Consider the following 121623-nt stretch of genomic DNA (forward strand, 5'->3'; position numbering starts at 1 on the left):
TTTACTACTGGAATGTAGGCTTTCCTCTTCCAACGTTGGCTGCCATGTTGTTCTCCAAATTTGCTGGCATTGCTTGGTTAGAACTGATTCTTCTGACTGATTCGCCGTATTTTAGTGGATGCTTCATCAGTTCTTATAGCCTACTGATTTGGTAAATATCAGAATGCTAATCTGACTTCATCTTATACGGAATACAGAACATCAGAGTTGGAAGGGACCTTGGAGACCCTATAACATTCTTGACAAAAGGCTGTCTAATCTCTTCTTAAAAATCTCCAGGGACGGAGCTCTCACAGCTTCCGAAGGAAAAGCCTTTCCACTGATTAATTTTTCTTGCTGTCAGGAAATTTCTCCTTAATTCTAGGTCAGATCTCTCTTTAATAAGCTTCTACCCAGTACTTCTTGTCTTGCTCTCAACTGCTTTGCAGAATAGGGCGAACCCCCTCTTGTCTGTGGCAGCCCCTCAAATATTGGAAGACTATCGTGTCACTTCTAGTCCTTCTCTTCATTCAACATACCCAGTTCTTGCAACCGTTCATCGTATTGTTTAGTCTCTAGACCACTAATCATGTTTGTTGCTCTTTTCTGCACTCTTTCTAGAGTTTCAACATCTTTTTTTTTTTTTTTTGTATTGTGGTGACAGAAACTGGATGTAGTATTTCAAATGTGGCCTGACCAGCGCACTAAAAAGCAGTACTATCACTTCTCGTAATTTTGATGCACACCAGATTTCTGTTTGGGATGGAGAAAGGCCTGCAGCCCAGAGTGGGCCCTGTCAGGTTTCTTATCCCATAGAGACTGTCTGATTATCTGATGACTTGATTATCTTGGCACCCCTCTCCCCTTTTGTTCAAGCAGTTCTTCCACAGAATCCCAGAAATCCCAAACGTCCAACCAGCTGTGCCTCTTCTGCTTCCAGCTGAGACGTACTTCTGATCCTCCCGGCGTTGGATGAAGCACCAGGAAGCCAAGAGGCCCACCAGGAAGAGCTGAACATGGTCCCGGTTCCCCCTTTCTGGCTCCATTTCCCCTCCCTGTTTCCGGGAAGACCAGGAAAAGGCCTAAACACCAGCACTGCCCTTCCCCAACCAGGTGCCCTCCAATGCATTGGATCAGATTTGGGCAGCGGAAGTCTTAGAACAGTGATGGCGAACCTTTTAGAGACCGAGTGCCCCAAAACTGCCTCCCGCCTCTCCTGCCTGCAGGGCCACCCACTACTTCCATGGCCCACCACAGCAGATTGCCCAGGCGGCCCAGCAGCGTCATGGCGGCCACACCCTGTCCATGCCCCGCCGCATCATCTGTACACGATGGGGCGTGAGGGCGGACTCTTGTCCCTATTGCCCGGCTGCCATGTCCTTGGTTGCGTTGCTCTGCGCAGGCTGCGCCTGGGGCAACTCTCCTCTGGGGGGGCTGCTGGTGAGGAGGGGGCCATGGGGGGTGGCGGGGCTGGGGCGACGGCATGCGTGTCCACAGAGGGCTCCGAGTGCCGCCTCTGGCCCCCGTGCCATAGGTTCGCCACCACTGTCTTAGAACAAGAGATTTAAAGAAATTCTGGCAGGCATTCAGAAATGGAGTGGGGTCTCCATTCCATATGGCTAGCGTGATTAGTTTTCACTGTTTGGGATTGAGCTCCACTTCTTTTCAAAATTTTACAGGGTGACTGAGAATGTCCCCCCCCTTCAATTTTTTTAACAGTTAGGAAACCCCTTAAAAGCCCAGGAATGACTGAGAAAGAGACCTTTCCTATTCTTTAAGTGCGCTGGACTTCTTAAAGGGATCCTATCTGGGCTGAAGCTAGTAAATTTTCCAGCAAATTTTTCAGAAATTCCAAGAAATGTTTGACAGATTGTGTGTGGTGGGGGAAGCAGGCAAGCAAATGAAATAACTGCTGCCTAATAACCCGGGGATTTCAAACTGTGGGCCAGAATCACCCTGAATATTGTGAGCAATTTAGAAGAGAGTCCCACTTAACAAAAGAAGAAAAAACTTGGCCGGTTTTCATAGGCAGAGGGGGAGCCTTATCTGCACTTACCCCGTCCCTTAGTTTGAGAAGCCTTGCAAAAGAGACCCAGATTTGTGAAGAAAAAACAATGACTCTCTGTGACGACCTTCGCCATGCTATTAAACTGGAGGCCTCTTGGAGCTTATTTGATGTCTTATTTGGGCATTTAAAGAAAACAAGAGAATTTACTGATTCTTGGAGGATGCATATTAAACACACACACACACACACACACACACACACTTGATTTACATCACTGAATCAGCACAGAACTCTCAAACCGGATTCCCATGAAAATTCATCCCAAATGCATGGGAAATTTCTCCAAAACTCTCTTCTCCTTCGAAAAGAACGTGAAAAGCTCTTTTCTCTTATGAAAACGGAGCAGGGGACCTTCTCTGCCTGATGGCTACAGTTTCGCAGCTGTAGTAGGAAGCCAAGGTGGGCTGAGGTGCTCTGAAATCAGCTGGACATAGAGGATCACCTTCCATAAGAACCAGGCTCAGCCATCATTCTGAGACTTGTAGTCCCTCTCTGAGGGAAATTCATCCCATGCTTCTGACACCAGACTCCAGCCAGACTGGAGGGGGGGGGGACTTCTGTCTGAGGAGATGTTTTCAGGCCCAGTTACAGTGCAGGATGCAATTTACCTTGAAAGTGAGAATGGCCTAGGGCAGGGGTGGGAACCTTGGCTCTTTTATGACTGGTGGACTACAACTCTCAGAATTCCTGAGCCAGCCATGCTGAGGGGAAAGGGAGAGGCTTCCAAGCTGAGCCATGCAAACTAATGTAAAAAAACGGGAAAAGGAACAAAAAAAAAAAAAAAAAAAACCCAAAGAAAAAACTAAAGATGCAAGAAAGGGAAAAAGAAAAATAGAAAAGAAAGAAAAAAGTAATTAGTGGCTTCTGATCTCCTTTACAGGAATTTTAAGCACAATTATAAATGTATCTCTGCCTCTATGATAATTCCCTTCTTTCTATAACCTATCCTGTCCTATCCAGTCATCACAATCGTGTTCATTTTTTCTCATCCTTCCAAGAGTTTAGATTTTGAAACTCTTATTGCTGCCCTGAAGGCTGTCAGGCTGCCCATCAGACAAGGGTGAGAACAAAGGAAACCAGGTGTTAACCATAGCATTGGGTGGCAAGGCAGGCAGGCTGCATTTGGCAATGGCTGTGTCTCCCACCCACCCACTCCCAAGACCGGTTGGGCAATGGGAAAGGCTGCCTCCCTTTGGCTGCCCTTCCATGAAAAGGCCTGCAACGTTGGACAACCATCAAGAATGCCGTGTTAAAGAATAAAGGGACAACCAAACAAAAATCCCTTTTTGAAAATGGGATTTGGGTGGTTTTCAGCCTACCGATGAACAAAACGCAGGAAGTCCTCGACTTACGACAGTTCATTTAGTGATCGTTTGAAGTTACAATGGCACTGAAAAAAGTGACATAGGACTGTTTTTCTCAGTTATGACCTTTGCAGCCTCCCCAGGGTCACCTAATCAAAATTCGGACACTTGGCAACTGGGGTTCATAGCGTTACTAATTTAACAGCTGCAGTGATTCACTTAACAAATGTGGCAAGAAGAGTCGTAAAACGGGGCAAAACTCACTTAACAAACATCTCGCTTAGCAACCTAAATTTTGGGCTCAATTTTAGTCGTAAGTCGAGGACCAACGGAAGCAGCCAACAACTACAAAGTAAAGACCCTGAAGGTTTGGAGCATCGCGAGGCCTTTCTTCATGTGTCCAAGCTCGTCTGCAAGAAAGAAAAGAAAGGAAGCTGTTCTCTGGGGGGCCCTGAGCAAAGAATCAATTCCACAACTTCGGCCCACGAAAGTCAAGGAGTCGTGGGAGTGAGATGGGGCAGCAGACAAATTTAACAAATAAATAAAACATGCACACAAAGGAGGCTCCATTAGGAGACTGTTGAATCGCAGACAGCTTCCTGCTGCATCCAAGTAGGAATTCACCCACCCCAGTAAAATTAATTAATTTAATTTAAAAATTAATCCTAAAAAAATGTGGAGCTGTTTTCTGCACACTTCATAATCAGGTAGTGCTCGGTTTACAAGCCTTCCTTTAGTGACCGTTCAAAGTTACAAAGGCGCTGAAATAAGTGAGTTGTGGCTGTTTTTCATACGTACTACTTTTGCAGTATCCTGAGGGTCAGGTGATCAAAATTCGAGCTCTTGGCAACGGGCAGGTTGCGAGAGGCTGCCTCCTGGGCTTCCTACAAAATTCTATGCAAGTTACAATTTATCTGATGGGGCCCTGGAACCAGGATTTATTTCAAATCAGTCTCACTCCTTACTCCTTACTGCAGGTAAGGCGCATCTCTTGATAACCAGGCAAAGTTTACTGCAACTCCACCACTCCAGGCACAAGTTCACTGCTGCCATCTATTGGTGAGGATCAGCCACTGCTCCATTCCTATCCTCTTTTTGTATCTCTTACTATACCGAAAGAGCCCTGTGGACCAGTTTGCTGAAAGGAGCACTAATGGGCCTTCATAAATCATAAATATATGCAATAAAAGACAGCTAATATGCAGGGAGGGAACGGAAGGGGAGGGGAAGGAGGGAGGGGGGGACTTTAAATCTTTCCCCAAATTTGCCAATAACTTCAAAGGCTGCAGAACACAAAACCTTTATAAAAAATTATTAAGTGAATATACAAAAATACACTTCCTCAGCTTCATGGCTTGAAGGAAATTGTGACAGTCTCCATGCTTCAGAGAGGGTCAGCAAACCTAAGTCCAGGCACCGAAGGATCAGAGCAGGAGGGCTCAGCCCAGGCTCCTGTTGGTACCAGGAAGGATTTATATGGTGTATGGCTTCCCCCCACCGGTTCCACCAGGATCAAGTGCATTTCAGCCTCCAAAACACAGACAGCTCAGTCTTGAAACCGTTAATCCAAAGCCAAATATTGGCCCTGCCGTTTCAGAATCCAAGACCTTCTCTTTTTAAAAGAATCTGCTCCCACATTTGTCAAACGAGTCCATTCCCATGAAGCAATTACAGCTCAACATCTTTGGGAAAAAAGGGTAATTTTACAGTGGCAAATGAGGAGGAAAGTCAACACCTGCCACAAGACAGGTAAGGCTCCCCAATGCCCCCGGTGTCCATGCTGCAGTGGGAGACTCCCTTTTTCCCCAAAGGACATGCCAATTCATTCAAGCAACCTACACTGCAAAGACAGAAGACTTTTCTGTGTCTTGGTAAATATTATTTGTTCGATCTCTTCATATAAGTATCAAGATCTCAGAGGTTTGTCCAAAGAAGCAACAGTAATGTAACTGAGCAGAAGGTCTTCCCAGTGCATATTTTGGGGGGAAGACTCCATCCCTCTGTTGTGAACCTTTCAGCACACCAAGCTGTTCTTCAGCTTCCGTTGTCTCTCCTCTTGCGCTCTGCTAGCACAGAACCTTCCCCAAAAGTTAGGGAACCGCCAGCCACCGCACCTCACTTCTGTCAAGAGTGCCCTGGCCATCCATGTCGGAAGCCACCTGGGACCTTCCTTGCTGGTCAGCTGGAGATCACCTGGCCTGGGAGGGATCCGAGTCAGCCCCTGAAGGTGGACTGTCAGAAAGTGCTCTCCAGCAAGCAGTGGCAGCCACAGCCCGTGGGACAGACTTCCTGGGTGCGGAACCATTCCATCATGTGGCTGGTGTGCCCTCCGTGGCCACAGGTCAGACAGAAGTTGGAAGAGCCCCGCACGGCCACATGGCAGATGGCACACTGGAAGGCAAAGCCTTTGCAGATGGCGCACTGAATGCCGCGCACTTCGCTTCGGCAGTAGCTGCAGAAGACGCCAAACTCTGCCAGGGGAGCAACAGAAGAGAGAGGTGATTGGAGGGGGTGCCGCAATTAAGCCCAAGTAAAACAATGGGATAAGGCCAGTGATGGGAGTCCCTTCCAGCTCTCTTCTATTCTATTCTTAAACTGGGCGGCCCGTAGTCCTTAGAGACTAAAATGCCAGAGAGTGACAGTGCAAGAGGATTTGAGGCATTAATTCTGTAAAATAGCTCTGACGGGCTAATCGACTGTTTCCTCAGTGCTGCTGCGCAGAATCTAGCCACTTGCTGGAGTTTGTCCTCCAGCCCCTGCTTCTCTTTCTGCCCCTTTGCTCTGGGCCGAGTCAGGCCAATATGGTTTATTTAATAAAACCTGGTTAATTAAAAGCCCCAGAGGAGCCCTACGCAGGATCCCACTGCTCTTTGTTTCTGCTGAACAAAGGCCAGACTTCAAAATATATCCCACTGCACGAGCCTGGCAAGTACAGATGCCTCTGGGCTGGGTAATCTGAATTCTGGCTTTCCGAATGGAGCACCCAGAGGACCTTAGCGGAGACCCGGAGGCTTCAACTCACCAATTCCCTTATGGGGATCGGGGGGGCAGGAAACAAACTTGAGGACTTCGGCACGTTTCTCTCGCAGGCCCCAGCGATACAGGATTTCTCCGTAGCACTTTTTAAAGTCGTCAAACTGCTGCGTGTTGGCCGGATCCAGGAGCCTGGTGAAAGAGATCCACAAACGGGCCTTCAGGTCCCTGACGGGGTTTCTGTGGCTACTCTTGCCGGCCAGGTCTCTGTTTGCCCGGTTTCTGTCCTTCTGCACGAGTGAAGGAGCCTTAGCAGTTTTCTTTTCTGTGAGCAGGCTGATGCAGGTAGTCCTCGACTTATAACAGTTCATTTAGTGACTGTTCAAAGTTAAATGGTACTGAAAAAAAAAACCTATGGCCATTTTTCAGAGTTACAAACTTTATATAGTTACGCTTTTGCAGCATCCCCCAGATCAAAATTCACATGCCTGGCAACTGACTCACATTTATGACGGCTGGCTCAGGAATTCTGGGAGTTGAAGTCCATAGGTCATAAGCTTGCCCTAGTTGCCCACCCCAGCGTGGAGAGTCCTCAAATCATGATGTTTGGAACTATAACTCTTTACAACATCCCAAAGGGTGGGGGCCTTGGCCCTTTGACTCCACCCAGTCAGGAAGTAGATGGTGACTGGCCCCGCCCACCTTTTGTTCCTGTCATGCTGGTCTCTCTCTCGGTCCCGGGGATCAGCATACACCAAGTTCCCAAGGCGAAAGTCGTCAGGCGAAGATTCGGCCCAGCCTAGCGTGTGTTCCGCCTCTTTGCTGGCTACAAAAGCCAAAAGCTGATTAGCTGGTCTTAGTAAGGGGGGTACCAGCCAGAAGATCCTCCTCCCAGCCCCGCAGCAAACACATCGGGGCCAAAAGTCATGATCCTGCCCTTTTAGCACTTAGCCCAAATAAAGGGCTCAGCCTTAAAATAGGACGTGTTTTTTATGAAAACAGAAAAATAGAATCCCAGGGCTGGAAAAGACCGTGGAGGTCTTCAAGGCCAAGCCGCTGCTCAAACAGGAGACCCTATACCATCCCAGGTGGAGTTGTTTCTAAGAAAATGTTTCTAAGCAATTCTGGAGTGCATTTTAGGCAGACAGCGGGTGATCCTGACCTTTTCCTAACTCAGCAGATTGTTTTTTAAAAAGTATTACTTGATGGCAGCAAGCATTTCTTCTGAAGAGTCTTTCTTGCTTCCAGGAATGGTTACCTACTAAGTGGCATGAAGTACATCTTTGTACTTTAAATGTGGACAGATGTCCCTAATCAATTAATTGCTAGTGGCACTAATGAATCCTTTAGCTAATTTAATCTGGAACGCCTTTAAGAGAATGCCATCTCTCCTTTTCAACAATGCCAAACCTAGTTAGAAAACAGAGGTACTCAAAGCACCTCTCGTGAAAGCCTACACAAGGGTTGTGAATCTTTGTGATGCCAAAAATCAGAAAGCTGAAGCCCTCCAGGATACTTCCAAGGTGGCAGATGTGTGTGCCTACCTATGTTCCAGCTGCTGGTGCTCAGCCCGGGGTCTGACATGCTGGAACAAGAGCCAGAGGAGGTAAAGCTGGGCTGTTGAGGGCAAAACAAGAGGGAATCACGTCAGAATGTCTCCCCAAAGGCCCCAAATGCTCTGGGCCGGAGGGAAAAGAGCAAGAATGCAAATCAGTCCGTACATATCGACTGTGGCTGGAGGGGTGCTGAGGAGCCAGGCCTGTGAGGTTTGGGGGTCCCTGAGGTCTGGATTGAGTCTCAAAGACGCTGCACAGCATAGCCAAGGTCTGCACGTCATGGCGCTGGCAATAGTGGGCCAAGCTGCAGAGGGAAAGAAGAAAGAAAGCAGGCCTCAGCTAAGTTAAAGGTTAAAATCTGGGACAGAGAGGTTGACCTTTCTGATCTGCTGATGACAAAAGTAAACACAACTGCTAACCGTAAGAGTGGGCAAGAATGTTGCGTGCACTCACACAGCAGCTTTCTATATTACCATATTTCAGCTCATATTCGGGGCAGGAAGGAAGATGGATCTAACTTGATTGCTCCTAAGAACAGGAAGGCTTGATATCTAAAACTCTCCTTATCTACCCATTGTCCTTCCATCCGTCCATCCATCCACCCACCCACCCACCTTTCTCATTTATTTGCCACCCATCTTGCTGTGGGGCTACGCTGGGCAACTTCCATAAAACAGAAAACAATAAACATGTAAACATAACACTGCTAATGGCTTCTATTACCACATTTCTCAGTGAATCTAAGTGTGGCCTCTTGGTTTAAGGGTACAATATTGTGGGGAAGAAAGGAAATAGTCTTCTCCTGTTATAACTAGTTACCATTAGAACTAAAATAATTGGAATTCTTGTCCATTATTATCCCACTTGGAAATTTCTCACCATTTTTAAAAGCTTGGAACACTAAGAGTTCCAAGAAGCTAAATTTCTATGCCGAGTAGCAGTTTTGCTCTACAGTTTGGTCCACAAAATGGACCAAAGCTGAAGTGTTTTCTAAGTACGGCAAGGTACGCCTGAGGTGCAACAGGACGGGTTAAAGAGCCTGGGAGGACACAGGTCAAAGCATGAAGAAAAAGGCCCAGTTTTACTGCTTGCCCATCAGTCAGGCTCTAGAGGAGAGTTTAGATGAAGCCGTGTTTCATGCAGAGGGGCTGGGATACGTATTTTTAGGGCTTCTTTGAGAGACTAAAACAAAGTTCACTTCAGCACAGCCAATCTTCTCTCATGACAGGCCTGCCTCTTCATCTAGGACAGGGGTAGGCAACCATGGCTCTTTTATGACTGGTGGGCTTCAACTCCCAGAATTCCTGAGCCAGCCTGGCTCAGCTTGGAAACCTCTCCCTTTCCCCTCAGCATGGCTGGCTCAGGAGTTCTGGGAGTTGAAGTCCACGAGTCATCAAAGAGCCAAGGTGGCCTACCCGTGATCTAGGACATACATATACAGGTAGTCCTTGATTTATGGCCACAATTGAGCTCAACATTTCTGTTATTAAGCAAGTGAGTTTTGCCCCATTTTATGAACTTTCTTCCCACCATTGTTAAGTGAACGGCTGCAGTTGTTGAGCAGGGGACTGGACTAGAAGACCTCCAAGGTCCCTTCCAGTTCTATTCTATTCTTCTTATAACAAGGTGGTTAAGGTGATCTGGCTTCTGTTGGCTTTGCTTGTCAGAGGATCACAAAAGGTGATCAGGAGACACCAGGACACCATCCTAAATATGAGTCAATTGCCAAGCATCTGAAGCCTGATCACCTGACTATGGGGATGTTTCGCTGAACATTAAGTGTGACAAATGGTCACCCATCACTTTTTTCAGTGCCGTTGCAATTTCGAACGGTCAGTAAATGAACTGTTGCAAGTCAAGGACTACCTGTATTAACATATTCCACAGCCTGAAAAAGTTGGGAAACCCCCGCTGTAAAGAATCGCAATAGTGTTTCGTATTAATAAAAGGCTACAGCTTGGCATTTCCAAGTAGGTTAATATAAATAGTCCTCGACTTACAGCCACAACTGAGCCCAAAATTTACGTTGCCAAGCAAGATAGTGGTTAAGTGAATTTTGCCCCATTTTACGACCTTTCTTGCCACAGTTATCAAGTGAATCACTGCAGTTGTTAATTTAGTGACATGGTTATTAAATAAATCTGGTTTCTCCATTGAATTGCTTGTCAGAAGGTCGCAAAAGGGGATCACATGATCCCGGGACACTGCAACGGTCATAAATATGAGAGTTGCCCAGTGTCCGAATTTTGATCATGTGACCACAGGGATGCTGCAACGGTTGTAAATGTGAACAACGGTCATCGGTCACTTTTTTCAGTGCCACTGTATCTTCAAACGGTCACTAAAGGGACTGTTGTAAGTCGAGGACTACCTGTACAGTTACACAACCTCGGAGTGCCAGAGCAAAATGGACTTTCCCCTTTTTCCTTTCCCTGGGTTAGTGCTGACCCAGCTTCCCAGGAAGTGACTCCAGAACCCAACACCACGCAGATCCCCACAAGAGGAGAGCAGGGCAGCAGCTGGGCCGCACTGCAAGGTTCCCGCCTCTCGGCCTCCTTACAGAGACTCCAGGAGCTGGCGGCCGAAAGGGTGCTGGGCCCAGGGGGTCTCCAAGTCTGGGTCAGCGTTGGGATCCAGGCAGAGATCAGTCGCCACCGTGGCCAGGGACCAAACCTGGAAGAGAAGGCCGGATCAGAGAGATGCTGTTAGAGGTAAAACCTCAGGTGGCTCACGGCATAGAACGATTCACCAGCCAGACCACAATCCATCTAATTAATTAGAATTTCCCTCAAAGTAAAACCAGCATAAAAATGACCACGATGCTGTGCAAGCTCTCGATTGCTTTCCAGAGACAAATAGGGCACCTCGATCACTCTCTTTTGGGAGATAATCCTGCACCATCCAGAGGGCTCCATCTCAAATAACGTTCAGGAAGCTCCTGGAGACCAGGATGTTCTCCCAAGCCTCCCAGCCTTGGTTGTTTGTGGGTTGGGTTACACAAACCATTCATTCTCACAACTGTTCAAAGTTACAACCAGTCCTCACACTTGCAACGTGGCAGCATTGCCAGCCACGCAATCAAAGCTAGGGTGATTGGCAATCAACAGGTATTTGCCACTGTACCCTCCTGAGGTCCTGTGATCACCACTTGTGACCTTCCCAGCTGGCTTCCAATATGCAGTCAATGGGGGGAGCTGGATTCACTTAATGACTGCATGATTCCCTTAACAACTGCAGCGTTTTACTTAAAAACCACAGCAAAAAAGAAAGGAAGTAAATGTTCTATCCATCTGTATCCTCAAACCCCTGAATCAGACGAGACCCTTGCAAAAGGAAGCTGGGGTGGGCGGGCAGGGGACACTCAGAAGAGCAAAAACAAACAAAAAAAAAAAACACAGGGGCTGAAGGCTCTCTGTGGGAGGCAGGAGGGAGACGGGGTTTTTCTTTTAAACCATGGTCTCCTGTTTCGGGGACACCCCTCCCCCCATTTCAAGATGGTCTCCAGACAGTCCTGTAGAGCTGTGGCCCCCAACCTTTCTGGCTTTGTGGACTGGCGGGGGAGAGGAAATGGTTTTGTGTGAGTGGCAGGTGCGTGCACTTGCAGCTCCGTTTTTGTGAGCGGTGGGGACTTGCACACATGCTTGAAATTCCATTTGTGGAGCTTCACACACGGGCAAGTCCCCGCCACTCCTGAAAATGGAGCTTCGTGCGCTCGCCTGCCTCTTGTGTGACCCAGTTCCGAATGGGCTGCAGCCTGGTACTGGGCCACGGCTTGGGGACTCTGGCTGTAGAGTGATGGAGAAGGAGCAGCACCTGCAAGAGGTCTCGGCGTCCCACAGTCAAGGCTGAGGCTGCGTTCTTCTGGCAGGTCTCCTGAATGTCCACCACATTTAGTCTGAAAGAGAAGAGGGGTGGCTGAAGGATGCACAGTTGTTTTCCTCTGCAAAACCCCCAGCTGCCAGGTGGAAAAGCTTAATTTCCCAGCACCTAGTCTACCGAAAAAGAAAACCAGGTTAGAGGAGTGCTTGCATTAAGCAAGGTGCTGACATGTGCAAACAACTAGATCCACATCTGTAGAGTTCAAGCTAATGACCTGATTATATTCTGCCTATTATATGGCATCTCCCCCGTTTGGCAGCCTTCTCTTGGGAACAATTGCATGAGGTTCCAAGCAACAGGGAGGGAAGATCTGTTCTGGACCTCTTCCAGCTGGGCAAGGTCTCAAGGCTATTTCTCAGCTTGAGACTTCTTCCCTCCCTGCCTGCCTGGGTGTCTCCCTCCAGCTCTTGTCCATTCCACATTGCATAATAGAGCACGTTAGTTGGATTTACACAACTAAATATTTAGGGCTTAACAAGGCTGTGTGAAACCTGTCAATACGGTTTGTAAATAGCCTTTTCGGACTTGCTGTTTTGAGCGAGTCCAGCCAATTCTGGTTTAATGCAAGGTACCTCACGGCTTACATCATGTGTACACCCTACCAGTAACACCAGGAACCGCCGGGCAAGCCATTTCTTGAAAATTTGTAACAAACTGAAAAGGGGAGAGGATTTCAGTTAAGGATGAGCAAGATGTGCCAATCCAAAAAGGGAGCGTTCTGGGGAACTCTGTAGTGCTCTGTTCTTCCCTGGGCCTTCCCTTTCTGGGGGCTGTGGGGAGCTGTAAGAAGTCAATCTTCTGCTTTGTCCTCAGATAGATAAATTCTTTGCACCCCTAAATTTCAGAAGACGGGTCCTCTGTGATCACCCTCCTCTTCCCACTAGGGTGAGGTGGCTGTGCCGGCCTCCCTCCAAAGGTGGCAACAGCCCTAGCACTTAGGCTTATATGCCGCTTTACAGCTCTCTCTAACCGGTCAGTCTATCGCCCCGAACAATCTGGGTCCTCATTTTATCGACCTCGGAAGGATGGAAGGCTGAGTCAGCCTTGAGCCAGTCAGGATCGAACTACTGGCAGAGGACAGTAAGTCAGCCTGCAATGCTGCATTCTCACCCCTGGGCCATCGTGGTGCTAGGCAAATTGCACAGGTACTCACGTATACATCTCCCCTAATGATTTATGGACGGGGAGCAGGCAGGAGATGTCCTGAATGATGACTTTGCCAGCTGCTTTGATAGGCCGGCTGCTGACCTCGGTCCCCTCACGTTTGCTCTTCCATCTCCTGGACTTCTGCAAGAGGAGAGACCTCTGTCAGGGATGGGGAGGGTGGAGAGCAGCCCAAATGGAATATCTTCAAGGGCAGAAGAGCTTTGAGAGTGGGGGAATCTCTCCAGACTCTGCCCCAGTTAACCAAACAACAGCAGCTGCTATACTAAGGCAAAATATTAAAAAAAGCAAAATATTAAAAAAAAAAACTAAGGAAGTCGCCCTTTGGGACCTGCTAACAGAGTAGTGACTCCAGCAGGCGTCGCTAAACCAGCCAGAGTGTTGGGAGACACGTGTCATCAGCTGTGGGCTTACTCTCTCCTTGTAGTAGAAGGAACTGATGGAGACCTGCTCCTTTTCACTACGCGTGGGACTCCCGCCGTACAACCGCAGGTTGCCAGGGCTCTCTGTGCGGATCTTCATGGGCGTGATGAGGCCGCTGTGGTAGGCCGAGAGGGCAGACAAGGATCTGAAACAGAGGGGAAGACGTTGGGTCGTTCTCCAGCCAGATGCCCCTTCTTTGCAGCAAAGAGCTGGAGCATCCTGACCATGCAGAAACCTCAGGTTTCTTAAAGCTTATGCCTTTTACTGAAATTGCTTAATCCGAAAAGATGCATCCGGACTCCTTCACTGAAGTCAGTTCTGCCTTCTTGCAGCTGGCAAGGTCTGGGGAGGCCACTGTTTGCCAAGGCTTGGCACTTACCGCGGGGTTGGTTCGGTAGGCGAGACCGTGCGGTGCATCGTCATTGGCCTGGTGAAGTAGACCAGGTACCCTGAAACAATCGAGAGAAACCTACCCTGAGAAGCTGCCCTCGGATGGAAAGAGAGGCCCAACAGCCATTGTTGGGCCTCCCTGTGCAAATTTTGGGATGTTCAGAATCTATGATTCATTTATTATTTTAAAGGAACCAGGTTTGCTCATCAACCGTACAGGTAGTTCTCGATTTAGAACAGTAACTGTGCTGGGCAATTCCAGTCGTAAGTCACGACCACTGTAAAGTAGGTTGGGTCTAAGCTGATGATGTTTTTTGTTAAACCAATGCAACACACCCATAGTTTGCTATGTGCTGGTTTTCACCGGAACTGGAAGGAAATATCAGTTTCCAGCAAAGCCATCATAAATCAAAGTCATCTTATTGTAGGACACTGCAAATTTCTGCAAATTTAGGCCAATGGCTGAATGTCCCGATTGTGATCATGTGACCATGAGGGAAGGAATGCTGGAAGTTGAAACCAGGTCATAATTCCTTTCTTTTGGGGGGGGGGTTTTCCACTGTAACTTCAAACAACTGCTACATTCAACCGTAAGTTGAGGACTGCCTTTAGAAGAAGGTGTAACCCCCTGGTCGTACAGTATCTCCAAGCACAAGCAGAGTTGGAGCAGGTCGGTGTGAGCTGGGAATTCCAGAGTTGTTACCAGGAGCCGTGGTGGTGCAATGGTTAGAATGCAGTGTGGCAGACTAATTCTGCCGGCTATCAGCAGTTCGATCCTGACCAGCTCAAAATTGACTTAGTCTTCTGAAGTGGGTAAAATGAAGACCCAGATTGTTGGGAGCAAGATGCTGACTTGGTAAACCGTTCAGAGAGGGCTATAAAGCACCATGAAGTGGTATATAAGCCTAAGCTCAGGAATGCCTGTATTTTGTGGAAGAAGTTTCTGGATTCCTGAACTTGTAGCATTAGAGCGATTGCTGGCTGTACAGAAGCTGTAGCAAACTAGCAACGGACAGTCCCTCTTTCTGACGGCCCAGAGGAAACAGGCCACCATCCTCCGCTTTCCCATCCTCCTAGGGTTCAGGTTCAACTCACCTGCCCCACAGAACCTCGCTCCAGAGGTTCGTGGAAATGGAATATTGGAATCCTGGTAGGAGCCATAGGCGTTGGAGACCCTCGGAAAGGTTGGCAAAGGCGGCGTTACGGAATTTGGGAGCGCATAGGGGTCGCTGGAGGAGGTGTCCTCCTGGTTCTGAAAAGACATGGAATGAAGACCCTTGGGGGACTTTTCGCCCACTTCACAGCAACCGCTTCTCACAAAGACCTCCCTGGACATCAAACCAGGAATGGGCAGCATGTGGGTTGTGTACGCCTCCCTAATCCCATCTCTGCACCTCCACAATCCAGAACACAACACCTGACAGCCAGTTTGACCTAGGCATCAGGAGACTGTGAGTTCTAGTCCCTCCTTAGGCGTGAAAGCTGGCTGGCTGACTCATATGACAGGACCTGGTTTTATATTTTATGTGGTGGTTGTTAAGCGAGTGGGGCAATCATGAAAGCCAACCCGTTTTAGCCAGTGGGCGGTTTTTGTCAGAAACCAGAAATGCCAGAAATGAGCAAAAAAGTAAAAAGTTATGATCACATGCCCGTGGGATGCTACAATCAGCCATAAAGGGGAGCTACAATCACAAGACTGCAGTGTGTGTATGCACAAGCGCGCATGTAGTTATGACATTGGCTCCTAAGTAACTTTTGGAGGGTGGGGAATTCTGGGAGTTGGAGTCCACAGATGTTGAGGTCTTAAAGTTGCCAAGATTGCATGCCCCTGCTTGAAGCAGCCAGTCATAAATTGAGGACTACCCTACCTGGAAAGCCTGTCCAGAACCTCCTCTGACCTTTTAAGAACCACAAGGACTCCTTCCATTTTTCCAGGGCCAGAGTTAAATTTCCCTACCAGGGATGGCAATGGGATTGATACAGGCAGACCACATTTGGGGGCAAAATGGACACACATTTCCTACCACAACAGCCTCCAGGCAGGAGACCAGCTGGCGTAGGCATGGCTCCAGGCAGCACTGATTGCGTTTCACTTTCTGCATGGAAGTGTCCTTCAAGATCTGAAAGAGATGCAGATGTGGGTTGAGTTGTTTTCTGAGCCTACACGCCACAATTCAAAGCTGTAGAACTGTCAGGGGTGGGCAATTAATTTCCCCAAAGGGCCACATGAGGAGGCCACACGCTGCAGGCCCCATCGGTCAAGGAATTTCGGTGGGTGGGTTCAGGAGAAGGACCTTCTCTGCTGTGGCTCCTTCCCTTTGGAACACCTGGCCCCGAGATGAGACTGGCTCCCATCCTTCTATCCTTGCACAGAAGCCTGCAAACCTGGCTCTGCTGGATGGCCTGGGGCCCTAACAGGGGAGAACCACAGTGGGGAATGTTGTTGAATAAAGGGGCAATCCCACCTCCCCCCCCACACACACATCCTGTTCCCTCCCTCCCCAAATTTTAACTATATTTTATTTTGATTGGGATTTCTATTTTTATCCTTTTAAAGATATTTGTTAGGATTTTAATGTTTTAATGGTGGAAGTCATCCAGAGTCGTTTACTACAAAATGAATGGCATACAAACTAGATAGACAGACAGACAGACAGACAGATAGATGATAGATAGGGAGGGAGAGGGAGATGGAGGCAGATGAGAAACTGGGACTGTTGTGGAGTTGTTCAGAGTCATTCACTACAAGATAGATAGATAGATAGATAGATAGATAGATAGATAGATAGATAGATAGATAGATAGGCAAAAGGCCAAACCAACAGGTGTGTGAAGATGCACGCGTGCGTGCACACACACCCCCACAAAAATAGCAATCATCTTCAAAACGAAAGAAATCCATGCGGGCTGGACACGGACAACCAAAGAGCCAGATGTGGCCTGGGGGAGGGACATAAAATGCAGGAGGCAGACAAAACAGATGCTTGCTGATAATGAGACCTTTGCCCCTGGCATATGCCTCCCCCTCTCCAGCTCCTGCTAACAACCTTCTCTCGGGAAAGCCGTTTAGGCACAGACCTACCTTCAACAACTTGGCCTTCATGGTGGAAGGGATCGTGGTCTGGTTGACAAACTGGAAAGAGGGGGCAGCGTTGTTAGGATACTGGGCAGGGAACATCACCAACATCTTCACCCTGTGGTTGCTGCAGTGCACTGAGACGGTGCAGCTCCGATTGACGGCATCCATCTGCCAGAGCCAAGCAGGAAAGAAAGGTTAGGACAGCCTAACTTGGGCTCCACACTGCCAAAGGTGCCCCTGGCAATGCAAACCGGTCCCATACGAAGTTAAGGAGGCCAGATGTTATCCTGAAGGATGAAGTCAGATACGTGTGGATGCCTTTGAGAAAGAAAAATATATTTGGGCGCGATGCCTTGAGCCGTTTGGGGGGACCGTTTTTAGCAGCCATAAAGGAAGCACAGTGACCACCAAAAACAGTTCAAAAGGGCAAGATGTGGCTGAGATCAAAACTCCAAGTTGGTGGCAAGGAGGTCATAAAATGAGGCAAGATTCACGTTACAAATGTCTTACTTAACTACAGAAATTTTGGGCTCAATTGTGGTCGTAAGTGGAGGACCACCTGTATTCTGGACAGGCCCTGGATTAGCGGAACTGCAACCCAAACTGTTTGGGTCGATCCAGGTTTTGGTCAAGGAAAATCCAGGGAAGTCTTAGGGGGCACCTATGGCAAGTCTGGGTCTCCTGCTGCCCTGTGCCCACCCAAAGGGTGCTGCCAAGCCTTGCTTTGCCCTACTGCTTTCTACTACAGAACCCCCCTGCAGAAGACATCTACAGCCCAAGGACTCAGAAGTGTCCTCCAGACGCATGCCCAGTGCAAGCACCTACGTCTCAATAAAAGAGAGCATTTATTGCTCAGGGTTGAACTGTGGATTCCTTGGTGTTCTCACAGCTTGGTGGTTTTTTGGAAGACTTTTCATTACCCAACGTGGCAGCATCTTCAGTGCTAGAAGGGAGTGGGCTTTGCCCTCTCTTTATCCTGGAGATTAACACCAAGGTTAACATTAGACCAGCAATCAAGAAGTAAACCATAAACCCCAGTGAAGGAACTACCAACTCAGACAATCCAACAGTAAACAACAGTCTGATCAAGGAACCACCCAAAACACTCCCACGGACTCTGACAGGACAAGTCAGTTGTATATAAACAGAAAGCAAACCCCACTCTCTTCAAGCACTGAACTTGTTCCCTAGCTGGGTAATGAAACGTCTGCAAGGAAAAACACCAAGCTCAGAGAGTACCATGGACAGCACCTATCCCTCAGCCTACGAACGGACAGCCACAATGAAAGAAAAACGGGAAAGACAAGGGAAAAGGCGAGCGATCTTCAGGAATTAATAGGCAATTCCGAAATCTTGTGTTCTATCCAGTAACCAGATAAAAGTTGTCTTCTCACCTCCATATTTACGTTGCGGATTTGCACGTTGATCAGCGAGAACTCCTGTTGTAAGGTCTGAGGCAGCCCCAGCTGGTCTAGCTTCTTTCCCACCAGGAAGCTTTTCTGGGAATCTTCTTTGAAAACTGTCAGAGAGAGAGACAGAAGAGTTTTTAGTCTTAGGCAGTGATGGTGCGAACAAGGTCCCTCTTTTTTAAAACGTGAAATCCATGTAGAATCCAAAGATTTCACACCCCCTCCCTAAAGTGAATTGATCATCCCCCCCACCCAAGAGACTCACTTTCCTCCTGCCCGTGGGTGAAGTTCTGCGGGGGCTCCGTGTCTTGGGCCGGCAGGGCCTTGTCCGCCTCTGGCAGAAGGGAAATCCCATCCATCAGCTCCTCCACCCCCTCCAGGAGTTCACTGGAGCATAACTGGAACAAGAGGCAGCAAAGGTAGCGGAATGCAGCCGAGCCAAGCCGAAGGTTAGCCAACACAATGTACGGGAACAAGGGAGGGGCAAACAGCATGAGCCAGCTCAGGTTCCAGGAAGGAAGGACAGATCCTGTGGCTTAGGGCCCTATACTGGTAGTCCTCAACTTACAACAGTTGGTTTAATGACCGTTCAAAGTTACAACATCACTGAAAAGCGTGAGCATTTTTCACGCTTAGAAGCTTGCAGCATCCCCATATGGTCATAGGATCAAAATTCAGACGCTTGGCAGCCGATTCATATTTATGACGGTTGCGGTCATGTAATCCCTTTTTGCAACCTTCCGAATGCTTAGGACCTGCTTACCCGCTGTAGCTGACAATCCACTCGCCACATCCGAAGGGTCTGATCTCGAGACCAGGTGACCAGCTGATAGTCCTTTGAGCCTTTAAAGGAAGAGAGGAGATGCCTGTCATACGGGACTTAGGTCACGTGATCCCCTTTTGTGACCTTTGGACAAGCAAAGTCATTGGGGAAGCCAGATTCACTTAATAACCAGATTACTATCTTAGCAACTGTAATGATCCACTTAAGGACTGTGGTAAGAAAGTTCATACATTTCTCACTTAGCAATATCAATTTTGGGCTCAGCTGTAGTCGTAGGTCAAGGACTTCCTCTAAAGGTTTAAATAAGAGATTGTACCGCAGACAAGGCCAAAGTTTGTGGGTAAACTGACGCATTAAGATCAATAGTTTATTTAGCATCTGAGCACACAAGAGATTCTTACAAGACCAGCCTGCCTTGCGCCCGTAAAAAGAAAAACCGACAGCTTTTCTCATCATTTCTGGGTGTGCCACACATGCCGAGCCAATGGGCTCCACCAGGCTAAGAACTTGAGCAGCTGTTGCTTACAGATTCTCAGCTCAACATTTCAGACAGAGAAAATCTCTGCCTTTATCGGTGGGTGACATAAGACTATGCAAAAAAGTGCCTGCTTATAATCCTGGCATGCAAAAACATTAGACATTATCTATCAGCTTTTGAATAATGTGTTGTGGGATTTCAGACATGCTATGCTGGAAGATTGGAACTGTTACGCTCTGCAGATAGTCCTTGACTTACGATCACAATTGAGCCCAGAATTTATGTTGCTAAGCGAGACGGTTAAGTGAGTTTTACTCCATTTGCTCCATGAATCACCACCCTAACCTTCCCACCCAGTCCCCGGTCACACACCTTCCTTCTGTTTCCTCCACTGGAATTCTAGCACAACGTCATCATGTCCCACAAAGGTGTGAACTGGTGTGTTGAGGTCGCAGACATCCCACAGGAGGAGGCTGTTCTCTCTTCGAAGTTGGGGCACCATCACCGTCACCAGCCCATTGCTGAAAGGCTAGAAACGGGGAAGAACGAAGGTTAGCGGCTCACCAGCGTTTCGCTTTTCAAGGAGGTCTACAGTTGCACAGGGCTGCTGGGCAGAAGAGAGCGTGTGGGTGAATACAGGTGTCCCAGGATAATGTTGCAGGATCCAATCTGGGCCGGCCCACCAGGACCCCCACCTCTCCCCTTCCAGTGAGGTCACCACGTAACTGCCACCTCCCTCCAGCAGCTCCTGGCCCCAAAACACCTAGTTGCTCTCTTTGGAGAGAGGGGCCATCATGCGCCCCGTGGGCGAGCGAGACCCACAGCCGGCCTTTCTGCTCACCTGGGCTCCACGGAGGCTCCCCTTACCGTATATCTGGCTTTCCAGACCGGAACCTGACAGGCCAAAATGTTGAGGTATTTCCGGGGCTGTCGGTAGTCCCAGAACTTCGACAAAAGAGAGAAAAGGCCACGGAGGTGAAAGATGCTTAACCGGCGGAACAGAAATAGGCCAGGATGTCCCTGCAAACCCCAGAGGCCAGCCCAGCCCACCCAGTCCCACCGACTTACCCTGACGGAATTGTCTTGACTGGAGGTGGCCAAAATGTTTTCATTGTCTGGGTGCCAATCCAGGCCGTGGATTTTAGAGAGGTGGGCTGCCAGATACTCCACAGCAGTGCTTGGTTTCTGAAAGCAGAGGGAAAGGTTTTGTGGGACAGTTTCCAGAAGAGGCCACAGCAATCCCACTGAGATGTCCCAGGCTGTCTTCTGGAAGCATCTTAGCTTCTCTTCTGCAGCAAATTCCAGGGCGCAGAACCACAGGACAATGTTCTGTCCTCTGCCGTGGGTTAATGGAGAGCAAGTATATGGGAAAAGTATATGGGAGAGTTAAGAACTTAACTTCTATTACTAAGCAAAAAATTAACCCAGACTGTTCATTAAGCACTAATGAATTGTAATAATAGAAAATTAATAAAATACTTTAAAAATAAAAAGACTTACAAAGTATATAAAGGCCTTTCAAGAGAGGATCTCAGTCGCAAGAGACACATGAATGCTAATTAGCACCACCACCTGGATTCACACAACACCACAACTCCCACTTCAACAGATGGGAGAAGCTGAAATGCAAGTGGAATTGCAAGGCAACTTGGAGGCGCCAAGCAGGAAGTACCAGTCTTGCATTCCTTACAGGTATAATGTTGAGATCATGGCCCAGGGTTCAAGCTTTCCAAACAGCAAGATCCAGGAAGTCATGTGGAAAAATTGGGTTATTTCTGTGCTGCAAGAATCAAATGAATTTTTACAATAATGGTAGGATGACCAAATTCTCCTACTAAGGGACAAGTTGTTTCCTGCACAGGGTATGTTAAGGGACAGAATCTCCCAGAGCGTGTCTGCACCATATTCTTTCCACTAAATCTTAATATGGTTTGATTGATTTGGGGAGACTGTATTGTGTGAACCCAGTCACTGTGGTCTGTCTAATAACCCACAAGCTATCATTTATCACTGTTATTTACCGTAAACCGTGGATCTAATATAATGCTTGTGAAGTAGGCTTCAGAGAGCAAAAGGCTTGCAATGTCCACTGTCCCCCTCCCCCATGCACACACACACAAACACAATCCTTAGACAGAAGCAAGGGAAAGAAACAAGGACTCACCCTTTTGTCCCAAATGCGCACATTCCCATCATGGCTGGTTGCCAAGCAGTTGGCATTTTTCTTATTCCATTTTACCTGGGAGGCTCCAGCTGCAGAAGGAGCAGAAGACTAGGAGTCAAGGAACACCTTCCGGAAAGAAACAAGGTCACTATGACAGAGCTAAACCACTCCGGCTCATTTAAATCACAGTAGGGTTTTGGGCTCTGCTAGCACCAGAGGGACTATGGTTAGTGTAGACGTAAGACGTTTCCAAGACAGGAATGGACCCCAGAGTTATAACGTGAAGCGCTGCAGGGGAATCAACTCAGGCGGCTTTTGTAAGCTGTCACAGGATGGTGCCAACTGCAAGCAACCTTCTCACTGTTTTGCCCTCCTGTGTGCCATGACGGACGTTTGGCCTCCAGGAGTATGGAAACGACTTTATGTTCTAGCTAGAATTACTTGTCTACCACATTCCAGAGGACTTATAAACCAGGTGCTGCCATGGGCTACCAGCTAATTTACACAAGAAACAAGGTATTCCCAGTACTTCTCCAAAGCACCAGAGGGCAGGACAAATAGGTGGAAGTAATAGGTGGAAGCTTGTTATAAAGAGATCTAACGTAGAAGGAGAAATTTCCAGACAGTGAGAACACTTGATGGAATAGTTTGCCTCCTGGACTGTTCCATCACTGGAGGTTTCCCAAAATAGCCTGGACAACCATTTGACTGGGATGGTATAAGGTCTCCTGCCTTGTGCTGTGGGCTGGACTAAAGACCTCCAAGTTCCCTTCTAGCCCTATGATTCCATGCTCTATGTACCACTCATGGGTGGCGTATCCAGCACCCTTATGTATTCAGACACCACCTGCAAACACGGGCAGTCTGCTTTTCCCTACTACCGTGTCCTATTGTTATGATCCTACAGTTGTAAATGAGACCGTTGCAACTTGGAGGAAGAATGACAATGGAAATATTCAGAACAAAAGATTTGACATGGGTTTCATAGTGCCTGGGAGAAGACACAAATGAGGCTCTGTGGGGGTCAAGTCCACGATGTGTGCAGAAGCCCCATGAAAGGCAAGTCATGAAGATTTCCAACCAGGCTAGTACTTACCAACAGCAGAGAGAGAGACAGTAGGTTTTCGGGTGTCTCTGAAACACAACAATGCTGCCATAAGAACATACAGCTTAACAACGCTCTCCTAAACTCCCACCACCCACTAATTAGAATTCTGTCCATACGTTGCTTTGAAACCCAAGGGGGGGGGGTTACTTTCATAGCATATGCATTGGATTAAAATAAATCCACCTACAGAGATCACCCTTGCTATTTCTGCGTGAGTCACCCATCAAGGCAGACCCTGCTTGAAAAGAGGCATGCCTGAAGCTATGATTCACGCACAGATGCAGCAGGCACCACTCCTTAACAGACGAGACATCTTCCTACTGATTTGCACCAGAGTCACAGCAAAACCATTTGCCTTGAGTGTGGAAAACGCAGCCAGCCTGGCACATATTACATAGATTGAGCAGGCAACTTGCTTTTTGGGTTCCATACAGGACATATGACAAACTTTGGGTCAAAGGGCCTGGAAGCAACTGGTTCCAACAATCACATTATTCCAGTACATGCTAGAAGCCTGCCTTCAGCTGCTTAAGGGTCATCATGCTAGAAAGGTACACAGGTGGTCCTCGGCTTATAAGCATTTACTGAGCAACCATCCAAAGTTACACTGAAAAAAGTGACTGAGGAATTCTGGGAGTTGAAGTCCACAAGTCATAAAAGGGCCAAGTTTGAAGACCTCTGCCCTACAGGAACATCCACTCTCCCCCAAAATACTTAGTGACTATGTCTGTCTTCTTACAGGCCACCAAAACTCTTACTTGATGTCCCAGATGTAGATGTACGTGTCAACTGAACTGGTAACCAGTAGATCTGACTCAAACACCGCCCAGTCCAAATCACTAGAAAAAGCAGAGGAAAAAAAAGAGAAAATAAATCTATCAGGGGTGGGCAACTATGCTCCTCTTTACAACCTACGGATTTCAGCTCCCACAATTCCTGAGACAGCACAATCACAGCAATTCCTGAGCATGACTGGTGCAGGGATTCTGGGAGCTGGAGTCCACTGGCCATAAAGGGGCCATAGAAGGTAAAGTGAACTTGACAGAAGATAGAAGGGTAGGAGGTTCCTTCTGTTATTCTACGTTCTATGTTCAGCCCTGAAACAGATCAACAGGAGAGCTCAACGGGGGCAGCTGATAATGACAAGGCTTTGTGCAGTCACTCCCTACCACCTTCTGCGCTGTCAGGAAAAGCCATAAAAGCATTTTGCAAGAAAATGGAAACCAACAACAACTATGCATTCTATGCTTCCTATTCTGGAGCATGGTTTCGACAAGGCAGATTTCTGGGAGGAACCAGCAACGTTTTTCAGAGTCTCTCGGAAGAGGAGTTTTGTTCCAGTAAAAACACTGCAAAACAGCTGGCCCTACTACGGAGTCCAGCATCTGCAAATCCAGTGCTCTTGAGCAGTGGTAAGCAGAAGGTATTTTGGTAGTTCTCTGAGATGTGTAGCAGAGTGGCTAGGGAGCTGAAGTCCACAGATCTTCAAGTAGCCAAGGTTGAGAAATTCTGGCCTGGCCTCCACCGAAGACAACACAGACTTGTAGCTCAGAGACTACTAAGCTAAACTCTTTCGATATATTCCTGTCTCTGCTAGGGATGTGCTGCAAACAAGGAGCAGCAGGAGGGCTGAGAGAAAGGAGCATTGCCGCTGCATTACTGGCTCAAAAAGCACTGGGCTCCCTGGGGCAGCCATACCTGATGACACGGGTGTGTCCTTGCAAGGAAGTGCCAATTTCCCCGTTGCCGTCCTTCCACTTATACAGGTCAACACGTTGGTTGCTCTGAAATTAGACAGAAAACATCAGGAGCCGCAAACAAAACCACAGACTCGTTTTCCAAAATGGCATTTGGCAGCTTGAAGATGTGCCACTTTAGCTGACTGTGTTCAGCAGGTCAGCGGTTCAAGTCTCACCGGCTCAAGGTTGACTCAGCCTTCCATCCTTCCGGGGTAGGTAAAATGAGGACCCAGATTGTTGGGGGCAATGGAAATATATATATATATATACATTGCTTATTGGTGTACACCGCTTAGAGAGTGCTTGCACTTAAAGCGGTATATAAGTCTCATAAATAAATAAATAAATTCTGGGAGTTGAAGTCACACATCTGCAAGCTCTTAAGGTTGAGACACGATGTCCGAGAATGGGAGCGTTCCTTTAGCTTTTAAAATGAGGGTCCTGCTCAAAATCCTATCCCCAAGAGAAATATGTTCCCCGATATTTGGGCTAGAAAGTTTTCCCATCCTCTCACTTACTGAGGGTCTCAAAAGAGTTCTCTTAAGGGGAGACATCTTTCCATCTCCCATGTTAAATGTTCAGAAATAGCCAAACAAAGCACGATTTTGTTGTTTTACAGCTGAACTCTAATTCATATAATCTTTTTCAAATTTGTAATGGCTCAAAAGTTTATTATTGCTTTGTTTCTTAGGACACAAATTATTCTGAAATGTGTTAGCTGCGATATATAAAGTATAGAAATATGAAGTACACCAAAGCAAGAAGCAACTGTTGCCCACAAGCAGGTATTATTAGATTTTTATCCCATCTTTTTATATAGAATATAGCTAATACTCCTGCCCATTTTCTCAACAACAACCCTGTGAGGTGGGTTGGGTTGAGAGAGAGGGACTGCCCCAGAGTCACACAGCAGGCTTTCACGTCTAAGAAAGACCTAGAACTCACCGTCCCTTGGCTTCTAGCCCAGCTCCTACACCACTACGCCAAAGTGGTTCTAGTAAGATAAGTTTAATTTTGATTCAACTAAAAAATTATTTCAATTAAATCATAATAATCACTAAAGCAATAATTTGATTTAAATTAAAATTAAAAATAGTATCTATTAAGATATATTAAGAAAGGAAGTACCTTAAGGCTCACATATCCAAGAAGCGTAAATATTGTAGGAGTGGGCAAGTGAATCTCAGCCTGGGACACTTTTTCTGACCAAAACTTTTGTTAAAAGGTATAAGCTTTTATGAGCTTCCAAAGCTTATACTTTTTCATAAAATATATGGGTCAGAATAGGTGCTACCTGGCTCCTTCTGCTTATATGAGCCAGTTTCATCTAGTGGTTAAGGCACCAGGCAAGAAACTGGGAAAATGTGAGTTCCAATCCCACCTTAAGTATGAAAACCAGATGGGTGACTTTGAGCCAGTCGCCCAATCCAACTCACCTCACAGGGTTGTCGTTGTGGGGGCAAATATGAGGAAAATGTGTGGGATATGTTTGCCGGCATGAGTTATTTGTAAAAACAATAAAGGTGGGATGCAAACAAAAATAAGTAAACATCCAAACGTGGACAAGATATCCATATGGCAGCTTCTACAGAATAAATGCAGAACAAGAGAACGTGATTTTGTGCGTTTCAGAAGATGTTTTACATTGTTCTTGGGGCCTAAGGGGTGAGGAAGCTGGAACACTTGGGAAGCACCATCCCATTAACTACTGGAGTCCCCCTGGGAAGGAACACCCCCCACCCCACCCCCAGAACTTACCGATGCCGCAAAGTAATAGGCGTGGCTCTCGTGGGGATTCCACTGCACGGCCCCAATGTCCCACTTGCTCTGACGGGAAATCTTGCGGTGTCCGTCGGCAGGTGCATCCAGGTTAACAATGTAGAGAAAGCGGCGCCTGGAAAAAGGCCCACAAAGACAGGAAGGAATCTTACCACAGTAGATCCAGAGTAATTCACTACTGTGACCGGAAGGGCAACTCTGATCCTCAGCTACAGGTAGTCCTCAAGGTATGATTGTAATTGAGGCTGGGATTAGGGCCGTAAGCCGTGCTGCTGCCCTGTTTCCCCAGTGGAGAATATAGGTAGCTTAGGGACATAGGTTGGGTTCTTGGTGTTCTCTTGGTTGTTTTCCTGCAGATATTTCGTTACCAGCTAATGTCATCAGGTTTGCTGGCTGTTTATATGCAGGAGCTTGTCCTGATTTGGGTATAATTCTGTTCCGGATGGTTCAGGACCCTAATCAAAAATCAAGAAGCACGCCTCAACAAAGGCCAGCAGGGCAAGCTGTTATATATAAACAAGGAGATTCATACAGGTGAAATTACCTAGCTTGGTTCTCCAGGGAAACAAGCTAGTTCAGAGAACACCAAAGTCCCAAAGGATTCTATTTTGTAGGTAGCACTCTTCTGAAGTTCTTTTGAATTTAGTGGAGGAGATTTTTTCGAAAGAAAGAAAGAAAGGTAGGCTGCTGTGTAACTCTCTTAGGAATATCAAAATGTAGGTTAACTCTGTTTTTATAAGGACATCAAAATAGTACTGGGGAGTAGCCACGTTAGACTGGGCTTCTGATGAATAGTGACACATTAACAGCTTATGTCTTATGGCATAATATATGTATTTGACTTTTCAGGTTCCACAAGACTTGTTTTTCTGGAAATACTTTATTTGTAAAAGCCTGGAATGAACAGTGTATACATCAGGAGAGGGGATCAGAAGAGTCGTTGAGTTTGATCCTGATTTACTCATAGTTGAAGTAAACCCACAGAAATCAGAAGGCCTCAAATTAATCAAGGTAACATTAGCAGGCAAGACACTGGCTACCTTGCAATGAAAGCAACAACCATGGTATCCTGAAGCAACAATTTCTCATAGGGCCCCCTGGGGCTCTAGGATTGGGGACCCCTGTATTAGGGTCATGGAGTCTGATTTTGGATCTCTCTTCATCAAGTTCTGCTTGAGTTACAATCTCCTTTTCTTCCACCTCACTAAGAAGACAACGTTCTGGGAAATGGGAAAAGCCACCCTGGACAAGATTTCCTTCTTCCCTCTGTACCTAACAGCACATATCAGCCCAGGTGTTGCCAACAGGAACCACAAGGTTTTAGCACTCACCCAGAAAGTACTGCATGCTGCCCAAGACAGTCTACTGACATTGCTGTTGCCTGTGAAAATAAGAGAGAAATGAATTCCCTCAGCTTATAAATAATTCATGAAAAGTAGCAAAAATGCCCCAGAATAGCACTCGACTGACTATATGGATGTGTAGTGTTATTGACAATGATACAAAAAAGGGTTGACGTTGCCTTCCTTCAGACTGTAAACAATACATTTGATCATCAGAGGCAACACGCTATTAAATCAGCCTATTTGATGGGAGGATATGAAGCTAAACCAGGGGTAGGCAACCTTGGCTCTTTTATGACTCGTGGAATCATGCGGTCACTAAGTGAATCTGGCTCCCCCCCATTGACTTTGCTTGGCTGAAAAGATTACAAATGGTGATCACATGACCCAGGGACAGTGCAACTGTCATAAATACATGCCAGTTGCCAAGTGCTCAAATTTTGCTCATATAACCATGCGGATGTGAGAACAGGTCATAAGGCACTTTTTTCTGGGATGTCATTAAATGAATGGTTGTAAGTTGAGGCCTACCTCTACAAAAATAGTCGTGCCTGTACCTCCACAAAACCAGGTGCACAATCTCTCACACACACACCAATCAGCAACCACTAAAGGGGGAGACAAACCCCTTCAACAGTGTTCCCACTCTTAAATCCCTCAGGCGGCGCAAAAGAATTTTATGCTCAGCAACAAAACAGTTGATTGCTAAGCATTAGATCAGAACTGGTATTTCTCTCAAGGGCATGGAACTGATGAAATAGTAGCTAGATTTACATCCGGTTAAGTTATGGTTATTAAACATACCCATTTTTGTGATATGCATAAACCACAAATGAGCAGGCAGACTGCATTTAAAACTAGCCAGGCTTAGTCTAATTTGCATACACATTACAACTACTAAGTCTTGTAACTTTCCTGGGTATCGTGTGTCTATGTTGTCAGCAAGAAAACTGGAAAATAAAGGATTTATCAAACTGAATACATTCAGCTATAACAATGTACAGATTCCGTCTGCCCAGAATAATGGTCGTGTTATCCTTCCTTATGGATTTCTGGCGGTATGAGCAATTTTTTTTTTTTAGAACATTTACTTTTCAACTTGCCATCATGATCTTTTGAAGGAAACAGAGGCAGGAGTGATGGCAATTACCATTTCATGCAACTAGCACCCAACATTCAAAGACCCTTAAAGAGAGAGTTTATACCTAATGTCTCAGTATATTTCTCAAAGGAACAACATAGAAACCTAATTCATATACTCTGCTAAACCACATTTTGATTTGTTCCCTGTGAAAGCTTGTAAATAATAGAACATACAACTTAGCATAACTGTGACTTCAGCCTATGCATGTTCACATATCAGACTATATGACAATTTGTTCCCTAGATCAGAATTGGCTGGGTTTATTCATTACACTAAACCACACATCTGATTTTATTAGCTAGAAAAGTTGGTTCACGTGAAAAGTAAAGAGCCAAGGTGCAATGTACAAATCCAGCCAATAAATATCTTCCCTGATGTCTGATTTATAGGTGTGTATTTATGAAAATATTATACATCTAGATGTCTGTATGCATTACTATGGATTATTTTAACTATTAACCTTAATCAGCAGTGACAAACACTAGCTATTAAAGACTTATGAATACCTCATATCGCAAATTTGTTTTGTAGACAAAGCCCAGGTTTGTAAGAAACTTTAATTTGAGCATAATTGGATAGGAACAATCTACAATGCGGGAGAAGGAATATAAAGATCAAAATATCTTTAAAACAAGACTTTGTTTTACACATGTAACCCTAGTTTTACACCTGCATTCTATCTAATTTGTTAACGTTGTTTTAATTAGCACATTTTGTAAGCCTCTCAGATTCCGCTGGAATGGAAAGCTATCGGCATCAGCAAAGATTTAACCTTTAATTCCATTCACAGTCTGGGCTTGGTAAAAACCTTCAAGTCCTAACCAAGGACCTAAGAGCCGTAAAGCCCGAACAGTTAAGGTAACGTCTCAGTATACAGGCAGCTCCAAGTAAAGTGGGTTTTTGCAAAGTTGTTACTGTTGTGGTTATTATCGCCTTAGTCAAGAAAAAACAGTCACACCAGTTGCTCCTCCCCTCCTACTGCTGGGGACGATGGGAGCTGCAGCCCAGCGCGCCCGAAGGGTGCTGAGGCAAGCCCCGGGCAAGTGGGCGCCGAGCAGCGGCCCTTCGCGCGACGATACGAAGGCGCCCTTCCCATCCCCTCCGCGGTCCTCACATCTCCCAAGGGGGAGGCGCGGCAGGGATGCGTCCCACCCCGATCGCCGAGGGACGGGGAGGGACGAGAGGGAACGCTGCAGGCAGGCCCCCCGGGGAACGGCCCCCGCGCGGCCCCGAAAACGACCCCGGCTACCTGCGAGTCCCGGAATTCCACCACCACATTCTCGCTGCTCCAGCGCGCGGCCATCTTGGCTGCCCTGGAGGCGACGGCGGCCAGGAAGTCGTCGCGCACGGAGCGCAGGGCCTGCCGGGAGAAGTAGTTTCGCAATGCTTAAAGGAGCCCGAGCCAAGAAATCCGACCTCGTTTCTTCCATCAGGGTTGGACTTCAACTCCCAGAACCTCCCCTCGCCTGGCTAGGAAGCGTGGGAGTGGTGGTCCAACGTCGGTTTGTTTTGATCCAGGCTTAAGTTGGCCTGTCTCTCTTCTTTTTTTTTTCTTTGCATGCTTTTGACATTGGATTTGCACAAGTTAAGGCACACATGCACAAAAAATTCCCCTCTTGTAAATTGAAACCACAATTGAGCTCAATATTTCAGTTGCTAAGTGAAACAGTTGTTACGTGAATTTTGTTCCATCTTAACAACCTTTCTTGCCACAGTTGTTAAGTGAATCACTGCTTCCCCACTGACTTTGCTTGTCAGGTCGCAAAAGGTGATCATGACGCTGGGACACTAATTGCCAAGAATCTGAATTTTGATCACATGACCATGGGGATGCTGCAATGGTTGTGTGCAAAATTGTCATGTCACTTTTTTCAGTGCTGCTCAGCTATATCTTAACATTGATGCCTTCTCTCTGATGGCACCTGCCCTGTGGAACAGCCTTTCCCCTCCGTCCAAGGGCTCTGACTCCCTGGAAGAGCTGTGAAGGTGTTGATGTTATCTCAGGCACTGGCCCAGGATGTTAAACCCAGTACGGGTGTAAGCGTGCTATGAGTCTGTTATGGTGTCTTGGCTATTTCATTATAATTATTTTAATTTTGTTTTACATTTTGTGATATAGGTTTTACTATGTGTTTTTCTTTTTTTAATCAGTTGCTGTATATCAGATGGGCAGCAATTCTGTATAGATTCCAAATCAGTCAGTCAAGCCCTCCAAAGTAGACATGGGAGTCAGAGAGTCACCTGGATCTCCTTTGACTTAACAGAAGTGGATCTGAATTAAGCTATAGCAATTATGCTATTTCCATCTCTGGGAGGAACTTATCCACGCCACTCCTGTGTTTTTGCACGATTCGTCTGGACATATTTCCTAATGATGATGCATATCTCTGACTCATGCAAATACACAATAGGCTGGGATCTATCAACCCTCTATTCAGGTTTAGGAGAATGGGGATTTTAGTCAATCTTTACCTATGTGAGATATGAATCTTTCCATTCCTGATTAGACCACAATATAACATTGGCTGAACATTCACAACAGCCAGTTCAATCACATCACACAAGTTAATTGCTCAAAAGATTAAGGGTGTAAATAACACGACACCAGGAGCTTCATTTCAAATGTCCTTGGACCTATTCCTAGATAAAATCAGGTTCTTACAAGCTGGGACAAAACTTACCTTACTGCCTGCCTACCAGCAAGTGTCCCAGTCCAAGGAATTCCTGGGGTTTGTATCATCATGTTTCAAAAGTTCTTATATCTGGAACTGTCTGAAAGAGCACAAATAAAATGGACAGAAGCGTGTTCTCTGCTGACAATGCTCAGAAGAACGTTAGCAGAACCCCTTATCTGGAGTTGTGTGGTCCAGTATAAAAGAATTGGTTGAAAACTGGTTCTGTTCTATCTTTTTGGGGGCCATTTTTGTCTTTCTTTTACATTTCCAGAACTCCCCAGATTGTATTGCCAAAGTCTGACTTGGCAGCAAACCCTCAACATATGGAAGTATGATTTATCTTGACAGTGGGTTTTTTTTAAGATACAAAAAATTACTTTGGGTGAATTAACTGCAGTATGAGACCTTTGCTCCTTATACTAGCCTAGTGAAAAACCAAGAAAAGAATAGAACCTACTTTAGAATGAGATTTCATTATTTCAAAAGTGGAGAGTGATGACCACCTGACCAGAAGATGCAAAACACAAAACAGAATGCAAACTTTCTGGAGACAAATCAGGATTTGTTATGCACAAATATTTCCTCTTCAAACACTCTCGCACAAAAGAAGACACCCCTTTAAGTGTTATTCATCAACAGGCAACATATCTCAATTTTAGTGTATAAAAGAATAAAGTACTGGTTTATTATATTTTTTTCATGTTGAACACTAGCAAGAAAACAAACACGTAATAGACACATTCGATCAAGTGACTTAAGATTTGTAGGCTCTTGTTCTTTTTTTTCCTGCCAGCGAGTCTTGTGCACTTATTGATTATATCTGCTTCTTTAGACCAGACTTCCACAATCTTTCCGGCTTTGCGGGGAGGGAGGGTATGGTTCTGTGTGAGCAGCATGCGCGTGCATGCAGCTCCATTTGCATGAGTGGCGGGCACGCATGCCCATGTACTTGCCCGTTGCTTGCACAAGTGGGGATGTGCACATACACTCATCTGCCAGTTCCTTGATCTGGTTCCGAAGGAGCCCTGCTTTAGACTACCTCACATTCCCCCTTCCCCCATAAGTTAGGGGTATCAACTGATCATTGACAGTTGTCTCTGGAAACGTATGAACTCATGCTGTAGTAATAATAAAGTTCATGCATCTAAAAGGGACAAAATTTCCTAAGATGAGATTTTAAGGTTAGTCATGATCAAAAATAGAACAAGAGCCAACAAGAGCGATTTGGGGCCCTGCTGCCGGCACCAAGTTCCAAAAGGGCCTCGGCTGCTCCGGACCTTAACGGAAAAGCCCGGAGACCGTCGATTAAGGCCCAATTCCGCCTCCGTCCCACCGCCGCCCCCTCCCCATCACCTTCCGCCGCCCGTTGGCCGGGGAGAGCGGCGAGCAAGCCGGCGGGCTTCTCCGGCCAGCGCGGTCTGCGGGCAGAGGCGCCTCGCTCCCGGCCGGGGCAGGAGACAGACGCCCGCGCCGCCCGCTCAGCCTCGCTCCATCCCGCGGCGGCGGCGGCGGCGGAGGGGCGGGGAGGGCGGGGAGGAGACGGGGAAGCCGCGGCGCAGGCGCTCTGCGCGGCTCTATTGTCTCGGCTCCGGGAGCCCTCGGGAAGCCCGACCGGGGACGCGCCAGCACAAGCCGCGGCTGCCAGGCGCCCGCAGAGCCCTCGCGGCCCCGGTGGCGGACGGAGGGGCGGACGGGCGGGGCGCGCCTGGACGGAGCGAGCCGCGGCGGGGCTGCTTGGCCGGAGGCCGCTCCCGTCTGGCCGGGGCGCGCGGCGGCGGCTGCTCGCATGCGGATCGGAGCCAGGGGAGCCGCGCGCCGCCTCCGCCTCCCCCGCTGCCTTCCGTAGGGCGGGACCCCGGCTGCCCCCGCCGTGGATGAGCCCGGGAGGCGCGGCGGGCCGCCCGTTGGGGCGCGGCGGCGGCGGCGGCGGCGGCGGCTGCTGCTGCTGCTCGGAGGGCCGGGGGAGGCGGAGAGGCGGAGCGGGGCCGCCGCCGCTGGCCGCGCCGCGATGCCCGGCGGCGCCGGGGGTGGCCTGAGCGCCTAGTGGCCCCGGCTCGCTCCCTCGCGGCATGGGCGGCAAGCAGAGCACGGCCGGCACCACGGCCGCGGGGCGCTCGCGCGGCGGGCCCTTGGCCGGCGTGGCCAGCGACGACAGCGCGGTGCCGCCGCCCGGGGGAGCCCCCCACTTCGGGCACTACCGCGGCGCGGGCACCGGCGGAGGCGGCAGCTCGGCGATGGGGCTGCGCAGCCGATCCGTCAGCTCCGTGGCCGGCGTGGGCGTGGGCGGCGTGGAGCCGGCCGGCGCCGGCAGCGTCCCCTTCGGCCTCTACGCGGCGGCCTCTGCGGCCAGCACCACGGCGGTTTCGGCGGCGGCAGCGGCGGCTTCGCCGGGCGACTCGGAGCTGGGTCCAGGCGGCGGGTCGGGCGCGGACTCCACCCCTTACGCCCATGGCAACGGTTACCAGGAGACGGGAGGCGGTCACCACAGAGACGGGATGCTGTACCTGGGCTCGAGGGCCTCGCTGGCCGATGCTCTACCTCTGCACCTCGGACCCCGGTGGTTCAGTTCACACAGCGGTGAGTGGCCGGCCTCGGGGGTCGGGGTGGTGCCTGGGCTCCGGGGAGGCGGCTTCTGAGGCCGAGGCTAAAGTCCAGTTAGGGTGCTGGATTCGGATCAGGAGCCAAAGGCCAGCCAGGTGCGGAACAAATAGCCCTTGAAATCTCAGAAAGCAGGGTAAAAATGGTAGACAAGTTGTAATGTTGGGGTTATTGGGGTTAAAAGAACTTAGCAGCTTCCTTCACACATGCCAGGCTGGTACTGTTCATCTGGGTCAGGCTTCTTTCTGTGTGTGTATAGCAAATTGGGTTAACCCAACCGCTTTGGTGTTCAGGACGTTGTGCATGCCCAGAAAATGAATAAATACAGTAACCAGTTAGTGTTTGTTAAGCCAAAATCATGTGCTCTAAGAGGTCCTTCTGGGATTCACAGATTTTAGTATAAAAACCATGTACTGGGAACCAGTTTCTTCACTGAACCTCTCTTTCTAAGTCAGGAAATGCTTACTTAGAAAGCATCCTGAACTCTGGATGCATTTGGACTAAGTCTGACACAACTTTGCCCTTCATAAACAGCTGGGTAGCGATTTTGCCTTGTTTCTCTGGCACATGAAACCAGAGGTCTTGGGCCACTTTTCAGAGACTATTGGGCTCTTGAAGCGACATTCTGGCTAGATTTGAACTACAGGCCAGGCTACAATGTGGCATTGGTGGTACATGATGTGTTGTATGCGTCTGAATAGGTATGCTATGTGAACATAGGCAGTTGGAGTAAATTCCCTCTAAAATGTTGTCTTCTGAGATAAATTTAGCTGGGGAAAGAGCAACAAAGGGTTAGGAATAGAGGATGGGCAAAAACTTTGTGAATACCTAGGATAGTTTGCCATAAGGCTGAGCGCCAAAGAATTGAGGCCTTTGAACTATGGTGCTGGAGAAGACTCCAGCGAGTCCCTTGGACTGCAAGGCGTTCAAACCGGTCAGTCCTAGAAGAGATCAACCCCGACTGCTCTTTAGATGGCCAGATCCTAAAATTGAAACTCAAATACTTTGGCCACCTAATGAGAAGGAAGGACTCACTGGAGAAGGGCCTAATGCTGGGAAAGATTGAGGGCAATAGAAGAAGAGGACGACAGAGAAGGAGATGGCTGGATGGAGTCACTGAGGCAGTAGGTGTGAACTTAAATGGACTCCAGAAGATGGTAGAGGACAGGAAGACCTGGAGGAACGTTGTCCATGGGGTCGCGATGGGTCAGACACGACTTCGCAATTAACAACAACAACAAAAGGATAGTTTGATTAATTAGATCAGGCCTGGAGTCTCCCAGGACTTATTTTCTTTGTTTAACTTTGCTTTAGTTGTTCATTTAGATCAAGGGTGGGTAGTTACTTTTCTCAGATGGCCACATCCGAAACTGGGACAGTTGGGGAATGCCAGACCAATAAGGCTGTGAAGGTACGTAGGCACCCACGCACGTATGTAAAGTGAGAAAAAAAAGTAATTGCTTTTAAAATAACAGCAATCCATGTTGGCTAGACAGAGATGGCCAAAGGGCCAGATGTGGCTCAGGGCCGTAAAATGCCGAGGTCTGGTTTATATAAAAGCATCGCTCTCCTACCACCATGGTTGCCTTCCTTTTCCCTTTGGTACTGAGGTCAGAAACCAATCCCATTCTCAAGATTTCTACACTGTAGTTCCCTGTATTCTTTATCACTGGACAAAACCAGAATAGAACAGCTTTTGAAGGCAGTACATCCTCACTTCTGCTGTTATTAAAACCAGAAAGATAACACAAAAGTATCTTTCCCATTACTCTGTAACTTGGGGGTGGATAAACAACTCTGCCACGCTCTCTGATTTGGTCTCCTTCCAGACAGTTGAACGCCAACTCTCATAATTCTCATTTGTGGCCCTACTATGGAATTCTGGGAGTTGAAGTCCAGGTATCTTACAATTGCTGTGGTTGAGAAAGGCTGCATTGAGCTGGTGTAAAAGAATGTAGAATTAAGTAAGATCGACTCTCCTAGATCCTATGGAAAGCATTATGAGTTTCAGGGAGTTTTTTTTTCTGGCGAGAGAATGAAAAAGATTAATACTGTGGAACATCACATTGGCTTACAGGAAGTATACTCGTTTCTGAGGAAAAAACCCGAGGGATTTCCCCAGCAAACTCATTAGGAGGAAATTAACAGAAGAAATGATTTCAGGCGGAGAATGGGATAGGCTTTTTAGCCGAGGCCTGTGGCAGTCTGTTCCTGCAACTGACTTTGGGGATGCCCCCAGCAGCAGATCTGGAAACGCTGCCGCGAATCTCCATTGGTTGGACTGCAGGGAGAAACTATGCTCATATTAAACAATATCTCCCAGCAAAGTAATTTATAACTAAGTTTTGGCAGGAGGTGGAAGAAATAATGTTCTTTTTGCCAACCAATTATGCTTCCTTTTATCTATCCAATAGTTGCTTAATTGATTAACTTTTCAATTACATTGGATTATATCAGCAAATGTGAGATACTGTACCTCATTCATTTCCCCTCAAACTTATATCCTGCTCTGTTCAGTTCAAGTAGAAAGGTTCTGCTTTGTATCTTACAAGAATTGCATTGACTGCCCCAAGTTGATGTGAAATTGCTCTGCCACTGAATTGTTTGTACTCCTTGGTAGGGATTTCTGTATTTTGTTTTTGGTTGGCTTTCTTTTTTATTTAGAGGGGGTAGACATCTTGTTTGCATATTTGTGTATGTACTGCATTCATGTGTATGCATGTATTGTATAATATAGAGAGTATTCCATAACAGTGATATTCAATTTAGCTCTGAAGATTCAGTGCACTAAAGCGAGCTATCACATTAAACTACTGGAAACCAGTTGATAGAAATGTCATCTGCACAGATGCGAAATCTTTTTTGTCCAATTCAGTAGACTTCCATCTTAACCCAAGTCGTAAATCTACACCAACAGACTAATCTGGATGTTTACATTTTTAACAGTTCTCATTCAGTTGATTGCATTTTCAAATCAATTTTAGAAAACATTTTGAATGTTTGTACAAATAAATCCAGGTAGCAATTCTTCAGCCTTCTTGACTTCAATTTTAGCTACCATGCCGAAGAGCTGGAATTTTGAATTTTGTTCCAGCTGCTTCTCATGCCTAGTTTGTGTTTCATTTACTCCCACCTACACAGGAGCTGCATTGCTACCACAATTTTGACTTTGCACCGGCTTCAATATTGATTGATGCATTTTGAGGCTAATGTTCTTCAAACTAACCTCCAACGGTAAATCCTGTATGGTTTGCAAAATCATTGGTTACTGATGTGATGCCTTTTTCCCTTGACACTGTGATGGTGACTCTGTAGTACTGATTAAAAATCCATGTCTTCTGTGTCCAGATAATTAGGTTAATCATGCAACTAATACATCCCATCAGCCTCCATTTCTCTGAACAGCTGGAGGTTTGCCTGCTTGGCACTCCCTGTGTTGCAACCTTCTAGATGCCTTCTTCAGGAGAGGACTTATTTTTCTCCAAGGGGAAATGAAAGAGGGCTGTGAAGGTCACCAGCACAAGTGATCAAAACTCCTTGATAATGCTTGTCTAGCGCTCTGGCACAGGGTCTTGTCTGTAGGCTCTTAAAGAATAAGGCAGTGACAAAAGGCTTCTCTTTGCAATTAAACAGCAAGCAAATGTACATGGCCTTTGGCCAGGTTAGCCTCCATGAATCTGGTTGTGAGCTCCCTGGAGGCTGCTTTGCTAAATTCCGTCCTTCTCTGGAAGCTTGGATGAGACTCTCCTGGCCAGACTGATTTTAAGATGTAGTCAAAAAGTCAAGATCACAGCCTCGCTGATTGCCTCCGGGGCTTGGCTTCATCACTTTTAAAGCCCAGGCCTGGACGAAAAGGGCTTTGCCTATTTACTTGCTCAGATATTTGTTTTCCTTTTTAGCTGCTTAAGGAGCGACAAGGCTGGTGGTATTGCGACCACCTCAACAATCTGCACCCTCCCTCTTGCCAATAAAAGCAGCCTGCAAATTCATATCTAGCAGCCTATGCATACCTAATCTTAGTCTTTTGGGGCCAGAGGGAAAGAAAACCCAAATTCTGCTAAACCTCCACAAGAAATCTCTTACTCAATTGAACTCTGGCAGATTGCTATTTATAAGCCTGCCCAAAGTGTCTCCCAAAGGTTTGGTGTTATTACTAAGACGGAAGTTGAGACAGGTATGATTTCAGTCTGTTTTTAGTGAAGTTGGCTGTGCAGAAGCTCCCAGCTGCTCTGTCTTCTTGGTCTGGCCTCTTCTTCTTCTGTGTATGTGTGTGTGTACGTGTATGTGTGTGTGTTGGAGAAGACCTGTCACTCCCCACATTATTTATTTGTTGAATTTATTTGCTGCCATGGGGCTATTACAATAATAAAAAGGAAAAAAATTAAAGGAGTGTAGACTGAACCAAAGTAAAATAATAGAGCAATGAAATAAATAATGGCAAAGGAAGACAGTGAGAATAATACATCAGTATGATAACCAAAGATGGACGGATGGAGAGCAGAGTCTCCAACCTTGGCAACTTTACGACTTGCGGACTTCAACTCCCAGAATTCCTCAGCCAGCCACAAGTGCCAAGGTTGGAGACCAAACTCTAGTGCTGATAGACCTGTCTGATTAGAGAAAAAGCAACATCTATGCTTATTGCTGACTGAAAATCCCTTAAGAACTTTTTATGTACGAAGGCAAATATTTTTTATGTAAAACAGAAAAAAAATGAACTTACGATTTATAATTCCATCGTAACTCTAGAGAGAAAAAAGTAAATCTACCATTGTACTTAGAACTCCTGTACAGACGTGCAGAAGCCACTTCATCGTCTCTTTTTTGTTCTTTTCTATTTTTATTTGACGTTCTTTTCACACTCAGCTTTCTCTTTTATTTTCTTCTTTCCATCTTTATTTTAATTTGCATTAATTTCACTCTGGTTTCTTTCCACCCTCAATAAAATCATATTAAAAAAAAAACTCTGCCAGCGTAGGCAAATGGCTAAAGGGGCATTTGAGGCCATGGAAGAAGAACTCTGCCTGAGTGTTGAAAAGTTCCATTGTTTGCGCAAAGACAAATATGCAAATTCAGAGCAGGGCCTGTGAAAGCAGCTAGGTTGACACGGAGGCAACCAAATGAGCGGATGAGCTCATTTGGTTCCCCCCCCCCATGTGGACTCTCAGAAGAAAAATAGAAATAGCATCGTTGGATACGGAAAGAGAAGATTTGGTTGTAAAGGGAGTAAAATGCATCAGCAAATGAGAGATTTTTAGCCAGACTTTGAATTTTATGGACAGCTGATCCTCGACTTACAGCCGTAAATGGGACTCAGACTTTGGTGGTGAAGCAAAGTGGTTGTTTAATACACACAAAATGCCATCAATGTTAAGCGAATCACTTATTAAGTTATTAAGTGAATCACACAGTCGTTAAGCAAAACCAGCTTCCCTCACTGACTCTGCTTGTCTAGAATGGCTGGGAGGATTGTAAATGGCGATCGCGTGACCCCGGAATGCTGCAACCGTGGTTAATACAAGTAGTCCTCAACTTGCAACAGTTCATTTAGCAACTGTTCAAAGTTACAGCATTACTGGAAAGCATGACTTATGATCATCTTTCACACTTACTTAACGACCGTGGCAGCATCCCCCGGGTGACGTCATCAAAATTCAGACCGTTGGCAACTGAGTCACATTGATGACGGTCGCAGTGTCCCGGGGGTCACGTGATCCTCTTCGGCGACCTTCTGACGAGCAAAGTCCATGGGTAAACCAGATTCACTTAACAACCGTATAACTATCTTAACAACTGCTGTGAGTCACTTAACACCTGTGGCAGGAAAGGTCATAAGATGGGGGCAAATACTTGAACTGGATACTAACCGTATAACTCAGCTGTGCTGACTCGGGAATTCTGGGAGTTGAAGTCCATGATTCATAAAAGAGCCGAGGTTGCCTACCCCTGGTATAACCATATAATCATGCCTTTTCTTCGTTTGAGTAGAGGCATATTTGTTGCACAGGGAAACTGGTGTCACCCAACAGGAGGGGCCTTGCGCTCAGCATGGAAAAGCTGCAGGAAGCAGCAAATGTATGTACGGTTTAAGGCTTCCTTCTGGGGAGGAAGTGGGCAAACCGCCAAAGATGGTTACCTATTTGTTCCAGTTTGTGAGATGCATTGGGGTGTTTCTCAGATCTGCTTTTATATCCTGCAAACCTTCCGTGCCCTTTTTTTTTTTTTAAATGCCTTTAAAATTCACACACTCCTCTGTTTGTGTGGGTGGGCTTCATGTAAAGCCTGGGGTCCACCCATGGAGAAGGAAAAAAAAAAGACATCTATCCTAAAATGCCGTTTGGGGCAGGCGGGACTTCTTTCAACTTTGCGATTTCATCGGTGTCTGTTTATCCTAGCCTAAAAAGGCTGTGTCAAGAGGCTTCACGTTTGTTTGGGACTCCTGAAAATTTCCCAGGAGCTGCCAAACTGTACCTTTAATGCAGCAGAACTGAGAATAATTTGACGCTCTTTTACAGTGTTTCTCAACCTTGGCCACTTTAAGCTGCTCGGATTTCAACTCCCAGAATTCCCCAGCCAGCGATGTGACTGTCTAGCCTCTTCTTAAAAATCTCTAGTGATGGAGCGCCCACGATTTCTGGAGGCAAGCAGTTCCACTGGTTAATGTCCTCATTGTTGTCAGGAACTTTCTCCTTAATTCCAGGTTGCTTCTCTCCTTGATTGGTTCCCATCCGTTGTTTCTTGTCTTGTCTTCTGGTGCTTAGGAAAATAGCTTGACCCCCTCTCTTCTTTGTGGCAGCCCCTCAAATACTGGAAGACTGCTGTCATGTCTCCCCTATTTCTTCTTTTCTTTAGACTAGCCAAACCCAAGTGCCACAGCCGTTCTTCATATGTTTTAGTCTCCAGGTCTTGGATCATCTTAGTTGCTTTTCTCTGAATTTTTTTCCAGGTCTCAACATCTTTTTTGTTCTCTTTTCCATCTTGGTTCCTATGGAGTCTGATTTGGGTGTCTGAATGGCTTTTTTTTTTTCAAGGGAAGTGTACAGTAATAAAAGGGTGAATTTGATCACTGGTGAACATGATTTTGTGCGTTGAATATCTTTGCCTTGTAAAGGCAATTTACATTTCATTGTCTACCAAGATGGTCAGGAAATTTAGTTTCTACCCACCAATAAACAGGAACCTTGGGGGTTGATGGAGACTTCTTTTTGCAGAAGATCATATGATTCCCTGTGGTTGAGAAACTCCACATCTGGTCTGCATTGTTTCCATCTGTTCAAAAAAATTTAATCTGATGCATTTTAGGGCAGAACACAAAAAACGTATGAATTTAGGCACAGGTGTGACAAGAGATACACAGTGTGCAAACTGCAGTTTTGGGTAAGAGAAACCTGACAACTCAGTTTTGTGGAATAATTGGAAAAGTGGCAGAGTCTCACCATTGCACAGGTACAACAACTCATTTAGTGGCCATTCAAAGTTACAACAGCATTGAAAAAAAATGATTTATGACTGTTTCTCACACTTACAACTGTTGCAGCATCCCCGTGGTCACGTGATCAAAGTTCAGACGCTTGGCAACTGATTCGTATTTATGGCGGTTGCAGTGTCCTGGGGCCATGTGATTCCCTTCTGAGAAGCAAGATCCACTTAACAACCGTTTTTGTAACTTCACAACTACAGTGATTCAACCTGTAGAGGCTGGGTTCGGCAAGGTGCTTAAATGTGCTATTTACAAGCCTTATGTTTCCATTTGCTAAACTGTGTCACCTTGGTGAGCTTTGCCGTTTCGTGTGTTGTGCAGACACAGCCTGTTTGATTAGTGCACTTTATGGTCCAAATCCACCTGGAGAGACAAGCCGGGATTTGTAGATAAGGCAGTGGACCCACCTTTCCTCATTCCAACCCCGGTTTCGCCCTCTCACTAAACTGCACAGGGGGAGGGTGTGTGTTTATTTATAAGGCTGAGAAGGTCACCCAACCATACAAGACTCTGAAGCATCGTGTTCTGTCCACAGAAAGTTATTCCTCAAAGAGATGAAATCCTATCAGGTCTCGGTACCTGCCCAAACCCAAGGCTAGGGGAGATAAAGGTAGTCCTCGATTTACAACAGTTCATTTAGTGACCATTCAAACTAATATCACTTTACAATGCCTGGGTAAGGCCACACTAGGAATACTGCATCCAGTTTTGGTCACCACGATGTAAAAAAGATGCTGAGACTCTAGAAAGAGTGCAGAGAAGAGCAACAAAGATGATTAGGGGACTGGAAGCTAAAACATATAAGGAACGGCTGCTGGAATTGGAAATGTCTAGTTTAACGAAGAGAAGGACAAGGGGAGACAGGATAGCAGTCTTCCAGTATCTCAGGGGCTGCCCCAAAGAAGAGGGAGTCAAGTTATTCTCCAAAGCACTTGAGGGCAGGACAAGAAGCAAGAACAAGAAAAACAATGCAAGATGGAAGAGGTGGGGTGGGGTGGTTGGTGCCGCAGTCCTGGGACCAGTGTGTGTGGGGGGGGGATGTTGGTGATAAGATGTATTTGCCCTCTGTATCGTCTCGCCTTAGGATGAAGCAGAAAGCGGGGGAAGAAGTCTGCATGTTTAGTTTTCCATACCGAAGAAAATCATGTATCTGCTGACATTGCACAGCTGGTCCCAGCTATTTTAGAGGTGTGATCTTCTGTGCGCACACGGGCGAGGCGTCCATATGCCCTGGTGTCTCTCTTAACGTGCAAGAGACAGAAACGAAGAGCAGGCGAGCTGAGGAGGCCTCCCGTCTAAGAGGCTTGCAGGAAGCCCATTTGTTTTGAAAATGCTGCCAGGCATAAATAATGTTTAAATTAACTTTTGGTTGGTCAACCTATCTACTCCTCTTGGAAGCGCACATTTCTGGCACAACACTAAGCCTATCTCATGTATTACAGGTGCTCCTCGACTTACAACCGTACCTTTAGTGACCATTCGAAGTTACAAGGGCATTGAAAAAGTGACTTATGGCTGTTTTTCACATTAACGACTGTTGCAGCATCCCCACAGTTATGTGATCAAAATTTGGACGCTTGGCAATGGACACATATTTACGACGGTCGCAGTGTCCTGGGGTGATGTGATCTCCTTTTGCGACCTTCTGACAAACAGAATTAATGGGGAAGCCAGATTCACTTAACAACCGTGATGCTAACTTATAAACCGCAGTGATTCACTTAACAATTTTGACAAGAAAGATCGTAAAATGGGGCTAATCTCCCTTAACAAATGTCTCGCTTAGGAACAGAAATTTTGGACTCAGTTGCGATCATAAGTTGAGGACTACCTGTAATAGGTTAAATGTTGACTTTGGGGGGCACTTGTTGACTAAAGAAGGACGAACTCTGGAGGATTGGTTTAAGAAAAGCCACGCTGATGCCTCAGAGTCTCCCTGTGCTGGATAAGCTTTTTTGCTTTTCTTGATGGACGACTCTGTAATTTCATGGGTTGTTCTCCTCCTGAATGGTCTAAAAGTAGATCAGTCATGGTTTGGATCAGGGGTAGGCAACCTTGGCTCTTTTATGACTCGTGGAGCTATGCTGGCTCAGGAATTCTGGGAGTTGAAGTCCACGAGTCATAAAAGAGCAAGGATGCCTACCCCTGGTTTGGATTAAACAAGGAGCAGAGGAAGCAATCTCTCTGCAGGGTTTCTGACCAGGAGGCCTGCCTGCTCTGTAATTAAAAGGGAAAGGTGTGGAAAAGCAGAGAGCAGGGATTGTCAAGGGTGTGTTACTTGCAGACAGAGGCAAAATGCAGGCATAGCCCTCCAGCAATCCAGCAACCCCAGTCTTGTTTCTTAGAAAATCCTTCTATCTCTCTTCCCCTTGCCTTGCAAAGTGACTAATATGCCATTAGAGCTGCATCAGAAATGAACCAATCAGAGGAAATAATAATTAGTCAGCAGGTAAGAACTGTTAAAAAGAACAGCAACACCAGACAGATGGGGCTCAGAGATGACGCTCCACCTCACATTCACTCCGAACAGAATTGCTGGGTCAGGTCACCTGTCACATCCTGCCCAACAAAATGAACCCACAACAAAATGATGCAACACAATGGCTACCTTCGGTAAATCAGGGAAGCCTGCTAAACTAGCAGCTGGATTCCTGCAAGTTGCTGAGAGGTAGATTGTTTCAAAGGTTGGGGGAACACAAGTTTGGCAATAATAATAATTTATGAAACGTACATGTTCTCAAGCAATAGTGCGAGACCAATTATGCCAAGCTTAAGGCCAATGGCCAAGGAATTTTAGCATGGCAATACAAGCACGCTTGTAGGAGATTGTCGAGCTGAGCCGAAGGGAGGGGGGGGTCAAACGCATAATCAGTCACGAGCCCCGTTGACTCTTCTCTACTGCCAATTTCCTTGGACCATTAATAGTTCAGATTCTTGTAGAGAGCTTAAGCTTGCAATAAACCTTTATATTGCCTGGACTTCTGATTTCCAGGGCACTTGACAACACCACTCCTGAGACGAAATCCAGACAGGGCACTGTACCAAGTTGCCCATTACATAGATGTGCGCGCATATAGAAGTACACATATTCATTGGTTTGCCCTTGCCTTATCATGTTTGCATCATTTTATTTTCATTTGGATAAAAATTAACTTTTAAACGTTCCCAATAAATGGGAAGACATTCACGTTCCATTCAGGACAATTTCCCAGAGACCTTTGAAAGATCTTTATTTCAGTTGAAGCCCAATGCGGGAGAAAATCACTTGGAGAATATTAGACTGGGAGAGGGGGGAATTGAAGTCTTAGCCCTCCTCTCCCCACTTTCTGGCTCCTTCCTGCTCAGAGGCCAGAGAAAGGTCAGCACTGCCAAGGGTGTGCGATGTGCCTCTGAAGCAACACAGGAGCACATCTAAAGGCACTTGAGCTTGAGCATGCCAAGACTGTGACCCTGGCATCTGGCCAGCTGCCCACCTGGGCATGTCTGTCAAAGCAACATCCTCTGCTGGGAGAATTGCCAGGCATGTTGTTGACACCGTGTTTGCCCTCCTTATTTTTATCCCATGGCCACATCCGGAAAGGGACTGGAGCTCCTGCTTCAGAAGTACGGGGTCCTCGGCGTTTTCTGTCCTTGAGAGGTAGCATGGTCCTCAGGTGGCTCTGGCGTGTGGCTGCCTTCCTGCTCCGAAGAGGTGAGCACCGCAGATTCCCCATGGAGTTTCTGGCCCCTTAAAAGAGGGGTCCCCCAACCCCTGGACTGGCACCAGGCTGCAGCATGCCAGCAACCGGGCCGCACAAACAAGCAAAGCCCCATCCGTGAGATGCAGGTGGCATACGAAACCACGCCCTCTCTGGTCCGTGGAAAAATCTCTCTCCACAGAACTCGTCCCCGGTGCCCAAAAGGTTGGGGGCCACTGCCTTAGAAGACCTGTTGATGCTCCGTGTGCCTTGCGTGCATCTCAGGCGGTAGGGAAGACAGAGAGAACCACCCGGGGCGTTTCTGCGGTAATTCACAAACCCCCAGGCTGCTGTCAGTTTCATGTCTCCCGCTAATCCCGCCGTGGTCTCCGGCTGGTACTGTTCTTTTTTTAAAAGATTATTTTTGACTGCATAACTGGACTTAGGCATAGACCGAAGTTATAAAAATAGAGGATGTGTGCTTGGTTGCTGGGCGATGGAAAAGATTTGCTCCTGGTTGCCCAGGTAAAAGTCTACGCCACATGACAAACAGGTCTTCCTTCTTTTGCTGCCCAGGCTTGTTTTCAATGGTGGGGAGGTCTTTTCCACTCTCTGTGATTGTTGTGTTGCTGTGGACAGGTTCCCTCATTCTTTGGGTTAACTCCAGGGGAATCCCCTTTTCTCTAGGCTGAAAACAGCCATCCTACCTGGATGAGAGTCCACAACTAAAACAGGATCCCAAATATAAGTCTTCTTTGAAATAACTGCAAACAGACTATATGGGCCCTCATTTCCAGAACGCCAGACCTGCCATGCTGCTGAGATGGCCCTGTATTGATTTATAGACTTATAAATCCATGGAAGCATTTTATCTTGTCTCTTAGGTGCACACTAAATTCCTGATTTAATTCACTGAATTGCACTGTTAGTCAGTCAAAGTTTATGTTGGTCAAAGACCAGTATAGAACACAACAATTAACAAACTGTTGAAAAGTAATAGAAGAGGACCAAATATAAAACATAAGCTAAAGGAGTAATACAGAATATTTTACTGCTATTATTTACCAGTGCAAGCTGTGTCCCTAGAACCAAGAAAGATGTTATTTGTCCTAAACTGAGACATAAAGCTAAATTTTAAGACAGATGTAGGATACAATAAAATACTCTATTCGTATATATTGAACTGTGGTTCAACAGTTAGGCCTGGTTATACTATATTAAGCAATGAAGATTAGACAATTTGAATCTTAATTGAACTTGGCAACATCCAAAATTGCCCAGATGAGATTGCATGATTATTATTATTTGTTTAGAATTAGCTTTGGGGACTGAAATAAAGTCCCTTAGATCAGAATTTCTCAACCTCAAGTTTTAAGATGCATGGACTTCATCTCCCAGAATTCCTCCGTTAGCATGAATACTGACTTGGGAATTTCTGGAAGTTGAAGCCCACACATCTTTTTTTTTTATTGAAAAGTTTTATACAATATACATCCCAAGACCCCCCCACCCACCCCCCCGCCCCACTTCCCAGAGCTGAGTACAGGGTTACAAATAAACAATCAAACTCTAAAAAACATTACCCAACTATACAAGTAACCAAGTCCATAACACACTTTAACTCCCTTATAACATAAATATAAACAAATTAAAAATAAACATAATTATATAAACAAATCAATATTGTTAAACCATACTAAAACTAATATTTTTTTTAAAAAAAACTATTAATAATACTCTAAAGTTTACTCATAGGCTAAGTGAAACTTGAAGCCCACACATCTTAAAGCTTGTCTGCTGGGGCATTGTGGGAATTGAAGTTCACACAGTTTAACTTCATTAACTGAAAGTAAAAAACTGCCTTACAACATCCTGCAATTTTGAAAAACACATTTTAAAAGGGCTTTTGACAAGCAATTCTGTGGATCAGCCTACAGATATCCCCTTCCATCCCATCAGTCTGAAGTTTCTTTTAATGAGGTTGGGTTTCCTTCTCAGGCAATTACTACTTTCCCCTTTTTTCTCTTGCAACCTGTCAATTACTGTAAGGAAAAGGGACAAAAAGCAGCACCATCATCTTTGCCCAAGCTCCTTTCAACTCTGAAGCACACTAAGCTGGAATCTTTTCCAAATGTAATTGCTGCGGTGTAGGCATACTTAATGAATTTGCAGATGACACAGAGCTGAGAGAGTTAATGCTTTAGGAGACTGAAGGAGAAAATCAAAATTACCCCCATCTCTTAGAGAAGATAACAATGCAGTCGAAGAAGGACCAATACAAAAGCTTTCATTTTTGAAAAGGAAAGGAAATGCCCAGGCAGAGGAACAGGAGTCACCTGCAAGTTCCTTCTAGCTGTTGTGTAGAAAAGGATGCTAAAGTTGCAACAACAACAACAATAATAATAACAGCTTCCATCCTGCGACGATATCTGTCACACCATCAAACATCCACATCTGCCTATCCCAGGTCCTTGGTAAAGACTCGATAGGTAGGCAAAATGCCAAATCCAATCTGAACACCTGGCTGACTGTGCGATAATTAATATTATTAATATTAATAATAATAGTAGTAGTAGTAGTAGTAATATGACAGAGAAGCTAATTCTGACTGCACAAGACCAAGTCTTAAGAACAAATGTATACAAAGTCAGAATTGAGAAGAGAGCAACAAATGTCACCTTTGCAAAAAAGGCTGAAGAAACAGAGAACTTGGTTAGCTGCAGTAAGAAGATTGTACAGAGCAACTATAAACAACGCATGACAAAACAGCAACAATGGTACATTGGAATATTTGCAAGAAATACCACTTGCTTGCAAGCAAGAATTGGTGGGACCGCGTTGAGCGATAGGCAAACACGCAAAGGTTCACTTGTGCAAACGGTGGACAAGTGCATATGTGCAAAGCTCCACTTGCATGAGTGGAGGGAGCTTGTGCTCACGCGTGTACACGAGTGCAAGCGCCCTCTGCTTGCATGAGTAGAGCTTTGCACGCAAGCAGCCTCTGCTCACACACAAAAAGCTCCATTCACCTGAGTGGAACACACGCGTGTCTGCCACTCACACCAATGGAGCTGTGCGCCTGTGCCTGCCACTCACCTGGCCCCCTCCACACTAGGCCAGGCCGTCAAGGTGGAAAGGTTGGGGACGGCTGCTTTAACATAATCCAAGAACAATATCTGTCTATCTCAGGTCCTTGGGAAGGACTCAGTAGGTAGATAAAAATGGCAGAGCCAATCTAAACATCTGGCTGACTGCATGACTAACCATAACAATAATAGTCACAATTGTGCTGTCTGGGTGTGCAGTGAAATATATCTTCAGCAAGAACAGCCCTTCTTTTTTCCCTTGCAAACATCGTTCCCCTCCTTCCTAAGGCGTCCAAGGACAAGGTGTCAAAAATGCTGCGAAGCAGGTTCTGCTGCTCTAAGCCTTCTGCTCCAGTGGAGAATTACTTGGCTGGATTGGAAGAGACACAACTCAGCAGCATAAGAAGCCTCCTGAGAAGTTACTGGAAGGAGAAGCCCCGAACAACGAAGGCAAAAGAACCTCAAGACATCAGTCCGGGAGCAAGCACCGTGCACGGAAGAGTTCTGCATCGCAGTCCCAGGATAAAATGCTCATATAACAAAATCCTTGCTTGGTTGTGGCCAGCCGCTTCATTCTGCAAACAGCCTTAGTTCCTGGGAGCTGAAAATCCCAAACCGGCAGCACTGAGCCTTTCACACAGCCGTGAGAGCCACAACTCTGTGGCTGATTGTTGGGGCACCAAAATTCGAGTTGCGGAGAAGAGCATGAAGGACATGCTGGTTTTCCTTTTGGTGGAAGTGGGCCAGGAGCGGTTCCTGGGTTCGGTCGACAGCGCCTCCCCCGTAGGCTGCGTCTGCCTTTCCTAGCCTGATCTTCGCAATTCTCCAGCTTTGCCCCCTGCCAGATGAGCTGGCCAACTTTTTGCAGTGGGGAGGCGACGCCAGCCAGGATTGCCAGCCCAGAAGGTCAGCTCTTTGGGGAAAAGCACGACCGAAGGCCGAGTGGAGCTTGCGGGTGACAGCAGAAGTCATTTTTGCTTTCAGTCTCACTAGATCCGGTCCTCTTCTTTTCCAGAGACACCTTTGAGGGTTTGGGACAGCAGCGAGATCAAAATAATCTCTCCAAGAAACCTTGGATGGAAATGGCTCTGTACAGAGACATCCATCGGCCACCAATAATAATAATAATAAAGTTGGAAGGGACCTTGTGTTTGAGGACTCCTGACCTAAGACATCCTAGAGCAGTGGTTCTCAACCTTTTTAATGCCGCGACCCCCAACTGGTCGTAAGTCGAGGACTACTCAACTGGTGCAGCACCGTTTGCAGAATGGGACTTTTGGCAGGCTCAGCAGGGCAGAGACAGCCTGGACAATTCCTATTGGCTTTGGAAAGCCAATAGAATTAGACTCTATTCAAGAGAGTCTATTCTACTGGCTTTCAAAAGCCAATAGAATAAAAGGGTGTAGCACAGCTAAGGAAAAGGGGGGGGGGGAAATGGCGGACTGCGTTGTTTGGCGACCCCCGTGAGATGGTCGTTCGACCCCAAATGGGGTCCCGACCCACAGGTTGAGAACCACTGTCCTAGAGCCTTAACTGCAGCGGGCGGAAAGAATCTTCTCTCTCACGCACAAGATCATTGTTCGTGCTTCTATCCTTTGAAATCCTGGCCAGGATTATTCAGAAATGGGCTGGCTGACATATGCGATTTAATAGCTGTTTAACCGCGTCTTCAGCACGAGCTATTGAATCCGCTGTAATTGGGTTATAATTCACGGGGGGGAGGGGGGGGCGCGCTAAGCCCTAGGGAAACGGCAGCAGCTGTGGTCAGGCCTTCATGCTTATCTGGCGGAAATGGCAAAGATTTCGGCTTTCTTAAAGCAACAAACGCAAGAGAAGTTCCTTGCTGTTTGGGACAAATGGATAAAATTTATACAATTTAGATTTGGTTTAGAAAATTATCACATAGCTTTTTTATAAGTTTTATTTTTATATATATATATATAGATTTTTTTATATATATATATATATATAAATTTTTTAATTTAATTTTTTATTTTTATTTCTTAATTTTTAATTAAGCCTATATTCTGCTCTGGGAAGCTCAGGGGGGGGAAGGGAGGGTTTTTGTGAGGGGTGGGGGATGGGGTTTTTTTTTTTTATATATATGTAATGTTTAGTTTCTTTTTTGTATATGTTGTCTTTTGTTTTGTATTGTTTTTGTCTTTTTGTAAAATTTATAAAACTTTCAATAAAAAAAAAAAAAAAGAAGGGGCTGGGCCCACCCAAAGGGCGGAGGGGGCTCAGCTTTTCTGTTATATTCTGTTTTCTGGTTCGTACAGCCAGCAAAAAATCTGCAAAAAGAAATAGTGCAACCCCCTGCTTTTGCATCTCGGCTGTCTCAGATGGTTTATATAAACTGAGTAATTTTCAGCACGTTGGTTTATATAAGAATAAAATCCCAGCTCGCTTTGCACCTCTTACGTTGCATTTGCCCATCCTTCAGGAGAATAGCTGTGAGACCGTTCCTCTCCCTCCTTCAGCTTCTCCAGTCTTGGAAGGGGAGGCACGGGGACCACGCAGAGAGCCCGCATTTGCAGACAGGGAAATTAAACATTTCCCTTTGCATTAAACGCTGGAAAGGAGCTGAATTTTGAAACCAGTAGAATCCTGTCCTTTATTTTTATTTTTGCTCCTGTCAGGTTTTTAACCGTACAACGTTAAACCTCGGGCAAAATGTCATTTTGGATCATGGAAGTAAGGCGGTATTAAAAAAAAAAAAGCCCTTTCCCCCATGTACAGTTTTGTTTCTGAGCTTTCGGATCGCTTTTTGTGGTGCTCAGCTTGGCAACTGTTTTGTTCCATTTAACACAACGGTGCTTGCTTTGGTGCAGCAGGAACGATGGGTTTGGCCCTGGGGATTCATAACTGAGCTAGGAAATCTGCTTAGTATCCTTGTAGAAAGTTAATACAGGTAGTCCTTGACTTAAAACAGTTCATTTAATGTTACTGTTCAAAGTTATAACGCCACTGAAAAAAGAGACTTATGACCGTTTTCCACACTTACGACCATTGCAGCATCCCCAGGGTCCTGTGTTCAAAGTTCAGACACTGGGCAACTGGTTCGCACTTATGACGGTCGCAGTCTCCTGGGGTTACGTGATCCCCTTTTGTGGCCTTCGGACAAGCCAAATCAAGGGGGAAACCAGGTTCACTTAACAACCGTGTGACTAATATAACAATGCAGTGATTCGCTTAACAACTGCGGCAAGAAAGGTTGTAAAATGGGGCAAAACTCACTTAACAAATTTCTCATTTAACCATGTAAATTTTAGTCTCAATTTTGATTGTGCTTGCATGCCCAGGCATACACATGTCAACCTCTTCCTGCAAACTGCTCTGCATCTGGGGGGAGGGGGGGTTTCAAGTCTGCTGCCTAACCTGCTTCCTCCTCTCTCCCCTTTTCCAGGTTTCAAGTGCCCCGTTTGCTCCAAATCAGTGGCTTCCGATGAAATGGAAATGCACTTTATCATGTGTCTGAGCAAACCCCGTCTCTCCTACAATGGTGAGTTCTTCTTGTCAGCCTGCGGACCCCCGTTTGCCAGGCCTGGCAGTGGCTGCAGGGAGCAAGGCCGGGGGCACCGGGAGGCCTTTCCCAGCCCGGCCTTCCGGGTGGTGTCCAAGAAGGTGTCCAACCCGCTTCTCCCAGTCCTGTTCCTCCTGCTAGCTCTCTGGCCACCTTGTGCCCCGCCTTGCTCGCCTGGCGTCTCCCCACTTCTGTGTGCGTGGCATGAGGCCCGGCCTGACACGCTGGGTGCGAAAGGCCGAGCCGGGTGTCGGGTGAGGCAGGGAGAGAAGGGCCCCCATTTCTGCCTCCGTACGAAGGCCAACTTCCTTTCTTTTTCAGCAGGCAATTGTTTGCGTTACTGCTTCTGCACTGGGTGCCAACCTATTCCTGCCCTGCCAGCCCCCAGGGAAGATGAGCTGCCCGCTTGTGGCTCCTCTGGCAGGCAGCAGGGAGGGGAGGGCCTGATCCAAAGGGCTCCGGAGAGGACTCTGCTGCCGTCTAGGGAGTGCCTGGCGTGCAGCAGCCCAGTTGGGCAGAGTTGGGGGAGGGAATAGTGGTGGGTGAGCTGCTCCCCCTCGTGCCCTTCCACTGCGCCCTTCTGCCTGGCACGGAGCAGCCAGAGGGCAGGGCCAGCTTCGTCTGGCATGGCTGCCACCTTCGCTGTCTCAGGCAGCTGGCCAGCTCCCAACGCAGGGAGGAGCCCCTGCTTCCCAGGTGCAGGAAGGAGCCTGCCGGCCGCCAGGGAGGAGGGGCCCTGGTGGGCAGGCAGGGAGACATCTGCTCCAGCAGCAGTGCCAGCCCGTGCCAGCCCTGCAGCCTGCCAATGTCCCAGAGGATCTCCCCGGCCAGGCCGAGACGGCAGGGATGGCGCCAGGCAGCCCCTCAGTGGGGCCAAGGGGAGGGCAGCAGCCTTGCTTGGTGCTGTAGCCAGAGCGACCTGCCCAGCCTGAGCCAGAGGGCCGTGCCAGCCGAGATGCGGCAGAGCATGGCTTCCTTGCCCACAGGGCAGCCCTTTGCTTCTCCTTCTCTCCCGTGCATCTAACATGAGGTTGTCTCAGGTCAAGTGCTGGGGGTGAGAACGGGGGGGGGGAGGCAGAGGGATCGATGCCAGCAAACCCGCCAGCACTTAGCAACTTTGCCATCCTCCCCCTTCTCCCCCCCTCAATTGCTGTCACATTTTGGGGTTATTTTTGGAGCTGCCAAGCCAAGGTGGGTCTACACAGCGGTGCCTTTGGGGAGACAGCAGGGAACAGACCGCTGCATCTGGTCTGCCCCAGATGCGTGGGGACTACTGTGCCCAGCGTTCCCAGCCCCCACAGTTTTGACATGTCTCTTTTTCAAGCTTTGGGCCCCGAGTTGAGAGGAGGATTCACACAACACGGGGGTTCCCCCAAAGTGCCTGGGTGTCCTCTAACCTGGTAGATCCCAAACGACTCTCCTCATCAAGCCTAGTCAAAGAGGGTTGTGTGAACCCAACTGCCCTTTTCTGACCCAGCTCATCCTGCCTTCTCTTTCTCTCCTGCAGATGACGTGCTAACAAAGGATTCGGGCGAATGTGTCATTTGCCTGGAGGAACTTCTGCAAGGAGACACGATAGCCCGGCTGCCGTGCCTCTGCATTTATCACAAGAGGTAGAGTATGAAGGGCCTGGGGCCCACATTGGGCCCCCTGGTTCAGAGGGGTGAAGAGGATGGGAAAGGACCCCGCTGGTCTCCCAAGGCTCCTGCGTGCTGCTCCCCCGAAGCCCACAAGCAGCCGTGCATGGGGACACTTTCCTTCTGCCACAGCTTCCCTCACACGCCATGCAGGACAGTGAGGGATCTCTTTTCTCTTCTACAGCTGTATAGATTCCTGGTTTGAAGTCAACAGATCCTGCCCAGAACACCCGTCAGATTGACCGCAGGATCACACCCGGACCTCTTTCCAGGTGAGGCCCTGCCTCTTGGTCTTGCACGTGCCCACGTAAAGAATCTCACTTCCTGAATAGAGTCTGGTAACTCCTGGTTTAACCTGAATTGTTAAGGAAAAATGCAGTTTGCACTAAGATGGTTGATCCATTTGTAGTTAAGCTGGCTGAAAATTTGGAAAGTCTCTGTCCCAATTGAGGGAGGCGCTGCCCACTGAAAAAGATTTGGAGAATGGTGCATCACTTTTAACGGAGGCATTTAAAAGCAACCAAAATATTTTGTGCAGGCAAAAATGGAAAGAAATGCCATCGGCCCACATTATAATGAAGGAATTGGTTATTAAGAAATGAGAGAAAAAGCACGTTCTTTCCAATAGTTCTGCAGAGAGTGATTTGTCAGTAAGAATTGCAAACAGGAAGTAAATTCTCAAAACTAATATTTGTTTTCATTTTTCCGTAAACAAAACTAAATCAGTAAAGTCCTTGACCCAGCCCTCATTTGTTGGAAAAAGGACAGGACAGGGATGCCATCCATGTCTTCCCAGATTATCTTTCAAATTCCTGGCAGGGCCCTAAATTTTTCTAGTGATTTCCCAACCAAGCAAAAATCAGTTTTGACTCAGCTTAGTTTTTGTTTAGGGGTCCGGCTAACACTGCTTGTACAGCCAGAATCCTTAAACTAAACCTTGGCTGATCTCATTTTTGATTCAAATGTTCTCATAAACTTTGAGACGTACTTTTGTTTGTCACAGGAAGATAGGGGTGGCAGAATTTGAGAAAAATTCTGCTGGCTGGGGAATTCTGGGAGTTGAAGTCCGTGCATCTTAAAAGTTGCCAAGATGGGGAAACATTGATATAAGGAAAGATGACTTTGCAGCTGGTGGGAAACAGTTGGGACTCCCTTCCCACTGTTATTCTATTATTCCTCGAAAGACTTCGAAACGAAACACATTGCCTTCTTTGCATAGACATTTTGGGGGGCTCTTTAGCACCAATGCTTTTTTTTCTCAACAGGACATTTCACCATCCATCCTTCTTCCACACACACACCCCAACTTCCTCCAAAACAGCTCTGGGACCCCCCTCCCCAACGGCAGCCTGGGCATTTTGTGTTCAGTTCTGGACTTCAGAGGCAAAGAAGACCCCAAAAAACAACTGCAAGGCCATACTTGGGGAGCCATCCCCCTGTCTGGGCAGGGGGACGAAGGAGGGCAGGAGCCAGTGGCCGCCAGGCCCCCACCCCACAGCTCCGCCATGATGTTTGTTTGGGCTAGATCCGGCCGCTCGAGCGAAACGGAGCACGGCGAGCATCGGTGCCATTCCAGGACTCTTCCTTCCTGCCCACACGCAGGGCACACTTTTGCACGAGCGAAGAGGTGGTCTACCCCTCCCTTTTTATTTTCTTGGAGCAGCAAGGCCATTTTCCCTGCCCCCCAGTCCTAAGGAGGAGGAGGAGGAGGAGAATCGGCGTTTTCTGTGGCAATTTTTGAAGGCGTTGTGTGACTTTTCCAATGTTTACAAAACAGCCACGTTCGTGTCAACCAACGTACCAGGTGATGTTTACAGAAGCAGAATTTTGGAGACCTTTTTCTTCCACCCTTCATCAACATCCCCCCCCCCATTGCCAAAAGTCCTTTTACTCTTTCTTCCTCCTCTTCCTCCCGCCCCTCCTCAACCTCCTTGCTGGCTTCAGGGTCCTTTGCAACTGTCCTGCAACAAGACCAGAACGGTTTTCAGCCCTTTGTGGAGCGCAGGACTGGCCTTTTTTCTTAAAGCAACACACACAGAGGATACAACACACACACACAAACACACACCCTCTCCCGCCCTGCCAGTCCACCATTGAGCACGAAGCAAAGACTGGCTGAGCAACAGGGTTGCGGGTGGGGTGGGGAACCTCTTATGGACGGTTTTGATCCGCAGGAAAAGTATATGTATTTATATAGGAAACAAAAAAACAAAAAAAGAAAACAAACTTTAAAAATTACAAAAAGCAAAAAAAAAAAAAAAAGCTTGGGAAGGGAACTTCCCCTATTAGTCAAGTGTTTTGATATGGTATTCAATAATGCTCAATAAAATAGTCACTGTAATTTTATTTCCAGGTATTCTTATTTTTCTGAACGATTTGGGATGCGAAGGGACAAGCGTGCACTGGGTGGGTTTACCACACCTGTTTTTACACTCCAAATGTGAGTCCCTTGAAACAGACATGTATTCAAGTGTAGCGACGTTTGTGAGGAATGCTCTGGTTAAGCCACAATCTGAAAACGGGGGGTTTTTTTTTTAAAGAAAATTATCTATCATGAAATTGCAGCAGGATTTAATTTACTACAGGTTACCATTTTTTAAACTATAAAGAATATCTCCCTGGCCACCTGGAGAGATGGATAAAGGCTGCAATTACACCAACTCTCCAGCTTGTTCAGAAAAAAAAAATAACACCACAGCACAACAAAACTGAAATAACACCCCGGAATAGATTGAGAGTTGGAGTGCCTAAGTGTAAAGTCCATGTGCTCAAGTGCAGGCTCTCACTGGATAACAACACGCGGTGTGAACGTGGAGAGATGTATAGCCCAGCCCATCTGCTGGTATGTCGGCTACTACCAGGAGGAACATGTACCGATAAGACTTATTTTTGGCCAACGGCAAAGCCAAGAGAGGAGGAAGAAATCAGCAAAGATTCTGTGTGTTCCTTGATAGATGAATCCTGCATTAATCCAGTAGGAAAAATCTGGATACCTCCTGCTTCAATTCACTGCAGCTTTGACAAAGCAAAATAAAATAAAAGATCCCAAGAGACAAGAGGCGGATCTAAATAAACTGAAAAGCTGGGGAAAGCGTGGCATTTCGCTTCCAGGCTCACACAACAGAAACCCTCGGTCTGTCGATGCCACCTGTGCATAAGCCAGATTTGCCCCTAAGGCAACGTTAGCAACGAAGGAAATAAAGAGATTAAACGTTCTTCGAATGAATGTTTTGCAACCTCCAGTTTCAGCGAAATACATCACATCAGTCCTGAAGCATCTGAGGAAGGACTGTGTGGGGTAATGACAAAGATAGCGTTGCTTTTTGTACGTGCGTTGTTGTGACATTTCGCAGATACACCAAAGAGGTAGAATTTGTGGTGTATTGCCACAATGGATTGGATCGAACAGATGCCTCTGGAACAGTTTCCACACTTTGGAGACTCTGAATGTGTGGACTTCAATTCCCAGAATTCTCCATAGTGACCATGCTGGCTGAGGCATTCTGGGAATTGAAATCCCCAGGTTGGGGATTTGAGGATGCTTCCCTATTGTTTAATAGTTGCATTTCTGATCCTGCTGGAAAGAGGAGATGGAAGCGAAGAGGCCTCACTCCGGGCTTCTCAGCAAGGAAAGCAAATTCAGGAGCCTCTCCCAGCCAGGCCTTCCCGAGGTCAGAGCACCTTTCCAGGGTTCATGAGGTTTTTGGGATCCAAGGCCATCTTGATCTGCCACATGGTGGAGAGGGCCACTTCCCCTACTTCCTCGCGCAAAAGCCAACGTTTGCCCAGGCCGATGCCATGCTCCCCCGTGCAGGTGCCACCCACTGCCAGGGCTCTCCTGGAGAAAAGAGATCAAAATGCACATCCCAAACCTCACTTCCAAGGTGAGAAAAGTAGAGGAACTTGGCATTTTTTCATCTCTGTCCTCTAATTTCTCTTTCTTCCTCCCTTTTTGTTTCCTGCCGTCCTTTTCTCCTTCCTTCCTTCCTTTCCTTCCTTCCTTCCTTCCTTCCGTCTGTCCATCCATCCGTCCGTCCTTGAATTTATCTGTTCCCTTAGAAGGCTATTCTTCATCCAGAAGACCCTTTATGCCTAAAATCTTCAGCCCAGGGATAAAGGAATATCAGGCGGGACTTGGAGAAAATATCCACAAGCTGCTAAGCACTCTTTGAGGAAGACTCAGTCTCAAGACAAAGGTGCGAGTGAGAAACAAACTCAGGAGCCCAACTTAACTTTGTTAACCTAAGAGAGGGAGCACTTTTGAAAACTATCTCTTCAAGGTAGGCCAGGTCAAGCGGACACGGTAGGGATTCCAAGATAGAATAACAGAACTTAAAAGCTTGACAAGGTTTCTTTCTGACCATCTTCTATTAAACAAAATCAAGATAGGATTATTTTGAGTTTCTCGCTCTTCTCTCTTTCTCCGGATTGGAGAATCAAACCCCTTTCCAAGATTTTTTTCTAAATTCCTCGTCTGTAACTTGTGCCTTTTCCCCACACGGATCCAGAGGGGCTGTCCCTGTCCATGAGGCCAAGGCCCACCTTTTCTCTTGTCCAGCCTGGGTGTGCAAGGGCTCTTTCTTCCCCCCACCAAAGGCTTCCCCCCCAGCCCACGCCTACCTGCCCAGACGTTCGGCAAACTCAGCCACCCTCTCCTTTTCTTCGACATCTCCAGGATCGAGAATCAGCAGGCAGTGAAAGTTGCCATCCCCAACGTGGCCCACAAGGGGACCTGGAGACATGAAAGGGACAGCACCCCTCATTTTGAATTTCCTTAACATGTTCTCTGGGATGACGGCCCCCATCATTTTGCAAATCAAGGACCCTGCAGTTCCTTCTCACCTGGAGGACACCCACCCACCCCTCCTACTATACGATTTAAAATTATAGGTAGTCCTCGAGCTATGACTAATGAAGCCTGCCCAGTATGATCTTAAATTGTGTTATTGTTAGTTGCGAAGTCGTGTCCGACCCATTGCAACCCCATGGACAATGTTCCTCCAGGCCTTCCTGTCCTCTACCATCTTCTGGAGTCCATTTAAGCTCACGCCTGACAATCTTAATTTGTAAAAGCCATAATAATAATAATAATAATAATAATAATAATAATAATAATAATAATAATAATAATAATAATAATAATAATAATAATAATAATAAAGTTGGAAGGTCATCTAGTCCAACCCCCTGCTCAGGCAGGAAACCTTATACCATTTCAGACAAATGGCTGTCCAGTCTCTGATTTTACCAGCTTTTTGTGGCAGTGCGAATGCCACGGTCATCAAGCCAACCCATGGTGCAATTTTGCCCAAAATCGGAAATATGGTCATGTGACCGTGGGAGGAGGCCCTCAGAACTTTGGATCTGGATTGTAAGTTCCTGTTTTCAGTTAGGTTGTAAGTTCAAATGGTTGCAAAGCAACTGATCGTAAGCTGAGAACTACCTGTAATCAGACATTTAATCCTGGATGATTTTCTGGCCATAGTGAGACACAAACAGTCCACTTTCCAACTGACGTTCTCATGGCCAGGTTGGGCTAGCTTGTGCTTCAGTGTTGTGCAACCCCAGCCAGGTTTAGCCACAATATGATGTATTTGTTGGGAGAAAACCCATTAATGTGCAACCGACTTTGTTTAACCTGGCTTTAGAGCTCAGTATGTTGCACAAACCCAGCTTCTGTTAATGATTTCTTTAAATGACACCAACTGAGAATGACTCCTATGCAGCCAAGATTAATATCTTTGTTTTAAACTTGCCTTCAGTTAACCCAAAGGTGGAGAACTATGGCCCCTTTATGACTTGTAGACTTCAACTCCCAGAATTCCTGGCTGGCAACACTAGAAGTGTTGGTTTAGAAATTGTTAAGATGGAGAAATGAAACCTCTACGATTCAGCTGAAGACCGCGAGAGGCTGAAACATTTCCAAAGACACCACAGCAGGTGTGGAGAAGAAGCAGACAGTTCCCATAACAAAGTGAAATTGTTTACACAGACTGGAAAGTGGGAGTTGGGCCGGAGAAATTATTATTTAATTCTATGAACTGGTGTCTGGGAATGTCAGTTAGTTTTGCCTCAACATTACCATGCTGTGTATTCAATAAACAGAGTTTTGGAAACGGAATGAACCTGGATCCTTTTTTTGTTGTTGTTGTTTTTGGATCCGCAAGCTGAATGCTCAGTCAGCTTATAGGAGGAGAAGTGTTTGCAGGGTAGGTCAAAAAAGAAAAATGACAGCAGCGTCCTGGTTTTTTGCACATATACAAAAAAACCAGAGCTTCACCTGCATGGCTGTAGCCACTATGGCTTCCCCGTTGACTTTGATTGTCATAAAAGGTGATGACATAATCCCGGGATGCTGAAGCCATCATAAATATGAACCAGTGGCCAAATTCTGATCACATGACCAGTTTGGGGGGGGGGCAAGGGACTGGCCAATTCCTGCATCTCCTGGGCTGGACCACGAAACAGCCTTGTGACAGGTATACAAATTACATTCAGCTCACCTGTAAGGTTGGAGTCCAGCAAGTCTTTCTTGGTTTCTACTAGGACCTCAGGGAGGTGTGAGAGGGGGACGCACACATCTGTGGAGTAGCCCTGTGGGAAGTGAGGAAGGGTAAAAGGTTGCATTAGAGCAGTGTCTGTTGATCTCAGCAACTTGGAAGATGTGTGGACTTCAATTCCCAGAATTCCCAGATTTCTGGGAATTGAAATCCACACATCTTCAGGGTTGCTGAGGTCGACAGACATTGCTATAGATTCACACCATCAACCAGTTTTGAAACTCAGAACTGGGATCAAGGAAAGTGCAAGGCAAGGGGATCACTCTAGCTCACTCAGAAAAGTGAGCCAAGCTCCAAAGTAACGGGACTTAACGGGACTCTTCTTTCAAGATACCTGGCCGCCCTCCAGCTCACCTTTTTGCCAGGACGAAGAGCCAGCGCTGCATACCAAGCATTATGCCGAGCTGTCCATAGCTGTCCACGGGCCTCTGGTTCCCGGGCCCACGCAAAGTCCGAGCCCCCATTGAACTGCACAATCGCCTCTGCAGAGGGAGACTCGCATAAACCCCTTCTGCCACCAATGGTAACCTGGTCCTACTGATTCAGCCCTGACCTGCTGACTCATACAGGCAGTCCTTGACTTACAGCCATTTTGTTTACTGACCTCTCAGGAAAGCAGGACTCTCGAAACCAGCATAATTTCCAAAGGATCTTTTACTGAAAGTGATTGCAGAGAAGTCAGGCGGAATCTGAAGTTCCCACGCAAAACTTTCAGTTAATTTCCCTGTCCACAGCCCATCCCAGTGCCCCAGTCCATTGGGAGCCAATCGGCTGGCGTGAAGTTGTTGTGAGAGTTGTGTTGTTCCCTGCCGTTGCGACCTTGGTAGCAGGCAAGCATTATCCGGAAAGGAATCGAATCAGATGGCCCTGAGGGTTCATTTCCCCCCTCCCCAATTCCCATGCAGATACTGTACCTCAAAGGCCACCTCCCCAATGCAGATACATCAAAGCAAAAAATAAACACAATAGGGAAGCATCCTCAAATCCCCAAGTAACTCCCATTTCCCCTCGGAATGATGGTAGGGACCCAGCATGCCCCTCCCCGGCCTGTCTTTATGGGACATACCCGTGGCTCGCACTTGCTCCTCCACGCTCTGTTGGCTGCCATGGAACTCCAGGAAGAGGGTGGGTAGCTCTGCACAGCTCAGCCCACTGTAGCGGTTACAGGCGCCCATCATCACCTCATCCAGGAATTCTGCGTTAGGGGGAGGTACCAAATTAGGAGAATACCCGGCCAGCCTTGGCCTACCAAGGACTGGCAGTCAGTTTTGGAATTGCACAGTACAGGTAGTCCTCGCGTTATGACAGTAATGGAGCCTGCCCATTACGGTCGTAAATCATGACAGCTGTAAAGTGGGTCCTCAGATGACTGGACCTGATTTGGAAACATTTTGTGGCACTCGTTAAGCAAATCACGATAGCCATTAAGTGAACCCACAGTTGTTAAGTGGATCCATTCTTTGCTACGGGGGGGGGGTGTTTCGCCAAAAATTGGAAATAAATGGTGGTTTTTTGGCAAAAATGTCATAAATCATGGGTACACAACTGCCGGACATTGCAAATAGGTGTAACTGCAGGTGAGTTGCCGAGTGCTTGAAACACAGTCACATGACAGTGAAAGAGGACAGAACTTTGGAACCAGATCCTAAGTACCTTTTGGGGGGGGGGTCCATCATAACTTCAAATAGTGACTAAGTGCCCAGTCGTAAGTCGAGGACTACCTGTGTCCAAATTCCTCTCCAAAAAGTCTGGGTTACAATCAGTTCTTCCCCCCCCCCTTTTTCTATCTTCTGTTCAGGTTGCTTCAGTTTCCCTTCCCCACAGACATCTGGGGTCCCACTCACCAATGCGGGCAATGGGGAGCCCGGCTTGGAGAACCTGCACGGTGCTGTCCACGGCTGCTTGGATGTTGGGAAAGGCACAGGTGGCCGCCACGGTGGCCTCAGGGATACCATGCAGTTTCAGGGTGGCCTGGGTGATGAATCCCAGGGTCCCCTCCGAGCCCACAAAGAGCCCTGTTAGGTGGTATCCAGCCGCGCTCTTCCTGCAGAGGAAGGAAGAGCCTGGTGAGGTCTGAGAACCAACCGGGGTCCCCTTCCATGCTTTTAGCACCCCACTGGCTGGGGGAGCACATCTCACTCAGCTCTGCTGATCTCCAAAAGGGAAGCAAACCACCGACCCCTTGTTGCCAGTGGGGAAGACATGAACCTCTGAAGGGCACTTTGGAAGAAGACGCTCAGACAGAGACCTCTGCCATAGGAGATCCCTGGCTGCCATCCACACAGCTAGGACCCAAGGGGGAAGAGAGAGAGAGGTGAGGGGATACCTGGGCCGCCGGCTCTGCCCGGCTGTATGCAAGACCCTCCCATCTGGCAGGACCACCTGTAAGTTGAGGACATTCTGGCGCATGGTGCCGTAGCGCACGGCGTTCGTCCCGGAGGCTGCAGTGGCCACCATGCCACAGAGCGAAGCATCGGCCCCAGGGTCTGAGGAGGAAGGGAACAGAAGGGGGGAGGAGAACCTGAGCCCCTCACCCAGCCCCGATAATCACAGGAGCCTTAGGCCAACCCTCTGAGTAGACCTGCACTGAGTTCGAAAGGCAACAGTGGGGAAATCGTATAGGTATACCGACACAGCCCCTCCAAATTTTGCTAGAGGAGCCCCCCCCCACCTTGGGCCACTGATGCCTCCCAACCTGTCTTCAAGGGGCCATACCGACAGGGAACCAGAGGCCGCTCCCTCTCAAGAATTTGTTTAGCGCCTTGCGGGTCACTCCTGCCTCTACAGCAACCGTGAAATCTTCAGGGTGAAGCTCAGAAATTTGGTCCATTTTCATCAAGTTGACACACACACCTCCCTGGGGGAAAACACAGGCAGGGTTCACACAACCCTTGGGACTCAGATTACAAAGATACACTTGATATTAGCAATAGCAATAACACTTAGACTTATATACCACCGCATAGCACTTTACAGCCCTATATATATGCCAATCATGTAAGCATGATTGGCATATTGCCCCCAACAATCTGGGTCCTCATTTTACCGACTTCAGAAGGCTAGGTGGCAGAGTCAAGCTTGAGCTGGTCAGGATCAAACTGCTGACAGCTGGCAGAGTTAGCCTACAGCACTGCATTCTAACCCCCGTGCCACCAGGGTTCATATTACTTACTTCAGGTAAAGTTTCTTAAAAGCCAATCTCCTGCCTGAGCTGGAGGTTGGGCTAGAAGACCTCTAAGGTCTCTTCCATAGAACTGTTATTCCATTAATGCTCCCACAAATTCCTACTCTAGGCTGCAGCCATGGAATCCATCTCCTGGTGGTGTCTACTCTAATTACTCACAGCTCTTGCTGACAGTCAATACTGTCCCTTTTGCCAGCTTCCCTTTTGTACCCACATTATAGGGTCTCCTGCTATGGGCAGGGATTTCGACTAGAGAACCTCCAAGGTCTCTTCCAGCTCTATCCTGAATTAAAATTGATCTCCACCGTCCCAGCTGGCCAACTACAGCTCAGAAGGTCCACCAACCAATGTTGAAGGAACCACAAAAACTTAAATGTAGGCTGAAGAGAGTTTGCCAATCCAGGCCCCGAGGCTCAGCTGAACTAGAGAGACCCCCCAATGAAGATTCGGGCCAGACCTCGCACAGCATTAAGCCCTAAAAGCCTCTGCAGGGACCCAGCCAGCCTCTGCTCTGCCTTACCTGCACGGCGCTGACCCCCCCTTCCAGACCGGTGCCTGTCCCGAAGGGGATGACGGGGACCCCTCGGCTGTAGCACGCTGCTGCCAGCAAGCTGACCTGCTCCACGCTCTGGGGCCAGACCACGGCATCAGGGGGGCAGTTCCTAGAAGGGAGGGACATTGCAAGCCTCTATACAGGCAGTCCTCGACTTACGACCACAGGTTGAGCCCAACAGAGACATCTGTTAAGCGATTTTTGGCCCATTTTACCCCCTTTCTTGCCATCGTTGTTAAGCGAACCACCGCAGGTGTTAAATTAACAGCACGGTTGTTAAGTGAACCTGGCTTCCCCTCACTGACTTTGCTTGTCAGAAGGTCGCCAAAGGGGCTCACGTGACCCTGGGATGCTGCGACCGTCATAAATATGAGCCAGCTGCGAAGCATTTGAATTCTGATCACGTGACCCTGGGGAGGCTGCAAAGGCCGTAACTGTGAAAAATGGTCCTAAGTTGCTTTTCTCGGGGCTGTTGTTCACTTTGAACGGTCACTAAATGAACTGTTGTAAATCGAACACTACCTGTAAAGAATATCTCTACTCCGGATGAGGAGAAAGAAGGCAGAAGTTCCCAATGAACACCGCAAGCCTCTCAGAGGCCTGTAAATGTTCTGGCGAGAGACGCCATTTCCTGCCTCCTGAGGTAAACAAAAACCTACCTGTGCATCGACTCGTCCTGCCCATGTTGCTCACGGACAATGGCGGCTGTGGACACATTGGGGGGCCCGACAATCCCTCTGAGGGAACTGAGGAAATCCTCCGTCAGCCACTCCTGGGGAAGGAAAGGAGGCTACGTGGAGATCGTGACACAAGATGGAGGCCAGAATTTGTCCCCTCTGAAACAGTGGCAAAGTCTACATTATGCTCCCCGTGGGCACCTCTTTCCCAGCCCTGGATTCAGCAGACCCACCTTAATCTTTTCTTTGCTTTCTGCTTTGCACCAGTTTCCCTGAGGTACTAAAACAGACCCCAAACAATGGGAATTAAAAAAGGCAAAGCCTCTGTCCAGTGGAGCTCAACTCCTCCGTGGCTTTATAAACCTCTTCATGCAGCTGTTCTTGGGAACAAGATGGCTTTCCCATTTGCTGACCCTCCCCAGTGGATTCCCATTCTAATATTAGCCAGGCCGGGCCTGCTTAGCTTTAGAAATAGCTTTGGTCCCAAATGGAGATCTTGAGGGCTTTAAAAGCAGGGAAGAGAGACTGGAGATCTAGTAGATCTATACTTCTGATCTGCACCAGACACTCAGTTTGCTGGGCTTGAAATGTTGCAGAGCTCTACCTGTTGTAGAGCTAATTTTGTCTGCAATGCAGCTGTGGGCTAGTCCCTTCCAGCTCTAGTCTGCCTCTGATCTCATCAGGTGGGAACCGGAGAAGTCTGCCAAAGCAACACTTTCCTGAACCCTTTTCTCTAATCCAGGAGCGGGCAACTCTGCCAACTTTACGACCTGTGGACTTTAACCGAGACACGGCTGGCTGGGGAATTCAAGCAGCGGAAGACCCCAAGGGCTTAAAGTTCCTGGCTCAGGAATTCTGGGAGTTGAAGTCCACGAGTCATAAAAGGGCCCTAGTTCCCCACCTCCGCTCCAATCCATCCTAACTTCAATCTCTACATTTCCCTTCCGATAAGCAGGATTTGCAAACTTGCGTCCCAGCGACTGGGAGCCCAAACGCCCCGGGGGCCACAGGGACCAGCAGAACAATCCGATAAAAACCAAATCGTTGGGTTTTGCGGGGAGGGGGGGGGGAGAAGAGGCAAAGAAAAGAGCCAAGAACCTGCTCAGGTAGGCAGGTAAGCAAGCGGGCCAACAGCTGGCCCGGGCAAGCTTTCTCTGTGCAAAGCGGAGGCTCTCCCTTGCTGCTCGACCCCCGCTCTCCGGAAGCCTCCCGCAAGAGGGACCCCCCCGCCCGGCCCCCCTTACCCGCCATGCTCTCCCCCCGCCCCCCCCCCGGTACCTTGGCGGGTGCTGCAGAGAAGCGCCTGGCCGCGCAGCCCAGAGCGCGCCCCAGGGCCATGGCTGTCCGCGGGGCGTGCCCAGGACGGCAGGGAGGCGGTGCAGCCCGGCTGCGGCTTAAGGAGGACCGGGAATCCAAGGCGGCCCTTTCAAATAATAATGATAATAATAATAATGATAATAATAAGGGTGACATAATGACTGCTCCAGTATTTGAGGGGCTGCCAGAAAGAAGAGGAGTGGCTCAACCTCTTCTCCAAAGCACCAGAAGGCAGGAAAAGAAACAACGGTTGGAAACTGATCAGAGAGAGAAGCAACCTGGAATTAAGGAGAAACTGCCTGATGGTGAGGAGTCTGAGGACAATTAACCAGTGGAACAGCCTGCCCCCAGAAATCGTGGGTGCTCCATCACTGGAAGTTTTTAAGAAGAGACTAGTCACTTGTCTGAAATGGTATAGGTTCTCCTGCACGAGCAGGGGGCTGGACTAGAAGACCTCCAAGGTCCCTTCCAGCTCTATTCTATTCTATTCTATTCTATTCTATTCTATTCATAACAACAACAACAACAACAGAGTTGGAAGGGACCTTCGAAGTCATCTAGTCCAACCCCCTGCTCAAGGAGACCCTATACAGTTTCAGACAAATAGCTGTCCAGTCTTCTTAAAAGCCTCCAGTGATGGGCATCCACAATTTCTGAAGGCAAGCCGTTCCCCTGGTTAATTGTTCTCATTGTAAGGAAATTTCTCCTTAGTTTTAGCTTTTAGTTTTAGTTCTCTCCTTGATTAGTTTCCATCCTTTGCTTCTTGTCCTGCTTTCAGGTGCCTTGGAGAATAGGTTGAGCCCCCTCTTCTCTGTGGCTGTCTCTCAAATATTGGAAGACTGCTATCCTGTTGCCCCCAGTCCTTCTTTTCACTAGACTAGACAAACCCAATCCCTGCAACCGTTCTTCATGTTTTAACCTCCAGTCCCCTGATCATCTTTCTCGCTCTTCTCTGCTCTCTTTCCAGAGTCTCAACATCTTTTTTATATCATGGTGATCAAAACTGAATGCCGTGCTTCAAGTGATCTTATCAAGGCATTGCAATTATTTTATATAATACAATTACATAATTATACATTATCTTATATAATATATAATTGTATTATAAGGCTTTATAATTATATTATCTGAATTCTTGAACTGCACCCACACATTTTATGAGCTGCCTCATACATGTTGAGCTGCACCTGTTGAATAACCACCGCTTTCTGATTAACAGCCACATCCCAAGAACCTGTTCAAGAACCCTGCTGCAATGCAGTTCTGAGACACTGCATGGAACATGAGGGGAAAAATAAATGACCGATTCAAAATGTGTTTGGCTGCTTTTATTGCTGTTCCATTACTGAGGAGTGTTAGTTATTAGCAAGGGTGGATTCAATGAAGGGCAGAAGTTCTGTAACGCGGGCATAGACCCCCGGGCTGGCTGGAGAGCAGGTGCTGCTGCCCCAGGAGACAATCCCAACCAGATTCCAGGCCCCATTCTTCTGACAGACCAGTGGACCACCAGAATCACCCTGCAGGAGAAACCAGAAAAGAAGGTTAGCGGCTGATGGAGCAGAGTGTTGGAAAGGAGGTCACAAGCAGCAGATCTTCAAGGATGGAGACAGTGGCCTCCTTGCTTCCCCAAGCCAAAGTGGAATGGCCAACTCCAGGGACAAATAAGGACCATAGGAGACTTGAAAACCTTTATACAAGTCCTTTGACCTTCTGAAGATAGTGAGAACTTCTCTAAAAGTTCACCAAATAGGAGATGACCTTCTGAAGATGGTGAGAAGGTTTCTAGAAGTTCACCAAGTGGGAGACAATCTGAGAATGGTGAGAAGTTCTCTAGAAGTTCACCAAGTAGCAGATGACCTTCTGAAGATGGTGAGAACTTCTCTAGAAGTTCACCAAATGGGAGACATGATGTTAGGAAGACAGATCTAAGGAAATGAGAAGAATCTATGTGGGGTAAAGATGGTTTTGTAAGAAAGATCTGCTCCAGATGGCAAAGAGCAGGAGTTCTGGGAAGATACACAACAACTGGCAGAAATTACAGAGTGGGATGACCAGAAAAGGCCATACCATACAAGATGATGCTCCTGCAGCCCCAGCACAGACCATGACATCAGCGATGCGGTTGCCCCAGAATTTCTTGCACTCCTGGTTGGTCAGCAGAGGAAGAGCCACCTGCTGCAATTTGTTGGGCGAGACCTTGTCTGAAATAGATCATCAAACACACAAAAATGAGAAAAGACACTCACACATCTATATCATCTCTGACTCTTGACTCGGGGATAAATCCATGCAGCCTCTCAATTTTAAAAACCCTTGAAATACCCTGCTTCAGCACAAAACCCTTTCAGACAAATGGCTGTCTAGTCTCTTCTTAAAAACCTCCAGTGTTGGAGCATTCACCGCTTCTGGAGGTAGGTTGTTCCCCTGAATAATTGTTCTCACTGTCAGGAAATTTCTCCTCAGTTCTAGGTTGCTTCTCTCCTTGGTTAGTTCCCATCCGTTGCTTCTTGTCCTGCCTTCAGGTGCTTTGGAGAATAGGTTGACATCTCTTCTTTGTGGCAGCCCCTGAGATATTGGAACATGGCTATCACATCACCCCTTGTCTTTCTTTTCATTAGGACTAGGAGTGACATGATAGCAGTCTTCCAATATTTGAGGGGCTGCCACAAAGAAGAGGGAGGGTCCACCTGTTCTCCAAAGCCCCTGAAGGCAGGACAAGAAGCAACAGGCGGAAACTAACCAAGGAGAGAAGCAACCTAGATAAATAAAATGACCCAGGTTCCTGTTCATCAGAGCTTCCCTTCCTGTCTCTTTTACTGCCTGTCCCCCAGGAAGGATAGCCCCCCTTTTACCAGTATGATGCAGATATCCCCATCCACTGGTGACGCAGGTCATCCCACCAGGGAAGGCGTCGGTGGCTTTTGGCAGACACACAGGGGACACACGAGCCGTCAGCCGGGCTGGGGTGGCCAGCTTGAGCAACGTGATGTCATTTCGGATGGTGAGCATGTTATACCGGGGGTTTTTGAAAACCTGACGGAGGAAAGGAAAGGATTTAGTCAAAGCCAAGACAGAGCTGGGATCACGTCTCGGAAATGGCTCTTGTGGCACCAATTACCTAAATGGATGACATGGACACATCCCTGCGTCGTCTTGAAGGTTTTTTTGTTTTATTTTTGTTTTATTTTCAGGCCGCCCCTCTTGTCCAGACACAACTCTGGGCAGCTTACCGACATTAAAATAATAAAGCAAAAAATAACAACAGTAATAACTACCGTTAAAAGATGGGGAGGAGGGGGACACGAAGTTAATAGCGAGAGGTGGGGGTCTTTCCTAACCTAGTGGCCCCCTCCATTGCTGCAGCCCCGTCATTGGGCAGAGCCAGGTCTTCAGGCCTTGTGGTTTCTTCTTCAGAGGTAGCTTTTCAACCTCCGAACATAATGTGTAATGTTGGTTTTCCCTAATCTCCCATCCAAATAGTAACCGAGTCTGAACCTGCTTAGCTCTTTTTACATCTTCCAAACGTTGGCTAGCTGTGTCTCATCAACCTGGACTCCCTCCTCATGAGCTCAGTTCCTGGTGACTTCATGAACATCTCCAGGCCATTCGTTTCTTCTAGGAAGCTTCTTGAACCTCCCAATCTAGTCAACAGCCTAATTTCTTTCCACGTAGTAACCACACTCTTCGTTACAACCCATGAATTCATGAGACCGTCTATTCAGGCTGTGCCCCAAGAAAGCTATTTTAGCACCCTTGTTGTGATGCTCATTCTGCAAGGCTGCGCAGCCTGATGGGCATTTTTGTCCCAAAGATGCTTCCATGTCACAGATGCCCTGCTCACCTTGGCTATCTTGATGACCTGAACGTCTTCCCCAGGAGTACTTTTGTCAAATGCGCCCAGCACCACCAAGTGGCTTGTCCTGGCACAGAAGTGGGAAATTAGGGGAAAAAAAGATATCCGTTAATTAAGAATGCACAGGAAGAGTTGAGCTCTCCAGCCCTGTGCAGCTGGATAAGATCAAGGAAGCAGGAACAGATTTCATCTGGGATAAAAGCTACAGTACTCAACTTTAATAAAGAACACAGAATAAGAGAGTTGGAAGGGACCTTGAGGTCTTCTAGTCCAATCCCCTGCTTAAGACCCTGTGCCATCTGGATGAATGTCAGTCCAATCTATTTTTGAAAACGTGCAGTAATGGAGCCCCACAACTTCCCAAGGTAAGCCATTCCACTGATTAATTGTTCTCACTGATAGGAAATTTCTACTTAGTTCTAGATTGGATCTCTCTTTGATTATCTTCCAATTGTTACTTCTTGTCCCGCTCTCAGGTGCTTTGGAGAATAGGTTGACCCCTCTCTTCCTTGTGGCAGCTCCTCAAATATTGGAACACTTCTATCCTGTCTCCCCTAGTCCTTCTTTTCATTAAACTAGACATACCCAATTCCTGCAACTATTCATTGAACATTTTACCCTCCAATCCCCTAATCATCTTGGTTGCTCTTCTCTGCACCCTTTCTAGAGTCTCAACATCTTTTTTTAATCATGGTGACTCAAATTGGATGCAATATTCCAAGTGCAGTCTCATTAAGGGTCTTAATGATTTTCTAAGGATGGCAATGAAGCACAGAAGCATTTGAGGAAGTGAAAATTAAGATTTATGCTGTCTAGGAAACGCTTTCTTAAGGGCCTTGTTGTCTATATGATCTCTACATTGTTGACCCCCAAGCCTAGAGAGGACCTAGTTCCTCAGAAATTTGAACCTCAGAACCTCTCTGGTTAAATCTTTCAAAAGCACCATTCTTACCTGACACCGCAGTGGGCAGCAGTGACCACCCAATTCTCATTGATCAGGGAACCTCCACAGAAATGGAAGCCAGTCTTGTCCTACAGAATGGAGCAGATTGAGTGGACCGTGAGAAAAACGTCGTGAAATGCTCAGCTTCTCAGTTCTCCAGCCCTCTGGGCAGTAGACCCAAGACTGTCAACAGTTTATTTGCCCCACTGATCCTCCCCACATTTGCCATCTGTCCTGATGACCACAGTTGCTATAGAGCTTCCCTTCTCCATCACTTTAGATCAATGATCCTCAACCTTAGCAACTTTAAGGTGAGTGGACTTCAACTCCCAGAATTCCCCAGCCAGAAAGCATGGAGACTAAAACATGAAGAACAGCTGCAGGTCTTGGGTTTGGCTAGTCTATTTGGCTAGCAGGTTCCCCTGCTTCAGCAAGGTCCCTTCCAACTATTCTATTCTATTCTATTCTATTCTATTCTATTCTATTCTATTCTATTCTATTCTATTCTATTCTATTCTATTCTATTCTATTCCATTCCATTCCAAATTGTCTTCCAAATTTCCAGGCAAAGCAAAGCATGTGCTGCGTTCTTACCTGCAGGGAGACCTGCCAAGGCCATGAGCCGGGCACGGCATCTTCCCCATTGACTATCCGGGCATAGGCAGTGATTGAAGGAGTGATGGCGGGAACACCACAACCTGGCAATGAATCAGAATGTTAATCCTGGGGGGGGGTCTTTGACCTGGACTCAGACCTGGGAGGAGGGCAATTTTCCTTTGAACCTGTTATTGCTAAGGGATAGAGCCCAGTTGTGTAAATAGTTGTGTAGTGAACACAGTAGCTGTAAATCAGAACAAATCCAGTGGGGTCTTCCATATCTAGGACGCCTGCAGGTCTGGAGTTACAAAAGGCAGACTTTTGTAGAAATTTGAGTCATGCACTTGTGACTGGAGAATCCAGGTAGCATCTTAAGTCGATGGTAATAGCTGAAAAGGACTGATGGAGAGGCAGTTGCCAACCCCTGGATTTTAGTTGAGTTGTGCTTAGTGTTGCAAGGGTGCAGTGGCTCAATGGTTAAGACACTGAGTCTTGGACTGTTAAAAGTCTATAGTTCAGCACTTCAAGACCCGACTGGCACAAGGTGGACTGAGCTCCCGTCAAGTGTCTCAGCTCCTGCAAATGCAAGTAGATGAATAGGTACTGCACACAGCTGGACCTCAACCTACGACTGCAATTGAGCTGAAAATTGATGTTGTTAAGTAACAAATTTCTCACTTAACAACAAAATCTTGGGCTCAATTGCGGTCGTAGGTTGAGGTCTAGCTATGTGCAGTACCTATTCAGTGTGCAGTACTTATTTGGCCCCATTTTACGACTTTTCCTGCCACATTTGCTAAATGAGTCACTGCAGTTGTTAAATCAGTAACACCGTTGTTAAATGGATCTAGTTTCCCCATTGACTTTGCTTGTCAGAAGGTCACAAAAGGGGATCCCGTGACCCTGGAACACTGCAAACCGTCATAAATGTGAGTCAGTTGCCAAGCATCCGAATGTAAATCACGTCGCCCTGGGGATGCTGCAATGGTCATAAGTGTGAAAAACGGTCATAAGTCACTTTTTCAGTGCCATGGTAACTTTGAGCAAACAAACCGTTATAAGTCGAGGACTCTCTGTAAAGCCCTCAAGGACCCCTTTACCTTTGTGCTTAGTTTGGTTGAAGGCCATGAATGGAGAGTCCTTTCCAGAGATGCCCAAGGGAGCTTCCAGCCCCCTGCCTACCCTCGGGGACCGATCTCAAACCACCCGTAGAGAAACGGATGCTGGGTCTCCTTCCCCACCACCAAGTGCAAGAAAGAAGAAGCTTACGGTACTCACCCCTGGCAACACCGAGGAGAGCCAAGCAGGAGAGCAGCCAGACCAGGGCCATCTTGTTTCCCGAAAGAACGAGGAGCCGGGTAGAAGCCGTGCATCCTCATATAGGGAGCGGGGGGGGGGCAGGGGGCAGAGAAGAGGGCTGGCTCAGGCTGGTTTGCTACCATCTTATCGCTTGAAGACCTTGAAGATAAGCTCAGCTCCCCAGGGTCAGGCCAGGTGGGTGGATGGGCAAGGGGCCAGGTGACATGGCATGAAGACAACCGTAAGGGGGTAGGCTGTATGTGAGGCAGAAGGTTTTTGCTGAAAGCCTCACCCTTCAGGCTTGCAGCCCGTCAACCTGGGTGCGAATATAGCCCTCTGTCAGCCCTGCAAGAATGGAATGGAATGGAATAGAATAGAATAGAATAGAATAGAATAGAATAGAATAGAATAGAATAGAATAGAATAGAATAGAATCAGACTTGGAAGGGCCTTTGTAGACCATTCTAATCTAATAGACTGAATTATGTACTGTAGTGGCCTCTTCCTTGAAGACACGTCCTGATTAGCTGAGTCCCCTGGCATTTTTAAGCCACACTAAGGGAATCTGTCTGAGCTCAAGTACCAAAGCAAGTAGATTTTGGTGGTGGCCTGGGAGGCCACCATCAAGTCCTAGAGACCCAGACTAGGCTGAGAAGCCAACAAGACATCCTAGAAGAAGCCAAAGGAAGCCACATTCATGTTCTTCTCACGAAAACTGTCCATGAAGGTCTTGGGAATTGAGCCTGATTCAGAGCTGACTTCACTTTGGGTATCTTGTAGGTTGCTCTCTGGTTATCTTGGCCTTGAACATTGTAAATCCCTGAGAGCAAAGTTTGCATTCCCTGTGGATATCTTTTTATGATTTAACAAAAAGATGGTAGTCAGCTCTACACTCGATGTATCCTTTTGGAAACTGTGCTGAACTGCACAGTGTGAGACTTATTTAATTCTTGTCATTAAGAAAGCCTAAATTTTTAATATGACCCATTTAATATATTTGAGATGCCCCAATTTGCAGCTTACCCGGTTGCTTCCATCCAGCCAAAATCCTCTCCATGGGTGAAGAAAATAATGTTGGTGTTCCTGTGTGTGTAGGTGTGTAAATGTGCATGTGTGGGGAGCTAAGACTGATGAGAACTTCCAGGAAAGGAGGTAGAAATGTTGAAAGGAGGGCAAGAAAATAATCTGGAACAGGGAAAAGACAGGCACAAATTGCTTCACATATTTTCACATATGTAGTCTGGACTCCTTAATAACAGCAAGGGATCCTCAGGGGAAAACAAGAGAAAAAAAATGCTACTCAAGGCTTGTAAAACAAGGTTGGCTTAGTGAGTATCTGGGATGAACTCTGAATGCAAAGTTTCCTGTCCTTTGTGCCATCCCAAAGTGAGATTGGTATAGTATTCCCACAACAGGCCCTTCCATGGTTAACCTAATCTTGGTTCTTGGATCAGTTCTTTCCTTTGGTTTATGCAACATACATTGAAGAAGGAAGGAGGGAAGGGAGGGAGGGAGGGAGGAAGGAAGGAAGGAAGGAAGGAAGGAAGGAAGGAAGGAAGGAAGGAAGGAAGGAAGGAAACAGGACAGGGAAGGGAGGAAGGAAGGAAGAATGAAAGGGAAGGGGGGCAGATAGGAAAGGAAGAAGGAGGGAAGGAAGGAAGGAAAGGAAGGAGAGAGTGGAGGAAGGAAGCAGGACAGGGAAGGAGGGAAAGAAAGAAGGGAGGGAGGGAGGGAGGGAGAGAGAGAAGGAAGGAAGGTAGATAGGTGTTGGATCATTCTAAACCAGTGTTTCTCAACCTTGACAATTTTAAGGCATGTGGACTTCAACTCTCAGAATTCCACAGCCAGCAATTCTGGCTGTGGAATTCTGGGAGTTGAAGTCCATATGCCTTAAAATTGTCAAGGTTGAGAACCACTGTTCTAAAGGTCTAAACATGATTATGACGCAATCTTCTAATGGAGATGCTGTTCATTTGTATCCAAGGAGACCTGTGGGAACTTGGAGCTGTGTGAACATGACTCCTGGAAGGGAACAGAGGACTGGATAGCTGGCAATAGTGGCTGCCCGTCTCCAGCTATTGGCAGGGAGAACCCTTGCATAAGAGGAGCAGGTGTTCACTTTAGCTGTGAACGTTCCAACATGAAACAGGTGTGTTGTTGGGGAAGGCCAGGTAACCTCTTGAGGTGACCCTGTCACTGGAGGAGCAGTTTGGGCGATAACGCTTCCCTTTCTAGTGCCAACATCTGTCACCAAGCTGGCATCAAGAAACAGCTTTTACTAAGCAGGTGCTCTTCCTGGAATTTCACAGCTGATCCGGAGGTCATTGCCTTCCATTCCAACCCTGCAGAGTTCTCCCTCTTTTTTTTTTTCCATTGATCATGAGCCAGCCGTGTGCAGCAGCAGCCAAAAAAGCTAACAAAATCCTGGGTTGTATAAACAGAGGCATAGAATCGAGATCACGAGAAGTACAATTACCGCTTTATAAAACCCTAGTAAGACCACACCTGGAATACTGCAGCCAATTTTGGTGACCATATCACAAAAAAGAGAGTTTGGAAAAAATTCAAAGAAGAGCAACTAAGATGATCAGGGGCCTGGAGACTAAAACATACGAAGAACGGCTACGGGATTTGGGTCTGGCTAGTCTAAGGAAAAAAAAGAAATAGGGGAGACATGATAGCAGTATTCCAGTATTTGAGGGGCTTCCACAAGGCAGAGGGGGCCAGGTTGTTCAACAGGGCACCAGAGGACAAGAAACACTGGTTGGAAAATGACCAAAGAGAGAAGCAACCTGGAATTAAGGAGAAACGTCCTGACAGTGAGGACAATCAACCAGTGGAACGGCTTGCCTCTAGAAATCATGGGCGCTCCATCACTGAATATTTTTAAGAAGAGGCTGGACAGTCACTTGTCTGAGATGGTATAGGTTCTCCTGCTTGAGCAGGGGGCTGGACTAGAAGATCTCCAAGGTCCCTTCCAGCTCTATTCTATCCTATTGATGTCTCAATACCCTCATATGCGCGTTACAAGGTCCTGCCAATTATTGATTGTATTATCAAGAGGCCGGTGTGTCCATTCCCACGGACGTGTGAGCCCTGGACCACCCGTGTCACAGGCTGCAGTGGAAAACTCAGCAGAATGTTGTGTGCTGGGTATACAGACCTTTGTAAACTTTTTCCACACACACACTATATAAAAGTAGCAGCACCTGTATCTTCCCTTCCACGAAGTTGCCAACTCTGAAGGTTCAAACATGGCTGCTTTGTGGTTGTTACCCTGCCTGGCATTTGTCAGTGCCGCAGTTGCTTTTACTCTGCCACCACGTAAGTATCCAGCCCTTTGTGAATTTTTCCACAGTCCCTGGTGTGGGGAACATCATCCCCATCCCTGGCTGAATTATCCAAGATTTGGTCAGCTAACTAGCTGTCGAGAACTTAGAAGTACCATTACTGGTAGTCTAATTGCTAGGCAGTTCTTCAGCGATTCGCCCCTGATTTTGTGACCATTTATGCCAGGGGTAGGCAACCTTGGCTCTTTTATGACTTGTGGACTTCAACTCCCAGAATTCCCGAGCCAGTGCTGACTCAGGAATTCTGTGAGTTGAAGTCCACGAGTCATAAAAGAGCCAAGGTTGCCTACCCCTGGTTTATGCCATGGTCATTAAGCAAATGCAGCTTCCTCCATTGACTTTTCTTGTCATCGGCTGGCTGGGAAGATTGCAAATGCTGATGGCACGATCCTGGGAATCTGTCGTTCATAAATATATGCCAGCTGCCCAAATTTCGATCACATGGCTGTGGAGATGCTGCGTCCATCATAACTGTTAGGATCAGTGGCAAGTTCCTTTTTTCAATGGAAGAGAATCCTTATCTGCCCCCCCCCCTCTTTCCTGGTTGCTTTCGTCTGTATCGCTCCTAGGGGGACGTTGGTGGCCACTAACTCAAAGCCAACTGCAGAATTTGGGAAAGTTGATCTTCTCTGTTGCTTGCAGCCTGCGGGGATCCTGCAATCAAGCCCGTGATCACAGGCTACTCCCGGATCGTCAATGGAGAGGATGCAGTGCCCGGATCGTGGGCTTGGCAAGTGTCCTTACAGGTAATGGGCATGGGGAAGGGATGGCTGCTTTGCCTCTTGCTTGACGCTTTCTCTTCCAGAAGCTTCCAACTGTGGCCTGGCTTCCTCAATGTGGCAGGGCTTAATGAAAGAGGTGGCAGAGCCTCTGACCATGCGCAGAATGCACACGCCACAGAGCTAAAGCTTGAATAAGGCTTCTGCTCGCACCACCTTCCAAGTGCAAATGAACTACTACACACTAGCACCAAGCATTTCCACATGAAGCTTTTATTGTATCACTGGCACACCTTCTGCACAACATTTTACGAGGCCTCCAGATGGCATTCTCTTCCGTTTCCTTCTTCCATGTGGTCTCCCCGCTTTCCCTTCTGATTTTATTTTAATCACAGATTAAAGCCCCCCAGGGGAGGCTTGATGTTCTGTGCAGTCTATTTCACGTTCCCCCCCAAAACAAAATACCCATGCAAGGATATCTGTGGCAGGTGGTCAGAAATGCCACAATGGCAGCTGCAATAGTGCGCTCTTTTGCTTTTCGTGGACATCACATACACAGTTCTTGCCTAACGGAAGATAAAACCGGGAAATTCTTTTTTTCTTTTTCTTTTTCAAAAAGGCTGTGTTATTTGCGTGTATCTGCCTGTGTGTCTGTGAAATTTTCTATCAATTGGAGGGTGACCTGGCACCCCTGAATTTTTATTTCCTTATTTCTCTCCAATTGGTGGGCCTCTCCATGTTTCCCCCCAAGGCTGGAATCCAAGGGCTCAGCTCTGTTTTTGCAGGGTCCTGATTCTCCCGCTTTCAGAGAATCAGCCTGGCCAATTGTCCATGAATGCCTCACAGGATCCCTGAGAAGAAATGGCCTTTCTCAGCAGAGCAGAAGCAGGGAGCCAGTTCCTCAAGAGCTTCGGTTGAATCTCTGAGCCAGCCAAGAGGTCCCTTCAAAGGCCAGCGAAGAACTTGGGCATCTGCCTGTCTTGTAGGCAAAGACGCAGCTTCCTTGTATAAGCCTTAGGAACAAGCTCGTATCTATGTACCTGGCAGAGATGTGAAAAAAAATCAGAATGGCAGCTACGATGATGTGACGGAAGATTTCCTCATTATTTTATGTGCTTCATGATCCAGAGCTAGGATTGTTTTCTTGTGGCTGCCATCTTAACTTTTTTTAAACCATATTTTGGGGATATCCCTGGAAGGTAGAAGAGACATTATGAAGAGATTGTGAAACTGACTAGAACAGATTATGGAATTGCCTAGACCTGATTCTGAACCCCATTGGGGATAAGGGCTTCAGCAATTAAATCCTGGTGGGGTGGTCAGACTACCTGTTTCAGGAGGACTTGAACAGGAGGCTCAAAGTGCTGGATCCATTATGGCCTTGTTTAGTTCGGAATAGCTCCCCAGGGCCATGCAGTGTGTGTCTCTTGTCAGCTACACCCTGACATGGGCTCTGTGGGTCTCACATTTTCTTTGCGTTGGCTTTCCTCACAGGAGCCAAGTGGATGGCACTTCTGCGGTGGCTCTCTGATTAACGAGAACTGGGTGGTGACAGCTGCCCATTGTGGGGTGACGTGAGTATCCATCTTCTTCCTTGCTGTGGGGAGATTATGTTGTTCCCCAAACTGGGTCTTAGCTTGGCGTCAAAGCCAATTAATCACACCAAACCCAAGGTATGGAAAAACAGACTTTTATTTTGGTACCAAAGATGAAAGTCACCCCGGCTTTGAATGCGAGGCCCTGTTTACAGTTTTATAGCAGTTTTTATCATCAAAGGTGAGTTTCATACACCCAACCCATCCCTTTTCCCTCCCCCTGATAATACACGCATAACATATAATATTGATTGGCTACCAGGATTGCAGCTCCCTAAAGCTTCTAGTTTCCTGTGCCAGCTATGTGGTTGTTACCATTTCTTGTAAATGAAGCGCAGCATCCTGGCTAAGTGGTTAAACCTGTGAATCTGTCTCACTTCATTGTCCCTGCACACCCCATTCCCCGCAGTTCCCCCCCCCTCGTTAGCAAACTTGTCTGCAAAACCTTCAGTGAGCAGAAGGGAAAAAAGCAGTTAAAGGAAAAGTTGTTTAAGAGTTTAAGAGTAAATGCTTCTTCTTATAATTCATCTTGCTCGCTCCCATGTCCATCACAACCACACCTGGGTCCTATCTCCACACAGGACCCTTCCTCTGATCCCCATTCTTTCATCTGATCCTTCAATTACAACAGGCAGTGGATCTTGTAGGGGAGATATCTGGGGCAATAATATACATGAGCTACTGTGGGAAGAAAAGTCAAGTTGTGTGGTGATCCCATCATCCACAGCCAGGCATCAGCATCTTAGAAGGACATTCAGTTCAGAGAAGGTTTTCCATTAAATCCAAACCGCTCCACCGCCTGAATGGGAAATCTTCTGAAAGACCCTCAGGGACTTCAGCCCTAATTTTATATTCCCTATTCTGGGAGCTTGAGGTCACCTACCCACTTCTGCAGGTTGATGCCAAGCCATGCTGTGCCCGTGCTTTCTTGATGCGTGCCCAGCATTCACTTTTTGTTGGCCTCCCACAGGACCAGCGATGTTGTGGTGCTTGGAGAATTTGACCGCAGCTCTCCTGAAGAGGACATACAGAGGCTGCCTGTTCAGGAGGTGGGTGAAGTCACCAGATGTCTTAGGCCCAGGACTCTTCAGTATCTTCATCAATGATTTAGAGGAGGGAATTGAAGGGGAACTCGTCTAAGTTGCAGAGGACACCAACTGGCAGGAGTAGCCAACACCCCAGAAGACAAACTCAAGATCCAAAAAGATCTTGACAAACTTGAACAATGGGCCCTATCCAAAAAAATGAGTTTCAATGTGGAGAAAAGCAAAGTTTTACACTTAGGCAAGAAAAACCAAATGAACAGGTACGGATTAGGCGAGACCTGGCTCAAAAACAGTAACTGCGAGAGGGACCTTGGAGTCCTAGTGGATGATCACTTAACCATGAGCCAGCCATGTGCGGCAGCAACCAAAAGAGCTAATACAATCCTGGGTTGTATAAACAGAGGCATAGAATCAAAATCACGTGAAAGATTAGTACCACTTTATAATATTTAGAATATTGCATCCGGTTTGGTCATCATGACACAAAAAAGATGCTGAGATCCTAGAAAGGATGCAGAGAAGAACAGCCAAGATGATTAGGGGACTAAAACATATGAAGAACGGTTGCAAGAAGAGATTACACAGTCACTTGTCCTGAATGGCATGGGGTCTCCTACTTGACCAGGTGGTTGGACTAGGAGACCCCCCCAAAGGTCCCTTCCAACTCTGTTATTCTATCTTCTGTTACTATAATTTTATACCACAAATAGTATTAGCATTCATAACTTTGATTTCCTGACCTGGAAATCAAAAGGCTGGCAAAGGGTGATGGGCAAACCTATAAGCAAAGATAAGTCAGGAGGGACATAATGATCTCCCAGACTTCCTCCACCTCACCATCTCCTTCTTTGCAGCCTTAACAGCTTCTCTCTTCTCCCACCAGTTCTTTATCCACCCTGACTGGGACTCCGCACAGCTCACCAACGACATCGCCCTCATCAAGCTGGCCACCCCTGCCAAGTTCACTGAGACAGTGTCTCCCGTGTGCCTGACCGATGCCACAGACTCCTTCAAGGGTGGAGACCTTTGTGTCACCACTGGCTGGGGCAAGACACGCTACAATGGTGGGTCTTGGCTATTGTACAACCTGAGGGAATAGGTGGCACCAGAGGGCCAAGGGAAGGGAAGAGGTGCAAATGAGACAGAGGAATAGAGGGGAGAAGAAGGAGGGGAGTGGTGAGGAGAGGGCAGTGGCAAATAAAAGAGAGGAGGGGAGGGGAGAGAAGAGGAGAGGTTTCTTCTAGCCAAAATCATCAACTCAACAATGAAGTTATTATTTTCTGCACAGCACTGGATTACAAAAATCCTGCCCTGGAAACATCACATTTGACATTCAGCTGAAGGGAAATAACAGAGGGAGGAAGCCGGGGAAACAGGAAGATAAGTGGCTTTCTCTCTTGTCACTACAGGCTGCAACAATAGGCCCAAGGTGTGTTGTTGTGTCTCCAGCATAATGCAAACAGGGATCTGGGGGAAGAGCCAAGAAAAACCTAACATAGTGCAGCTGATTAGCCTTCTGGGACAAGTTCTGAGCTTGGGGGAAGGCAGAGAGCAGCCAGAGATGGATCAGATCCTTTGCACCGGAAGCCTTCTGCCTGCTGATTTAATCTTTTCTCTTGCAGCTTTCGACACCCCGAGCAAGTTACAACAAACCGCCCTGCCTCTCCTGTCCAATGAGCAGTGCATGGAATTTTGGGGCAGCAAAATCACTGATTCCATGATTTGCGCGGGTGGGGCAGGCTCTTCTTCATGTATGGTGAGCTCCCCAACCCCAAATCTCCTCCATTTGCTTATCCCTGTTTTTTAGGATACTCTTACTGGGGTTGCAAAAATTTAAACCCCATCTACTTTAAGAAGCTGCTATATTTGGGCTTGGATAAAAAACTAGTTTCCTATTAAGTACCAAGTAGTTCAAGGAAATAGTAGAGCTGCTCTATTTGGTCTGTAATCCTCCAAATGTCCGCTAGAGGGCAGCAGAGGATTAGAGTTGTCCAGATGTGTTAAGATGTGTGGACTTGCAAGTTCCAGAATGCCCCAGTCTGCAGTCCAGGTATCTTAAAACTGATCTAGACCAGTAGTCCTCAACCTTTTCTTCAACAGGGCCCCCCCTTAAATACCTTTTGTGGCCATGGACCTACAAGACTTAACTCAAGATTTCAATCGTAAGGTTTCTTCAAGCCTTCATGGACCCCCTGTGACAACATCATGGCTCCCCCAGGGGGCTCTGCAGGCCACAGGTTGAGAACCACAATCTAGACAACCCTAATCCTTTGCTGCCCTCTAGTGGACCTTTGAAGGATTACAACCCAAATATTGTAGTTCTACTATTTCCTTTGACTTGGTACTTAATAGGAAACTGGTTTTTTAATCCAGGCCAGGGACTAAGGTTCACCCAACATTTTGTGGGGAGCCAGTCACACTGGGTAAGCTGGGATTTTCCATTTTTCCCAGGTTGAAGTTGGATGGCTTTAAAAAAAAACAGTCGTAACACACTTAGATGGATTAATCATTCACCCGAGTTTCTCAAGACATCGCATGATAAACTGCCAAAGAGGGCTGGTTTACACAAGCCACATAGAAACTAACCAGGTTTACACTAGACAAGCTTAGCGGGTGGCACAAATGCAGCCGTTAGATTTTTCATTAACTTGGTTCCTAAAGCGCAACCTGCTTTAAGCCCACATTTCAGCCAAACCTGGAATCTCCAGCCGCTGAATGGGAAAAATCGGGGCCAATCACACCCCTAAAACTCTGCCTGATAGAAAAAAGTGGGGTCTTCGGGGAACTCAAATAGTTTTTGTTTTTGGCATCCGCAGGGTGACTCTGGCGGACCGCTGGTGTGTCAGAATGGCAACATTTGGAAGCTGGTGGGCAGCGTTTCCTGGGGCAGCAGCTACTGCTCGGTCACCACGCCAGCTGTCTACGCTCGGGTCGCTGTCTTGCGTGACTGGCTGGAGAGCACCATGGCTAATAACTGAGCTGGCTGAACCTGGGAGAAGGAGAGGCGGCAATGAATGCATTAAAACTGTTTTTCCCTTGAGCCTCGTCCTTGTCTTGCTTATGGGCGGACCACCCAAGACAGAAGGATCTCTCTGGGGAAGGTGCGCTTCAATAAATCCTGAACGTAAACCGGCACAAAAATGGATGGCACTGTGCCGCACAAGAATGGGGCAGGGCTAGTGAGTATCATGCAAGCGCTAGCCTCACCCCATTTGGATCACATGCGTGCTCGTGGCCCCATGCACGTGCGCATGCATGCACACATGTAAAATGCTTCCCCCTCCCTTTCCTTCCAGTCAGCCAACCAAGAAAGGTTGGTGACCTCTCTTCTAGGGAACAAGAGAACACACATCATGGGCAATCTTGCACAATTTATTCAATAGTTCACATATCAGCACCACAATCGCAGCAAGGGGAATCTTTCCATCCCCACCGATACAGGGCAGAGGCACCTCTTCCAGTATCACACCTCAATCTGTTAAATTTCAACAAGACCGAGCGAGGCAGGTTGAAACCAGGTGGCTTGGTAGAGGGACCACGAATAGTCAGGTCACGAGAAGATCCCTTGGACCGTTCCTCTCTCCAGGCGTTCTCGGGGTTGAACTGGGCGATTGTCAAACGAATGGCTGCTTTCCATGCTGGCCTTTGGGATTTCAATCTTGTGAGAACTATACATAGTCCTGGCGAACAGGGAATTGCATTCAGTTATGCATTTTAAAAGGAACAGATTTGTAACTCATAATCAGCTGGAAAACAATGATTTTCTAACAATGGACAATGGGTTTCTTTCCACTGGACTTTCTACACTGAGAGAGGAACTTGGAATTTTTTTTAGCACAGCTGAAAGTCACAGGAAACTGAGCCACTCAAAAAACTCTGAATCTGAGCCAGAAGTAACATCAGAATTGCTCATTTTCAAGCAACTCCTGGTCCTCTAGCTTTGGCTGGATAGGCCCCTTCTCCGTAACTTTCTTTTATGCCCTGCAACAGGTCATTCTCAGACACCAAGAGAGGTAAACAGAAGACTTGACATTCTTAATGGAACCCTAGACAAACTGTCCCATTAGGTTGCCATGTGGCTGATGGTTCCTCATCCAAACAAAGAAACAGAATAACCATAATCGGGCAAAAAAGCAGGAGCAACTTCCAACTTCCTAACAAGATGGGAATCTGCAGAAAATCAGAAATCTCCCTTTCCTTCCCAGCAGACAAGTGGGTGGTGCTGTTGAATGGGGAAGGGAGTGAGGGATTGCCAGACTGACTGGGAAACTGTCACAGAAAGTTGAAAATGAAGATCATGTGACCACAGCAGCCGCAGACAGTAGCACTGGTGAAAGCAGCCACATCTTTCCCAGATTCCATTCCCTTGGGAGTCCTGGATTTTGGACATATTCTGTAAGTTAGCCCATTTCAGGTACCGTGGTTCAAAAATGGTTGTCTTATGATCTATCATTTCAACCAGTTAAAGATTATGTCAACAAGAGTTTTAGTAGTATACAGATTCTGCAAAAGCTTTTCAGTGCCCCGTGCTCTTGTGCATGGCTGAAGCAGTTTTCCTATGACGGAGCTGAATTTTTCCTTTCAGGAGAAGCACACAAAGGCCTCCTTTTCCTAAAGAAACCCATTCTGCAAGGTGCTAAAAAACGGTTGGCTTTGCTCCAGTACAGCCAAAAATCTTTTTTTTAAAAGTATTGCAAACACTTCAATTTGGGGGGGGGGGAGGCTGGTTTTACATCAAAGGTGTATGTGTGTGTGTTTTAAAGCCTGGATGAAACTGGGGAGAAAATGCTCTGAAACCTTGGCAGAAATGTCCAAGCACCAAGACTGCTGCCTTTGTCTTCTCCAAGCCAGGAAGGCCATGGAAAGAAGCTGCTAACCATCAATTATCAGCCCAGAAACCCTGAGGGGACACTCTACCTCCTCCCAATCACTCGGGCAAATTCAAACTGGGGGCAGACAGGTCAACAGCCACCACCTCTCTTTCACATTCACACATGCGCCATGGAGAAGACTCTCTCTTAGGTCCCAATAGACTGGATTGCAAGTTTCTTTATTTGATTTAAATACCGATCATTAGCCAAACAGTTCTGGAATCAAACAGGAAAATATAATTATTTGTCCCCTACAAAGGACGATGAGACTGTCTTCTTGGCTGCAGCAAGACTTGGGAGGGGGGGTCAGGGATCCACAACTGACATGGTCTGTGTCCACCAAGGAAGGAGTGCCTCCCCCCTCTTCCTCTAGGGCAGCACTTCAGCGGGCAGGTAAACCGGACAAAATATTTACAATCCATTCACTCATCCAGGAACTTCTCTGCTTCTTCACAGGGCAGCCAGTTGCCCCAAGACCATCCGGAATTGCTGAGTGCTGTTTGCCAGCTCGTGAACCCGCTCTACCATGTCTTTGGCAGCAGCCGGGGATGGGTACTGGAGGGCAGCCGTCTTGGTGCTGGCCACAATCTCCTTGAGCAGGTCGCAGAGAAGGTTGCTGTAATGGGTGACTTTCTGGCGGACCTCCTGCGCCTTGGCCTGGCGAGACAGGGTGTCCCCGATGAAGACCAACTTGTGGGCGCTCAGGATGACGAACTTGCTGTGTGCCACGAAGATCTTGGGCGGCTGGTTTGTGTTCACGGCAGTGAAGAAGGCGTCCACGGCGTTGGTCAACGTCGTGAGGTTGGCCTCACACTGTTCCAGGTAGAAGAGCAGCAGCTGCCGGTCGGAGGGGCCCAGGGCTGTGCTGCCCCCCCGCACGTGGGGGTAGTGTTGTGGGGGTGTCCAGTTGGACAGGTCGTTGTCAATAGGGCGGGTGACCTCCTGTTCCAGTCGCTCAAATTGCTTCAGCTGTGGGCAGAAGGGCAAAGCGTCAAGTTTTGAAGTACAGCTTTGCTGGTGTGAGGGGAGAGGTTTGGAACGCAGACATCAAAGATTAAGAAGCCAGGCCGTGAGACTTAAGGCCGTTACACCAGATGTCTGGCCAGACCTGGAGAAGCTTTCTCATAACAATATTTTTCTACTTGATTGGGCAACGTGACCTGACCCAGAGAGAGGAGGGAGAATTCAATGCTTTTACTATGTGGGTTTGGGAGAGGTCTGGCCAGAGCTGGTTTTTGCTTTCATTAGTACTGCAGTGATGCACTCAATAAAGTTTTACATTAAGAGATTGGAGCGTCTTGAAGATGTTTGCTTGGTTGGGTTTGTCAGTTGGAATCTTGTCACAAAGATGAAAACCAACCTGGGCTGACTGCAGGCCTAAAGGAACATCAGTCCCCCCCCCCTCCACTCCCTGGCTGTAAAAGCTGCAATTATTGCTCCATTCAGAAGTTAAGTTGATCCTTGTGATCCTTGTGCATGTGGTATTTTAACTGACCTCAGCTAGCAGAGGTTAGAAAGGCAGGAGATGCCATAACTGATGATAATTATAAAACTGCCAATTGATAAAATCACAAAGTGACATGAGGATTCCTGCTGGCTGATCAAACACGTTTCTCACACATTTAAAGAAGGCTACACAACAATCCCCCACTTATTGTTCTGGAAATAGGTCAAACTCTTACATAAATACAGGTAGTCCCCGACTTACAAGCACAACCCAGTCACTGCAGTCGTAAATTGAGGCACCACACCACCGGACTAGGTTTTACAACCGCTCCAACCAATCGTAAATGTGAGTCAGTTGTCGAGCAAACAAAATGTGATAATGGGACTTTAGTGGGGTGGGCAGCCACTGTGAATTTGGGGATGGGCCATCAGTGGCCCTTTTTGAAATCCGTTGTAATTTTGAACGGTCGTTAAATGACCAGTCATAAGTTCAGGACTACTTGTTGAGAAAGAATGGCAACAGAAGTAACACAAATCATATTTTTTTGTCTCGTCACAAAACATGCAAAGACTTAACGGGATGGTTGTGAGTTACAGGAGATGGCCGTAAACTTGAGGTGTATGTGTGTGTTGTGAGGGGGGGGGGAAGGAAAGAGAGAGGGAAGGGGGGAGGAGAAAGGATGAGGGAGAGGAAGAGAGAGAGAGAAGGAGAAAGAGGGAGAGGGAGAGAGAGGAGAAGAGTGCCTTTTTCCCATAGACCTGCTGCTGCTCCAGCTGTCCTTTGCCTTGTCGCATGATGTTGCCTCGTTCCAGCAGCTCTTTCTGGGTCTTCTCAAACTCCTCTTTCCCCTAATTGAGACACAAGGAAAATGGAAGGTACCTCCACAGCAGACCTGGGCATTTTACAGCCCACCCCCTGGGACACTTCTGTGGGTGCACTTCCAAATGTGTGAGGTGGACAAGTCCTCCTTCCCCCCCCCCCTGGACTGGCCCTTCCGGCCCTCCTGCCCCAAGACCAGGCCCACCTGCAGGTGCACGTAGTCATAATCTTCCAGCCAGCCACCCTCGCTGTTCTCGTACTGCCCGTCGGGCGAGTCCTGGGCCAGGAACTTGGGCGGAGAAGGCAAGGGCCGTGACTGAATGTTGCTTGCCTTCTCGGAGGGTGTGCCGTGGGGATGGCTGCCCTCCACGGAGGAGGCCGGGGACCCCCTGGTCCGTCTGAAGAGCAACGAGGCATTGCCGTGCAGGAAGGAGGCCAGCTGCTTGGTGTCGTCAGGCACCCCCCGTGAGTACATGACCAGGTGCTCGAGGTCGTCCGGAGCCCCTGGCTTGCTGGCCACGAGGGCGCTGGGGGCCCAGCCGCAACTCTCCAAGGCCTGGCTGTGCCGTAGTAGCGCCTGGTACACCTCCTCCATCTTCTGCACCTGCTTGCTGAGCTTGGAATGGAGGGAGCGATCGGAGGCCTGGGCGGCGCTGCCCACCACCCCACGAGCAAATTCCAGCAGTTCCCTGAGGGCCCCCTTGATGCTCTCAGCTGCCCCCCGGATGTGGCCTGAGTGGGCCTCCATCCTCTCAGGGCTGCGCCAGCTGCCGCTGATGAAAGACATGAGAGACGAGACAGCTGTGTTGACGCTGCTCTGGAGCCGGGCCAGCGTCTCCATCGCAACGTCCTGGTCGAGGGGCAACTCCTTGTCCAGAGCTTCCCGAACGGGCACCGTGTCCAGAGAAGAGTTGGAAAGGTTGCTGCGGGTGCTGCCCGTGCTGGAGGCTGAAAGCCGCTTGCCGTCAACCCGATCCGTCTGAGGGGGCACGTCGTAGATGTAGTCCCCTTCTCCGTCCTTACTGCTGATCGGCAGCTCTCGGGGCACGTCGTACACCTCCTGGTTGGCCAGTTTTCTCAGCCCTGGTGGGACATCGTAGATCTCCTGAGCTTCTGACATCCCTTTAGTGCTGGGTGGAGGCACATCGTAGACATCTTCGGGCAAGGAAGGCTCCACCAGGGGTGCCAGAGGCTGGGCCAGGATGAGCGGATGACGCGATGGGTCGAAGGGCTTCACTTTGCAGAAGGCAGGGGGCACGTCGTAGGTCTCCTCCCTCAGGGGGCCATCTGGGACATCCTTGCTGACCGAGGGAGGGATGTCGTACACCTGCAGAGATAAATCAACTGTTCCAATTCTATACAGATAGTCCTCCACATATAACCGTAATGGAGCCTGCCCATTACGGTCATAAGATGTAATGGTTGTAAAATCAGGCATGTAATCAACCAGATTATACAATATTTTTTGCAGCAGTCGTAACAGTGGCCGTGTTGCAAATTGCCCGAAGTTAAGTGATACGACAGGCAGGGGCCTGACCTACAGAACTTTCAATCCACATCATAAATCGCCCAAAGTGGGTCTGTCATAACTCTGACCAAATAATCAGTGTTGACTACCTGTACTCTCACCCTCGTTACTTTCTTCATCTCACCTTGTCCTCATGAAACAGGACCAGGGAGAAAATGAAATGTGGTAGAAATACTTCCAAGAAACTTTTTCCCCCCCAAAAGACCAGATTCTTGGATTAAGTCGATTTACAACCACAATGTCTGTTGCTAAGCCAGACAGTTGCTAAGTGAGTTTTGCCCCATTTAACGACCTTTCTTGCTACAGTTGCTGAGTGAATCGCTGCCGTTGGTAAGTTAGTAACCCAGTTGCTAAGTGAATCTGGCTTCCCCATTGACTTGGCTTGTCAGGAGGTCACAAAAGGGGGGGTCACGTGACCGTCATAAATATGGTGCAAAGTTGTAACTGTGGAAAACAGCCATAAGTCACATTTTTCAGTGCCACTGTAACGTTGAGGGTCACTAAACGAACTGATGTAAATCGAAGACTGCCTGTCCTTGTTTACCCTTGTGCAGGGGTAGGCCACCTTGGCTCTTTTAGGACTCGTGGACTTCAACTCCCAGAATTTCTGAGCCGGCATGGCTCAGCTTGAAAACCATTCCCTTTCCCCTCAGCATGGCTGGCTCGGGAATTCTGGGAGTTGAAGTCCACAGGTCATCAAAGAGGCAAGGTTGCCTTACCCCTGGCCTTGTGCTTCTGTGTAACACCTGGTCCTGAGGTTTACTTTCCAGGTGTGATGGCCTGTGGGAAGGACCTTGGGAGGCTGGAACAAGGGAGGCTAGAATGACAGATAAGGGACTGCGTAGCCCACAGCAGGATAAGGAGCAGAGCAAATTCTAATTTCATGACTTGCTTGGTCAGGGTTGTCAAACAAACCGCAACAGGGTTAAAATGAAACATGTGATCATTAAGCAAACAGTTAGCAGTTGAGAAACCCAGAGCTACAGATACTTGGGACTCTGTGATTAAGGAACTGTAATGTTGATTTTATTTTTCCTTTCGGATTACATTTAGAAACCAATTGTCAGTTTTGCTTTGCCTCAAGGACTTGAATGTAAAACAAAGGGCAGGGAAGTTAATGATTATTTTATTACCTTGGAGAACAAGGGTGTGACTGTGTGTGTGTGTGTGTGTGTGTGTGTGTGTGTGTGTGTGTGTGTGTGTGTGTGTCCCCTCCAGGCACAGAATGTGCAGAAACACTGACTCCTGCTGGCAAGGAAGGTGTCAGCCGAAGGAGCAAATGGCAACATGCCCAGTTCTAACAATTCACAATCTGATTTTAATGAGGCATCTCCAGTGGGGGGGGGGGGATTCGAAGGACCCATAAATATCAGGATTAATAAAAACTAGCAACGCTGAACGTTTCTCCTCCTCCAGTTTAGGCAGTCAAGATATGATCCTTCGGCAACTCGGGCTGAATTTTGCAATTTTGTTCTGTGACTTAGGACTCACCATTTGGGATCAGGATTTCTGCTCCTGATCAAAATGTGGACGCTTAGCAACCGAGGAAGCAGACTCACTTAAACAACCATGTTACTAACTCAACAACTGCCGTGATTCACTTAACAACTGTGGCAAGAAAGCTGGTAAAGTGAGGCCAAATTCACTGAACAAATGTTCACTTAGGAACAGAACTTTTGAGCTCAATGGTGGCTGGAATTTACTTGCCTATAAAAGACAGGCAGAAGCTGCTCTTATTCACAGCTGTTTCCTGTGGCAAGGAAGGTTGGAAAATGGGGCAAACTCACTGAACAAACCATCTTTCTTAGCCACAGAAAGTTTCAAAAAATTCAATTGTGGTCGTACGTTGAGGACCACCTGCACGCAGGAGAGCTTTCCTCACCATACGCCTAAGGCAAACCCCCAGAGGAGCCACCAGGGCTAAATCCCAGCCTCGCCCCAAAGTCCAGATGTAACTTCCCGGGGGGGTCTTCCACTGGCTCAACCCCAGTGCCCCTTCTCCAGACCCCTTCCAGCTAACTAAACCACGACTTCCACCCCAATCCAGAGCAGTCCTGGCTGCCCACTCACCACTTGCGGGTTCTTCTCCACACTGGGCGGCACATCGTAGATTTCATGGGCTCCACTGTTGGCAGTCTTGCCCACCATCGCAGGGCTGTCGTAGACCTGGTCGAAGGACAGGTGGTGAAGCGGCTTTCAGGGCATTAACCAAACTCCCTCCCTGCTTTTCTCCCATCTGCACATCGGCCTGCACATCTCGCCTCAGGAGTCTGAGCGGTTGCAGGCCTCGTGGGCAGCTTCTGGCTTCCCCACCCCCCCCTTTCTTTGATCAAAGAGCCCTGGTGGCCCAGTGGTCAGAATGCAGCATTGCAGGCTAACTCTGCCCACTGCCAGCAGTTCAATCCTGACCGGTTCAAGATTGACTCAGCCTTCCATCCTTCCGATAAGCAAAGCCAATGGGGAAACCAGATTCACTTAACAACCATGTTACCACGTTTGCTGTGACAATGAGGGTCGTAAAATGGGGCAAAACTCACTTAACAAATATGTCACATAACAACAAAAACTGGGGGCTCAGCTGTGGTCGTAACTCAGGGACTACCTGTGTAAGTCCTTAAATCCCCACCTTCCCTGCTGCTATTGCCAAGCAGGCAAGAAACTGGCAGAGCCACGTCGATGGGGAGACGGGAGGCGTATACATGTAACCAATAAATAAGCAAAATTCAAGTGATCTTTAAAGAACCCGTAGACATCCCAAGCCCAGTTTGACAAGTCTTGGGCGAGGAGCGTAAAAGCGGGGTCTCTCCCCACCACTCTCCCCCCCCCCGCTGCCCCCTTTGCCCCAAGAGACAAAACCGGCACACTCACTTCCTGGCCGCTCCGGTTGACCATCAGACCCCGTGTGGGGGGCACGTCGTAGATCTCCTGGAGCTGTCGGGGGACGTCATACTCATCCTGGTGCTCTCCTTTGGGGGACTCGTAAATGTAGACCTGCCCCACCCGTGTGGGGACCACCACCTGGTGAGGAAGGGAGAGGATGCTCCAGAGCCTCTGCTGTGTTCCAGCCTATGCTAGGGGCCTGGAGGCTCAGACATTCGAAGAACGGTTGCTGGAATTGGGTACCTCTAGTTTAATGAAGAGAAGGACGAGGGGAGATATGATAGCACCCTTCCAGTATCTCAAGGGCTGCCCCAAAGAAGAGGGAGTCAAGCTATTCTCCAAAGCGCCTGAAGGCAGGACAAGAAGCAACAGATGGAAACTAAGCAAGGAGAGAAGCAACCTGGAACTAAGGAGAAATTTCCTGACAGAACAATTAACCAGTGGAACCACCTGCTCCAGAGGCTGTGAATGCTCCAACACTGGAAGTTTTTAAGAAGAGACTGGACAGCCATTTGTCCGAAATGGTGTAGGGTTTCCTGCCTGAGCAGGGGGTTGGACTAGAAGAGCTCCAAGGTTCTGTTCTGTTCTGTTCTGTTCTGTTCTATTCTATTCTATTCTGTTCTGTTCTATTCTATTCTATTCTATTCTATTCTATTCTATTCTATCCTATCCTATCCTATCCTATATCCCATCCCATCCCATCCTATTCTGTTCTTCTATTCTGCTAGTCTTTCCTGCCTTTCACAGGGAGGATTCAACCTGGCTCTTCTTGAGCCCAACCGAGTCAGCAGAGGACGCACGATTCTGCAACCCAACACTACAGGACGGTCTTTCCCAGCTGCAGGAACTGGAGTGGGCAATCCACGCAAGGATCCCTCTTTAAAAATGGCCTGCAACACACACACACCCCAGCACACCAGGTGCAGCCAAGGCTTCCTCCAGGAGAGGGCACTGACCACCCGCCAGGCGCTCCTGGCGAAGCTTGCAAAGTCTGGCGCTTGCAGCAAGAGCCCCCTCCCCTGGGAAGAGGGGAGTGACATCACTTTCTATTTTTAGAGAGGAGCAACTGAGGGGCTTAGAGCCGATGCACAATGAGGGCTGTTTCCCTCCTGGGTGAAAGGAGAGACCCTGGAGCCAGGAGCAGCCTTCCCAGCTGTTGTTTGTTTGCAGAGAAACCACACACACACACACACACACACACACACACACAGACAGAAAGACAGACATACCAGCCACTGCAACCCAGACAGCACGCAGAGGCTAGGCAAGCTACACTGGAGAATTGTGTGCTCTCCAGCTGCAGTCGCACTCGATCTAGGCAAACTCAGAACCACACCTGAGGGATTCCATGGCAAAGTCAGCTTCAACAAAAAAACAGAGTTTGACAACTGCAAACGTCCTTGGATGTCAGTTAAGAGAGCTTGGATCCTGAAACCACACCTGGCACCGTTTCAGTTAACTCTCCAGCACTAATTCATTTGCAATCCTTGGAATCTATTGTCTGTCTGTCTGTCTGATATCTCTCTCATCTCTTTCTCTGTCTCTGTCTCTGTCTCTTTCTCTGTCTCTCTCTCTCTCTCTCTCTCTCTCTCTCTCTCTCCCTGCCTCTTTCTCCCTCTCTCTCTCAAAGGACTCTGCCTGCTCCTAGTATCAATTCACACACAGCTGCATAAAAACTCCTGAGGTTGCACTGGCCCAGAAAAGACCAGGCCTGCCGTGTGAATGTTATTAGGTCTAGATCTACTAGATCTTTGCTTGGTTAAACTGCTTAGACAGGACCTGAAATAAACCTGGTTTGTTTATTCCTGGCACACACACACACACACACACTTCTGTGCCAACGCCCCAGTTTTGCCTGCTCTGGATTCACACCAACAGCAGCTGGTACGAGGTCCCCTCGCAGTATCCCAGGGCTGGAGCCAAACGGTCCGAGAGGGCTGTGCAGGGGCTCTTGTGCCCCCCCTTCGCAGGAACCCCCCCCCAACCCCAGCCCTGCCCAGGAAGGGAGACCAGGGTGCTTCTGTGACGGAGGCCCAGCAGAAGCCATTTCCGTTCCCAGGACAGGACCGGAAACAGCTCTTTGGGGCCTCCTGCAACGCCCCACCCGGGCACAAGTCCGGCCGTTGCAAATCTGAAGTCCAGCCCTTGGCCTTGTTCCAGGCTGCTGCTCCGCTGGAGGGAAGAAGGGGCGAGAGGAGCGCGCAGGGCACGGGTGCCTTGGCACAAGGAGCGCAGATCTGGAACCCTTGCAATCCTAACTGCCCAGAAGGACACGAGCCCCCCCATTCCTTCAGCTGTTTGAAGCAGAGGGAGGGTCTGCTGGCAGCCCACCCACCAGCCCGTTGCCCTGCAGACCCAGGCGGGCCACACCTGCTTCCTGCCCCCCCCCCAATCCTCTGAACGGGATAGGAATACTCGGCTTTTCTGCTGCAGAAAGGAAGAGCCAGAGGCTGGATCTGGCCATGCGCCATTTGGAATCATGTTTCTGGAAGCTCCCAAGCCTGGAGGGAAGGACGGCCAGCTGCCTGCCCCACTGGGTCCTGCAGCAGCTGGGGTTCGCGGGACCCGGGCTGCAGTGCCCAGCCTGGCGCCCACCAGGAGCCTTGCCCAGCTCTCTTTTAAAACAGCCCAAACTGGTAGCAGCCCTACCCTAGTCCTCCGTCCCCTGGAGTCTCCGTGCCCCCCCCCCGTGCTGAGATGGCCCTGACTGGTCACGTCAGACACCCCCTCCTACTGGAGCCACCATCTCCGGCCAGGGTGATCCGGCCCCAAAGCAGCCCAGGGAGGGAGGGAGGGAGGGACGAGCCCCCTTTTGGACTAACTGCTCAATTTGCAAGGAGAGGAGACAGGCAATATTTGCAGGGCCCAGACTGTCCCCTGCTGTGGGACTCTATCTGCAAAGAGAGGGGGGGGGAGGAGAAAGAGAAAGACAGAGAGAGAGAGAGAGAGAGAGAGAAAGAGAGAAAGAGAGAAAGGAGAAAAAGAAAGAGAAAGGGAGGGAGAGAGAGAGAAAGAGAAAGAGAGGAAAACAGAGAAAGAGAAAGGGAGAGACAGAGAGAGTGAAAGAGAAAAAGAAAAAGGGAGGGAGGGAGGGAGGGAGAGAGAGAGAGAATCCCTGGCATGCCATTTTCTCAACCTGGCCTCCCTCAAAAGGCTGGTACAGATCATCCTCAAATTACAATTGTAACGGTCAAAAAAGACATGACAGTCATAAAGCAGGTTGGTCATGTGACCGATTCAATTGTATGACCCGTTCTGCAGTGCCCAAAAGTACGGTCATATAACCGTGGTGGGGAGGACCCAACTTTGAATTTGGGTCATAAATAACCCCCAAGGAGGTCCATCGGAACTTTGAGGAGCCGCCAAGCAATCGGTCATAAGTTGAGGACTCTCTGAATGAGGTGCAAAGGCTTTACCTACAAAGATGCAGAAGCAGCCCGGATGGCATTTTTCAGGCTGAATGAGGATTCTTCCTGTTTCTACACCCCCGTCACCCCCTCAGCTTAATCCAGCTCTCCCAAAGAGGATGCCCTCTAGAAATGGACACAAGGCCCATGATCTCCAACTGAAGAGCCTCACTACGTAAGGCAGCCTTGGATCATCCCCGGTTGAGGGTTTTTCGGACCGGCCGGTGTGGAAAAAGAAAGAGCCCCATCTTGGCCACCTACCTTGCCTTGGACCTTGGGGGGGTCCCAGCCGTGGCCATCCAGAGAAGGAGGGACCTGGTAGATGTCCTGCCCCAGGCCGGAGGGGGCTGGAGGGACCTGGTAAATGTCCTGGGATGGGCAGGCCGGCCCGACTGGCACCTGATAAACTTCCTGGGCTTGAGAAGGATTTGGCTTGGGGTAGGCGGGAATATGTTTGCTGGCAGGAGACTGGAAGGGCCCCGGGGTCTTGTTGGGCGCTGGCACCAAGTAGACATTGTCCTCTTGGGGAAGGTAGGAGGGGTGCATGGGGGCGTATTGAGAGGCAGGGGAGAGCGGAGTATAGCCCCCTTGCTGGGAGAAGGCAAGTGGGGTCTGTCCGGCGGGCTGTGGCAGCGAAGGCTGGGGGGAGCCCTGGACGGGCCCCGGGAACTGCTTCTTGTCGTACATCCCCACCAGGATCTTGAGGCGGTTGCCTGGCACGATGCCCTGCCGCCCGTGCAGGGAGCAGAGCCACCAGCCATCCAGGCCTTGCGTGTTGCGCTCCAGCACCGTCATGATGTCCCCCTTGCGGAAGGAGAGCTCGTCCGGGGACTCGGCCACGTTGTCGTACAGCGCCTTGGCCAGCACGTTCTGCAAGAGAGGCAGAGCAAAGGGTCTCGCATCAGGCCAGGATCCATTCAACTAGCCCAGTTGGTGGAATGTGCCCAACACACAGGGCCTGCACCTCCATTTGCAGATCATAAGGGTTAAGGCGGGTAGGCCCATCACTCTAAGCCACAAACCAACCAACCAATCCCATGAGCAAGAAACATACTAACTATGGTTTCTGGAACAAGCCACTGCAGCCCAGTACAACAACGTGCTAAACCAGAAAACTTAACTAATTAGAACCAGTTGTGTTTTGCACACTGAAGTAAGTCCAAATCAACCAAGCAAGCACGCTAGAGCAGGGGACTCCAACCTGGGCAACTTCAAGACTTGTGGACTTCAACTCCCAGAATTCCCCAGCCAGAGCATGTAAGTCCCATTTTCAGGGCCTGTCATAACTTCAAACGGTCGCTAAGCAACCAATCATAAGTCGAGGACTATCTGAATCCCGGGTCACACCAGCAGCCCTCCAGAAAGCCTGTGAGATGGCTAGGAACGCAAGAAAGTAGGAGAAAGCTGCTAGCATAGTCCCAATTGCCCCTCTTCCACATAAAATAGGCTTTTCCCCGTTTTTTCCAAACGTGATGAAATTTATGCAGTCCTGAAGACAATTCGCTGCATGGGAATAATCAGGACTTCATTTTTTACTGCTTTCAGTTTCAAGTATAAATCCAGATTCTGCCCAAGAAAAGTTCAGGGTCATTGCTGCTTCCTTCCTCCCTCCCAGTTTGTTTTTTTCTCATCTATTCTCCGGGAAGACAAAATCTCCCTAAAGCAACAGACTGTGTTGTGTTCCCCCTTTTTAAAATAATAACAATAATAAAAGCCTTTGGAAATCCCACAAAAGCACCAAGTCAATCTTTGTTTTTATTCTTCTTAGGGAAAAAAAAAAACACCCCAGTCCTTCTTTTCCTTTGGACTAAACCAGGGGTAGGCAACCTTGGCTCTTTTATGACTCGTGGACTTCAACTCCCAGCATAGCTGGCTTAGGAGTTTTGGGACTTGAAGTCCACAAGTCATAAAAGAGCCAAGGTTGCCTACCCCTGGACTAAACTAAAGCTTTGGACAGACTGAGCTTCCTCTTAAGCCTAAAAGACTCCAAGTGCTTTGTTAGTTGCGTGAATTCGGCCCCTTTAAGGTTGAAGACTGCCTCTTGCCAGCCCAGAAAATAAGTCAGTTTAGTAAGCCGTGTTACAGCCCTGTTAAAATTCCGATCCACAGTTCATTTTCCTTGCGAATAATTTCGCATTCTCGAATTACAAGGCTGGCTGATTGTGCAAATGCAACCTTCGTGTTCTTTTTTTTCTCTTTTTTCTTTAAAGTGCAAAGGACGTGCACAATATGCTATAGATTATGCCATCCCCAGGCAAAGCGGTGGTCTGCCGTTGGGGGCAAGAGGGCAGCTGATCTTGTCCTCCTCTGCTGAGGGGTGGGCGGCTCTCCCCCCCTCATCCTTTTCCCAGGCAGGAAGTGCCAGAGTCATGACTAATGACAGATTTCCCTTTGTGCCTCCAGCAGAAGAGGTTGCGATGGAAAGCTCACTTCCCAGGGCAAACATCTCTGAAGGAAGGGGGGGGGGGGGAGACCTCAATGCCTCCGGATCAGCCCTTCCACCTTTTATAAGGGTTCTGGGGCCTCAGCTGCTCCCGGTCACAGACCAGGCAAATCTTGAATAGACTCGACCTCTTGGCAAGGGTTCCACTTCCCGGTTTGGCTGCCAGGGCACAAAACAGACTTGCAAATCCTGACCGTTCTCATGCAACTCCTTTGCATGGATTGTTCCATGGAGAAATCGAGATTTAATCCTTTAGCCAGGGGCCGCTGGCAAGTTTGAGAGAACAGCTCCGTCCCCAAGACTCCTCTGCTCCAGATGATAGATCTGCCGGTTCAGTATCCTTCTCCTCCCAGGAGACCAGGGGTACCTTTTCTTCCAACAGGAATGCTTCATTTACAATGTTTGGCCAGAAGAAAATGTCCTGGAGAAAACTCCAAAGACAGAAGTAGGAAGGCAGTTTATGCACTGGGCCTGCAAGGCCAACTTTAAGCATCGCAACTCAGGCAAACAGATTGTGGGGTTTCCTATGTCCAGTGCCAAGAGGCTGCAGGTCACTCTTTCGCATAGGGGAGATGGGAATGGTAGTCCCATGGAAGGCACCAGGCCAGCGAAGGTAACCGAGATGCTCAGACTGATCTGGTCCCTCCAAGCATCAGGAAAAACGAAGATTCTCTCTTCCCTCATCTCCACCCCTTTCCACCAGCAGGCTAAGACAATGTTTCTCAAACCAAAAGTGCTTTTTCAAACAGCAACTGGTCTTTGTTGTTCTTTGAAGACATTTCTCTTCTCATCCAAGAAGAAGCTGAAGAAGCTTCTGAAGAAGCTTCTTTCAAGAAGTGAAACGTCTTCAAGGAAAAACAAAGACCAGTTGCCTTTTGAAAAAGCGCTTTTGGGACAACCCTCACCTGGATGAATGAGAATCTCCACAGATAAGGTTTCTCAGTCTCAGCAACATTAAATGGGATGGGCTTCAACTCCCAGAATTCCTTAGCTTGCATGGGATTCTGGGAGATGGTCCATATGCTGGCTAGAGAATTTTCAGAGTCAGCCCAACCCTTCTGGCTGGGAAATTCTGGCACTTGAAGTCCACTCATCTTTAAGGAAACACTGGGCTAAAAGACCGTTTCCTTTCCACCTCTGAGCTACTCCACACGCTGCTTTTTTGTATATGAAGCTGCGGTGGACTTCAGGATGCTCAGCCGAGATTGGGAAGACAATCCCACGGTTTCTACAAATCTGATGCTGGCTTTCAAGAATGCAAAGCATTTCCCAGGCTGGCCCCCGACTGTAGCCGAAGAGTCCCAAGGCTGAAAGTAAATGGAGATGGGAAGCTAGAATATTGCATACGATTTCCCTGTGGGAAAGCAAGATGGAAATGCAGAGGCTTTCAATGTTAGCAGGAGTAGAAGAATAGGAAGAGGAAGAGCTTCGTGGCTGAACTATTCAGATCTGAGGGCCTGATTGTGTGCATAAATATCTGATTCTGCCTATGTAAAAGACTGGCCCTTTGGCAAACAGCTGTCTTTAATCATATACAGAATACAGAAAAAATTAAGTTGCAGTTATAATTATGGAACAGAGCAACAAAAATGTGTATTTCTCAGTTAATCTGAGATGTAAGGGGTACCTTTCTCTGGAGGCTTTGAAGAACCATCCACCTTGATTTGAATAGTTTTCCTGCACATTTATTTTATATTTTATTAATTGGGGATGATGATCCCGGTTCTCCCCCTCCCCCAAGACCAGAATGTTCTGGCCTCTCTAGCCTGGCAAGCTTTGCAAGAATTGTACAACAATTTCCATCATCCCCAACTTGCAGATAGGTCACCAAATCTTCTATTGCAAATCTGGATGAAAAGAGAACTGCTAAGGGTGCCTCTTCCTTCTCTAAAGAGACCCCATTCAAAATGAGTTCTATTTTATTTATTAATTGGGGATGATGATCCTGGTTCTCCCTCCCAAGATCAGAATGTTAGGGTTCTAGGCATCTAAGCATCTCTCTCTAGCTAGAAGTTCTCCCTCCCAAGACCATGACGGTTTTGATCCTACCTCCCACACCCTGGTCGTTTACTTAAAAAGTCAGCTGAGGACTTAGAAATTAAGCACGCTGTCACTGAGTAAACCACATAAGCAGGGACAAGTATTAGCAAGAGCCAAGCTCAACTTCACCTTCATCGGTTAATCCCCAAAGAATGGCCAAATAATAACAGAAAGAAACAAACCCTGACTTGTTCGCAGAATTATCGGGTACTTAAGACAATGGTACCATGCAAGTTAACAAATTATCATAGAAGACACACTGGTAAGTATTTATCTTTTGCTATGCAAGGCCCTTGTGATAGTATCCTATTTGTTACTCATTAAAATTACAGGGTCAGGAACTGATTGTTTGTTTATTTAGCTTAGATGCCTCCGAGCTTTTCATCCATTAGGGAAGGGATATTCTCTCTCCTTCTAAATGCACTGCTAATTTATTAATTTAAACAAATACCCCCACACACACGGTTGCATGACGCCCTCCGACTGGCTAAAAGGCCAGAGACAGACCTACTTCTCTGGGCACTTGCAGCTGGGCATCCTGTTTAGACTACAAGAACAGATCAAGATGTAGCTGGTAGAAAAAAAATATTTTCAAAAAACAGAATGTAAGAAAACAAGGGCGAGATATGCCCAGTCATCCAGCTTTTGGCTGGGCCCAGAGAAGACTCGTTTCCAAAGAGGTTTTTCACGTTTCAAAGGAGAATCCCAGGAATGTGCAAAGAGAAAAAAAACAGAGCTAATCTTTTGTTCGGAAACAGGAGAGAGTTTTGGCAGATGACCAAGGCAGCTGAGTTCCTGCCACCCTCCAGAAATTCTCCTTTGCTAAGGCATGCTGGCTGGGGAATTCTGGGAGTTGAAGTCCACGAGTCATAAAAGAGCCAAGTTCTAGACTTACAACCATTTGTTTAGTGACTCTTTGGAGCTACAACAGCACTGAAACAAGTGACTTGTGACCGCTGTTCACACTTGATTTTTCTCCCAGGGACAGAGCACTTTGCTTCACCTTTCATCCAGTCCCCAAACTGCGGGATAATTGATGTGGCTTAAGAAACAAGCACATGCCTGCTGCTCATGCACGACAAAACAACCCATGTTCTCAGGAATCCGATTACAACACAGCCCTCATTGCTCACGCAAAGGCTTGCTATCAGTCATGGGGGGGGGGAAGGAATGCTACGAGAGCGAAGTGAGTCACTTGCATAAAATCCATTTCAACAGGATCTGAATTTCCTGTTGGGTTGTCGGCTCCTAAATCACCCTCCTCCTTCGGGAGACTTTTGACACAGTGGCATGTTTGTATGTGTGGGGGTGTAAGCTCTCCAGAGCAAAGAGGCAAGCAAGGAAGCCTTGCAGGGGGGTTGGGAGGGGCCATCTTGAACAGGGGTGGGCAACAAGGGCAACTTTACAACCATGCTGGCTCAGGAATTCCGGGAGTTGAAGTTCACCGGTTGTAAAGTCATCATACAGGTACTCCTCGACTTACAGCGACAATTGAGCCTAACAGAAGTTGCTAAGTGAAATATTTGTTAAGTGAATTTTGACCCATTTTGTGACCTTTCTTGCCACAGCTGTTAAGTGAATTATTGCAGGTTAAGTCAGTGCAGGGGAAGGCAACCTTGGCTCTTTTATGACTGGTGGACTTCCAACTCCCAGAATTCCTGAGCCAGCCTGGCTTAGCTTGGAAACCTCTCCCTTTCCCCTCAGCGTGGCTGGCTCAGGGATTCTGGGAGTTGAAGTCCACCAGTCATCAAAGAGCCACGGTTGCCTACCCCCGAGTTAGTGTCATAGTTGTTAAATGAACCTAGCTTCCCCTATTGATTTTGTCACATCCCTGCAAGAGGGGATCACGTGATCCCGGGACATTGCAACCATTATAGCTATGAATCAGTTGCCAAGCGTCTGAATTCTGATCACGTGACCACAGGGATCCTGCAAGGGTCCTAAGTGTGAAAAACAGTCCTACGTCACTTTTTACTTTGAATGGTCACTAAATGAACTGTTGTAAGTCGAGGACTGCTGTAGTTGCCCACCCCTGATCTTGAAGGACAAAAGAAGTGGCCTCTGCAGCAGAAGGACCACGAAGCAATGTTTTCCCCTCCACATTTTAGGACCATGCACCAAAGGAGTTATTAATTCCTTATTGGTTTTAATTTAATTTAATAATTCCTTTTTATTAATTTCCCCCCTAACTGAACAACTGCAGCACTGTACTCCAGCTTGTTCCTTTCTGGATGAGCTGTGCGTTAATTCCCAGAGCAGCAAAAACAATGGATTGGTGGAAGTGGCCCGTTTATGGAGACGTTCCGCTCAGCACCAAATTCCACACCAAGTCACCTGCAAGCAGACCACGGAGGCAAGCCACTAAAACCTAAATATATTTACTTGTAGGTCCTGCTGACTTTGGGGGAATTCCCTCCAAGGGGCTGAGCTTACACCCAATGCTACCCCAACCTTTGTGCACAACGTCTTTTAGGGTTCACCGAACTGTGCCAGCCCAGATAAAGGGGTTATAATTCAGTCTCTTGCTTAAGGCTAAGATGCAAAGGCCGCCCACCCCTGGAGTGGATTCTCCCTCGCTTGTTTTGAAGGATTCAGCACAATTAGCAGCTCCAAAGCAGGCTCCCTCCAAACAGCTCCAGCCCTTCATTGCAAAAAAAAAAAAAAAAGAAAAAGAAAAAAAGAAAAAAAAGAAAGAAAGAAAGAAGAAAAAAGCTGATAAAGACGCAAAAGAGCCCGGGTGAGAATTAATTTTCTGCTCTGATGGGCCGGCACACATTCCACCCTGCTATTAACAGTAGGTCAAACGAGCTGCTTTTATCATGCAAAACCTGCCAATTTCAGGTAGGATCCCAAAGTAATAAGGGCATAATATTCCTGGGCTGCTGATAGGGAGCTCATTGTCTCGGCGGTGAGGCTGACGCCATTGCAAACAAAGCCGGGCCTGGAAAGTCCTCCTGCACAGGAAAACAGGATGTCACACCAGCAGCTGCACAATCACTCCACCGCAAGGGAAAACAAGAGTCAGGCTGGCAACATGGCGCCCTTGGTTCCCAGGTGTTCACCAGGCATCTTTGGATGCCCACCCGTCCCCATGTTCCATCTCTTATTACAGGGTAGCCTTTGACTCGCCACTATCCATTTAGTCATTATTCAAAGTTGCAACGGCCAGTGAAAAAAGGGACTTACTGCCAATCCTTGCACTTACAACCATTACAGCAGTGTGTCTCGACCTTGGCAACTTTGAGATGTGTGGACTTCAACTCCTAGAATTCCACACATCTTAAAAATTGTCAAGGTTGAAAAACACTGCATTACAGCATTCCCAATGTCACAATTCGAGTGCTTGGCCACCAGTGTGTATTTACAACAGTTGCAATCCCCATTTGTGACCTTCCTAGCCGGCTTCTGAAAAGCAAAGCCAATGGGGGAAGTCAGATTCTCTTAAAGACAGTGTGATTCGCTTAACAACTGCAGTGATTTGCTTAAGCACCGGGACAAAACAGGTCATAAAATTGAGCACAAGATACTTTGCTTTGCTTAGCAACAGAAATTCTGGTCTCAAGCGTAGTTTTTAAGAAGAGACTGGACAGCCAGTTGTCTGAAATGGTAAAGGATCTCCTGCTTGAGCCGGGGTGGACTAGAAGACCTCCAAGGTCCCTTTCAGCTTTATTCTGATTCTATCGCCTGCTTCCTCCCTTTCTCTCGCAATTAACCCTCATTGGTGGCCTTTTTCAGGAGGGGGAGTGCCCTCAATTTGGGGAGGGGTGGGCAACCTTGCCCAGATCAAAAAAGAGGCTGCCGGCGACTTCTCTGCATGAATCACAGTTCTAGGCTGGTTTCCTTCCAGACAGGGAGCCCGCCCAGCGGTGACTCACCGCCAAGGCCCCTAGCTCCAAAGTCTGGCTCTACGAGAGGTTGAGCACTTGGGATGCCAGAGTGATGTGCCTTTCCCCAAAAGCAGAAAGCGTGACTCAGAACGAGGGGCGGGCCGTGGTGCTACGACAGCAACCTTTTTCGGTTCTTCCCCGGGAGTTTTACAACCATACATTCTCGGCATGCTGGGGCACAGTTGTGGTTTCTCAGTCCCAGCCAGATCTTCAGATCTGGCACTCAGGCCCTTCCATCCTCCCACCAGCTCCTACAACAAGGTCCCTTTTGTGCCCGGGTGCTTTGCAGACAGTATGGAATTGTCCCCCCCCCCAAGGCCTGAAGTGTGGGGGCGTGGCTGGGACAAGAGCCCTAGAAACTTTGCTGCAGCGAGGCGTGGGAGGGGGGGCTTTCCTAATCACAAAGCTCCCCCCCTTTTCAATTTGAAGAAACAAAGCATGCACAGTTAACCCTCCAAAAGCTTCTCAACCTTGGCCACTTTAAGCTGGGTGGACTTCAACCCCCAGAATTCTGCAGCCATAAGCGTGAGGATTGGTTTAAGTCGCTTTTTTCAGCGCTACCGTAACTTCAACCTAAATAAATAGCCGTTAAGTCAAAGGCTACCTGTATGCAGTACTTACCTAATGTTTCTTTAGATTTTCTAACTATAACTTAATCTTATTATTGTTACAAGATTACATAAATTAAATCCTATTTAAATTGATTTTATACTGTTTCAAAATCTATTCTAATCCCTTTTTTCTTCTTTCTCTTCTTCTGAGCTGTTTTTTAATATCCACTAATAGACTTTAAAAAAAAAAGCTTTCATATATCAGGATTACAGAATCCTAAACAGCCATTAGATGGCAGCCAAGGTTATTCACTGTCTCTCTTTGCTGCCATCTAGTGCTTATTCAGGTATCTTGCAGCCCAGATCTTTAAGCCTACAATGGACCCAGAGGGATTATAGGAGACCAAGGAGCAACTTCTGCCATAATTGCTTGTTCCTCTCAGTTGGTTTTAATCTTGTGTTCTCTTTCAAATACGGGTAGTCCTCAACATACGACCACAATGGAGCCCAAAATTTCCGTTGCTAAGCAAGAGATTTGTTAATTGAATTTTGCTCCACTTTACGACCTTTCTTGCCACAGTCATTGTAGTTGTTAAGCTGGTAACACAGTTGTTAGGTGAATCTGGCTGCCCCATGGACTTTGTTTGTCTGAAGGTCGCAAAAGATAATTGCATAACACCAGGACACCTCGACCATCTTAAATGTGAGTCAGTTGTGAAGCATCCAATTGTAAATCATGTGACCTTTTACAGTGCTGTTGCAACTTCACTAAACAAATGGCTGTAAATTGAGGACTAGCTGTATGTATGACAGTTTGCTAAAAAGTAAAAAAAAAAAGTCTTTTTGAAACCCAACAGGTTACTTCAACAAGGGCAGGGACTAAACCCCAACACTTTGGGCATCGAGCAGCTCAGATCTGGCCATTAGACCACCAAACATTTTCCATTGCCTTCCCTTCCTAAAAAAGTAGGTTCACTCTGCAGAGAGCATGGCAACCTGCAGCCGTGCAGCGTGCTCCGCTCCCCAAAATCAGTGTTTTTTTCATGTCAGTAATTCATGAGCGCATCGTGCAGAGAGCCTGGTGTCCCCACGTGACTGCTGACTCTGCTCAGAGGCAGAGATGTGCAGCGTTTTGACACAGCAGCGTTTGACATATTATTCCTCTTTCCCCAAAACAGCTGAGCTGCTCTCTGATCGAGGATTTTCTCAGCAAAGAATCCATCTTTTTGATGCAGCGTTCTTGAACCTTGCCAACAACAGAAGATCTAGAAATAAAAATATAACAAGCAACAGCAACTCTTTGATTCTGATCCTTCAGCAAAGCACAGGAAACACAAAAATAGAATCGTAGACTCATTGGGCTGGAAGAGACTTTGGAGATCTTCTAGTCCAACTCCCCTGCTCAAGGCAGGAGGCCTTATATCAGGGATCTTCAAACTTGGCCCTTTTATGACTTGTGGACTTCAACTCCCAGAATTCCTAAAAGGGCCACGTTTGAAGACCCCTGCCTTATATCATCCAGGTCAAATGGCTGGCCAATCTCTTCTTGAAAACCTCCAGTGATGGAGCACTCATACTTTCGGGAGGCAAGCTGTTCCACTTTATTGTTCTCGGTGTCAGGAAATTTCTCCTTAATTCTAGGTTGGCTCTCTCCTTGATTAATTTCCACTGGTTTGTCTAATCTATGCATTGTACTAATGTCATAATTTCACATTATGCAATTGTCATAATTTCAAAATTATCCTTCTTTTGTGTAAATGCAATCCTTCAGAATGCAAGCAAAGCCACTTTAAAATAAAAATAAAATAAATCAAAATCCAACAAGGAAGCGTTCTCCAAGACTTCTTTCCCGGCTTCATTAAAGGTCAAGTCAAGTCAAGTAAGTTTATTACCGTCAAAGATCAGAGACCAGAACAAGTCAAAAACACTCAAGATCTTCATCTACCAACAAACAAAAGTGGCCTGTCCACTTTATTTCCCAGGACTTCAGGCACCAATCCAACAAAACTGGAGGTCTAAGGAGGGAGCATTTCCTTCCAAGAAAGCACCAATGGGCTGTCTGCTTCCCTTTTTGCAGCACTTACCAACAATAGTGTGCAAGTTTGTGAGAATTATTTAGCAAGGAAGTCCAGCGGCTGAATTCTTGGATCCAGATGGGGAACATGACACTGATCCAAGAAACATCACAGCCCAAAGACTCATTCCACCAGCTTGGAATTCTCTTCATGACCCAAAAATTGAGCCTGAGAAAGACCTTCCCACACCCCCAAAGCAAGAAGCCCTTGAGATCTGAGACAGCTACTCAAAACCAGGAGGAAGAGGAGGAGGAGGAGGAGGAGGGCAGCCATGTGGGAAGGGAAATGCTACGTGTTTTGAGAACACATTCTTTTCCTCTCCTCTTTCTTGAGCTGAGTTGGCCTTCTCCAAACTTCTGCATGAGCCAGATGAATCCTACTATGCATGTGTCGCAGATACATGTCCAAATTCTTAAAGTGAATATAAAAATAAAACCAGAACCTTTTTTCGGGGGGGGGGGTTAATGAAAAAAGACTTGGGGGAAAAATTGGAACTTTGATGTGATATCTGTTGACAGCAGGAAGACTACTTTATGCACAAAAAAGGAAGGACATTTAGATCCCCATCATGGACCGATGGCTGCAAAAGTTGATGGAGTTAGCAGAGATGGCTAAACTGACTGCTTTGATCAAAGAAAAAAAACATTATTTCTGTTTCTACTTAGAAACCACTTCTGCACTTTGTGCTTGAGGTGGGAAAAAAATGTAACTTTGATTTTGGGTTTTGCTGATTAAGTTGATTTGTTGATACAGAAATGGTGGGTTTATACTATTATGTAAAAGTAACAAGTTGAGGTTTGATGTTATTGTTTTATCCGACTGCACCAGAGGGAGTCAGAAGTCAATGCCTTTTTTTTTCTTTTCTCCCTTTTTTTCCTCCATTTCCCCTTTCCCCTTTTCCTCCCTTATTTTTCCTGCTATTTGCTTTTGTATTTTTATATTTTAAATGATAAGCTAATTAAAAAAAACCTGTAAACAGTAAACAGCAAAGGCCTCCTTCCTTTTCCAGAAGAACCAGCCCAGACAAATTTGGCACCCAAAAAAAAATCTTCTGATGATGGTCCAAGAGAAATTCTCTTACATTTTTGACTCAAATACTTGTAAGCTCTCATCTGAATCTGTCTTTCCTTACTAAGGCGTTATTTACTGCCTATTTTTGACGAAGGCACCAACCGTTGTCTCATAAACCGCAGAACGAACGAATGTGCAATAACAAAGTAAAGCAAAAGATCGTTAAAAGGCCCAGGGAAAACTTGCTCCCTGCTAAAAATAAGGGGTTCAATTTATCTGAGAAGCCATCGCTAAGAAGTGATTGCTGGGAAAGAATCTCACTGGTGAAGCATTGAGAACAGGCAAGAGGGAAATTTGCACAGGGTCTTAATATGCTTTCCTCAACTAGCTGCTCTGCCAGATGTCTTAGAGCGGGGGTCCTCAACCTGGCTGGGGAATTCTGGGAGTTGAAGTCCACAGATCTTAAAGTTGCCCATGTTGGGGACCTCTGTCTTAGACTACAAGTTCTATAATCCTGTCAGCTGAGGAGTATAAGAATCAGTGCTCAATACATCTGAACAAAAAAAGCAGCCAAAATACCGGCTGCTTCGCACGGTAGCTGCAAGAAATGCCATCTGAGACAGGAGCATCACAACAGCATGACTGCCACTGGTCCAAATAATAATAGTAGGGATAATATCCAAAGCAGCTTTATTTATTGGACCCTGTTTAGATGACACACCTTATGCCAAAGTACCTCAATATGGCCGCCTACAACAGAAACGGAAGTAAAATAATTAAGATCCATTAAGACAATTGATAGCTACATTCAATAAAATATAAAAGGCACTCATGAAAAGTTAAAAGGCCACATTCTTCCAACCTTTATCTGGGGAAGGCCGTTTAGGCAGACAGAGCTTGCTTGGAAATGACAGATCCTGATGGATTCCCACTCTCCTTTCAGAAAGGAAGCCTAATTGATCCAGGAGCTCCTTAATAGCTGATTACAACACCACCCAGCAGCCCTTTTTAGAAAGCCGTTACAGGAGTCCCCAACTTACTATGACAATTGATCCCCAAATTTCCCTTGCTAAGCAAAGAAGTACACCGGCCGCTTCCAAGCTAGGATGGTCTTGCTTCTCTGCAGCCTGTCCAGGCATGAGTCTCTGGCTTCCACAGCCATTCCTCACCCAGCCTGTGGCTCCCAGCTACAAATATTACACAAGACAGCACACGCCTGCACTCCTGAGAGGGGAAGAGCCAAAGAGAGGGAAGGCAACCAGGTGGGCCTGCTTTGCAAATTGGTGGGTTTGCTGCTCCGCACCAGCCAGGAGAGCAGCGCAACTGTCCACTGAACTCAACAATGCGTGGCTGACCTAAGTTGGCCCTCCAACTTTCTGCAAGGACAGAAGGTTTTTTTTCACATTACTGATTTAATCCATTCCTTTCCGCACTGCCCTTCCTATGGGGCTCAAGGCACATTAAAGCTCAGGGTGTTTAAAAATTCTAGAGCAAAGGAAAGGCCAATGAAAATGGGTTCAAAAGCTTTTAAGGAGGCACTATTAAGGAAGCCATTTTTCCAAAGACAGGGAAATGCTGGTTGGAGACATCAAAGACCCATCACACCTGGGGTTCCTGCAAGGATCCCTTGTACAATAACTCAGTCACCCCCCCAAGGGACAAGAAGCCCCCATCTGCAGAGGACCTCAAACCAGCACTGCGGGTGACAACCCAACCTGTAAACAACATCTCCAGCTCTGTTCTTGTCAAGACTTGTTTGGATCTTTGACAGCCACAAATTTTTCACACTTCCTGGTTGTGGTCATGATGAAGAAGTACAGGTGTCTCTCCCATCCCCTCAGGAAAATTCTTCTTCCCTGCAAAATCACATCCTTTGATAATGGGACCAGTGATCCAAAATGGGGATGGCCTCCTATGCATTGGACGAGTTCAAGCTCAAACTGGACCACCATTTCTCAGGGAATGCTTTAACCTGGAGGGACTTTGGGTGCTCCATGTCTTGTTCAATCAATCAATCAATCAATCAATCAATCAGTACAGAGCAAGAATGGACCTTGGAGGTCTTCTAGTCCAACCCCCTGCTCAAGCAGGAGACCCTATATCATTTCAGACAAGTGACTGTCCAGTCTCTTCTTAAAAAACTCCAGTGATGAAGCACCCACAACGTCTGAATGCACCTGTTCCACTGGTTAATTGTCCTCACTGTTAGGAAGTTTCTCCTTAATTCCAGGTTGCTTCTCTCTTTGGTCAGTTTCTAACCATTGTTTCTTGTCCTGCCTTCTGGTGCTTTCAAAAATAAAATGACCTCCTCCTCTATTGGCAGCCCCTCATATACTGAAATATTGTTATTATGTCATCCTTAATCCTTCTTTTCTCTAGACTAGCCATACTCAATTCCTGCAACCGTTCTTTGTATGCCTTTGTCTCCAGGCCTTTAATCATCTTAGTTGTTCTTTGTTGCACTTTTTCCAAAGTCTCAACATTCCATGCAGGAACATTTTGGAGCCATGAATAAAGGTTGACTTTTGGATCCAGAAGACCCCCGTGTCAATCCCTTCCCCCATCAAATACAGCATAGGTTGTTTAGGCAAGAGGGATCATGCTTCCTGGACAAAAGCCTTGTAAATAAAAAATGAAGGGAAGCCTTGGGGAGATGCATCCCCCACCTCCCTTAAGTGCCGCAGAGAAAAACTAGACTTTGCAGCCCAGGAACAACTGCAAGGAAAACACAACACTCTGACATGCATTCACATTGCGCAATAGGGGCCACTATTTTATCTTACTCTCTTGTGCTGGCAGAATAATCTGCAATGGGATCCTGCCTTAGCCAAAATCTCCTAAGGGCTCAGGAGAGAAAAGAAGCATCAAATTGGGGCAGAGAATTTCACAGGAGGCGGCAAATCACCCCATGGGTGTTGCGACATTGCGACACAACCCATGAGAATTACACTTATGTAGAGGGCCAGATTCAAACATGGGTTGGGTCTTAATGTTGCAATGCCCATGTTGTCATTTTCCCCCCTCACCCTTGTGGGTTGTACCAGACCCCACCAGAAGGAGAGCTTTCTTGGGTCAAGCGAAGAGCTTTTGAAAGTCATCCTTCTGCTTCTCACCAAGGCCAGTCTTGACCTGCAGAGTCCTCCTCAGGAAAGGCTGTCCATTCTTCCCTTGTGAGAGGAGTTTGAAGGCATGCTGGCCCCACCTTTGACCTAAAATGGGGTCTTAAGGCCACCAGACTGCCCTCCATCAATGAAGCCAGGCTTTCTGAGAGCCTCCCAAACGAGCAATCGCCATGAAGACTTTGGAGCAGTGGTTCTCAACCTTTCTAATGCCGTGACCCCATAATACAGTTCCCCATGTTGTGGTGACCCCCAAGTGGGGTGGCCACCAATAAGAGGGAGTAGGACAGCTAGGGAAAAGGGGAAAAAATGGGGGACAGTGTGGTTTGGCGACCCCCGTGAAATGGTCATTCGACCCCAAATGGGGTCCCGACCCACAGGTTGAGAACCACTGCTTTGGAGAGACTTCACCCCACATAAAGATCTGCTCTCTTTTGTCTGATCTAAATTTCTTTTCAATCATTTGGGGTGTCCCCAGGTCATGCATCCCCAAAGTTTTGTGTGTGTGTGTGTGTGTGTGTGTGTGTGTGTGTGTGTGCAGATTAGAGGCCACAATGTGGGATGGAAGCTCTGCCTCCTTTTTAGGATGTTCAGTTCTAGAATTGCTACCACCATCTTGGTGCTTGAGACTCCTTTATCTCCAGATTCCTCCACTGCTAGGACTCAAAAGTATCCAGAACCCCTGTCTGATCGGAAACAGAAACCAGTTTGTAATCCTAGGTAAGGATATCAATTGTGTGTCCAGGGTTACTGAGTAAGTGAATTTTGCATCTGCTGTGGGAATTGAAGTGCACGCGTCATAGAATAGCTGAGGTTGCCTACCCCTGGTCTACAACAACCACAAATATTATCACAAGGATAAAAGGCTTCAAGAGTCCCATCATACCAACTGCAACGTATGCTTGTGAAACAGGGAACTGTGCAACCAAGATGATTTCAAAGTTAAATATTTTCCAAGAAGGCTTCTTGAAAAGAATCTCGTATCGTGACATTACTAAGGAAGAGATACAAGTAATCTTCAACTTTCAGCAGTTTGTTTAATGAGTTTCAAAGTTGCTGAAAAAAGTTGACTTACAACCTTTGCAGCATCCCCATGATCATGTGACTGTTGCTGTGTCTCAAGGTCATGCGATCCCCTTTTGCGACCTTTTGAACAAACAAAGTCAATGGGGAAGCCAGATTGACCTAACAACCGGGTCACAAGACTTCAGCTCCCAGAATTCCTCAACCAGCATGGGAAATTCGGGGAGTTGAATTCCCACATCTTAAAGCTGCCAACTATGAAAAACAGTGGATTAGACTGATCCAGCCAATTAATGCCAAAAAGTTTACCTCCCCTTCAAACTTTTGGCAAAAGGGTTTGAATAGAATAGAGCTGGAAGGGACCTTGGAGATCTTCTAGTCCAGCCCCCTGCTCAAGCAGGAGAACCTATACCATTTCAGGCAAGTGACTGTTTAGTAGTCTCTTCTTGAAAACCTCCAATGATGGAGGGCCCACGATTTTTCGAGGCAAGCTGTTCCACTGGTTAATTGTCCTCACTGTTATGAAACTCTTTTTAATTTTGGACCCTACCATACGTCACAGGGCCTCCAAAGCTTGCCCCGTTTGAAAGAAACAGAAATTCCTTCCTATTTGACAGATAGTAATTTGTTCCCATGCATTAAATTATTTGAATTTAAATACATGGGAAGGAATTACACTCCCTGCATTAAATGACATCAAAATTTAATTAAACAAAGGCTACCAGATCTGAACTGTCTAACTCCAGGCAGACACTAGACAGCAGGAACGAGGGACAGAAGAATCCACGTTGCAGCTCTCTTGATTTTTGCAGCCCTGCATTACATTGAAATATAACTCGATTTTGTCCTGTCCTGTCCAAATATGGAGTGGACATCCCAGCATTTTACAACGGCTTTTTCGGCTTGACGTGGCCTGCCGTATAATTGCCCCCAGGCTTCCCGGACCACAAAGCTGGCAGTCAATTTCAGAAAGACGCTTTGGCTTAAAAGCTGACGTTGCCAGGATTCCGTTTAGCCTCGTTCTCAGAGGGACTTTTGAACTCACGGAGGGTGAGAATGGAAAAGTCAGGAGGCAGCAAAGCTGGGAAATTCCTTGTGACAAATAATCTCAGGTTAAGGGGGAGAGCTTTGTAATCCTTTCGTTTAAGGCTGCCTGCTTCAGACTGGAAACGCCAAGGGGAGGGCGAGGGGAAAGTCTGAGCGAGGCTTGAGATTCACACTAAAATGCCACTTTTCAGTTCAGAAGCGACACTTCCGGGGAGGGGGGGCTTCGAAGAAAAGAGAAAACAATCAAACCTGGGTAAATATCAGCAGCTTCCAATATACCTAAAGTAAGAATGTATTTATATTTTAATCCACCAATAGCCTTTCCTCTCCCGAGGATTATGATGTTGTTCCTGAGGCAGATTAATTCCTGTACAGGTCGTCCCTGACTTACAACAGTTCAGTTAGTGACCATTCCAAGGTACAAAGGCACTGAGCAACTTATGACTGTTTTTCACACTTACGACCGTTGCAGCATCCCTGTGGTCATGTGATCAATATCCAGATGCTTGCAAACTCCTGCAGACGTTAAGTGAATCACACAGTCGTTGAGTACATCCAGCTCCCCCGTTTGACTTTGCTTGTTGGAAACTGGCCGGCAATGACCTTGACCCTGGGATGTTGCAACCGCGGTAGATTGGTTGCTGGTTACCATGGCTCCAAATCTGGATCATGTAATTGTGGGAGATGCTGCAAGGATCACAAGTCCCTATTTTCAGCGCTGCTGTAACTCTGAAGAGTCGCTAAACGAACGGTTATAAGTTGGATTCCATCAGATGTCTTTCTCAATTCAAGGCTCACCATTTTTTTATCTCTGCCCGGCACCAAAGTTCCGAGCATCGTAGATCAAATGACCCACAGTGGATTGCTGAGCTTTAATGCTGGCCATTTGCCAGCAACTGGCACAAGAGAGAGAAGTAAGAATGCCCAACGGATGCGGAGTCTCTCTCTCTTTCCTTCGGTCCTGACGTAGGCAGCGTTCTTCAAACACACAAATCGGAGGATTCATTTCCTTCTGCAAATATACAGCATGACAGCTTGGGACAGCCTGCCCGTGGATTAGGCAGCTAAGAAGGCAGGCATCCACCATGTATTGGCCGGGGTATAGGAAAAACAGCAGGGCCTGCTTCAGAATGAATCGGTTGGGGATTGCCTCTCTAGCATTGCAGTGTTTCTCAGCCTCAGCAACTTGAAGATACGCAGACTTCAACTCCCAGAATTCCCCAGCCAGCATGCTTTCTGTGACCTCTGTAGCTTAGCAGAGCAGTGTTTCCAAGCCTCAGCAAGTTTAAGACGGGTGGACTTCAGTTCCCAGAATTCCCCAGCCAGCCATGCTTTCTATGACCTCTGCAGCTTAGCAGCAGTGTTTCCAATAGGGAACAGAAGCTAGTTACATTGGATCCCAGTGGAAATCTAGGGATTTCAGCCCAGTGATGGGATTGCAGCTCTCCTCTGGAGCTGCTTCCTGCCAATTTCCATAACTCATCTGAACGGAGTTACCCCTTGTGCATTTAGAAAATATTGCAAGCATCTCTGATGTCAGCACAAAGTGCTGGAGCATAAAACACTGCCGACTGTTACTTCAAAGTCCCACTGGCTCCCACATGTGTTCAATTTCTCCTATCAGGACTGGCGCTGAAAGAGGAGAGAACACACAGTTTCCAGCTGATGCCCTGCTCGGCCTTGAAACACGTAAGCTTTCAAAAAGGGAGCAGGGCTACAAAAAGAGAAACCAATGAAACCTGCCTGAATTTGGGTGGAAATTGATTTTAATGAAATGCAATTTGGAAAAAAAGCCTTCCCTGAGTTTAATAATTTCCTTTTCCACCATGTTAAAAAATTAGGATATGGTAACTGAAACAAAACGAAAAGAAGGACGATGGGTGATGTGATAGCAGTGTTCCAGTATCTCAGGGGTTGCCACAATCTTTTCCCCAAAGCACCTGAAGGCAAAACAAGAAGCAAGGAATGGAAACTATTCAAGGAGAGAAGCAACCTAGAACTAAGGAGAAATTTCCTGGCAGTTAGAACAATTAAATCAGTGGAACAACCTGCCTCCAGAGGTTGTGAGTGCTCCACCGCTGGAGGTTTTTAAGCAGAGACTGGACAGCCATTTGTCTGAAATGGTACAGGGTTTCCTGCCTGACCAGCGGGTTGGACCTCCAAGGTCCCTTCCAACTTGGTTATTCGGTTAACTGCATTTTGGAGAGATGCTTAAAATTGAACATCATGTTCTGGGGCCATTCATGCATGCCTGAGATCAGAGGGAAATTAAGCCAAGGGTTTGTGCTAACTGCTCCTGTGACACATTTTGCAGAGGGCAGCCAGGAAAAGTGGCATTTGCAACTGAACAATCTGGCTTTGTCCAGGGTCAAAGCACCATGGAGACCCCCGCCCCCAAACCTCCCAGATCGTTAAGTGCCCACGGAAATCCCAGATAATTCAAGGTACTTGCAGGGATCACATCTGAAGCAGGGGTACCCAGCTTTGCATTCCCTCTGCCTTTTAACTTCTCAAATCACATCCAGTCACAAACAGATGCGGCTCAGCAAAACAAAAAAAACAAAACAAAACAAAAAAAACCACACACACACACACACACACCATAGCTAAGGCCAGCACACCATTACAGCTTGCGTGGACTCAAGCAAGCGATTCATGCTGCATTCTAGAGACCAGAGCAGAAAAAGCACACACACACACACAACCCCCCCCCCTGAATAGACAGAAAGAAAATTCCTCCCATCCCCCATCGACTCCAATCTAGGAAATGTTATTCAGCAACTTCTACCCCCCCCCCCACAACCCCAACCCCACTAGGTAAATTCCAAAAACGGATTGCGTTCCTCGTAATAGACGTGGAACATTCAAGCTAAGCCGATGAATCACCCACTACGGCAGGATGAAGTTTGTTAGGTTTGGGCTTAGAGGCTGTTGAGTGAATCAAGCCGGGGTTATAAATCACGGCGGAGGACTGGAAGTGAGGTGGGGGGGGTCCCCCGGCTCGGCGCGGCTTCTGCAGGAAAGCCGGGCTGAGCGTTTTATGGCTGGCTGAAATGTGCGAACGTTTCAGCCACACAGAGCGAACCGCTGCACAACTGCTGGAGACTCACCGTGCCATTCTTTGCATGATTTCTCAGCATAAACTGGGGGGGGGGGAAGAGGAGGAAGGGGTTGCTCCCCCGGGAGTCCCTATCGAGCAGCACAGGCGACCCCGGAGCAGAATCCGGGCCCCCAAAGCAGACGGGAGCGGGGGGGGGTGCATAAGACTGCAACGCTTTACAGCAAAGGGAGCTGGAACCCGGAGCTGGGGGGGCAGGGGGGGCTTCCACATTACGTGCACCCCCGTTCAGACCAAGCGACCGATCCGCAAGGTTTCCCCTCTGCTGGCCAGATCTGACCCAGGGCGGATGGAGCGGCAGCCCCGGAGGCGGGGAGGGGGCATGAAGACGGGCCGGGGCCGTCCGGAGCAGCCCCGGTCCGTCTTCATGCAGCCTCGGGAGGGCCGACCCGGCCGCTCCGCTTCCCTCCCCGGACTTTCTGGGAGAGGAGGACCCGCAACTCCGCTCCCCCTGGCAACCCCGGGGCTGCCGGTGGTTCCAGACCGGGCCGGCCTCGCCTCCCACCGCTTCCTCAGAGAGCTCCGGCAGGCCGGCCGAGGAGCACTCCCGAGCAGCCGGCGCAAAGCTGCCTCCTTCCCGCGCCGCCGCGTCCCAGGCCCGGCCTCCTCCTCCCCCTCCGGCAGCCGGCCAAGCGGTCGGGGCAACCGGACCTCGAGGCGGGCCCGCACTTCACCGAGACCGGCCTGGCTGTGGAGAGAGGCGCCCGGCGGCCCGAGAGAAGCGAAAGGCGCGGAGCGGCCGCCTCCGGCCCCCAAGTCGACGCTCCGGACCGGCGTCCACGTCGCAGCGCTCCGCTTGCCCGGCTCGTCCGGGACTCCCGCGCCTTCCGCAGGGCCGGCAGCGGCCGCAGGTAGGCGGGCGGCAGGACTGGGGAGCCCGCCCGGGCCAGCTCGCTCTTGGCGCCAGTCCCGCTCGGGTCGGGCCGGCCAGCCGGGTGGGGGGCGTCTGGCCAGGCTCCCCGGCTCCCTCCCCGGCTCGGCCTCCCCCCAGGCCCGGCAGGGACTCACCAGGTAGTTCATCTTCCCGGCCCGCCGCGCGCCTGGCGCGGCCGCAGTGCCCGCTGGCTGGGCGCCTTCCTGCCTGCTCCGGCCGCCGCCGCCGAGCGAGCGAGCGAGCGAGCGAGCAGGGCCGAGCCAGAGCCAGGCAGCCCCCGCGCGCCCGCCCGCCCCGCGGCGCCTGGGAGGAGGAAGGGGAGCCGGAGCCCGCTGCCCCCGCCCCGCCGCCCTCATTGGCCACCGCGGAAAAAAGGGGGCGGCGCTGGCGAGGGGCGGCCGGGGAGGAGGGCGAGGAGGGGCGGCCTCCGCCTGGCACCGGGCGGGCTCTCGGCGGCGGCGGCGGGGGGGGGGGAGCGCTCTGCCCGCGGGGCCGGGCGGAGAAACAGAGGCGGCTTGTCTGACGCAGCTGGCGATGCCCGCCCGCCCGGCCGTGCCAGGAGGAAAGGCTTCCCGGGCCGGGCCCGAGCGAGCTCCCCGGCCGGCCCGGCTCTGCCTCCGGGGCAAGGAGGGGCTAAGGAAAGAAGCTTGCCTCTGAGCGTGCAAAGAACTACTGGTAGCCCTCGGCTTACTGCCGCAATTGAGCCCAACGTTCCCGTTGTTAAGTGAATTTTGCCCCGTTTTACGACCTTTATTGCCACACTTCTTAAGCAAAACCCTGCAGTCGTTAAGTTAGTAACATGGCTGTTCAGTGAATCAGCTTCCCCCACTGACTTGGCTTGTCAGAAGGTGGCAAAAGGGGTTCACGTGACCCCCCCTTCCCCGCACACTGTGACCATCATAAATATGAGCCAAGCATCCCAATATAAATCACGTGACCCTGGGATGCTGCAACAAACGGTCGTAAGTGTGAAAAATGGTCATCGGCCACTTTTTTCAGAGCCATTGTAAACTTTGAACGGTCACTAAATGAACAGTTGTAAGTCAAGGATTACCTGTACCCATAGTCAGCCCCAAACTGCTGCTCTCCTGAAGTTGGATCACACTCCCATCATCCCCGGCAGCATCACCCTCCACCGGAAATGGAACTGGAGGCCAGGGCTTTCGCTGAGTGTGCTGTCCGGTCTCCTTCCCAGTCTGCCTCCAGGCTGACCAATCCTCAGTTTTGAATCCAGCCACCACGGGGGTGTGCACAACCTTCGCCATTCCTGTAAAACATGAAGACATGTGTTTGTGGTGTCACTTCCCCCACACAGGCCACCCAGCTGACTAGGTGGCGCATGGCAAGCCCAAACTGTGTGACTTGCCCTGACTTCTGTACAGACTTTTGCTCCTGTCACACAATGTGGTGGACAAAAAGCACCTGGTGGGGACTGGTGCCTGAGCATGCCCCCCCCCCGGACACTTTGGCTCCCGTGGTTCAAGAAGGGTGGCAGCTGCTGGGCTATGAAACAAGGCTGCCCCAAAGAAGCCACCCCACTGAATGAAGCATCCCACTGGGGCATGGCGCGCCCATGTGGCTTTTCAGGGTCTAGCCAGAGGCCCAGATTTGCAGCCAAGCGGCCCGTCGGGTGACACTGAGCTCTGGAACAGGTGAGGGAAGGAGAGGATTCCAACAGGTGCCAGAGACAAGGATGTTTGGGCTCAGATGTCCAAATAGGCTTGTGGACAGTCTGTCTAAACGGCCCCTTCTGAGAACCACTTTCCCCGACCAAGTGTCTCAAGACCCCTGGGACTACAATTCCCATGATTCATAGAATAGCTGTCCCACTGTCCAGGAAATGGATCTGAGAAATATCTGGAGGGGGCACCATGGCGGGCTGCACAGTACTTGCATGGGGAGAGCAACAATGCTTGCAAATTCCCACACGTGGGACACGGTTGTAGGTTCACACACAGGTTCACACAGCTGTCTCTTACGTTGAACCTAGAATTATAGGGCTGGAAGGGAGCTTGGGGGTCTTCCAATCCAGCCCCTTGCTCAAGCAGGAGACCTTCTCCCATTTTCTGGACAAACGGCTGTCCAGTCTCTTGAAAACCTCCAGGGATGGAGCACCCACAACTGCTGGAGGCAAGCCGTTCCATTGGTTAATTGTTCTCACTGTCAGGAAATTTCTCTTTAATTCTAGGTGTCTCTCACGCCTCTCACAAGAGGCCAGGAGGAGTGAGAAGGCTGAGCTGGTTTGCACTGGGATGGCTGGAAGCTGGGGGTCCCTGTGCACGTCCCTGCAAGCATATCCCCCGTGTTAGCCAGCAGAGATGGGTGTTCTGCAGGGCGGGCTCCCCCAGCCGCACTGCCCTTGTCAAATGGCATTGGCAGAAAACCTGACACGCCTAATCGCGTGTGGACTTTGGAGCAGCTTCTATCAGTTCTGCTGGGTTGGGCACACACACACGTGGGGGGAAAGCAGAAGATTGTGCCCAGCAGGGGTGGAGACTTCCTCCCTCGGCCCCGTTTCCGTTTGTGGGAAAAGGACCTGGCCCATTCCCCAGAGGTCCGGTGGGCCCACCTGTCCCACTGAAGCTTCACCAGGGGCTCAGTTGAAGGTAGCAGGCAGTGTGAGCCCAGCCAATGATGGTTTATTCAGTTAACTAGGATAAAACAAACCATGGCTTAATAAGAATCTGCTTTGCATTCATTTTACGATCTTGGGGTAATGGAAAAAGCCATCTAAGCTTTTCCTACATGGACATACCCAGTTATCAATGCTTGCTTTCTTTTTTTCTTTTTATAACTTTTTTGCACCATTGTATTTTTCAGGAGCAAGGAAATGGTGCAAAAAAGTTATAAAAAGAAAAAAAAAGCAAGCATTGATAACTGGGTATATGTTCCCCAAATAGTTGGGGAAATGTGGATTGTGTTGGAAAGAGGAAAGAGTCAGCATTTTGGGCCCGTTTGTGATCGATAACATGGTGACGGCATCTTGTTCCTCAATAGGAGCTGAGCCCCTGGAAGGATCCAGCGGATCTTTTAATTTTATTTAAGAGGCTTTTAATTTAAAAAACAATTGGCTTGCCCAAGGGTGTGACACCATCCTTAGTAATTCTGCTGAACTCCACCTAGAACCAAATTAATTTTGGTCAGAGAAGATGTGACCTCAATTCACCCCTACTTTGCAAGACGCAGAAGGATAAGCCAAAGCTGACTCTGCTCTTAATTTTTCAACATGTTTCCAACAAATGCATATTTTATATTTATTGATATCCCTTTACTTTCATTCCCCCCCCCTTTTTTTTTTTAAAGGAAAAATTGTTGCCAAACGGTTTCAGAACCAGGGACGATGCAGATGCCAGCTGGGTGCTACCACTGGAAATGCAGAACAAAATTTCCCTTTGTTATTGTGCAATTTGTCAAGGCAAATTTAATTTAAGAGTCAAGTTGATGCTCAGAGGCATAGCTGAAGTCTCTGCAATAATACATTGAAAATAGAATAATTGGTTGGAAGGGAGCTTAGAGATCTTCTAGTCCAACCCCCTGCTCAAAGCAGGAGATTTCTTTCCTTCCATCCAAGTATCAAGGATTAAATATTGTCTGAAGGGTTTTGTCTGTTTTTTTGTAATGTCACCACACTACAAAAAAGACATTGAGACTTTGGAAAAAGTGCAGAGAAGAGCAACTAAGATGAGTAAAGGCCTGGAGACAAAAGCATATGAAGAACAGTTGCAGGACTTGGGTATGGCCAGTCTAAAGAAAAGAAGGACTGGGGGGGACATGATAGCAGTCTTCCAGTATTTGAAGGCCTGCCACAAAGAAGAAGGGGTCAACTTATTTTCCAAAGCACCAGAAGTAAGACAAGAACCAATGGATGGAGACTAGTCAAGAAGAGAAGCAACCTGGAACTAAGGAGAAACTTCCTAACAGTGAGGACAATTAACCAGTGGAACAACCTATCCCCAGAAGCTGTGGATGCTCCATGACTGGAGGTTTTTAAGAAGAGACTGGCAGCCACTGGAAATGGAATGGTATAGGGTCTCCTGCTTGAGTAGGGGGCTGGACTGGAAGACTGCCAAGATTCCTTTCATCTCCATTCTGATTGATTGATTGATTGATGGATGGATGGATGGATGATTGATTGATTCAGTGTTTCTTAAAGTATGGCCCACAGATCCCTGGTGTTCTGCCAAAATCCTCTCAGGGCTTTGCAAAATCAAAATGATTTGCCAGATATTCAAGATGTTTGCAAAGATTTAAAAGGAATGCTGTTCTTCTTGTGACAGATTTTTTTTTTTTTTAAAAAATGGGATTTTTTCATCAAGAATATTTATGTTAATATCTGGGTTTAATGTTGTTGTTTTTACATGATTCAATAAATATTCTACGAATGCATTCGTGCTGATTCTTAATAGGGTAAATATCACTAAATATAAACCAATATAAACAAAAGCTCGACTTTCCCATTCTAATGCCTTCAAGTTAACACAGCCAAGTCAAGAACAAACTTAAGGATTACATTTGGGGTTCCAGGCCAGACGTTTTGTGGGGTGAGAGAAGTTTGGCCTGAGTTGGCCTTGTTTCTCCCATTGTGACTGAAAGGTGGTTTGCCATAAGGCATTCAAACGAAACAAACCAAGAATAGCCACCACACAAAGCTTTTGGCAAGCAAAATTACCTCAGCCTTGTGCCAGGAGAGTTAGCAAAACCTCCTGCTTTAATTTCACCACAGAAATACATGTTTCTGCATTTTTCTCTCAACAGGGATCGAAATTGTGAAATGAGATGATGGAAAAATACTACTCCAGATTTTAACCTCCAGCTGACAAGAGCGACTTGAAAATTGTAGCTAATTGCAAATTTCAGAAGCACGATAGATACCAGAGCTAGAATTATGTTTCCAAAATGCAATCCATTTGGCCACTTGGTTTTTTTTTTTTTTTAATCAGATGTTGAATGCACTTCTCCCACATTGAGTGTGCAAACCCCCAAATCATGCTGGCTCGTGTGCAATCAAGGCTTGAAACTTAAAACTTTTAACTGGCAATTTGTTTGACACCAAATTTGTCAAGTCATTTTTGTTCAGTAGGAAGAAAATATTTGGAAGGAGGATTAGTTCCGGAAGTAGATATCCATGGAGAAAACTACTTGTTGGGACACCAGTAGAAATAGGCTGGTGTCTTTGGAAATCATGATTTGTGGCACTGGACACACCCAATTGCGGCTGATGCAGCAAACCTAAATTAACAAAATAGGTTGAGTACAATCTATCACGCCGTTATTACCCAAGTACTCCTAAGCGCTTTCTTCCCTTGATCACCGGTTCGCTGCCTTTCTCAAGAGGTGCCAAAACCGGGAGTCTGCCACCCTCGTTCCAGCCACTGCATTAACCGAGATTGTTCCGCTTTTAGTATCATATAAATCTTAACCAGCCACAGAGCTTAAATTAAACATTAGCATTTTAAGCGATCCATTTAAAATACAGATTAAACTTGACTGGAGGGGAAAAGAGATCGTAACGTGCCACTAATTTAGAAAATCAACACTGGAACTTTTAAAAGAGGAGAGAGCGAAAAAGAACCACAGTGGGGAGAACAGTAAATGGAGATCGCCTTCTGCTCTCCAGAAACAAGGTAGCAGGACAGAAGGGGTATCTCCTGAACTTTCAGAATCAAAATTAAATTCCCCGAATATGGGGGCAAAAAACAAGGCCCTAGGGCTTAGAAGGGACCTTGGAGGTCTTCTAGTCCAGCCTTATCACCCTGAGACGCCAGGTTCGCCTTTAGAGTCGATGAGAAGGCTTGTCTTCTTGAAATGGGGGCTGCCTTAAGGGCATTTCTAAGAAAGACTTTTTTGACTCTAGCCCAAAGGTCACCCCACCCACCGCCCCCCATCCTCTACCACCTTCATTTTCTGGAGAAAAGGCTGTTTGCTCCAGCTGTTGGAAATATTCTGGGATGCCTGGGCGTCTTCGCTGGTTGGCTGGCTGTATCCAAGGGAGATACCGATGCCAATTCATTCACAAGCAGTCTTTCCTTTGGTTTTCTGAGTTTTCTCACCGAGGCGAGCCTCTTGGGTCAAGGGCTTTGGTTTATGCTACTTGGCCGCTGCCCAGAGGAATCCATTCAGCCCTGCTGGCATCAGCAGAAAAGAAGCTCAGTTCGGAGAGAAAAGCCAGGAGGACAGAAGCACCCAAAGGGAGCATCGACAGAGTCTCCCTGTCTGGCAAAGATGCTCACGCATCAAAGTACAAGAGGGGAGCAGGGGCGACCCGTGTTCTGTGTTCCTGTTTTCAAAATATTGTCCAGCACGTTAATGTTTCCTGCCAAAGGCCAGGATGGAAAACATCTATGCTGGGAA

At 47.7% G+C, this 121623-nt stretch overlaps 6 protein-coding genes across 14 annotated transcripts; 2 read left to right on the top strand and 4 right to left on the bottom strand.

Moving 5' to 3' along the window:
- Positions 1 to 3578: 3578 nt before the first annotated feature.
- On the bottom strand, positions 3579 to 32950 carry WDR59 (WD repeat domain 59). 5 transcript variants are annotated; one of them, XM_039353722.1, is made up of 28 exons: positions 32792 to 32950; positions 31445 to 31535; positions 30013 to 30123; positions 27608 to 27657; positions 26256 to 26391; positions 24457 to 24542; positions 23517 to 23597; positions 22747 to 22784; positions 21651 to 21739; positions 20555 to 20671; positions 20354 to 20431; positions 19859 to 20015; positions 18988 to 19067; positions 18490 to 18622; positions 18210 to 18334; positions 16819 to 16983; positions 15761 to 15856; positions 14832 to 14988; positions 13726 to 13795; positions 13338 to 13491; positions 12913 to 13046; positions 11694 to 11775; positions 10441 to 10553; positions 8046 to 8184; positions 7869 to 7941; positions 7027 to 7150; positions 6374 to 6516; positions 5587 to 5822 (listed from the first exon to the last, which is right to left on the bottom strand). In XM_039353722.1, exons 3-28 carry the CDS (start codon positions 30064 to 30066, stop codon positions 5587 to 5589), a joined length of 2910 nt encoding a protein of 969 aa, XP_039209656.1. In that variant the 5' UTR covers positions 30067 to 30123; positions 31445 to 31535; positions 32792 to 32950. The 5 variants fall into 5 exon arrangements, with proteins under 5 accessions (XP_039209658.1, XP_039209660.1, XP_039209657.1 ...); XM_039353724.1 differs by lacking the exons at positions 5587 to 5822; positions 32792 to 32950 and adding an exon at positions 3579 to 3761 and having other exon boundaries at positions 31445 to 32776; XM_039353723.1 differs by lacking the exon at positions 32792 to 32950 and having other exon boundaries at positions 4636 to 5822; positions 31445 to 32775.
- Positions 32951 to 33355: 405 nt separating this feature from the next.
- On the top strand, positions 33356 to 55758 carry ZNRF1 (zinc and ring finger 1). Its single transcript, XM_039353731.1, has 5 exons — positions 33356 to 34015; positions 51686 to 51781; positions 53310 to 53415; positions 53624 to 53711; positions 54705 to 55758. Exons 1-4 carry the CDS (start codon positions 33508 to 33510, stop codon positions 53679 to 53681), a joined length of 768 nt encoding a protein of 255 aa, XP_039209665.1. The 5' UTR covers positions 33356 to 33507; the 3' UTR covers positions 53682 to 53711; positions 54705 to 55758.
- Positions 55759 to 55768: 10 nt separating this feature from the next.
- On the bottom strand, positions 55769 to 65966 carry LDHD (lactate dehydrogenase D). Of its 3 annotated transcripts, none has more exons than XM_039353727.1 (11): positions 65692 to 65966; positions 64396 to 64508; positions 63704 to 63845; positions 62715 to 62856; positions 62326 to 62485; positions 61844 to 62043; positions 61066 to 61194; positions 60354 to 60481; positions 59943 to 60033; positions 58060 to 58171; positions 55769 to 57277 (listed from the first exon to the last, which is right to left on the bottom strand). In XM_039353727.1, the coding sequence occupies exons 1-11, from the start codon at positions 65884 to 65886 to the stop codon at positions 57112 to 57114; spliced, it is 1578 nt and encodes a 525-aa protein (XP_039209661.1). In that variant the 5' UTR covers positions 65887 to 65966; the 3' UTR covers positions 55769 to 57111. The 3 variants fall into 3 exon arrangements, with proteins under 3 accessions (XP_039209661.1, XP_039209664.1, XP_039209662.1); XM_039353730.1 differs by lacking the exon at positions 55769 to 57277 and adding an exon at positions 57389 to 57538; XM_039353728.1 differs by lacking the exon at positions 55769 to 57277 and adding an exon at positions 57389 to 57806.
- A 1077-nt stretch (positions 65967 to 67043) lies between these two features.
- LOC120312672 (chymotrypsinogen 2-like) lies at positions 67044 to 72556 on the bottom strand. The gene is made up of 7 exons (XM_039353732.1): positions 72402 to 72556; positions 71121 to 71224; positions 70536 to 70615; positions 69572 to 69650; positions 68583 to 68763; positions 67798 to 67931; positions 67044 to 67247 (listed from the first exon to the last, which is right to left on the bottom strand). Exons 1-7 carry the CDS (start codon positions 72451 to 72453, stop codon positions 67086 to 67088), a joined length of 792 nt encoding a protein of 263 aa, XP_039209666.1. The 5' UTR covers positions 72454 to 72556; the 3' UTR covers positions 67044 to 67085.
- Positions 72557 to 75597: 3041 nt separating this feature from the next.
- LOC120312674 (chymotrypsinogen A-like) lies at positions 75598 to 82172 on the top strand. Its single transcript, XM_039353736.1, has 7 exons — positions 75598 to 75746; positions 76415 to 76518; positions 77986 to 78065; positions 79057 to 79135; positions 80016 to 80196; positions 80755 to 80888; positions 81949 to 82172. The coding sequence occupies exons 1-7, from the start codon at positions 75677 to 75679 to the stop codon at positions 82108 to 82110; spliced, it is 810 nt and encodes a 269-aa protein (XP_039209670.1). The 5' UTR covers positions 75598 to 75676; the 3' UTR covers positions 82111 to 82172.
- Positions 82173 to 82489: 317 nt separating this feature from the next.
- On the bottom strand, positions 82490 to 121136 carry BCAR1 (BCAR1 scaffold protein, Cas family member). Of its 3 annotated transcripts, XM_039353735.1 has the most exons (8): positions 120549 to 121136; positions 116327 to 116539; positions 94346 to 94954; positions 90666 to 90815; positions 89868 to 89963; positions 86475 to 87596; positions 86194 to 86298; positions 82490 to 84972 (listed from the first exon to the last, which is right to left on the bottom strand). In XM_039353735.1, exons 3-8 carry the CDS (start codon positions 94877 to 94879, stop codon positions 84454 to 84456), a joined length of 2526 nt encoding a protein of 841 aa, XP_039209669.1. In that variant the 5' UTR covers positions 94880 to 94954; positions 116327 to 116539; positions 120549 to 121136; the 3' UTR covers positions 82490 to 84453. The 3 variants fall into 3 exon arrangements, with proteins under 3 accessions (XP_039209669.1, XP_039209668.1, XP_039209667.1); XM_039353734.1 differs by lacking the exons at positions 116327 to 116539; positions 120549 to 121136 and adding an exon at positions 115407 to 115567 and having other exon boundaries at positions 86209 to 86298; XM_039353733.1 differs by lacking the exons at positions 116327 to 116539; positions 120549 to 121136 and adding an exon at positions 115407 to 115567.
- Between the last annotated feature and the right edge of the window lie 487 nt (positions 121137 to 121623).

The sequence above is a fragment of the Crotalus tigris genome, unplaced genomic scaffold (assembly GCF_016545835.1).
Source record: "Crotalus tigris isolate CLP2741 ecotype Arizona unplaced genomic scaffold, ASM1654583v1 scf7180000018525.42219311030:4301911, whole genome shotgun sequence".
In the NCBI taxonomy this organism is placed as follows: Eukaryota; Metazoa; Chordata; class Lepidosauria; order Squamata; family Viperidae; genus Crotalus; species Crotalus tigris.

Bases quoted from the DNA above. Each gene is read 5' to 3' on its own strand.
- LDHD (XM_039353727.1), bottom strand. From the start codon at position 65,886: ATGTCACCCTTATTATTATCATTATTATTATTATCATTATTATTTGAA. The intron at 61,195-61,843 runs GTGAGTGGGACC...CCCCTAACGCAG, and splicing joins GCTCCCCATTGCCCGCATTG to AATTCCTGGATGAGGTGATG. The intron at 60,482-61,065 runs GTATGTCCCATA...CTCCCTCTGCAG, and splicing joins GGAGCAAGTGCGAGCCACGG to AGGCGATTGTGCAGTTCAAT.
- ZNRF1 (XM_039353731.1), top strand. From the start codon at position 33,508: ATGGGCGGCAAGCAGAGCACGGCCGGCACCACGGCCGCGGGGCGCTCG. The intron at 51,782-53,309 runs GTGAGTTCTTCT...TCTCTCCTGCAG, and splicing joins ACCCCGTCTCTCCTACAATG to ATGACGTGCTAACAAAGGAT. The intron at 53,416-53,623 runs GTAGAGTATGAA...TCTCTTCTACAG, and splicing joins CTCTGCATTTATCACAAGAG to CTGTATAGATTCCTGGTTTG.
- LOC120312674 (XM_039353736.1), top strand. From the start codon at position 75,677: ATGGCTGCTTTGTGGTTGTTACCCTGCCTGGCATTTGTCAGTGCCGCA. The intron at 76,519-77,985 runs GTAATGGGCATG...CTTTCCTCACAG, and splicing joins CTTGGCAAGTGTCCTTACAG to GAGCCAAGTGGATGGCACTT. The intron at 80,889-81,948 runs GTGAGCTCCCCA...TGGCATCCGCAG, and splicing joins CAGGCTCTTCTTCATGTATG to GGTGACTCTGGCGGACCGCT.
- LOC120312672 (XM_039353732.1), bottom strand. From the start codon at position 72,453: ATGGCCCTGGTCTGGCTGCTCTCCTGCTTGGCTCTCCTCGGTGTTGCC. The intron at 70,616-71,120 runs GTAAGAACGCAG...TCCATTCTGTAG, and splicing joins CTTGGCAGGTCTCCCTGCAG to GACAAGACTGGCTTCCATTT. The intron at 67,248-67,797 runs GTATGGCCTTTT...TTTCTCCTGCAG, and splicing joins CAGGAGCATCATCTTGTATG to GGTGATTCTGGTGGTCCACT.
- WDR59 (XM_039353723.1), bottom strand. From the start codon at position 30,066: ATGGCCGCGCGCTGGAGCAGCGAGAATGTGGTGGTGGAATTCCGGGAC. The intron at 18,623-18,987 runs GTAAGCAGGTCC...CTCTTGTTCCAG, and splicing joins TGGATTGTCAGCTACAGCGG to TTATGCTCCAGTGAACTCCT. The intron at 16,984-18,209 runs GTGAGAAGACAA...TGGCTCTGGCAG, and splicing joins TCCGCAACGTAAATATGGAG to ATGGATGCCGTCAATCGGAG.
- BCAR1 (XM_039353733.1), bottom strand. The intron at 86,299-86,474 runs GTGGGCCTGGTC...TGTCTCAATTAG, and splicing joins ATGACTACGTGCACCTGCAG to GGGAAAGAGGAGTTTGAGAA. The intron at 84,973-86,193 runs GCACTCTTCTCC...TTCTGCCCACAG, and splicing joins AGCAGGTCTATGGGAAAAAG to CTGAAGCAATTTGAGCGACT.